The sequence below is a fragment of the Ammospiza nelsoni genome, chromosome 2 (genome assembly GCF_027579445.1).
Source record: "Ammospiza nelsoni isolate bAmmNel1 chromosome 2, bAmmNel1.pri, whole genome shotgun sequence".
Classification (NCBI taxonomy): domain Eukaryota; kingdom Metazoa; phylum Chordata; class Aves; order Passeriformes; family Passerellidae; genus Ammospiza; species Ammospiza nelsoni.
Genome location: NC_080634.1, coordinates 94,752,279 through 94,896,457, shown reverse-complemented (window position 1 = coordinate 94,896,457; position 144,179 = coordinate 94,752,279). Strand labels below are relative to the sequence as shown.

The 144,179-nt window shown below is 40.2% G+C and overlaps 1 protein-coding gene across 3 annotated transcripts; it reads left to right on the top strand.

Moving 5' to 3' along the window:
• The first annotated feature begins 26,196 nt into the window (after nt 1-26,196).
• ARHGEF7 (Rho guanine nucleotide exchange factor 7) lies at nt 26,197-142,318 on the top strand. Of its 3 annotated transcripts, none has more exons than XM_059493091.1 (22): nt 26,197-26,361; nt 41,417-41,503; nt 72,439-72,523; nt 74,970-75,100; nt 77,523-77,724; nt 86,528-86,616; nt 92,707-92,801; nt 93,076-93,171; nt 99,192-99,314; nt 108,730-108,868; nt 109,755-109,814; nt 110,978-111,124; nt 112,954-113,040; nt 116,419-116,497; nt 117,848-117,987; nt 118,628-118,852; nt 119,882-119,975; nt 122,796-122,885; nt 126,053-126,229; nt 135,354-135,453; nt 136,085-136,139; nt 139,228-142,318. In XM_059493091.1, the coding sequence occupies exons 1-22, from the start codon at nt 26,197-26,199 to the stop codon at nt 139,348-139,350; spliced, it is 2,589 nt and encodes an 862-aa protein (XP_059349074.1). In that variant the 3' UTR covers nt 139,351-142,318. The 3 variants fall into 3 exon arrangements, with proteins under 3 accessions (XP_059349074.1, XP_059349080.1, XP_059349085.1); XM_059493102.1 differs by lacking the exons at nt 26,197-26,361; nt 41,417-41,503 and adding exons at nt 42,791-42,837; nt 71,375-71,409; XM_059493097.1 differs by lacking the exon at nt 126,053-126,229.
• Nucleotides 142,319-144,179: the final 1,861 nt, after the last annotated feature.

Here is a 144,179-nt window from a genome sequence, read left to right as displayed (position 1 = left end):
TCTAATTCTAGGTTCTGATCTGATTGGAATCACATTAACTTGCACTGAGCTCACCAAATTACAGAACAGCTTTGAACTGTAAGCATTGTTAATTAGATTGGTGATTTTACTGTATAAATCTGTGCCAGTGATAACTATTTGGCTGGACTGAAGAAATGGTTATGGACCAAGTGCAGATGTGTAGAAAGTGACTGCAAAGACCTTGCCTTATGTGCAACTTCTGTACATTTTCCTCAGGCTGCTGGGTGTATCAGAATACTTTCTGAAACAACACAGTTCTCAGCAGGATTTACCAAGAGTAAATGCTGGCCTGAAAGCAAAAGCTTTAGGCAGAGCAAACCAACATGGCGGAGTGGAAGCCTCTGCATGGAGTAGTTTTTATTCTATCAGATACTGTCTAGCTGGCTGTAGTGGCAACATTCTTGTATCAGAATATCCTAACATGCAGATATTCTTTTTATTGACCAATCTTTCTGACATTTCAAGGAGAAAAGATATATCTTGTTTAGTCATAGCGTTGCCATTCTGAAGATATTTCTGAAATAAGACCTAGGAAGTTGTATGGAGCATCTTACAAGGAAGCTTAAACCACAGCCATTATTTATATCAACATAAAGTAGTGGTGTAACCCCAAAGGAATGGCAATGTGTTATTTTAAGCAACCAGACAGGACATGAGAGGCTGTCTGATATCACACGCTGGCATAACAGTTGATGCTGAAGATCTTTGGCCTTACCAGGTTTTAAAATGATGGATAGTATCATGTTTAAAATGTGTTATCTTTTTTGAAACTCATGTAATTTTCTCCATGCTTGGGGAATAATTGGCTGCTAATCACAGAAATGAAATGAATGGCCAAACTTGCAAATCTACCTTGACTTTCAAGCATTTGAGAAGCTGAGGAATATCCAAGAAGTTTGGATACCAGCCTGCATTTTGGTAGAATGGGTTTGGTTCATTCACTGTTGAGGTTTCTTATGTTGTCCCAGACATACTGGTCCAGACCTACAAAGACTCTTACTCCCATTTGTGGCAGCTGAAACCCTCTTTAAATAACAATTACCTTCTTAAAACCTTCTGTAGATCTGCACCTAGGTCCATATTCATTGGAAAAATAGTCACGGAGAACTGCTGGGACTCCATTGTTCCACAAGATTTGCAAGGCTAAGTATAATTTATGTAAAGTCCTGAGCCAAGGACACAGAAATAGAAATACATAAACAAAGGCTTACAAGTTTTTATAATACATCATCCATGAAAACACTTTTGATACTAAAGCTGTATTATATTCATACCAAAAGGCGTATTACAACTGGAATAAAAAACAAACCAGACAAAACCCCAAAAGTACAAGCTATAAAACTTTTGATAAATGCTTTGGGTTTTTTCCTCAATGAATTTGTAGGAAAATAAAGCCCTTTGTGTGGATAAGCGCCATTTGGCTCAAATAACCCCAACATTTGGTGCTATAAGCAAATTAGTATTGAAAGAATTCCAGGCTGTTGTGATACATAGTTATGCAGAACAATAGTTCTTTGCTTTCTGTGTGTGTATCATTACATGATTTTTTGACACATTTCACACATTTATCAATGTATTTTCTTAGCTTAATACAATGTATGATTTGCATTCAAGTTATATAAATCATAACCTAAACAATTATTTGTTCACCTGTACCTCAGAATCAAGCAGGATTATTTCTCACTTTTAAAAATAGCTGTCTCACCAGGTGATAACTATTTTCCAAAGGACAGGAAGCACTGGTGTGTTTTTGCCTCTTCTAAAAGTATTTCTGCTGCCTTTGGAAAGGAGCAATGTAGGTGACTAATTACTGCAGCCTAGGTTAAGGCCCATCAATTTGAGAGGCACATACATTGTGAGATATGTGATGCCCTTTGTCCCAGCATCACCCTGGCTCATTGAGGCAAGTTCAGCATACTGGATCCATACCCATTCTCAGGGGAAGGCAAGGAACAGATCTGCTGTTTTAAGCTGCTCATTCTGACTTGGGTTAGCCCTCCATTCAAAGCTGCACTATATAGGAGCCAAGGCACCTGTTTGGGTATGAAAACATCCAAGGTTAGATGCTGTAGTGCTCCATGTCAATCAGTTTGTAGAACAAGTGTATAAGGTTTTTGATGGTACTAGACTGAGGAATCAAGTTCACCCCTTGTAGAACAAGACATGGTAAAGGCAGCAGGAGGATCACAGTGTTAAAAATCACCAGTCTGTTTCAGCCTTGACCAATGACCAAGATCTTTATGATTCATTGTCAATGTCTGTTCTACCTTCAGTTTTGACTAGAAGAAGAAGAAAAAAAAAAGAGAATACTTGCCACTGTTTATGGTTTTAAATATTCTAGACTAGATATGCTGAGATGTGTGACCTTCAAAATTAAAGTTTTATTCAAGTTATGCATGTACCATGTGCATTTGGAACCTTATCTAGAAGTCTGCATACTTTTCAAACTGTGTAGTGCTTGGGATGAAAAGAAAGTATATTTAAAATTTTCAGTTTTGGGGAAAAGCCTAACTAAAATAGGAGTATGAGGCTGTAAATTCACTGGGGAATGGTAAGGATGGTTGCTGATCAGGCCTATAGTGAATTTAGGAGCAGAGCTTTTAAAGGGAGATGTAGCTAGCAGACAGTTTGGGAATGGGCACAATGCTGGAGTCTCAAACTGATAGGATGTCTCCTCAAAATGAGAATCAGGAAGGAAAATGCTAATGATTTTTTTCAGCCTGACTTTATATTTCTCTCCTCTGGCCACCCCTTTGGACTATTCTGACCAAATGCTAAAAAGCTCTGCCAGGGTAGGTCTTATGTAATAAGTTCCATTCGTTGAGTTTAATCCAGCAGTTTCGATTTGGGACATACTTAGCTATTTCTTAGAGGCATTACCTCAATTTTATTCATATTTTCCATGTTTTTACTGCCAGGCAGTTTAAGTGAAAGTAACTCAGTTTTCCCCTGTGTCTTATATTGTGGGAAAGAACCTGTAACTGCCAAGAGTTCCTATGATGCTTTATGATGTTTTTTTCTAATACTGATGTAATTCTTGCACAATATAGGTGTTCTAGTGTCACCTAGACTCTACAGTTACTATTATACAGATGACATACTGCTGAGAATGTAAATGGGAAAGCCTGTTGCTCAGAACTACATATTTGTAAGAGCAGTGTGTTAAGAATAGGAGCAGTGAGGGTGCTGAATCACAAATGGTGAGGCTCATCTAGTGATGGCTGTGACACTTCCTGCTCCCAGCTGCCCTTTCCATCCCATGACATGGGGTTTTCCACCCTCAGTGCAAAGATAGTGCAGCTGTTCAATGCAGCAGCTGCTGAATTTCTTTAATTTGCAGCCAAGCATATTGGGGTAAGCCCAAATAATTTTTGGGCTACCTTAAACTAAATTAAACTGTTCTGCCAACAGAAGTAGTTCAGTTTTCCAACTGAGACACAGATGCAACTGAACAAAAATCTATGTTGAGAAGCTCAGGAGCATTTCCAGGCACTTTGGTGTGGGTACATGCCTTAGCCTTGACCCAGCCACATATTCTGATGAAGCACACATCCAGGACAAGTCATCACTGATCTTGAATGAGAGCAGGAGTTCCTGCTCCTAGAGCCTGAATCAGACTCAGTTTAGATGTCTGTGGTGTAGCTTTCTACATGTGATATATGTGTTTAATGCACAAAGATTCAGTGAATGCAGTCAATAGGTCTCTGAGATGAGTTTTGTATCTTGTTGGGTTATATCCTCTCCTTTCATTCACCATTCCAGAAACAGTCACTGTATCATACTCATCATTCTGCTTCTATAAGTGTTAATGACTGCTGGATGATCTCCCTCTTTTCTTCATCAATTTTCCTGTGCTCCATTTGTTGGTAATACTTCTCAAGTCTAGTTGGGATGTAACTGCCAGAGACTTTGTGCTCTCTTGCAGAAAGCTCATGAATGTTAGTAGATTGAACAGTGTTTGCTCTGCATTATGGACTCAATTTCTAGATGTGCCAATAAATCTACAAGCAGAGGACAGACAACCTGCATCATTTGGTGTCCCTCCTCTCACACACAAACTGCCATGTGTCTCAATGAATAAGTAAGATTCGATTAAGGGTACATAATGGCTTGTTCTTTTTTCTCTCTTTCATACATGTGAAAAGGCATTATCTTATTAAACTTCAGTTGTGCCTTTTCCTCCAGTGTTCTCTTTAAGAGCACAGCTGTTGTATTGGGGTAAATTACAGTGAGCCCTTTGTGGTTGCTCTTATCCCTTGGTGACTTCATCTGCCATGAGGTTGTCCATATAGCCAGAGCACCTACAATTTTCTTTCAATATTCCCATCATCTTAATACTGAAAGAATTCTCCATGGATTTGTGAAATGTACCCTTATGCTGACCATCTTATGTTTCCCTTCCCTTTCAATACCTTCCAGGGTTTTTCATTAGTTTGTCTTTTTAATGCTGTTCTTAACAAGTGTGCCCGAGATTAAAGTGAAACATTGTTCAGGGAGAAAAAGGCTTCTGGTAAAACAGATGTCACTTGAAGGACTATATATCCCTTTTCTCTTGGCAACTGGCACAGATTCTGGCTAACATCAGTGGGCATCCTGCCCTCCAGCAGATGGTGAGAAGTGTGGAGAGCCAAAAGCCCATCTACGAACGTGGAATACGTTGAAGAGTTTATGTCTCAACAAATGTTGAACGAGCTTTTTAGTCTGAACTTCTGTGCCTGCAGCCAGTCTGGAGAAAAGGAGAGCTTTTTAACAAAAGAATATTCTGCATCAACATATGGCTGCTCCAGTGTTTAGAGCAGATGATTGTTATGGGAGGGTTTGGGAGAGGGAGACCATGAAGTAATCAGCATATTAGGAGAGTGACTCAATTTGGCTTCTTTCTATTGGGAATACCTAGTAAGAGACCAAAATGCAATGTTTCTGGTTCAACTGAGTTTTACAGAATTAGTTCTGAAGTTGGAAAAACCTGTAGTATAGTTGCTCAAATTAAGGTAGGTAACCTTAGAACAGAATTTCACATGTGTTTTAATAGAAAGTCTAACTTGTTTTCTTGTGGCTTAGTCATGTTTGCCAACAATTCTGACAATCGGGGATGGTTTTGATGTCACAAAACCATCTTGCAAAATACAGAAGTTTTCACATGGATCAATGAGAAGTTTGTGGGGCTTCTAATGGTCACACTTAGGAACCTTACTGGTTCTTAGTTTTTAGGGGAAAGGCAGTGACCTACGTTACTGTAGCTGGGCCAGGAAATGTGTATTGCAGCAAATACAGATATACATAATCAGGTCAAGGCTTTTGCCTTACATTTTCCTGTGGCTAGAAACACTAATATACAGACTGTACTGTACATGTGATTTGTCTTTACTCATAAGGGTTGAATCCCTACCCATCTGAACCTAAATACTGAGAAGGTTTAAATCAGTTGCCTGACATGCTAGATGAAGGAGTAGCAAAATGTGATAAACACAAGAAATTTACTGGATAATATGGAGATGGAGATTTACCTGAGTCAAAGAAATTCAGCTGCAGAATTTGTATGTTTTGCGCATGATTGTAGGGGAAGAACTGACTTTAACTTTGAAGGAAAACAGAGGCAGGTATTAAAGAATTGTGAGGGACACAGATGAGAAACCGAAGGAGCTGGCTTCTTGTTTGTTGTGTCCTGAGAAGAATATTACAGGTGCTCGCATGCCTTGGAGCATGAACCAGGACAAAGAGAGGCAACAGGCAGTCTGCACTCCTCATCATCAGTGCATCTAGGCTTCTGAAGATTGCCTTTGTTATAGAAAAAGTTTGTCTTTAGGGAGTTCATGCAGAAATGAGACCAAATGCAATAAAAAATTGGTAATATGTGCATGTTCCCATGGAGGCTTGTCTAGAGACTGTTGGAATTGTTCACTTAAAAGTCAAAATACTCAACTATCAGGTAATAATGATTTTCACTCACTGTCAAGGCTGTTTTGGTGACTGAGGGATAACAAGTCTCATTGTCATTTACCCATACTTTTCGGGATCAATTGCATCCTGCTTTCACATTGATTCCCCATTACATTTTTTTGTTATAATTCATGATGTTTTAAATTCTTTCATTTTTAGAGTGGCCAAAATAATGTGCTTTGGGGTTTTTAAGAACTTGATTCTCTATAGATGTGTTATTTCATTGCATACACGTTTCTATAGCTGATGATTATAAGGTCAATCCCCGAGCGAGCTCACTGGCAGTGTGCATTCAGTAGCACTCCTCATTAGTTGGCTCATAAAAGCATAGGGGTTTTTTCAGCTCTTTGTACATTGTACTGGAGTGAAGTGTCCCATGAACTCAGTACCAGCTTTCTTGTATTTACCAGCCTGTTTTCTTTTCTTTTAGCTCAGCTAAAAATCACTGTGATTACTAGCTGGTGCACAATCTCATGAGCAACATGAGTTTTGTTAGTAATAGCATTTTATTTAAATAATGAAATTTGAATTACAGTGCTTGCTACAGAAGTATTTTCAAGCTTTTTGTCTTTCTAATATTTAAAGCACATATGGCAGGTGTAAGAGAGGGGAGGACAAAGCCTAACTCGCTGGGTAGAAAAGTGTGTCTTTGTGTTAGCACTGTGAAAAAGGCCCAATCAGGGACCTAATCAAGAGACTGCAGAAGCTAAAGGCTCTCTGTGATCCACAGGCCTGGCATGGGGCTATTGTGTACTGGTTTATAGTTGGGGCATTGTGTTTGCTATTCTTATGGAGCCCTGCACAGGGTATGAATAGGAAAATGGAGGCCAATGCCAGTTCCTGTTAATTTTTTGTTCTGTACAAAAATCTATTAGCAATTTGCCACACACCCTGAAGTCCTACTGTCATGTGGTTTTGTTTCCTGGCCGTGTCTCTGCCAAGATATTTTCACCATCCTTTGTTCATTATCCTTTCCTGGCCCATATGCTGCACCTGTGTGATTTTGAAGGGCTTTATGCATCTGGAACTGTTTGTCAGACTCTGGACAGTGGTTTTTCTCCCTCAGGAAATCTGTCTCTCCCTACTGTATGAGGAAATCTGGCTGTGTTCCAGCCTGCTTGGAAGCATGGCTTTGCAGAATGAAGTGTGTACACATGAGCACCGAAGTGAGAGCTTAAGCAAATCTCCAGAATAAATCTATGTGTGTGTTACCTGAGTGAGGGCTGAGTGACAAGTCAGATGATTATAGAGCCATATTTCACAATTCAACAATTACCTGCTACTAGATCTGAGTCCACAGAGCTTTTAAGGTGTGTTAATTTTTTCTTTTTTTGTTATGCCAGAGAGGAAGAGCTTTTCATCCTCATTTAGCAATCTAACATAAATACTACCATCATTAATAGAGAAATTCATAGGTTTAAGTTACAGGAAAATTAATCTGATAACTCTTCATGCTCTTGCCAGGTCAATAGAAGGACTCTATTGATTTTTAGCACTTAAAACACACACATCACAAGCTGCAGAGAAGTCCAGTGTCCATTTATTGCCTGCAGGAGTGCTTTAGCCACTGGACTATAGTTTGAATTGAGGGCAAAAGAATTCATTGCTGTAGTTGAAGCTTGGCCAATGTATGACATTGGAAACTTAAGGAGACTCTCACGTTCTATATGTTCAACTTGGAGACAGTAGGAAAAATGGAATATTAGATTCAAATTTACATGACTTCTGCATAGAAAATAAACTGGCCATCTGAGTCTGAATATATAGGAGCAGAGCCCTGCCTTTTTTCCCCATTTGAAAGCTTCTAGCTTATCAAATTATCATGCAGGCATTCAGTGAGCAAATGTGTCATGTCAGTGAATAAAAATTAATTGAATGTATTTATGCTTGTTACCATGGTTAATTCTACATCCTTATTGCAGAACTGCTGGGAAAATTAGATTATTGGCATGGTTGATTTGTATTCCACATCTAATGCGTAATACAGAATCTTGCTTTCTAATTTGTGAACAGAGCAGTTGGGACTTAGCGTAGACTTGATAGAGCCAACAGGCACTGCCATCTCATGTCAGTTTGGTCTACAGTAAATGCTTGAGTTAGAGGCTTCAGGGTTGCTAGCCTTCATGGTTCTAGGGCAACTTCTGGTGTTTTCCTTAAGATTTCAGCCTTTTGTTGGACTTCAGCAAAGCATTCAACATGGTTTCCTTCAGCCTTCTCCTGCACAAAGTGGCAAGTGACTGCATGGGTGGTCTGCAAGATGGGTATGAAATTGGCTGAGAGGTGGCACTCAGAGGGTAGCGGTGAATGGTTTGTACTCAGGCTGATTGCCTGCCACAAGTAGAATTCCCCAGGGATGAAGACAGGACCCCATGCTATTCAACATCTTCATAAATGATCTGGATGACGGGGTTGAAAGCAGCTTCACCAAGTTTGCTGGTGACACCAACCTGGGTGGTTGAGATGGACATGTCAGAAGAGAAAACCCTCTCACACAGGGGCCTGGCCAGGCTGCCAGAGTGGGCAAGCAAGAGCGGTATGAGGTTTAATGAAGTGTGGCTGGGGAGCAGCCTTGCTGAGAGACCCCTGGGGCTGCTGGTGGACCCAAGCTGAGCAGAACTTGGCAGCGTGCCGCTGCAGCAGCCAAGGCATCCTGGGCTGCATCTGCAGGGCTGTGCCTGGCAGAGACAGAGATGTGCTCATCCCACTCCTCTGAGTGCCTGTCTGGCTGCACCTGCAGTGCTCTGTTCAGTTCTCATCCCCACAATTCCAGAAAGTGGCAGACAGACTGGAGAGTGCCCAAAGGAAGACCACAAAGATGATCAAAGGGCTGGAGACCCTGCACAGCAAGGCAAGACTGAAGCAGTCAGGCCTCTTCTCCCTGGAGAAAAGAAGGCTTGTGGGGCATCATCGCAGTATTCCAGTAACAGCTGCTCCAAGAGAGGTTTCATCTCTGCCTAAGACAGAAATTTTTTGCAGTGGTAACAATCATTCACTGGAACAACTTCCTCAGTGTTGGAACCCCCACCACTGGAGATTTTCAAGATGCCATTGGACAGTGTGCTAGATAATCTCATCAAGCCTCCCTTTCATCATGATGTTGGGTCAGGCAATATTTTGAGGTCACTTCCAATGTGGGATTCTTGTGATTCTATTATTGTTTAAAAGCCTGCTTTCTTTTAAATAAAAGCAAACTTTTTAGTCTTAGATATGGGAGTGTCTTGAAATGTTAAAAATAATGTGGCAAAAGCCTTGGAAGGCAAATAAAAGCAGCTGAAAATTAATTGTTGTAAAGCAAATCTGAAACTTTTTGCAAGCCAACCCTCTATATTTGAGGAATCAGTTCAGAATTTGTAAAGATATAGATCATTCAATATTGTGAAAAGCCTCTCTTTGGTGCAGTTGGTATTAATGCTTATTGAGTGGATAACCAAACTGGTACCCAAGTGGCTTGCTGAGCTACCCCCTAAATTCTAGAGTTTAAGTTCCTCGGCACCAGAAGAAATTTTTCTTCCTTTCTTCAGAAATGCTTATACATTTCCAGCCTTCTGCTGTCAGTTTGTCTCCTCCTCTATTACATTTCTAATATTCTACTCTAGTATTAATTATGTAATCTTATTAATTTTAAAAAATATTTTTCTAATGTTCAGATTCTTTAAGAAATGACATTTCTCTGTTCTGAATTACTACCTTTATGAATGCATCTCAGCTTTCATTGGACATTAAATACCTACACATTTCAGTTTCTGAGGAAATGCTTGAAAATATGGCTGGAGCACACTCTAGAGGCTCAAAATTTCAATGGCAGATAAATTATCCCAAATTTATTTGTATAGCAGATATCATGATTTTGAAGCAAATCTCATGATTTTTTAAACTTTTTTTTTCATTTCTAATGAAGATTTGAAGCAAGATTTGTGAATACTATGGATTTCTTTATCTCCCATTCTTCCAGGAAAATATATTTTATTACTCTTAATCTGCTGACAGGGAGCTGGGTTTTCTATGTTCTGCTAAGTCTTATATCTAGGTCAAAGATGGATGATATTCTGCCAGTTCATAGAGGAGCTGATATTATTTCTGTCATATTTTGCAAGCCAGGAAAATTTATCTTGGTGGATTTTAAAAAATAATTGTGTCCTGAAAAGGACAAATGCTGCACTTTATAGAATTGTTTGGAGGACTGAGATACAAGTATACATAAGCTAAAAAATTCTAAACAGGTCTGTGGGTGTAATAAGGTTGTATAGAATTTATTATGCCATTTGAAAAGGGTCACTACCCTACACAGTAAACTTTGTGTTCTTTGCTATTTTACATCATGTTACATGATTGGAAAGCTTGCATGAAGGCTAGGCAGAGCAAACTTCCTAAAAGTTCTGATTTAAATGTTGTTTCAAATAATCCACATGCCTGTGCATCTTCACTTTGCAGTTATTTTTTTTATCTGTGTAAGATTTCCAATCAAATGTGAAGCTCTTGAAGTGTAGCAAAAGGATTAGTGCATTTTTTGGACTGCTGACACTTCAGGACCATATTTAGTAACAGGTTCATGTTACTCTCTTGAAGGATGGTGCTAAATATCCAGTTGAGTGACCTAGACAGCTGAATGCTGTCACTATATCTGAGCAGCAATTTGTGAAGTCATTCATGATGTTTCAAACCTGTTAAATAGGCAGCTATGAACACTGTCAAATTTTTGTTTTTATTTCCAGCTATTTGTTTAACATACCTGTTGCCTGCTTGGATTGTGTTGATTGTATACTATTTTATGCTGACACCCTAAAGCCTCAGTGGTGAATCAAACTCAGGCATCCCTGTCTGGGTGTGGAGCCCACACACAGTAATCACAAGACCTTTCTTTTTTTAACCTGCAGTTGTTGCCTCTGTTCCCACTTCTCTGGCTGGTCATTGCTTCACTACACAGAAAATGTGCCCTCCAGTCCTCTGTCCTACATTGGCCTTGCTGCTTATTTGAAGAATTTGGGGCAGGTTCAGGCATAAGCAGTGGCAGCCCTCCTGGGCACAGGTTCCAGGGATGTGCAGCAGAGGAGCTGGCCTGGCATGGAGCCCCTTGGCACACGCTTGCTGTGAAGACTCTGCAAGCACTCAAGCCCTGGGGCTGTGGGCAAGGCAGCTGAGGGATGTGCTGATTCACCATGTCCATGCTGGAGCACGGATTCCCGATCTGTGGTCCATGAGCTAACATTTACCTTCTGAACAGGTGGCTGGGGGTTATTTTCTCTAATTGGTAGAGAGCCTTTACACTGTGGAAATGGTCTGAATGACTGTTCAGGCCTGTGAACTGCTGTGACTGTAGTTCCCAATCCCTGGCAGAAACCACACGGCTGAAAATCAGGGATAAAAGGACAGGGGTAAACTGGAAAATGCATCTGAGCAAACCTTGTTCCTAAAAGGTGTGGACCACTACCAAAAAAAAAAAATTATTAAAAAATTTCCCTGGATTCTGGCTTACAATTTGAGAAAGCCAAAGTATTTGCATTTGAATACCCAAGAAAAATTTTAAAACTGCTATTATTTTTTGTTAAAAAGGAGATTTCAAGGCAAATTTGGACATGGCCAATGTCACACTTTTCCATCAGAAGATAGTTCTACTAATCTTACTGGACAGTTTTCAAAAGCAGACCAAATAACAAGCCAACCAAAACATACAATTTCTTTCTAAAAAGAAATTTAAAGTATTGTTTAAGTGGCCATGGCATTCATTTGCTTTTGAATCTTTTCAGCATTCTGCATCTCTTAAAATCCTGAGTTTATCTGAACTCTGGTTACAGAAATAGTGTGGACAGTACAAACCACCTATTTGTATGTGCTTGTGTAGTCAAATTCCTCCAGGCAGAAAAGCTTATGTTTCAACAAAACTACCAGTAATGACAACAGAAAAAGGGGAAAAAACCCACAGAGGATAAGTAAAGTGTATATAGAGGAGGGAGAGAACACCAAGAATGAGAGCAGGAAATACATCATGGGACTGGAGTCAGAGTGGGAATGGTTATTTTGGGGGTTTGATCTTCAGGCCTGGAATTTGAGCTTGAGCTTTCTCTTCAGTTCCTGATTTTGGTGTCCAGCACTGATGCCAGGAAAGACATCCAAGACAGTTTATATATACCATATATACCTTATATACCATATATACCATATATACCATGCTACTTTCCAGCTAAATAAAATAATTCATAGCAATACATAAGATGGGGTATTCTTAAGGAAGACATCATCCATACATGTTATTTCAGTGAGTTTGCTATGATTCTATGGCTCTGATATTTTCAAAAATTGTTCCTGATTGTGCAAATGCAAATAATGTTTTCTTCTTGCACTACTTTGTGTGTGCAAACAGTATTGCCGTATATATATGTTTAGCTAAAGGCTAGGGAAAAGTCAATGTGGAATGGGCTTGTTTCTTATCTGGAAGTTTAAAATGTTTATTCATATACCACTTACAGTAAATAATGAGAAAGATTATTCTTTTTATCAATCTTATTTTAACAATTACAAAATCAGTAGGTTTATTTGATTGTTAGTAATGCTTGGATATTTTTAAAGATCTTCACATAAACAGGTTTTGTTTAATTACTATTTATTTGCTACAGGTTAGCCTTCAAATACACTTATTTTTAACTGCTTGTAAAAAATGCCTTTGTCCACTGCTGAAGTAGAGGAGGACAATTACACTGCAACAGAATTAAGAGAATCATGCCGTGGCTGTATTATTTTGAGTTACTGTTGCACACATGTATGTGTAAAATCAGTGGGGACAGAATTCACACTGCCTGAACAAAATTTGTATGTACTGAGCAGTGTGAGCTCCCCAGTCGGGGAGAGCCTTTCACTGCCAGAACGTGACAGGAAGGAGAAGCCGCTTCTGGCAGAGACACATGATGAAATTAATTCCCCTCCATTGAGCTCATCTTACTGCTAAGGGGAGGCACTGTAAGAGTAACTATTAAGAGGCACTGCTAAGAACATCAGTGAGCTCAGAATACTTTGCTTTTCAGCTTTTGTGATTTTATTAGATATCTGGATGAGGTAACTTCTTGAAATAGCTGAGAAGAAGAGAAAGGAAAAAAGATGCTGGTTGCCTAACATCATCCTGCTAAAGAAATTGTATAGTGTCTTGCTAACACCAAGAGGTTTATTTTGAGTTGCTGTTTTCTTTATCAGGAAGGATATGTTAAAATTTTGGGATTTTTTTGTTTATTTTTTTTCTTTGCATATTCTTGAAGAGTAGATCAGAGACATTCTTGTGAATGCAACTTGCCCTGGAAAATCACATGCAATCACCATAACTGTTTCAGTCTTTCTGGTCTTTGGTGACCAAAAAGCAATCCTGTTTTGTGCCTGTATTTTAAGACCAGAAGTGAGAATGATGATTATTTAGCCTGACATTCTCCTCAACACAGGTCACATCTCAAGTCATAGTCACAGAGGTTCTGCTTGATAAGGGGATGTTGTCTCATCTGCTTATTCAATACTGAGTATTAAAATGCCTTGAGCTTGTTCCTATACATTCTTTTTAATATAAAGGTGATTACTATGAATTCCCATAAGCAAATACTATTACAAGGCTATCACTGGCTATTTTTCTCTAAAATTCATTAATTACTGATCTTTAATTTATAGCTGTAATTCTGGTTCAGATTGTATTCTAGATCATATTTTAGATTTAGGGAATTTTTAAATTGTTTGATATATAGAAGTTTCTGTATGAAATAATTTGGCTTGAAAGGACATCAAAGTTCATCTAGTGCATCTTGCCAGGCATGTGTAGATGTGGATATCCCTTCTGACAGATACTGGTCTAGTGTTTTCTTAAAGGTTGCTAACAATGCTAAGGTTATGGCACCTCTCCAGAAAACCTGTAAGACATTTCCCCATGTCCAATCTGAATTTGCTTTGCTGCAGTTCCTTTTCCTTGCATGCACCACAGACATGAAAAACACATTATTTCCATATGGTTTGTAATAGCCCTTCCACATATCTGAAGATATGTTCCATCTTTCTGCATAGGACTTTTATTTTGTGTGTTGTGCTGTTGTTCCTGCCTTGCATTCTCACTTTCCCCTTGCTATTATCAGTAACTTCATTAGCACATATATCTATTGTTATTCTTACTGTTCTTTAATTTTTGACTCAAGTACTTGGAGTTAGAATCTTTTCAGTGAGTAACTTCTTGATAGTGAAACATCAATACGTGCTTTTGTATTTTATTGGAATTATTATTATCACCCTTATTTTGGGAGCTCAACTGGCTGTCATGGAGGGACAGTTTCCATTTCATCTGAGCACATCCTGTGTGAGATAACTCAATCATGAACATTTGTTACAGGAAGTACAGTTGTAGCACATTGGGGTTTTAAAATTTATTTTTAGACTTATGACTAAAGGGCAGTGTCAAAGTTCATGTTCTAAAAGTGAATATTTTGTGACAGTCATCTTATTTTTAGGTCTGAAACAGGATTTCTCTTGGCTTGAATGGTGATCAAAAAGATATACAGCTGTGATTTGCAGTAAACAATTAAATGCCTTTGTGGAAGCTAAATTTGCTTGTGTGACATTTTAGTGTGTACAAACTTAGTAAAAGAACAATATTTGACTACAAAAAGTGGAAATCTTTCAAAGTTTGTTTGCTTAGTTGTTATTTTCATTCTGGAAGAGGAAGCTAAATTATAGCCAGCTATGTAGTCCTGCAGGCATGATGTGCCATACTTTCTCATTTCATTAGGTTATTTGGCTGTAAATTAAATGTAAAAATATGTGTATTTCAGATAACCTATACTGTTAAACAAATACACCCCTAAAATGTACTTTAAAATAAAGCAAATTATCTTGTTCTTTGCAAATTTAAAAGTTCAAACCAAGTCTTAAATAAAAGTGTCTTGGGCTCAAATTTTGATCTATTTGTTTTGTGGAACAGTGTCTGCTCCTCAAACAGTCCTGCTGTGTCTCTTTCAAGAGTAAAGCCAATCTCCATGTGAATAAGACTATCTCAGCCTTGTCACACATTTTTCAATTATGTTTTATTACTGCTACAGAAGATCTACTCTTACAGTTGTTAAGGCAAAGATGTCAGTGTGTTTATCTAGGACTGAATAAAAAATATGGGATCACTTTGTGGCTGCTATTGTTTAAATCAAATACATTACAGTCTGGTTTTGTGAAATGTTAAATAGGTATATATGGTGTTGAACTACTTGATTCATAATTTTTTCCAGTTGGAGTCTTCAAATGCTAACACCTTTCCTTTGAATGAACTTGGATACTAGCTGGAAGAGCATAGATAATGTCCTCACGTTGTTGTAGAATTCATCACTTTATTACTTTCACTTCTTATTTTTTACATATGCATGATCTTTAGCTATGGTCCAAATGCAACAATGTTGCATTTATTAATTCAAAATTTGCTGCAACTTCTGCATAAAGACCAACCAGTATTCAAAATCCAGAGAAATTCAGAACAATTTTTCCTGGACATGAATTATTTCTTCATGCATTAAAGACAATAGGAGAGAGAAAGGAAGGAGAATCTCTATAAAGGTCCTGCCACAGTTCTCTCCACTGCCTTTTAATTTGGCAAAAGTGAAATTTGGTATTCAACATAATAAGCTATGAAGCTTGGGAAATGTACAATCTTCCTGTGTCAGTGTTTCTCTCATTCTTGTGCAGTTCTTCTACAGTTCAGGATAGTGCAGTGCTGTCTGGTGAGTTATGAGCAGATTTCTGCAGCAGCAGAGGAGCATCCTTCCTGGAAGGACGCTCAGTGCAGATTCAGAGGGCTGTGTCCTCACTGGCACTGGCAAACAGCCCCGTTCCTCTTTCCAGGCAACAGCAGCAGTGAAAGGTGTCTCTAACTTCTCATTTGCCATTTCAGAACTGCAGGAATGGCAGGAAACAGCAAGGCTTGCCTTTTCCTTTGAAATATTTCATATATGTATGAAAGTTTTGTTTAAAAGACTATTTTTATATTCGTTTGAGCAAAAATAGTACAGCTGTACAGGTGTGACAGTAGCCAAAGGCATTTTTCTCCCTGCTGGTTTAGAAAACAACTACAAACTTGGGAAGAGCTTTATTGTCAAGAACAAAATGTTGAAACTGCACAAGGGAGCCCATTTGTGAAAGACCTGCTTTCTGGTGCCTCAGCCTCATCTGTGCCATATCTGCTATGTTGTCTGAGCTTGGAATCAAAGGTGGACTAGAGCTGGTGAAAGTTTGCCGCTTGTGTCTGCTCATTCCATACAGGTTTATATGATCAAATCCTCACCCTGGGAAACTGCACCCAAGAAAATGACTTTTTAAATATTATTCAGCTGCAAGTTTTATAGAATGGTTTATTCTCATCCACAGAAGTTGCCACAGTTGAAATTTGTCTGCTGCAGTGACATCTTTTGAATAAATGATAATATGAGATTTTATGCTTCATGTTTAGGGCAGTATTTTTCCTTTGTTTTGAAATTTAGGGTAGAAAAAAGTCAGAAGTTGGCTTTGAATTATTTTGTTACTTCTTCCTCATGTAAAACTCCTATTTACTTTGGGCAAATTTCCTTGAGCATGAACTTTGGTGTTTTGACTTCTGTGTTAATTAATTAAATAGTCCTGTTTTCAAGAAAGACTTGACCAAATCTTTATATTGTAATGTAATAGTGTAAATGTAGTTGAGACAGTTTTGTGAGTTTGGGTGGAACAAAACCATGAGAAAATAATGTGGGTTTGAATGGTGAGAATTACACTCTATTTCAGGTGCTTTTTTTTTTTTTTTTTTTTTTACATTCACACCAACTTTTTTTTTTAGGCTTTATCCCATTTCCTAGTATATATTTGGAAGGTTAAATAGGTGGATTCAAGTTATTTTGGTGGTGCTATTTCTTCCCACTGGCATTAAGTTGTGACATTCAAGCCACAGCAGCACAGCAAAGCAGCATTTGAACACCTCTTGTGTACATTACTTACGTCAGACATCAAAGCAGAAGGCTCCCATTTAGATCTGATCCCAGCCATATTATTAAATTTTAAGATTATGTCGATACTGTTGTGAGTTAAACATAAAATACAAATCGGTTACAAAACATTTCTTAATGTCAAACTACCTCAGATTACCTCAACTGGTGTAATTAGACAGTGAATGTAATTTACATGTTGAGCAGTAGAAAAATTCTTGCTTGTACTAACAAGGATACATTAAACAATGTCTCCAGCAAACTTCCTTCCCTTAACATCCTTTGCTTCTTAAGTTATTGTTTAATTCACTTCCTAATCCTAAATTAGTGCAGGTAATACTGATTTAGTACTGTTTGGCACTGATGCAGTGTTTGCACATTTTCTTCTGACTCACATACATGATAAGGAGATTTTAATTGCTGAAATGAACAATTACAGACACTACAGTGTTTTGCTGTTGAACTGAATATGCAAATAATTATGAGGAAAATAGGCAATGCTCCCAGGAAACCTCTGGTTTCCAAGTCCAGTCCAATTAGTAAAGAAGGAAGCTTTTTTACACAGCATTTATCATGGTCTGTTTCACTGACCAGATAGAGATTCTTGACAGAGATGGACTGAACACTCTTCAGGTTGAAAGATAACTAGATATAGAGTCAATCGATTAAATTGATTACTGATTAATGTAGTACAGGTTTATAAATATCATCACATCAAGACATTACATGTAACGTGCTGAAAATACAGAGATCTGCAGTGCTTTGAAGCAGCTTTGAATTTTACCTAGAAAATTCAAGGTAAACACTGAAAATCTTACTTTGTTTAATAAAAAAAAAAAGTTTTTCGTACCTATGCAATGTTGTTTCTTTCTGTAGCAATATCTGATAAATAGCTGGAACTTCTGGAAATTGGCTGAAATGTGGCAGCAATGGCTGCAGAGCTGTCTTCAAAATAGGCTTTGCATGAATACAGAACTCTCCACTGGGAGCATGGACAAAGAAAAAGGAGACAAAAATTTCAGGCAATCTTCACCCCAAAGTTCTTTTAATGTTTCATAGTCCAGGAATATCCCATTACTTGGTTGGAAACATAAGATTTAACACAAGGCCAACAAGTAATGAAATCCTGATACTCTCCTTATAAGGGGTATTTTTATATGGGATAATAATTTCAGTGGGATTATACCTAGGATCCTACAATCATGAAATCATTGTGGTTGGAAAAGACTTCCAAGATCATCAAGTCCAACCTTGGATTGAATACACCGTGCCCACTAAATTGTATTGTGAAGTGCCACGACTACTTGTATTTTGAACACTTCCAGGGATGGTGACTCCACCACTTCCCCAGGTAGCCTGTTCCAATTGAAATAGGAAAGGTTGCAAGGAGAATATGGCAGGGGAGAAAATGGCCTATGAGGGCAGACCTTACAGAGAGTTTGTTTGCTAAATGGTGGTGTCACCCTAGCTTGAGAACTCTAGGAAATTCAGCATGCCAGTGATACTTATTTCTCCTTTCTAATCAGCTCTGGTGTAACTGTATGTGCACCTTGGCTTTTATAACATTGTAGGTCTTTAGGATTCAAGCCCTCCAAAAGTCTTTGTTTGGTAAGATGCTTGTCAAGTAAATGGTAATTTATCAGAGTATACTTATTACTTTTATTTGGCCAAAATTAAGAGCACTGAGAGTCATAATTGCTGCCAACAGGACTATAAAAGCCAAGGAAAAAGACACAACATTGATGTCCTTAAACACTGGGAGCTTAAAGAGAAAATGGTAAAGAGCTGAGCCAAATAAAAATAATCCATATTTGCTGGGTGGCTGTAGTTTTAATCAGCAAAAAATAAAGTAGTCAGAAGTGCCCAGAGATTCTGGGGCAAAGCACAAGATTTCAGCTGTTTCCATCTCTGCATATTCTGTCTGAGCAGCTTCCTCAACTGGGCTTCCACCTTCTTCTGGGTACCCAGTGATAGCACCCCTATAAACCCTTTAGTGTTGGGAGGTGAGGCTCCCATGAGCTAAGTAAGCCTTCAGCAGGACTTCGTATTTGGTTTCTTTCAAAAGGAGCACTAGAAGACCATCTTATTACTGATTGAGAGTGTCACAAATGAATCTGAACTGCTGATGATACAAAGGTCTATAAGCTAAATTAACATAACATAACATAACATAACATATAACATATATACGATATATCATATGCTATATCATATGATATATGATATATCATATAATATATCATTACGGACTGGAAGAGTGCAGATGCTAACTGTAAGGCAGATGGTGCAATTTATTGACTGTAACATTTATTGACTGTAACATTTATTGGTCAATCATTAGAAGGCTTCTAGCCCTTCAGTACCTCCTGCATAGGAAACAGCCATAGTCAACAAATAGTACTGTAGGACTAAAAATAACAGCTCCATCAGCTCCCGTGGTCTCTTGGAGAGGTAGCGCAGAGAGCCCTTGAGAGCCTGATGGAGCCATAGATGTTCTGCTGAGCTCTGCTGTGTGCCAGGCTGAGGCTCTGGCCCTGTGCCAGGGGAGCAGGCTCCCAAACCCTCCCCTGAGCATGCCCTGCTGTCAGGGGCAGCAAGTGCAACCGCCACACCCAGAAAAGCACAAGGGTGACCCAGCAGATGGTGACACTTGCTGTCCTACAGGGAGACAGCAATTTCCCCTGTGAATGGGGACTAATCCTGTTTTACAGTTTTAGCAAATGTATCCACTATGTTGTCCACTCATACAACTGTGAATAAGAATCGTCTTGCAAACCTCACCAGCCAACCAATCCCATCAAAATCAGTTCTCCTTCTCTTTACCTGAGCCAAGTGTGGAAATCTTGTCATAAACACACTGATGGAAGAGCTGTATATTTTGATGCTCCTGCTCAATGCATTGACTAAGAGCTTCTATCATCCTGTGTTCTCTTCCTCTGTCTCATTCCCTCTGCTGCCATTCTGTCTGCCCACACTTCAAAAATGTCTTCAAAACTGTCTGTCTGCTGCCGAGGATTTTGGAGTAAAGTGGAGAACAGGCAGCGGAGTATCAGGATGCTACTTCACTCTAGTAATTGATGTGTGTTTAAAAAAACAGAGGCATAGATCCACAGCAAACTTTTATAGGATTGAAAAATCAGAATACAAAAGGGCTCTAAAATAAAATCCAAGGGTCACTATGTGTAGCTTCCAACTCTGTGAGCCTATAGCTCAGCGAAGTGGGTTTTCTTCCATTAACCTAGTTCACTAAGTGCATTTTCCAAGCAGCAATGAACGGGTGTCATTAGCATTCATTCAGAGTGAGAGAATGGCTTTGACTGCGGTTCTGCTTATTTGACTTCTCTCACTAAACTTATCCATCATGATGAATGCTTGGCCCACTTTGATTCTGGTAGGAGTAATGCACAGTCTGCTGGGGAACAGAGCCTGGGCTATGTCCAGTCCCTGCCACTGCACTCAAACCATAGAATCCCTTTAGCCTGCACATTATACACCCCTCTAAAAACAGCTGGGTTATTTGCCCTGCTCTTTCTTATCAGCATTGAAAATTTTTATGGCTAGAAGAAACAAATATATTTTACTGATTTTCAGCACAAATTTATTCAGGAACTGTTTATATCCATTTGCTCTTGTGCTAGCATTGTCCTGAAACTTAGATAGCTGCATGCCTATCTGTTATATTTACCCACTGGTGTATTTATAGCTGGCCCTCCTGTTCCCTTTCTCAGGCTTTGTTTCACCAGGGCAAACAAGCCGAGTTCCCAGAAGATCACTGTCAGTCTTCTAATGACTCTATTGCTGTGTGATTTAGTTTTTCCAGAGAACAAGTGTCCAAGTTTCTGTGCTATAATTCAAACGAGTTTCTACTGATGACTCAGTAACACTCTTACATTTACTCTGCCCAAAATTCTTCATCAGATACAATTTAGAATCCAATTTGCCTTTTTTTATGGATAGTCATGTCAGTCCCCTGTGATCAGAGCTCTACAAATTGTTGAGCTCGCTGTTTAAAAATGTCATAGATTCATCAACTTTAAGGGAGCTGTGACAGCTTCCACCAGCTGGGGTTCTGCATCTGATATTTCAGCTTGCAGGACACAGCTTTCTCTGCGTCTGGCCTGAAATGGTGGAGCTCACTGCCAGCTCCCCTCCCCCTAGTCCTTCCACAGGGGAACCACTGATTTGCTTCTGTCCAGCCTGCAGTGTTAAAAAAGCACATATTCCAACTTATGCTAACAAAATACAGGGCAGAATTTGGAAAATACTGTCCATTCATTATGCATTTGTTTAAAAACATCCAAGAATCTCAGCTACTTCTTTTTTGTTTGTTTAAATTCAAAACATTTTCATTCATTTTAGTAATTTTGATTTCTCACTTGCTCAATTCTTGTCCTTCATTTTTTTCTCAGACCTTATTAAATGCAAATAAATCTTTTGAAATGGCAATTAAAACAAGTTTCTTCCTGTGGAGACAGCCTAAGTGTGACTGTGCTGCTGCCTATTGTCCTGCTTCATTTCTTCCTTTTTCAGGTCTATCCTTCATCTTCCATCATCTGTGATTTAGACTAAGCCCTTCATGGCAAAGACCTTTGTTTTATATTCATCTCTGCCGAAAGCAGAGACACTTACTGGTTTCTGAAAGTATAAAGAATGTAGTGGATCAATGCCATTATCCTGAACTGCACTTAGAAGACAAAGGCAGCTCTTCAATTGATGCTCTCAGGAGTGCAGAAGCAGAGCTGCATTTTGGGCTACTGCAGGTTTGCCAGAGGACTCCCTGTATCTTTGCACCTACAGATCATAGCCAGGGTAAAAGCCACAAAAGCATGAGTGACTGTGATAAAGCTTGTAACACAGGATTGCCTCATCAAATCAAGCAAATGCTAACAAAAATTTGACTGCATAGGATTAAGATAGCCAAGACTTGTCAGCAGATTGGACTCTGAGCTCAATCGGAGCACAGTGTCAATAGGCTGCATTGATTAAAATAAAGACATGCTGACAGTATTTCTGCTTTTGGGTAGGCCCTAAAGGCACTTGCACAGGAGGCAGTAGGGCAAGTGCACTAGATCCTTGAGAGACTTGAGATCTGTAATCGGGGGAAATAAATGAGGGACTTGATCTCTGGGACATCTCTCCCCCTGCTAAAAGCTCTGATGATGCTAAGCATCCCTGTTTTCCCTCAAATTCTGCAACAGGTACCTGCAGCTTCCATGAAAGAAAGTGGTTTTAAAGCATCTTTTTTCTTTGGGTTTTTTTGTGTTTTTTTTTTTTTTTTTTTTTTTTCAAATTTTGTTTTGTTTTTGGGGATGGCTTGGACACTGGTGTATTCAACACACTGCATTCTGTGATGACTGTTTGAGAGGCCCAAGCCTGCCTGGGCACCCATGGTGCTGCCCTGGAGCTGAGCAGGGCAGTCCTGAGCATCATGCTGCTCTCACCCTTGGTCAAACATCTGCTCTCAGAGTCCTGGATTTGTGTTTCTGCATCAGCACTTTAGCTGCTCTCTATATGGTACTCATTTATTCAGGACAAAAAAAATGTTTCATCTGCCTATTAAAGTACTTTGCGACTTGGAAGATAATGAAATAATTTGCTCTCTATTGTGTTTTTTGTCGTTTTGGGTTTTTTTTAATTCATTGAGGCTTGTGCCAGTACCACACAGCTCATTGATCTGCCATCCCAAATTCACCAACACAATCTTTGGTGCATGGGTTTCAACTGACCCCTTCAGCTGACAGGTAGTCAGTCAACAGCAGAGAGCTGGTGATGTTGAACTTGTGATGGCTGTTTTCAGGAACTGCAAAAGACTAGCTTCTCTATAAACCTCAAGATTCTTTTGAAAGGTAGGTTTAAATGGCATAGAAATGCATCTCTGAGTTTAACACAGAAGTGTGCTTTGTTGGGGTGAGGCTTTTACTACAGAGAGATGTAAACCTCTCTAGGCTAGAACTGCAGACATAATTATGTATAGAATGGGAAGCCCAGCACAGCAATTGATCCAGTATGACCCCTATATAGCTAATTACAGATTGTCAAGGCAGTTTCTGTCCAAGCTGGACTGATAATTAATTAGTTACCTCCACATTGAAATCCTGACCTTGGCCTGGCACAGGGAAAACAGGTCTATCTGGCCAAAGCACCTCATTGCTGCCCAGGGGCAGGTAGACAAAGCAAAAGCAGCTGAAAGTGGAAAATGGCAAATGGAAGGCCAAAATGAAAGAGTAGCTCTCTTTACTTGCTCTTTCCTTCCTCTCCTGTTCTCCTTTCTCCACAACCAATTGCTCAGGCTAAAAGAATAAATAAAATCCACACAAGTATAATCGTTTTTTGGAGACTTTCAGTTAATTCATACCACAGAATAGAGGAAGATCTCGACTGACCACTTTTTGGTCAAATTGCAAACTGGCAATTTATTCCTGCTGTTTTGTCTTTCAACCACTCACTAATCCATGACAGAAATTTACCTTCTACCTCATGCCCACCTGGTTTCCTTAGTAACTTATCATAAGAATATGACAAAAGCTTGGAAAAGACCAAATAAATTGTCAAGTGCCTAATCTTTATTTATACAAAATTACGTGCTGTTAAATCTACTAGACCTCTGCCAAAGATGCCTGATGTATTTCAGAGAACATTTATTTCTTTCTTGTTCAAAAGAAGTCCAATTATTATTAAACTGAAACACCTCCTCCCTCTCCCCCAAAATACAAGAATCTTTTTGCTCGTGTGAACAGATTTAAGGCCTGGAAGTTACCTGAACCTACATACATGCTCATATATGTCCTTTTTTAATGAGAGCCGGTACCAAAATTACTTTTTCAGCTCTGCATAAATTTAAAATGTTTTGCAGAAAAAAAACTGGTTAAAATCATTCCTCTATGACAACTTCAGAAAGAATTTAGATTATTTAAATACTATCAAAATGGATGCTTGAATAAAGATGTCATGAGTTTATGCTTTAGAAGCAACAGTGGGACCTGAGTCAGGACATAAGAGAATCAGAACATCTTTAATTGTGAAACAAAGAAGGAGTGCAGACTTGCAATAATTGTATGTTTCGTTGTGTGTGTTACTTCAAAACTCCCACCATGGCATGGGCTTCACTTGCCAGATGGTGCAGATGCAAAATATCTCTGTCCTACAAGGCTGTAGTATAAATGGACAGTACTGGGACATGCAGGAGGAAAGAATAAAACAAGGGAGCTGTGCAGAGAGTTCAGGTGCTTTGCAGTAAATACCTTGTAGGGGAAAGTCTGACAAGAAAGGAAGCCAAGAAGGGAGTGGCATGCTCCTAAATCTTTTGGGCACTTCAATTTTTTTCCTTTTAAGATCTGGAAATGGTTTATAGACCTGTGTCAAGCTTCTGTTAGAAGTCTCCAGGCAATGCATCCAATCTTTCCAATGGCAAAGAATTGCCATGTTTGTGCTCTTCATAGCTGGCAAATCATTGGATCAGAAGCTGTTGCTGAAAATAAATATGGAAGGGTGCACAGTTAAGAGCAGAAGAATGGTGAGGAGATAGGTCATGGATGTCATTCAGTGATAACCCAGATATTGCTTATAATGAAACCCTTTCTGCTTTGTTAAAATCACTGTTCTGTGTTGTAGTATGTTGGTACTTCCATTGCCTTTGGATGGGTTTTCCCACATCATGCTCTCTGCTGTAATCAGCCATGCACTTTTTACCTTGTTCATGTACCCATCACATCTGTCACATGAAAAGCTTCATAAACTCGTGCCCATTGTTTTCTACCAGGGGCCACTGCCAGGGATGGCCCCACTTGCTGCTCACCTTGTTTGGGAAGCTACTGGGGATGCTGAGGTAATAAATGCCTTCTGACCATTGCTATGTGCATGGTACTTGTTTCTCTCATCCTGCTTGGGTCCAAGTGGGTGTTAAAAATGGCAGAGGCCAGTGTGCTGCTCTCACCTCGACCAAAAAATAAAGAGCAAAAGGAAAAACAATTTTTGGAAGAGGCATCTACCTGAAGTGTTAGAATTTAAGAAAATCTGCACCTATTTTGGGTTAGAAGGAGATTGAGTGTTGATATTAGATTATCATGTATCAAATTGAAATGCACTTCTGTCTTTTTGGGCTGGCCAGTGATTTGGGAGGAGATTCTGGGTCAGAAGAACCTATCAGAGCTGCTGCTCAGGGACTGTGATAGTGGTGGATGCAGTGCACCCGGCTGGAAGCAGAACAGCAGAGATGAGTTTGGGTTGGCATTACTCCCTCTACCTCTGCCTTGGAGGCGTTTTGGTGGGGCGAGAAGGGAGAGCAGGGGCTGTGGTGGTATCGCCTCTTCTGGCATGTGTGCAGCATCAAGGGAGGCTGATGGCAACAGAGGGACCCTCGGAGCACACACCAGCCAGCTCCTAACAAAAAAACACTGATTGCTCATAGTGCCCTGTCCAAGGAAAGCCTTGAGGAATGGTTTTTGTCAGAATAAAAGGCACAGGAAGGCTCTGTTTCAGGTTAGCCTTCGCAGTACTGAGTACTGGCGCTGGCTTCCAGGCGGTGCCGCAGCCCATCGGGGTGGGAGCAGGCGGGAGGCGCTCCGGGGATGGAGCATCCCGGCAGGCGCTCGGCGGGGATGGCGCGCATCGGGGCGAGCCCGCGACCCGCCCGCTGGGCCGGGGTTCCCGAACGCGTTTCCGTGCGCAAGGGAACGGCGGGCAAAGGCAGAGATGGCGTTGGTGCGGCCGGTGGGGCCGGAACCCGCTGCCGGTGCTCCCAGAGGTAGATGGTCCGAAACCGGTCTGCCCGAGCCTGGCGCCGAAGGCTTTGTAGGGGCTCGTTCTCTGCGTGACGGCGCCGTCCGGCGAGGAAACGAGGGCCCGGGGCATCCCGCAACTTTTCCCCGCGGCCGGCGGCGCCCGCGGCTCCGGCTCCCGCTCCCGCCCCGCTGCGCGCCCGCGGAGGCGCGGACCGTCCGCCAGGGGGCGCGCGCCGGCCGCCCCTGGGAGCGCGCAGCGGGCGCGGAGCGGTGCGCGGGTCTCCGCGGGCGCGCGGCCCCCGCCCGCCGCCGCTGCCAGTGATGTCATGGGGCGGCGGCGGCCGCGGCGGCGGCGGCGGCGGCGGCGGCGGCGGCGGGGGGGGGGCGGGGAGGAGGCGGCACTGCAGCTGCATGTGTCTGTAGCGGCGGGGCCGGGGCGTCGTCATCTGCATTCACATGGGGGCGGCGCCGCCGGCCTCCGCCTGAAGCCCCCGCCGGGGGAGACACAAAACCCACGCGAGGCGCGGGGCGCGCCGCGACCCCCGCCCGCCGCCGCCATCGCCATGAATTCGGCGGAGCAGACCGTTACGTGGCTGATCGCCCTGGGCGTGCTGGAGTCGCCCAAAAAGACCATCTCCGACCCCGAGGGCTTCCTTCAGTCCTCCCTGAAGGACGGCGTGGTGCTGTGCCGCCTGCTCGACCGCCTGCTCCCGGGCACCATAGACAAAGTAAGTGCCCGGCGGCCCCCGCCCCGCCGCCCTTTGTGCGGCCGGGCCCGCCGCCCCCGGCCCCGCCCGCGCCGCCCCCCGCGCCGGAGGGGGGACCCCGGGCCCGGGGAGGGCGGCGGGGGGCGCCGGGGGCGGAGCGGGGCCGGTCCCCCTCGAGGCCGGGGAGAGCGGGGAGCGGCGGCCGGGCTGGAGGGGCTTCCCCCTGAGGGGCCACTGTTGTGCGAGTGCTGGACAAACGCTCCGCTCGCCAAAGCGGAGTCCTGGCTGTGCACGGGAGATGCGCTCATTTTGGGGGTGCGCTGTGGACCCTTCCTTGCATGCCACGAGCCGGCTGCAAAGTTATCTACGCAACTGCTGGAACAGCCGGTGCCTCACCTCGCTGGGAAGGTGATTCAGCTCACCCCTTGCAGCCTCTGAAGGACATTTTAGCGTTTGATGCTTAGTTTTCTTGAAGGCTGTTTTAGCGTTGTTTGGGTCCTTTTACTGTTCGGTAGCCTGTGGAAAAAAATCTCATCGTTTTTTGGGGGGGCTGACAAAACGGGTTACAGCCCTAGTTTGCGTTGCGTTTGAAGAAAATGTACTCTGTCAGGTAACTTTTATGTGTTCTGTGTACGTACGTAATTCCTGTCGTAGCTCAGCCCGAGGGAGAAGGGTTTGGTTGTGCCTCCAAACTTGGGACAGTTCCGTTGTCTCACCTGACGTTCAATAACGTAGTGCACACAGGAGATCCACGTATCGGCAAAAAACTTTCCTCGTGTGCCAGTCTAAGGTAGTGAAGAGAAGATTGATGAAGGTCATCTGCTATGATGATGGGATGACTCCTTGCTTGAAAAAAACCCCGTATTTTTCACCTTTTGCAGCTGGCAGAGCACTCCACTCGTTGGAGCCTGCTGACAGTGGGCTTTTGTTATCTTTTGTGGCTCTCTTTCAAGTAGTTCTCAGACCCACAAAGTTGTAACCAGTGCCTTGAGCTCAGCCGGACACTGGGCTGGACTGTCCCCCTTGGTTCTTCAGTTTGCCACTCACTGGGGTTGTTACTGTTTTGTGTTGTGCTTTAGCGTGGAGGTCTTGGCTCTGGACTGGAGTCCCATTCTGCAGATGTAGTAGATCATTCCTGCCTCCCAAATCCGCAGGTACATTGGGAGGTTGTGTGGGGATATGGAAACCTCACAGGAGCCCGCAGTGCTCTTGGCGGGCGATGGAAGGGCTGAGAGCGGGCACAGGGTGTCAGTGGCTGTGTGGGTAACTCAGGGATCACTGTGGTGGCCTTGGGGCTAGCTGGGACAGCTGAAACCCCTGCCACTGCTGCTGCCAGCTTTCCCCACCACCATTTCCCCCTAAGTGGCTGTTCAGGCAGCTGAAGAGGATGTCGCTGCTCCCAAGGGACTGTAGTTTTGTGGAGGTGGTACATGAGGTGCAAACTGCTGTCCAGTGCGCTGGGCTGCGGAGTGGGGCTGCAGAGCAGGTAAATGTCCTGTTCTGCCGTCCGGGGTGACACGTGTGACATGTAGCTGGGGGTAAGTGGGGGCTCCTCCGCCCAACTATCCACTGGCTCTGACAGGCTCCGCCCGTGCCTCCCTGTCCCCAGGCTCTTTTGCCTGGTGGCACCAAGCCCGAGGAGGGTTTTGGCAGCCTTTCCCACGCTGCTGCTCCAGGCACGCTCCCTGAGCACCTCTTGGGCTTTGGGTTCTGAGCTTTAGGGCAGGAAAGGTCTTTCCCCTTTGTGTAGATGTCAAGCCTAGTAAAAAGGGGTCCTGCACTCAATCTGGGAAAGAGGCTCTACCAAAAACCAAAATAAACAAAAGAGCATAACAGAAATAAGTGTTAAAAGAGTGTTTCCCAACTTAGTGTGCTTCTCTGTTACAGTACAGTTTGGGACAGCTCGGTTATTGAATGAAGGGCTCTCTTTTCATCTCAGAGGAGCAAACACCCCTCATTCTCAGGCAGGGGTCCCTTCACAGCACCCATATGCAGAGGAGGGTTGGCAGAGGCTCACAGCTGCCCACAGCCAGCAAGGACACCAGCCTGGGTGTGAGGAGCTGTCAGTGGGACTCACGGTGCAGCAGTGTGGGTTTTGCAGCGGGGCTGGGATGGCAGCAGGGCTGGGATGGCAGCGGGGCTGGAATGGCAGCAGTGGGGTTTGCAGCGGGGCTGGGATGGCAGCAGTGTGGGGTTTGCAGCGGGGCTGGGATGGCAGCAGTGTGGGGTTTGCAGTGGGCTGGGATGGCAGCAGTGTGGGGTTTGCAGCGGGTCTGGAATGGCAGCAGTGTGGGGTTTGCAGTGGGCTGGGATGGCAGCGGGTCTGGAATGGCAGCGGGTCTGGGATGGCAGCAGGCTGGGATGGCAACGGGGCAGGAGGAACGCTGGCACCTCGCAGCCACCCAGCCCCGAGCTCGCCCCGCATCCTGCAGGGCGCTGGGACAGGGGGCTGCCCTGGACATCCCTGCTGGCCCTGGATGTCCATCCCTGTTAGTTGTAAGTCTGGGGAGAAATAGCGCTTTAAAAAATTTTTTAGGGGTATCTTTGGTTTTGTGAGGGTAACTCTTCTTATTTTCATGGGACATTCACAAAGCACTTTCTAATTCATAGACGTCTCTCAAACTCATTTTCCCATCTAACTTTGTAAATATTCTTTTTCTGTAGACTCAGAAGTTATAGTCCATACCTCTTTCATGTTCTCATCTATGTTATGTCTGAGCAGTTTCCGTGTTACTTTATTCTCTTTCTTTGTTTGTTGGTAAACAGATATAAAATTTACATCCTGTACTGTGCCATGGTATTTTTTCCAAGTCTTTTTGGCCACTACTTTTTGTTACTTTTTTATACTGAGTGCATTTAAAATGTGAGCCTTTTTATTCCTTATTTGCCCTGAAAGTCTCTAGTTTAAACTGGACATTTTTGAAGTTTAAAAGATACAAGGATGTCCCACAGATGTAGACTGGTCCAGTCCTTAAAATAATTTGAGATCATAACTTTCTATAAATATCTGACATCAGCAGACACTTTGAAGACTTACAGAGCTCATTTTTCTGTAAATACAAAATAGTAACTAAAACCAAAGAGAACATTAAAAAAAAATTACAAAATATAAATATGAAGGAATGTTTATGAGCTTGGGGTTCTTTTAAAGATGTTTTCTAGAAAATGTTATAAATGTATTTCTTTCTTTCAAAAACAGATTAGAAAGAGGATTCAATATATGCAGGAATGTAGTAATACATTATTTGGCATTTTGTGCTTTTTAAAACCTCTGGGTACCCTGAGAGTAATTAGCAGGAGATTTTTAATAAATAAAGATTGTGCAACCATAAAAGGAATCAAGCACTTGAAGGTCAAAGAACAGAATTTTCATAAGTCGATAAAACAAATTAGTGGGTTTCAAGGCTGGTTAGTATATTCTTTCTTTAGATTGCCGTGTATTTGTATACCAGCATTGCACAGAGCAACCTACAAAGCTTCTTGCCAGGAAGTTTTGGCTGAATTTGTTTACACTGCAATCATATTCTATCTTGAACAGGAAAGGACAGATATTAAATTGACTAGATTTCTCTAAGTCAGTATGAAAATACCTTGAACAGCAATGTTGTTACAGACTGTTCCTTTTTTTGGGCTCCCATTTAATGTCATAATCATCCCTTTGCACTTTGAAAGAGACCATGACAGGGTAAAACAAAATAGTTGGGTTAGGCAATGTGATGGTACTGCACAATAACCTTGTCCTGAACGCAGGAAATGAACAAAAGTGAGGGCAATTATTAAAAAGAAACAATGCAAAATCAACAAAACCAGGAAGAGCTTCCCCCACCCTGTCCAAACCCAGCTGTCTTCGTTTTTTAAAGCGTGGAGATCTATGCTGAGACATGGTTAGTTGATTTGCTCCAAAAGATAGGGAATTGCTGAATTTAAGTAATTTGAATAAAAAAGCCATAATTTCAAGTTAGAGGGTTTCAGCCTTGTGTGGTAAAACTGAATTACTTTGATGGCAGGGAAGGGATCCCCGTGGAAGCGTTGCAGTGCAGTTGTCTGCCGCTTAGATGCTTTTCCTCTCAGAGATCATTTTCCAAACAGATTCCTCCATCGCAGACCAGTTTGACCCACTTTCATCGTTGTAAACAGAGATCAGAACTGGAGCGGGAATTTTCCTTGTCATATGAGGCTTCGCGCTCCATTAAGTTTTGTTTGTACTTTTTATTTTTGGTCAGCTGTTCGACAGAGAGCGTCGTTTTGAGGACGGCTCTGTTCTTTTTTTTGGGGAGAACGCAGAAGGCGCATCGGGCAATGCGATGCCGCGGCCATTTGACAGCCCGCGGTGCCCCCGCTCGGCCCGGGCTGCTGGAGGGCTCGGCCGCGGCTGGTTCGGGGCACGGAGCGAGCGGGGTGTGCGGCTGGAGCCCCTGTGTCCGATGGAGCATCCCCAGGCGGTGCAGCGAGCATGGGATTGAGCAGGGCAGGAGCTGCTCTGCTGCGCGGGGGAGGCTGAGCCCACACAGCCGCTTCCTCCGGCTGCTCCCGCCGCGCCGAGGTGGGAGACGGGCGGCACGGCCCCGGCAAAACACACACAGCCCTCCCTCCTGCTGGATGAGACCTGCTGCATGGCCGAAAGGAAACGGCATCCCCATTCCCTGTGGGGGATTGGGTACCGGCGTTGACATTAATTTGGTTATTGAGTAGTACCAGAGCTGATGGCAGCAAGGATTAAGATCTTTGTACAAATACATCATACATCTGTATGATTCTCTTTTTAATGAGAGAGGTCTTTGGCTAAATGAGGCATTCTGAATTGTGATTTAGGAATAAATTAACCCTTTGTGATTCACAAGGCAAATTAATTGTTGTGTATGAGCACAAGCACTGAGGGTTTGGGCTGCCACATGTGGCAGCCATGTCACCAGCCTTGTCCCCATGATGAGCATGTGCCCCTAGGCTCAGGCAAAGGGAGATTTATGCTCACTTATCTCTCATTTCACTCATAAATATCAGGGCTAAGTATACTTCTCTCCTGTTGTGACAAGGTGTGACCTGAACATGATATTTCATGTGTTGAACATGATATTTCACGTGTTGAGAAGGAAGAAGAAAGGAAAGGTGTTTTGGACCCAGAGTTAATAACAAGTGACCATTTTTGTAGCCCAGTATATTTGCAAAGGTATATTCGCTGGCTGGGAGCTGAATGTGGAGCCCAGACAGAGCTTGAGAACATCCCAGCAGCAGTGCAGACATTACTCCTAAGGTGGAAATTTCCAGGTGCTATTTGGCCCTGGACAACCAACATTTTGGAAGTTCTTCTGGCAGGATGTTCTCATCCTGAAGCCTTGGTGAGGCTGGGGTTTGGGTCTGCCTGGCTGACCCCAAAGGCTGTTCTGCCTTTGCTCACTGAAATCTGTTGGGAAGGTATTGTGGTGGCTGTGTGCAGCAGCAGCAGCAGGTCATCACAGGACAGGAAGCAAAATCTGCATTTCAATGTGCATATGCTCCCTTCCTTCAGCAAGAGTCCTCCCAGGGAGATTATTGTGCTTCTGGCAAGAATAATCCGTGCTGGACAGGTGTGCCTGCCATGGCTGCGTGCTCGGGGAACGCTGGTGTGTGTATGAGCACTGCTGCTGCTCCAGGGGGGAAGCACTGCAAGGACGAGAGCCTGGGCAAAAGTTATCCCAAACAAAGTCATTGGAGTGCTTTTTCCCTGAATACATGCTGTTCCCATCAGGGATACTGTGAGTGAGCTTTGTAGGATTCTTTGGTCCTGTTACAGACCTGTCATTGGCCGTGCTACTCCTACTGCCTTGTGAGAGCAGGGATTCAGGAATGCTTTGAAGGAGAATGCCCTTGCTTTTCCTGTCTGTGTACTGGCTCTGGAATTCTGGCAACTGGGATATTATCCAAAGAAATATGGTCTGCCCGTGCTCATTGAGGAAGCAGAGGACTTGTATCTATGTGCACTGCTTTTTTCCTTGAAAACCAGATTCTGTCAGTGCACAAAGATCTGGACTGAGTTAAATAAGGGTGTGCCAGATCCTGAGAAGAGGGGGCAATTAAGGAAACTGTTGGCGATTAAATTGTTTTTTGTGAGAAAACATGGAAAAATAATGTAGTTCTGCTGCTCTTACTCTCATTAATGCCTGTTCCACAGTTTTTATATGCTTTCTTTCTATGCCTGTACATAATATGGACAAGGAAAACATTAGCCCTCAGGTGCCCTACTACCCAGGCTATCCTCCAAACACTGTGTGTGTGGAGAAATGGAAGCACTGTGGGGATGCCACCAGCACACTCCCCTCTGGTTACACTGCATGCTAGTGGCTGGTGGCACCACACTGTTCAGCTGGAAATGTTTAAGGTTGTAATTCCAGCCTTAGAAAACTGGAAGTCTGGCTTTAAAGTTGAAATTTGCAGACTAGGTATGTATGTAAGGGCTTTTATACATACACACATATATATATTTATATATATTATATATAGTATGCATATATATTATTAAAATCTGTCTATGAATCACTGAGGGGAATTCAATATACATCTTCCTTAAATAAAAATTTAAATTATTTGTTATTCAGTGGCTGTGATTTGAAGAGCTGTAACTTTAAAACATTTGAAGCATGACAGGGCTTGCAAAAATACTGTGAGCTGGCATCAAGGAAGCAGTGTCTTGCACTTTGGCTGGCTGAGCTTTACTCCCTGATCCTCAGCCAGTGTGACACTTCTGCTCTCTCCCTCACTTTGCTGCCTAGAGCAAAACCATTTTCTCTCCACATCTCTCAGTATGATGTGATTGCAGCCATTACCCACCACCAGAGTTATAGAACCATAGAATGGATTGAGTTGGAAGGGACCTTAAAGATCATCTAGTTCCAACAGCCCTGCCATGGGACACCTTCCACTGGACCAGGTTGCTCAAAACCCCATCCAGCCTGGCCTTGAACACTTCCAGGGATGGGGCACCCATGACTCATCTGGGCAGCTGTTTCAGTGCCTCAGCACTGTAATTGTGGTGGGGAGTTGAGCAGGGGTGGCCAACTTCACCTGCAGGAGGTTTCCTTGGTGCCACTCCTCATCACGGATCACTGACACCCCGTGGGCAGAGGCCCCTGTCCCCTCTTGGCCAATGAAACACTGCTTGGGTCTAAGTGCATTTAATAGAGGTCTCCATTTTCCTGCTCTGCAGTGAGTGCTATTGGATGATGTTGGCAGCTTGCCCAGAAGAGAATCCATCCCTTCTGTAGGGCTTTGGTAGTCCTATGGAATATTTTCATGGGGTGGGGGGAGGGGGAAAGCAGTAAAAATCATATACCCCCCACTGGTGCAGCTGTGCTGTCAGAGAAGTGGTTTTGTTGGCTTTGTTAATGTCACTGGGGGAAGCGGTACTGTTAGACTGGCAGAGGAATTCCCTCTCTGGCATATGTTACATCCACACTGAGGAGCTCTGCCAGCATATCTAGCAGCAGAGCTCTCCCAGTGTAAACAAACCCTGAGTGATTGGACTCCTGAAGCCTGAGCTTGCGCTGCATCAGAACAGCGATGCTCCACAGCAAACACCGCAGGCTTTACGTGACAAGGGGGGCAAAACCCTTCCCCACCTGCCTTCCTTAACAGTGGAGTCTCTTTGGCTCAGCTCCTGCCAAGCCCACACCTGGAGCTGCACTTCCCCAGGCTTTTTCCACGTGCTGACTTCAGGGAAATACACATCTTCCTGTGGACACTTAACGCTGGCACCCCTGGAGCTCTGCAGCCTGAGGCTGAGGATGCTGCTTGGGATTGGGGTCAGTTGCATGCTAGTTGATTTCCTCTTTTTCTTTGAAATAGCAAGAAAATAAGCAAAACCACAGGAATTAGGAATATTAGTTCTTAGCTTTTAGGAAGGAAGGGAAAGCAGATTACAGCTGCAGCTGCAGCCAGGCTCTCTTATGTGTGTGCATCACATCCTTCAGGCACACTCCTGTGCATGAGTTCTGGTAGGACTCCTGCCTAGCTCAGGCCACAGCAGAGGGGCCTTCAAGGCTCCTAATAGCATTTACAAACACAGCTTGTAAGTTTTATGTGCATGGCATTCTCATTTTCTTAATGCTGTGCCAACCTATGTTTGCTGTCTGAAATATAAAAATTAGATGGAAACTTGAGACAACAAAAGTACCATACAGATTGCCCTGGTGCCCTTAGACTACAGGGTTTGTATCTTAGGGCTGGGTTAAAACCTGCTTCATGGAAGTCAGTTATAGACTTCCACAAAATCACAGAATCAATCATGTTGGAAAAGACCTCTGAGATCACTGAGTCTTTGAGCGAACACCACCTTGTTAAGTCGACCTTGGCACTAAGTACCCCATCCAGTCTTTCCTTAAACACCTCTAGGGAAGGTGACTCCACCACCTCCCTGAGCAGCTCATTCCAATGTTTAACCACCCATTCTGTGAAGAAAAGCCTCCTAGTGTCCAGCCTGAACCTTCCCTGATGCAACTTGAGTCTATGTATGTTGATGGGAATTTAATCAGGGAAGTGGCAAAAGTACTTTACTTCTACTGCAAGGGAAAAAAAGTAATTTTCCTGAATATTGTTTAATTCAGGTACGTATCTGAAAAGATGAACTCAAACAGCTGAATCAGTTTTATGGAGTCATTTTTGGAGGGCAGATTAATGGGAAAAAGCAGCTCTAATTTTTGCATAAGGTCCCATTTATAAAGGCTGCCACAAGACCTGGCTGCCATTTTAACCAAACTACACATTTCATTTGCAGACTTAGCTGAACTTACATTTTGAGGGCTATCACACTAAAGAACTGAAGCAGCTAAAGCAGAACATTTGTGTGTTTGAATGTAGGTCACTGTTAATGATGGCTAGTCAGGCAGAGGAGCATTTCTGAAAGTGTGCAGAGGAAAAAAATCAGAAGAGCTGGAGGAGTCTTCAGCCAACTAAAGTGCTCCTTGCTTTAGATAGCATAGTCAAGTGGAGGTTGAGGGAGCACAGAGTGGTGGCTGAGGAGTTGATGTGGCCTGTTGGGCAGTAAAGAAGAGGTGGTGGGTTACATTTGTGTGGCTAAATGTGGGATTGCATTTGCTGGTTTGGAAGGTGGTGGTGTGTGGTCTGAGGTGGGAGAGATGGAAAGGTGGAGTACAGGGACTGGTGTGGGGATGTAGGATGTAAAGCAGAGGAGTGTCAGATGTGGGGCTAGTCATGCTGGTGGCTTTGGAGTGAGGTGATGGGATCTAAGAGCTCCTTCTGTGGCTCACCAGTAATGGTGTCCAAGGGCAAGAGGTTTGGGAACCTTTATGCTCTATTGTTAATAAAAAGATGGGCACTAACCACTTTTCTTCCAAAGTCATTTGGAGTTCTTCCAAATGACACTCAAAGCACTCTTGTAAGTCTAGGAGATGACTGGAGCTTGGGACACTAAGTAGATTCCTGCTTTTACCTTCTGCTGTGTCTTGGTGTCTGGGTATCCTTTTCAGCAAATAAGAATTTTAGGGCATATCATAAGGCACTTCCCTTCCTCTTTGTATTGAATGCAGAGTCTAGGTGAGTTGTGGAAAGGTAAAATTTCAGCACATAAAAAAAAATTTAGTGCATGATCTGTAGGAACTTCAGTCTTCTGCTGGATCTAGCTCTCACTATCTATGTGTCTGTCTATCTGACTGCTTGCTGTGCTTTCAGAGCATGGGTTCCCTCAAGCCAAAATACAGGTGTGTAGTCCATGCTGACTGCTGTGCAGGTTATTATTGAAACGTTTGTGGGTTGCAGGTTTTATAGGGTGGGAAAAGTCAGTGCTAAAGAGCTACAGTACTGCAGAAACTGTATCATGCTAAGGTCTGGGTCTCTGTCATGACACCTGATTTTAAACAGAGCTGCACTTTGTTGAGAATCCTGATCTGTGTTTTTAGTTTAGCTGTAGCATCCTGCTAATGTGCCATCAGTAAGATGTGCAGTTCTTTAAGTGATTTGGTGCAAGTGCAGAGTGCTCCTTATTGGAGATGTGGAAGATGTGATCCTTAGAAGTGCAGCTGTGCCTCCTGCTGTCCTGGGAGGAGCAGGGGACTCCCATCTGCAGTCCTGTCAGCCCAGCTGCTCACTGACTGTGCAGGAAGTGCTGCACCTGCCACTGGTCCCCAGCAGTGGATGCTTCCTCGAGAAGCAGAGGATGTCTTTCTGTGTAGTTGTGTAGTCACTCTTTCTTTTCCATCCCCACAATCCCCAGGGGATTTGTGCCTCACAAATTTGTGCCCCACATTGGCAATTTGTGAGGGTCAGTGGTCTGGGACAGAGCAGGACACCCGAATGCTGAAGGGATGGGCCCTGCTGGGCATGGGTGCAGGTGCAGGCAGGAGGCAGCAGCTGGCAGGGAAGGAACCGGCAGGAGGTGTTGCACAGTTCATCTCCTGCAGCTTCACCACCCAGGCTGGTGTGAGAATGGCCAGGCTTCCTCCTCATGATGCTTTTAATCTCATTTTTGTCCCTGAACACAAACCGTGGCAACAAATCCCAGCCTTTAGTGGTTGTGCAGGAGGTGTTTGCCCCATTGGAAGATGAGTTGCCCTTGACCAGTCAAAGGGGTTGGAAGCAAGGGAAACACAGCTGCTGTGGGACTGAATGTGATCAATAGGAGCCTTTTGTTAGCTTTGCTGCATTGTGCAATTATGGTATTTTTACTGATTAGATTGTGGTAATGCTCTGTGTGTGCAAGGTGCTCTGAAACATGGAGAGAGGACTGTTCTGTGCTACGAGGGGACTCTGATATTAAAGGGTCCAGGCAGGATGAAAAGGATTTCCCCCTATTTAAGGGCTCAGTCTTTGAACTTCAGGCTCGAGCAGCCATACACCTGAACAGGATGTTTTTAAGTGTCTGCTGAACTTGGCTACTAGTTTGCAGCTAGTTTACATTTTCTGTTGGTTTCTGCTTTCTAGTTACTGAGATAGTCTTCTTACATAGTAAACCCTGTTGTACTTATTATATGTTGTGCTAGATAAATGATTGATTTAACTTGCAGGTAGGAACTGTGTTCTTACTCACTCTACCTAGTAGATTCCAGTTTCTATATAAAGGCCTTGTACACTTCTCATTCTGTGACCCAGTTTGTCAACTTGTTCAGCAGTGAATGCAAGTAAACAGCTGATTTCCCATACATATAGCTGAAGATGTCTCCTACGTTTTATTAATCTCTCATGTTTACTTAAGAATCAAAGAACTGTGGGTTTGCTTGGTTATTTTTTAAATTTATTCATTATTATACACATTCATTGCTTATTTTCTTCATATAATTTCCCTGTCTAAATGAACTAATAGTAGCCTTTTTCATTTTTTCTAAGACCACCCCTGTCATACCTTTTCCTGATGCAGCCTCTCTGCATTGCCCTTTTTTATTCACTTGTTATGTTGATTAAAACCATAGATTTAAACTGATCTAAAGGGGTGTAACATTTAGCTAGGTACCACCTATTTGCATTGCACATTGCTCCCCACCTTTTCTGGACAGTGGGAAATGTACTCTGCTCTTTGATAGCTACAATGCATCACATAAGTGTCCTCATTGAACTAGCTGTGGTTTCTAGCACTGCTCCCCAAGAGATTAAATCTTAATCAGAACCTGTCCCTGAACCACAAAGAAGTGGTTTAAACAGTGGCTGCTCTGCATATTACCTTCCTCTCATCTCTTTGGATTCCACTGTGGCACTCTGGTCCCTAATTAAGAATCTGTCATGCCCCTCTGGAATCCCTGTCTTTTCTAATTACTATTAACCTTTTTTATTTGTATTACTAGAGCACACAGAGGTTCCAGCTGGACACTGAGGGCTCTTTGTACTAAGAGCTGTGGATACATATAAGAAGCAGACAACCCCCATTAATGAACCAGTGGTGTTGGTCTATGATAGGAAAAGGACGAAGCAAATACTGGAGAGGAAAATACATAACCTCTTTATTTCACTGGCTTTGTGTACATGCAACCTACTTTTTATTAAGCTAAGCAATTTGGGAATATGACCCTACTTTTATATGTCCTTTGTCTCGGTACAGATTAGCTGTCTTTCAGGTGGACTAGGACTTACCTGCCTGTGGTCTGCTTGCATGATGTTCTGGTGCATTTTGAATAGTCTGTGAGGCTATAAATGTGATCTGTATGAGAGGTCATGCTCCTGAGCTTCCTGTAACTATAAAGGATATCATGTACCATATGTGTGATTTTATCACGGGCCTGGCCCACATAACCGCACTGCAATGTTCTGTCACAGGCCTGGTTTTGTTCCTCAGGTTCCTTACTGTTCTTCTCAGCTGGCTGTAGGAGAAGGTTACCAAAATCACATTAAGATTTTCCAGGTAAATAACAGGTTTGCTTCATTTTATGGGATCATTAATACTTTACATTTCTAGCAGAATGCAAATGCAAAGATATTTTAAAATTCTTTACCCATATGCTTCTGTCTTCTCTTGTATAAAAATGCTTGCAGCCACAGAGCTGAGAAAATGTACCCTGCTTCTTTTATCATTCCAAAGTCTTTTGCCTTGTTTTGAAGGAAGAAATGACATTTCTAAAGATTTACTGTAACTTATTTTATTGTTTTAAGGAAGATGATTTTTAACTGAAAACATGCATTAGAGTGCTGGTGGGGCTAAGGTCTCAGTGGTGTATTTGGCATGTATTTAAAGCTTCTAGACCTGATAGGGAACAATTTGCTGGGTTTGAGTTTTCTTTGCTTGTTGTTTCTTTAATCTTCAATTGAAAATCATGTCTCTCCTTACCCTCTTCCCTTTCTTCCCCATAACCCCCCCCCTTTTTTTTTTTTTTTGCCTCTTTTTTCCAGTTATTGTTCAGTCTTTTATGAATTATGTGCAGCCTCTTATGAGGTGGTAGTACATGTCTGAGTTTCTTAGAATTACTGAGTTTAATGTGTTGGAGACTTTGGGACATTTTGTGTTAATGTGAATTACATTATGAGACAAGACATTTGCTTCTTTTAAGAGAAACCCGGATTTACTGTGATTTCTTGGGAGACATTATTCATGTTTGAAGAGCAGAATAATGTTAAGGTTTCTCAGAATGAAAAGAGACCTTGATGAACAAAGAAGAGAAAAAGGAAATGTTGGGTACAAAAAAGGGACAATGAAGTAGCACGTGTAAAAGGAGATAAACCCCAGTTATTATGCTAATAGTTTAAGATAAAACAGTTATAAATTGTAATTATATCATTGTTGTGTAAATATTAAGAACAAATAGGAGAGAGCATAATAGAAGCATCAACATGGCAAAAATTCCCAGCATCTTATTCTAACAAGGGATGTTGGCATGATAGCTTTAGATTTCTTACTAGAATTAAGAAATAAATTAATAGAGTAATAAAAAAGTGTTTCAAGGAAGAGACATGAAGGTTGTGTTTCCAGGAGGGCTCTCTCACCTCTTGTGTCCTTCAAACTTACTGAATTTATCTTTTGGCCTGTAGTCCTTCCATAGGTCTTCTTTAGGATTCCCTTTATGTTTTAGTGTATCTTTAATTATTCTTAAGCTACAGTGATTTATCATAGTACCAAACAATTTGAGGAGTTTGGAGGGGTGTGTCTATGTGCTCTTTTTTTGAGGAAAGAAAGATTCTTCAACTCATATCCTTACCAAATTCCTTGTATTACAGACTAGTGGCTTTCATTTAAGACTCACCTGAATTTTGTTTAGAAAATGATAGTGACTTGTGTTTTAAATTTCTTTGTGCCAGGCTCACTCTGTCATGCTGTCACATTTTTGTGGTATCAAAAATTACCTCTGTGGTAATAATTCTGTATCAAAAACTACCTCTGTGGATCAGAGGTATCTTTGTGAGAAGGCACTACCTTGGTTTCAGCTTGACAGAATGTTTGGAGTCAACCTCATGTGAAGTTCCTGGTGCTATGCAGGTGGATTGTGCTGTGAGTTTATGTAACCTTGGCACACACGCGTGTAACAAAACCTCCTGTGAGTGTAAGGCATGATCAAAGGCCGTGACATTGCGTGTTGCAACACCTCTGTTTCAGGCGGCTTGCCAGTGCACTTCTGTGCTGGGCTTTCCCCTTCTGACAGAGCCAGGTGTCCAGTTCGGGCAATGATTTGTTTGCTAAACTACTTGACAGAAATCATTGAATGTATTGTGAAACGACGCTTATGTGCACACAGAATTTAGTCAAGCTGCGGTAAGTTAAGCCACGTCCCTGAAGCTCTTGGGGCAGGCTGCTTTTCCGTGGAAGGGCTACACTTTGCTTTTGGGGTTTGCAGAGGTTGAGCTGAAGGCACCGTGAGTGCGGCTGCAGAGAGCAGACGGCTGCCTTGCCAAAAACTGTCTTAGATTCAGTCACGGTTTTCCTCTATGTGAAGCTGTTTTTCCTCCGGGGTGAGAAGGGGCTGTTTAATAAACCACAGATAAAGGTCGTTAACATCAGACCCTGGAATTGGTAGATTATTAACTCCGGGCGCTGGTATTTTCCGCGGAGGTCTTCGGAGCATTTCTGATATATTTCCCTTTAGCAAACCGATACCCAAGGGCGGACCGGAGCCACAACGAGGGCACCGCCGAGTCCCAGGGGCGGCACCGGCCACCCGCGACGGGCGCGTTGTGCCCCGGGCGCGGCCACTGCCTGTCCCGAGTAGGGGCTGTCCCCGGCTGTCCGCTGGGCCCTCGCCCTGCAGCCAAACCCGCCACGGCACCGAGGTCTGTGCAGCAGCAATTTGAAAAATTCAGGAGCACGGCGCGGCGAGGCCCACAGCCGCTCCCGCCCGCAGCCGGGGCGGGGCTGGGCTGGGCTGGGCCGAGCGGGGCCGCGCCTCCCTCATCCCTCCCTTCCTCCCTCCGCCCGCCCCGCCGGGGCAGAGCAACCCGCGACCGCGCCTGGCCGGGGCACCCCTGCCCGCGCTCCTGCCCGCCGCCCCCCGCCCTCGCACGCCATTTCCTGTGCTCCGTGTTTACTTCCCGGTTCACAGCCTCCAGTGGGAGCGATCGGCGCCGCTGCCTGCGGAGGGAGCGGGAGGTGAGGGGAGCGGCGGGTGGCGGACGCCGCTCCGGTGCGGCGTGGCCCCGTCTCCTCCCCGCGCTGAGCCGCCCGCCTCTTGTCTTGCAGGTGTACCCGGAGCCGCGGACGGAGGGCGAGTGCCTGAGCAACATCCGCGAGTTCCTGCGGGGCTGCGGTGCTTCCCTGCGCCTGGAGGTGAGTCGGGGCTGGGGGCGCCCGGCTCGGTCCCGGGGGCGGGGGGTTTCTCGTCCTCCCTTTGTGCCCAGGGACGCGGCTGACAAGATGGTGGCGGCCGCCCCTCCCCTGGCTGCGGGCCCGGGGGGCTGCGGGGAAGTCGGGGCTGCCGGGGCGCTGCCCGATGCGGCGCGGTGGCGGCCGCGCCCCGGCAGGGACCGCGTGGAAGGAACGCTCGGGGAAGGGAAGGGAAGGGGCGCCCGTGGAGGGAAGGGAAGGGAAGGGCCGCCCGTGGAAGGGCCGCGCCGCTGCTCGGGCCGGGCGCGCCCCGTCCCTGTGTCACTGCAGCCACGAGTGCCGGAGCCGGGATTTGCCTGGCCCCGGGGCGCTTAAAACCGCTGCTGCTCCGTCCGAGTGAGTTCTCGGTACGTATACATTGTGTCCGCTTTATTCGTGGAATCGCTTTGGAAGCGCAGCGGTCGGCTTAGAGAAATTAAGTTGCCTACAACCGAGCGAAATGCTAATTGAAGAAAATGGCAGGTGCTGTTTCTTCTATTTAAATTTGCGTTACATAAAAGCCCTGCAAACTGCCATCTTTTCCGAACGTGTGTTAGCAGGGTTGCAAATTAGGTTCTCGAATATTGCTGGTATATTTAGCTATAGCAAGTACATACTGCTGTCGAGTTTACTTGATGTTGGCGTGTGGGAAGAAACTGATGAGATTAAAAACAGGTTTAAGCTTCTCTGCGTCGGGAAGTGAGAGGTATTGTCATTTCAGTTCTTGGAGACATTCTTTTTGGGTGGAAAAATTGGTTTCTTGTGCTTCTGGACTTAAATTAATGTAGTGTTGCCTTAATTAATTTGCAGGGTCTTATGGTACCTCTGGTCTTGCCTGTGATTTTGCCAGGCAGTAACTGAATGTCATTAAAAAAAGACTCTGATTGCCTTCCTGAGGCCTCTAAACAGTGAAGTATCATTAGTGAAATAAATGATACTTGCAGGACTTGCGCTTTATCTTAGGTTCCCTCATGGATAAAGATGGAAATTAAGACTGCTTTTAGCACTCCTCTTGTGAGTAAGCCCTTACATTTTTACCTTCCTTCCCTTCTCCCCGCCAAATACATAGAAAATCCCTTAGGATTTCTTGGGAGTAAAACCAAATGAAGTTCTGAAATACTCAGAAACCAGGTTTTGGGGTTAACAGTGCATTATGTCAAGCATTCTTTTTGCTTTGAAACAGTTGTCACTCCCATTTGTCTTTTCTAGGGCCACATTGAGCTTTTCATGCTTTGAACATTCATGGGTGTGAGCAGATCCGAACTTCAGGTGGTAGATATTCATGAACTGGGGAGGAGGTACTTCTGATCTCAATGCAGAAATAAATTGAGTGTTGTAAATGTTAAAGAGGGGGGAAATGGCATTAATATAGTCTCCTCCCCTTTGCTAATTTCCTTTATCAGGTCTCCCACAAAGCTTGAAGCCATTGCAATTGTGACAGGCTGGGAATAGTTACAGTGTTACAGTTTTGTCTCTTCTAGTTGCAAAAAGCTTTTGTCAGCTCTTTTCCTTGGGGTGCCGAGAAAATGAAGAAAAATGATTGAAAGAAAAGATAATTTTGCTGAGAGCCTGAGTATCTTTGGGAATAGTCAAATTGTTAACCTGGCCTCAGGGGCTTCTCAGCAAGAGTGCCGGAAACACCTTTCTTAGTGGAGGTAACTGGCAGCAGTGGCTTCCAGCTCAGCATGTTGGAACAGGAATTACTCCCAAGCTACCAGAGAGTTCAGAAGCTGGCAAGAAGGGGCACAAATGCTTGGGCTTGTGGAGCTCTTGTGTGTGTATTTATGGTTTGTACGTTGTCTGTTCCCTGTTGTTTTCTCATTAATTTTTCCAAGCCCCTAACTGTGGCCAAAGATGAGATCAATGGCAACCTGGATTCACCCAGGGAGTAGCTGGCAGGGCCTCCTGGCCATCCGCTGCTCCTGGGCTCTTTCCCCTCCCTCCGTTAACAAGGTGTGAGTCAGCCCTGGAGAATCTGAGCCTTCCTCACCGTGGGAACTGGGGAGATGCCACAGCTCCCTGTGCAGGGTCTGTGTAATGCTTCCTGAGCCTCAGCCGGGGGGTAGGGATTGTGTTGAGCACAGAGTGTGAGGAGCATCTCTGCAACCGCTTTAGGGGATATTGTCAGAGAGGGCAGATGAGCTAACAAGGAGTTAGTGGTGAGTACAAATATTTGACAAAGGGTTAGATGTGTATCTGGTATCTTAAATACTAGAAACGTTTGGACAATATGGGTATCAGAGGAAGCTCTAGGATGGTGTGGGGAGATGTGACATTATTCTGTGCACTAATGTAGTACTTTTCCTAATAAGTATTCCACCTTATGTGGAGATTTTTCTGACTTATAAGGGTTGTGCTTGAGCCTTACATTGAATGTGAATTATATGTAGTTAGATCAGATGATTTCTCTGTGTGTGATTTTGTGAGCCTGCTGAAAGCGTGGTAGTGGTTTGGTTAGCCCAAGATCAGCATTGCACAAGCACTTTTTGCTCCCAGATCTGAGCTCATCTTGGAAGCAGTGGTGGTGTGTTTTTATGAAGCCATTTTAGAGCTCCTTGCCTTGCTGGAGCTCTGTAGGTCTCCAGTTTAGGGGACTTTGTTACAGCATGATTGAGAATTTGATAAACTGCTGTGGTTAATGGAAAGCTGCACAGCAGTAGATGGCTTCTTAGAGATGCTTTCATCTGCAGATCCCTTTTTTAGAGGATGTGATAACTTTGGTTGCTTTCCTACATGTAAAATAAAGGGCAGAGATGAGAAAATCTGTTGGTTTGGAAAAGTGCTGGTGTCTAAAAGTTGTTCTTGTTTTCTTCCTCTTGCTTCCCAGTAAGGTTGGGTTGTTAGAAAGATAATAAAACATTCAGAAAGGGTATTTCAAATTCTAATGAGGAGGATTGCTGTTCCTCAGAGGAAACCAATGGCTCCCTTCCCACACCCCCCTGTATTTTTTGATATTTAAGTTTTCCATAGAAAAGAGAATACTTTGGAGCTTGCAGCAATCTTTGTACAGCAAAGCATAATTCCAGAAATAACCAGAGGAATGTGCTGCAAGTATTGGGTTTTAAAAATTATTTTTAACACAGTTTTCTTGTATGCGGATACAAGGAACAGAGACCCATTAATGAAAAAATGTTCCTAAGACCTCCACCAGGGACTGAATTTCCATATTTTTTCCCTTCTGAAAGCCATTAGTGCATCCTTAGAATAATTGTGGTGTTGAGTAGTTTATTCTACTTTGAGCCTTCAGTGCTGTTGCTGAATGTCTGTATAGATGGAGGGGACTGTACAACAGCCACTTGTGTTGTCAGTTCACATCTTACTGTGCACCTTTTCCTTAGGCAAATGGGATATTTGTTAGCTACTGTTCTTGTTATTTTTGCTCTAAAGGCTGTTTTCTCTCCCAGTTTTCTCTTTGGGTGGGAAGACATTTAACTGTACTCCCTTCTGAGGAGCATGACCTGCTTTTCCAAACAGGGTCCTAGATACTTATTGTACCTGAGGGGCTCAGTTCTAGAAGAATGTGGGTGGATATGTATAGGTAAGAAGGAATTCACTGCAGGTATATCTTTCACAGAAATCTTCCAAAGGAGAGAAAAATGAAAAAGTGATGGCTTATTTCTACCTGAGCCCTAGCAAGTTTTGCCATTGTGATTATCTTGTGCCTGTGTCATGTTACTCTAGTTTTGTTTTCTTTCAAAGGAGCTTGAGCTTCCTGAATATAATGCTGTCTTTTCTTGTTCTATGACCAGAGCTGTTTGACAGCTTGCATTTTCCCTGGAGAAATCATGGTATAGTTCAACAGCAGTGAAGTTTGTTGGGGGAGCAGTTGAATGTAGAATAATAAACAAAAATAGGTTAATGGAAAACCATGTTAGTATCTGCTGTTTAAAGGGCAGAATGTTTGACATAGCCTGTGAACAATGCCACAGTCTGTGTGATCAAATTCCATAAGTAGCATCTTGCAGGGGTTTTTTTGCTGGCTTTCATAAAATAAAAGATTAATGCTTGCTTATCTGAATGTTAACAGGTTTCTTAGCTCAAAAATATTTTGTATTTTTGACTTCTTTACTGATGGATGAGATAGCAACTGCTCAATGGAAAAAGGCAAGCCATGGATCTGAGAACCCTTTCTCGACCTGCTTGCCTCTAGGATTCAAGGATGGTCATTTTATTACAGAGGCAGCAATGCCAAGCCGAGGAGTTCACTTCTATAATAAACTAACCAAAGAAGAAATGAAGCAAATCTGGCAGTCTTAGACAGTGTGAGATCCTGTGCTTGTGTATTATAAAATCTCTTGAACAAGAGGGATTTGCCCTTAAGGTTCAGAACACTGCATGCAAATTTGTAAAATAAAATTCATAGCACTCAAGATTTAATCAAGATATACAAATGTCTGTAAATGGCTATAATGGAGCTCCAGCCTTGGGGAAAAGTTTGTGAGGGGTGCCAGTGTCACTCTGTTAGAGCAGGTAATTTAGGGGAGCAAGGGAACCTGTCTGTCTTCTTCCCTCACACCCACACCTAACGCAGCAGTTCATCTGTTAGGTGATGCTTCTTTCCCCTGAGCCTTGACCACTTCTTTAGATCATTATGGCTACAATCCTACTGCCAGTGTGGACTTGGAAAGGTGTTCTGCTGGTTCACTCTCAAAGACTTATTTGTATAAGGAAGGTGTAGAGCTGTGCTGCTAATGTGGATGGACTTGGCTGACATTCACTTGTCGGTGAATTAGGAATAAATAGGTTTCTAGTACTGAAGACCTTCATGCCAGTCTTAGGATGATGATACAGAAATTAAATCATCTACGTATCCTTTCAGCCCTTGTTCAGACTATGATCTTTATTTTGTCAAGAGCAATATTCCTTAGATTTGCTCCTGGGTTTAGTCCAACATAATGTCTTTCTATCCCAGAAGGTGTGCTGCCAAATGCCTTCATGATTCTTAAATGTCATAAACATTTTCCAGAATTTCAATGTTTTAGAGTTACCATTCTTTGCTTATGGACTGCACATTGTGAAGTTTTATTTCGAGGCAGAGATTTTATTGGTATATTTTTCAAAGGGGAAAAATTGTACCTTTTAATTAAGATGTGTCTACTGTATTCCTTCCCCCCAACTCCCACTCTGATTTCTACTTGTTCACTAAACTATTCTGAATATATTTTAGATATCACTTACAGCAAAGTGCTGTGTGTCTCTGCAACTTGTCTTGTATGTACAGATCTCTGACATGTGACTGCTTCTCTCTCTCTCACACCCTTAGTTTCTATCCTTTTTCTCATGTGTAAATGTGTTTTTAAGACAGGGAGATGCTGTTGCTTGACTTATTTACATTATTTTCATAAGCATGGCTTCTTGTGATAGAGAGAATTTTTATGATGGACAGAGTGGCAGGCCTAAGACTGAGACTGTGTTTTGTGTATTTATCAATCCTTTGTTTTCCTATGGAAGAGAAGTCTTTGAATACTACTTTAAGGGTGCCTTTCAGATAGAATGGTGGAAAAACAGTATTTTTTTTTTTTTCTGATATTAACCCAGTTCCTCATCTTGTATACCATTTGTGCATAATGTCATGCTAGCTGAGAGGGTGACACAGAGGCAGGAACATATGGCATTGGGCAGGGAGGAATGGTAGTATCAGAAACTGTTACAGTTTTACTTAGTAAAACCCAGTCTGAAACACAAATGTGCATGGTAGCTTTTCAAATCCTTACATGATTCCCTTTTCACTTAAACCTTCCTGCTCCTTCTGTGAGAATTAATCTTGTGTGAGCTTGTTGCATCAGCAGTAGCATGATATTGTGCTATCACTTGCTGAATAAAGTGTGTCCAGTGGCTTTCATTAAAGAGAAGAATGAAGCTCCTTATTGGGGTACAGGTTCAAAGGCACCTGATACACGATAATTTTAAAAGACTTAGAAGAAAGCTATCAAGTAACAAAAGTGGATACTTAGAAGAAAGCTATCAAGTAACAAAAGTGGATTACAAGGGTGTCTTTGTAATGAATAATGTAACAAATAGTGCTAGTATTTTTTTTAATGTGCTGGTATGTTTGTTTTGTTGGTTTTTTTTTTTTTTTTTCTGCTTGAGGTCTATGTTCAGTATTTTCAAGGTAAAAAAATAATTTTAAAATTTTGAATTAGACCATGAATATTTTAATTCCTACCAGTTCTTTTGTATTGCCTGATTTGTGGTACTGTGAACACAAACATGTAAGACAGCGTGCATATAGAGACTGGCACAATGGATCTATCATGGGTGCAGATTTCCTTTCTTTGCTGCATGAAGCAAATTTGAGGGAGAGTCTAACGTGTCAGAATACATCCAAAATGTTTCAGTCGTGTCTTGGTGGTCAGCATGTACAAGGCAAGTTGCAGTAAACATTAAGTAGTCCTCCTAGTTTAGGCTGAGATTGAGTTAATTTTATTCCTAGAAGCTGGTATAGTGCTGAATTTTGGATTTAGAATGAGAATAATGTTAGTAACTCACTGTTTTGTTGTTTCTGAGCAGTGCTTACAGTAAAGCAAGGACTGTTTAGATTTTTGTGCTGTCCTGCCAGGGAGGAGATTGGTGGACAGGAGGTTGGAAGGGGACCCAGCCAGGACAGCTGATCCCAGCTGACCAGAGGGACATCCCACACCGTGTGGTGTCATGCTCAGCACTCAGACTGGGAGGGGGTGGCTGGGGGGTGTCCACCTGCTGTTCCTGACCACTGGCTGGGCCCTGGTCAACAGGTGCTTGTGCATCACATTTTTTCTATGCTCCCTTATCATTGTTATTTTCTCTTCCTTTTCTGCCATATTAAACTGCTTTTGTCATAACCTATGAATTTAACCTTTCTGTCCAATTCTGTCCCCTATCCCATTTGTTGGGGGGTGGGCTGGGGATGAGTGAGTGAATGGCTCAGTGCTGTTCAGCTGCCTGCCCGGCCAAACCACAGCACTGGGATAGATCTGTTCAGAGCAGTTTTGCAAATGAGTTGCTCTGTGCTTTGGGAGAGGCTTCTGTGTAACTGCTTCATTTGTGGTGTTTCTTTGCATCTTGAGAATAAAATGAACCTTCATCTAGCAATTAAAATATATTGCACTATTAATAGAGAATGCACAGAAGACTTCAGTGTTATGCTCAAATATAGCAGACTGTTTTCACAAGAGAATTTGATTGCTTCTTTGATAGGAGTTAATCATCTGAGGGAAGGTGTGGTAACTAGGAAAGCTGGGAGAAAAGGGTGGGTAGAGAGAGTTGGAGGGTTTTGAGCAGAACTTCAGAGTCCTTAAGGCTTAAAAAGGGAGAAGAGTGTGCTTCGTGATTTTTAGGCAGTTCTCCTGATGTGTCAGAGGAGTTCTTGCCCTCTGATTTCTTTAGCCCTCTTGTGCCCTCCTTTGTTGTGAAGCACAGTGAGGAGGGGCTCATCTGCTGGTTTTCTGAACAGTGGGAGCTGTGGGAAGGGGGGCCCTTCTGATTAGCCCTGAGCAGGGAGCAAGCAGGGCAGAGGTGGTGGGGATGCCGGGTGTGAAGGCAGCTCTTGGGAGGAGAGCAGGTGAGCTGCTCTGTCCCTCTCAGCAAGGGAGCAGCAGGGACAGTAGGAGATGGCATTGGGACAGTGTGGCACCTGCTGTGCTCAGCAGAGAAGTGCATTTCAGAAGTCAGGTCTTGTTCCTGTCAGGACCTGCCTGCCTTTTTACTTCCCAGAGGATGGCTATGGTCTTGTTAGTTGCTGTTGTGGTTTTTATGAGTGTCTTGTGAGGTTGGACTTAGAAGGTCTCAGACTCCCTCCCTACACATACGCTTTTTCTCTTGAATAGTTTTGAGGAGATTTTTTTAGATGGTAAGCATACTAAAAATAGAAATGTAGATAAATCTTGCACTGTACAACTACAATTGTGTATGCTGATCACAGTTCCATTGTTATTAGGTGTCAGATTATTTCCCAAGCATGTGTGTGACAGAGGAAAACAAAAAAGAATACAAAATAGGTTATAGTTGGTGGTATATTGTGTGAAGAAAACTTGGGTACCTGCAGACCTTAATGACATAAAATGTTTTCTTAATGTATGCACTTGGACTAAGAAGGTCCTCAGAGCTGAAGTGCATCCTGCAGTGTGTGAGATAACAGTGCTCAGTCTCTTCAGGAACCTGGAAAACTTTCTCCTCTTGTGACAATGACTGTGTTGCATCATTTTGGCAAGGGAGGAATTCTGGCAGAGCAGTTGCTTTGAACCTTACCTCAGATAAGGACTGTGCAGAAGAGTCCATCCTGGCAAAGCAAGCTGTTGCTTTTATTTGCCGTCATCTCGCCAGAATATTTTGATTTTTCTTTGAACTTAAGAGTTGATATAAATCACTTCAGTTATCTGTAAATTGTGGAGTAGCAAATCTAGGTGTTTTGTGAGTTGCTCTGATTTCTTAAGTGCTTCCAGCTTTGCAACTGTTCCTGACTTCTGCTTGCATGTAAATATTCTGGCATTTGTGGGAAAGGTGATATGCATTCTGCAGTGGAGAGGAGTTTTCACAGGTTTGATTTTGAAAGATGGTGTTGAGGAGCAGGGAAAAGCACCTTGCTCTAATTAAAAGGAAAAGAAATATTAGAATATGGTGATTTCTCAATTTCCTTAAGGGGAGTTATCTAGGGGAGTTATCTTATTGTGCTCAGCTGAATACCCAAATGGCTCTAGCACTTGCATGTTTCAGCTTGAGCCCTCTATTTCTCTCTAGTTAACTGTGTTTAGATGTTTCATCAGATACTGGGCTGGTCCTGTCAGTATTACTGAGAGCTGCAGTTTGTGTGAAGAGCAGCATGGTTTTTTGACACTTCTAGCTTTTCCCAGGTCTTTTTGTTTTTCAGGAAATACTGAAAAACTCTAGGTCATGGGGAAAATTGTAGTGCTGAAAACCTCACGCTGTTTTTACTGAAAAAAAGCTGCCTTGAGCTGTGTGCCTCTTACTCTTCCTCTGGGATGAAGCCAGCAGGATCCAGCTGGTTGGGTAGCCTGGGGGCAGGTGAGGAGGGAGATTCAGCTGTGTGGGAAATGGTGTGGTGTTTTCAGTAGGTGGCAGTCCTTCTCTGAGTCAGTCCAGGGCCAGTGGTGACAGAGAGAGGCAGGCACAGAGGGAATAAGAGGGAGCAAAGTTTTTCTGTCAGTGCCATCTTGTGGGCCAAGTGTAGATACACGAGCCTGAGCACTGGTGCCTTGGAAAGAAGAGGGGTTTTCCTTCTGGTGCAGGGCTTCTGCTCGAGTGTGGTCCGGAGGCGGCTTTGCCCTGCTGGCAGCTTTGCTGGGAGCCTGTGTGTGTCCTTACTTTTGGGGCCAACAGGGAGAGGGCGAAGCATTCTTGGGGTACCCTTTGCTTTCTGCAGCCCTGGGCTGGAGGTTCATGTTTAGCAGATGAAACCCTGATTAGTTTTTTTTTCCCAAACTTCAGCTGAAGTCCTAGGCTTCTTCCAGTTTTTTGACTGTTGTTGGCCACACTTCTTTGAATGGAGTGTTTAGAAACTGTTAAGTAGCAGTTGCTTTTGAGTCCAGTTTACAAATAAAACATTAAATACTGAGCCAAGCTCCTTTGACACAAACCCTCAATGCTGCTTGCTTCAGCAGCCCTATAAAAGGTAGTGGTGCAGTTGCCTTAGGCTGTGAAATGATAAAGGAAAAACTAGAGGTGGGGGAATCCAAAACCAAATGCAATCTATTACTAGCTGATGTAAGGGCATCTTCACAGATCCTCTCCTGCTGGTGCGGAGTGATTTTTTTAATATCTAGGTATTAAAATATTCCCATGCTCTCCACTCTTATTTTCTATACCCTACCATGACATGTTTTTCCTGAGGAGGATAGAAGACTTATCAGAGAGAGGCCTAGTGATGTTTAGTGATAATATGGTGATAATGTGCTTAATAATTTTTGCCAGATATATTCTTGTTAAATAACTTGCAGAATTCCTGCCTGATCAAGTCTTCTCCATGTGATGTCCACTCTTGCTTCACAGCAATCCCTAGGCTGTTTTGCATGATGTTTTTAGGAGACTGTTGGCTGGAAGTGTCAGCAAAAGCAGTTCTCCTAGGCAAGTACTGCTGAAAACTGAACCACTGCCCTAGCTTTAATTAAATTATCTCTTGTTTCCTCCCCCTCCCCTCTTCTTTAAGTTCCCCTCTGAAAAATTTCATTAATGGGAACTCTGGATATCTGTTTTCTTGTTGCCCACCTGCCTGGCAGTGACTGAGCATGGCAGAGGAGGGCACACTGCTTTAGATCAATGTGAGCTGCAGTGGAAGCACCCCAGCAAGGTATCAGTCAGTTCCATGTTTTACTTTCCTGACAGAGTTGTGAACTCTGTCAGCAAGTGTGTATTGTCTGTGTACTATTTTTACATAATCTGGATGAGTTTACATTGTGTTTCATGATTATTTCTAAAGAGATTGGAGTAGAAATACATTTTGCTTTGTTTTTAGATGATCTGAGAGATTCCCAGTAAATTGCTCATTGCTTCCCTGCCAATATGTGTATTAGATTTTTCTTCCAGTTGTGACTGACCCTCAGAACTGAATTGGTTGAGTGGTTGGCACAGAGGACTGAGCGGAGAATGGAGGAGTCTGGGATGTCCTCTTTTGTCAGCAAATCAAAAGATAGATATCAAATAAATAGACCGTTACATACTTTTTAACTGGAGCAGCCTATTCTTCAAGTGTTTTGAGGTTCATTCAGTCAGTACAAAGCAAAGAGAGTGGGAGAGGGAGTGGAATTTATCACACCCCCTCCACGTGTTCACTTACTTAATGAATAGAAATGAAGTAAGAAAAAGACAGTTCTGAATTCTTAAGTCTCTTAGCAGAAAGTGCCTGGAAGCACTTGGTTTTAAATCATCAGGCACAAATATTCCTACTTGTTAAATTAACTGGCTTTCTGTTCAAAACACATTGAAATGCCCTTTTTTTTTTGCATGTTCTATAAGTTTATTAGCTTCATAGAGTGTCCTCAGTGTACATTTTAGATAATTACCTTGTTTTGTCTAAAAGCAAGCCTCTGCAGAAATCATGACACAGTTCATCATAGTCTTTGTTGCTAAAGCATTTAAATCATGTATGTTAAAGCATTTAAGTGTGTGGAGATACGGTAATTGCTCACTTTTTTTTCTCTAAAGATTGATGCCAAAGGTTTAGGAAAGTGTTTGAATTACAAACATGGAACAGGATGTAAATCTATACTAATCTAATCATTATTTGAATAGGCCATTTAAATCAATCTACCCTGTGGGCTTGTGAGCAGCATAAAGTAAATTACAAGAAAATGCATTTTCACACCCTTTGCCTTAGGCTAGTTCTTCATCCTGGTGTCACATGAACATTTTGCAAAAGATAAATTTAATGGATAAATGCAGCTAAAGTTATTTTCTGTACTTGGCAGTAAAACTGAAAGAGAATTCTTCATTGTTAAAATAAAAAGTTGTAGTAATTACCTGACTTTGATATTGTTAACTGCTGATAGTTAAATTGACCACATCTATGTATTATTTATGGCCTAAGTTAATTAGTTGGCTTGGAGGGCTCAGCAGTTTTGAGAATGCCAGTCAGCTAGTTGTTTCCTGCCTGTACTTGCTTATTAAGATGGCTTATCTCTTAATTTTTTTTTGGTTAATATTTCTTGCTAGAGGTATTTCAAATGTCACTATAGCATTCAAAACTAAGGGAATTAATGTCATTTTATTTATAGCTGTTTTCAGCAAATGCAGAAGAATATACATGTGCCTTTAGAGCACTCAAAACAATCTCAGGTCTTGGGAAAGTACATTTTGAGGCAGAAGTGAGAGACTGTTGTAACTTAGAATGCTGCAGTCTGTTGTTTTCAATTGACACACTCAAAACACTGTAATTTGGTGTTGTTTTGCACAGGTGTAAATAAATCAGCTTTTGTATTATTTCAGTTTTAAATAGGTAAGTGGAATACTTATCTTGTATTTTAAAAGCATTGTAAGACTGGAACATCTGTATGCTTAACTTTTGCGCACCACACCACCTTCAAGTCCATTTTTGATGGGGATGTTACTTAATAAATTGCTATACCAAACCCATAAAGTGTTATTGGGCCCTCTCTGTATGTGCATTTTACTAAACAGGTAATTGCTCAGTTTTTTTCTAGGAACCTTGCCTGGTTCCAGCTGGAAAGCTGTTCATTGCTCTTCCTTTATTCATTGGATGGTCTCAGACTTGGATTTAAGTATGAGTTTGGAGGCAGAATTAGTAGGTGCTGTATGAATGTAGTGCTTTCCACAGTACTTTTTATTTGGTTTGGTTTCTGAAGGAGTGGTATTAGCCTTGTTCTGTGGTGTTCGAGGTGCAGCCTTGGGTGTCTCTGGTTTGCCACAGCTCCTCTGGGCCTCAGCTGGAGCTGTGAGTGCAGAGCAGACGCAGAGCAGGCTGAAGCCAGGCTGTGCTCCTAGGGTAGATAAACCCTTGAGGCAGTGGAGCAGCAGTGACACATCACTTACCTATTTCTTGCCCATCCATTGTCTGGCATGGATGCTTGGCAGGCTCCAAGGTGAAATGGTGCAGGAAGTCAGCTGGTAGAAATAACCCTGCTAACCTGCTTGCTTTCCTACCAAACTCACCTTGTGGAGGTCAAGAGGGAGCTGGGGCTGGCACAAAATGTGAGGATAGATTATTGTGCAGTGAACATGTAGATCATCTTTAGGTCATCCTAGGCTTGAAAAAAAGTAGGGAGAAAGAAAGTTCTCTGTGGCAGCTTGGTGATGTGTGGGAGATGTGTGTCTCTGTGTCTCCATCTCAGCCTCTGCACCTGAGCTGTCAGCTTATCTGCCAGTGGTGGTGAGCTCAGGTTTCTGCTTTGTGTTGAGCTGGCATGTTCTCAGCTGCTGTTTTCTAAGTGTTGATAGCAGAGGGATGATATGACTTGGCTTCTACACCAAGTTCTTAGTAACTGTTTGTTTCTCCTCTCCCATTCTCTCTTTCTTGTTGGCTCTGTTTTTCCACTTGTGTTTTGAGTTCTAATCTTCCTTTCTGCAATGTTTTCCTAGGTGATTTGCCTCTGTTTCCTCATTCCTGTCATTCCTAGCTTAGCATCAGCTGTCTAACCTTGATTTCTGATGTTTCCAAGGACAGTGCTGTTTCTGGCCAAAGAGACAAGTATTTTTCTGTCTGTTGCTTTCTGTAGATTCTCTGTGGTGATGGTCAGGTGCTTGAAACGCTGAGAACTATTCCAGGAAAAAAACTGGATTGATTTAGTTTTCAGCCAATTCAATTTGTTACAGCAAAGGGGGTGATGGGCTCAAAAACTAGTGGGAAAGGGAGAGTGCAACTTTGTAGCTGAGTGTGTAGTTAAAGCAAGTGGGTTTTGCAGAGGCTGCAGGTGTCTGTAACACTATCCTTTCCTCCCCTCGGCTTCAGCTCCGTCTCCCGAATCCCAGCTAGAGCTAGTTATGGAGAGGCTTCCTGTTGTAGTCAACAACAGAAGGCTCTCCAGAGGATAACCTGTGGGGGGTGGGATCAAGTCTTTAGGGATGCAAAAGAAGACAGCCTTGACCTAGACAGCTGAAAAATACTGTCCTAAATTTAGGTAAAACTTATTCCTGGCAGTGTCATTCTTTGTCTGGCATGCTCCCCCTCCTCATTTCTGGATGTGGCTTTTGTTTTACATGGTGTGAATTGGGCAGTTGCTTTCTCTTGGAGGTAAAGCTTGTCAGACCTCTGCTTGTGCCTCATAAGAGATTTTAACTGAATTTAACTGCGGGAATGTACTGGCATGCTCAGCCCTTCAGATAGGGTCTTACTTGTTTTACTTCATTACTGGAAGTGCTGAAGCTGGATAGAGTTCTATCTAATTGGTGCTTGTAATTGCTGTCAAGTTTAGTCTGTTCTTGGTAGTAGTTAAGGCAGGTCTCATCAAGGAGTGTCCTCACTACCTACTGAATACTAATAGTTTCACTAGATAAATGACCCAAGGGAAATAATTATATTTTATGGCAGTGTCTACCCTCAGGTAACTGTGGTGGTACTTGAAGTGAGATATACTGAGGTTTGTTTGAAATAATCCTGATTTTAATATTACAGGCGACTTTTTCATCATTGTGCATTTCTTTTTCATCTGTAGAATAGGGAGGCTTTGTAGTCCAGAAGAGGAAGCCTTGGGTGCCCTTCTTGTGAGTTAATGAAGGATGTGAAATCACAGCATGAAACTCTCTCCTCCTTTGTTTTCCTGCCTTTTAAAAAGCCTCTCTGAGGGAATTTATGCAAGCAGATGCAGCCTCCTCACAGGCAGGGAGCTGTGGCTTGTTTGACATTCAGAGAACTTGCTCTCAAGCAACTTGGAAGAAAGCATGGCTGTTCACCTGCTCTCATGGGTGGAAGAGTTTTTGACAGAACATCTTGGCCATTAGTTGGGGTGGCAGGTGGTGCTGGAAGGAGATAGTCTTATGTTGGAAGACCCAGCGGCTTTTAGTACTTGTAAATTAAATTGTTCAGAAAGCACTAGAATCGTGGAATTTAGGGGGGTGAATTGCCATGAAGCAGGACTTGAATTGCTTTGGTAAAATCCAAGTATTGCATTGTGGCTTAACTCCATTTTAAAAGGTGGCATCAAGTTTGGGGTTATGGTTTGAGTGTCTGTCTGAAAGGAATTCCTTGTAAAAGGTAGTGTGGAAACCACTGCTGCAAGCTTTGAGCACAGTCTTCATGGGTGGATTGGATATTTATTGTTGGGGTACACTAAAACTAATTATGTTGCAGGGCACAAATATGAGGAGTATGTACTGTACCTGTACAGTGTATGTGTATTGTTTTATCAGGTGTGTTGTATTGAGCAACAGTCCAATCAGTGCAAAATAGGGCAGGCTCTTCTAGAAGCCTGGCAAAGGCTTGGCAAAGCAAATTCTGCCTGATTGATAGTACAGAGCAAGCATATTCAGTCAGTGCTTAACAAGTGTGAAGTACTTTTAATAGATCCTTTGTGTCAGATTTTAAAAAAATGTATGTTGATTTCCAGAGCTACTGTTACTAATTAGGGGTTTAAAAGAGTGTTCTCTTGATACTGTTCACTAGGAGTTGTGATCTGTTGGAAAACTTCAGTATTGTCCTGACTTGTGCTTTGTTTGCTTTGCATTGTTTCTTGCAGTGTATTTGAAAGAGTTTCTCACCCACATAAGATGATTTTTTTTGGTGTTTGTTTTGTTCTTTGGAATACAAGTCACTTTCTTGATGATGCCATCCATAAAGATAAGTTGCTGGCAGTACCATTTTGAGATAACTGCTGAAGATTTTTAAGCAGTTCCACTTTGTTAGAACCATGTCTTTGCATTTCTTAATACTTCTGGAGCATCCAATTGGAAAGATTTGTTTGACTTTCTAACCTGTTTCTAGAATGGCACATTGTACTCCGTTATCACACAGGATGTGATGCTTCCTTCTGGCACACACAGAGCACCTTTGAGGGTGCTCCTCTGAGACTGGATCTCTGTGATCACAACCCTAGTTTCTGCTTTTAATGAACAACTTTTTGCTTTTCTATTTCATTGCATTGGCATATTCTGTGTTAGTAAATCAGAATGGTTTGCAGTCTGCATGTCTTGTAGAAGTTAGATTTCCAGTGCTGCATGACTCTGGAAATAACTGGATCTCTGCTTTGGTGTCACAGCTAAGAGGTTGACATCTTGAGACTGATGTTAGTCACATCAGTGATCTCAGCAGGAATTTTACATGGGATTTTTGGGGAGTGTAATGGAAAAAATAATCTAAAAAAGGTTTATATATGCTCTTAGTTTGGCTTTTTCTGAGACTTGTGCTAAATGCTAGTGTTACAGCCATTTATGGCTTTACAGTGATGGATTGTGTTTCTGAGGATACTGTAGATCCATGAGGTTTGGCTGGTATCCTTTTATCTGAAAGCATTATGTAAATCATAGTTTCAGTTTTAAATGCTTCCCTGTAGGGGTTTCAGTTGTACTTGAAGCCTCATTGTTAACTCAGCAAACTTGACTTTGCTTATTAGAAAATTGTGAGCCTCCCACAGAAGTCCCATTAGTTTCAACTTCACAGTATCAGCTGTGAAGATGGGTCAGTATAATAATCCATGACTTGTTCTTCTAGACTAAGGCTGACTTTTTTGTGGTATTTAAATAGCAAAGATTAAGTGGGGATAAAGCTCTCATGTGTTAATGTATCACATAAAATTTTTATAACAAATTGCTACTTCTGTGCCATAACTTTAACATATTGCTGTAGTGATATTTGAAGCTGTTTCCTTTTGCTAATCTCCTAGCAGTCATTTAAGGTTAGACATGATTGCTAGCTAATTTTGAAGTGGTGCAAAGTTATGTTGGTGTTTAGGGGGTGCATTTAGTGGTAGTAGCATTACAGTGTTTGCCCCTCTTGGTGGTGAACAAGGTTTGCTGCACATCTTTTGCTGTGGCTATGGACTGCTACTGTGAAATTGGGTAAACCACATAGTCCCAATAGTCTTAGACACAGCCCCGCCACTTTGTGTGACTCACCCCATGATTCTGTGACCTGTGACTAGATCCCACACTGGAGAGGTGTGGGAGACCTGTGGAGTCAGCACTGGCCATTGGGGTAACAGGGCACAGTTAGACTGAGCTGGGTACAATGTTCTCTCAGTCTTCTCAGGGGTAACTGCTGTCAGAATGTTTCTGTGTCTTCCAATATGACTATTTAATTGCTTGGCTCAACTTTAAAATCCTGTAATAATTGTGAAACAAAATTTGATGCATCGTTTTGAGAATTTGGGAAATAAATGCAAATTGCTGTTATTCAAGCAGTGTTTTACAGAAGAGTTTTTGTTTTAACTACACTAGCATAAAAAACTTTTAACCTAGCTTGGTTTTGGACATTAAAAATGTAGAAATAGTCTTACTGCCTTCAATGACCTAAGGATAACTGTGCAAGTTCAGATCAAAGGCTAGCTTACCTTATCTTGTGAGATGCAGGTCTGTCGTAGTTGCCTGGAAGAAAAGTTAAAAAACCCAGACAAGCTGGTAAAAATAGAGCAAGATAGCTGCTGTTAAATCTTTCCAGCTTCTGACAGTTCTTAGCAGAGGAGCTCCTTTTGGAGTCAGGGATGTATCCCAATATATTTAACAGCACAGTAAAACTCCTTCTGTGGCTTATTTCAATTGCTTTCTAATGCTGCTTTGAGCTCTCTTTACCTTCACAGCATCCTGTGGCTGTAAATTCCATGTCTAAATGATGCATTTTATATTTTCCTTTTGTTTGTTCAGCTGCTGCAGCTGGTGGCAGTGGGTGCCTTTGTTTTTGTGTCAGATGTTCTCCATGCTATATGTGAGTTCATGGCATTAGGGTACTGCCCTACATCCTGTCTCTTTCCAAGATGAACACATTTGGTTCACTTTTTCCTCATGTGAATGTCATTGCAGTAATTTAGTTGGTTTAAACAGTTTGCATCTCTGTACCCCTTCTTGTTTTGTAGTATCACAGTGGATTACAGCTGTATTAAGGCTATAGAAATAGTAAAAAGTCAGTTTGTTGCCTTTAACTTTCCAGTATTATTTTTCTTGGACTCCATGACTTGGCTGATTAATGAGCTGAGGTTGTTACCTTAATGTCATCTTTTACCTGTCAGTGTAAATAGCTGTTTGAGAACTCATTTTTGTGCAGGTATAATGATGGAGCTTGGGCTTGGTTTTTTTTTTTTTTTTTTTCCTATTGTTTTGCCTTGGGGTAGATTTGCATTTGTTGGCACTGGATTTTGCCCCTCACTTTAATGTTTGGCTATTGACAACATTGTACGGTGGCTGCTCTCTGAGTTCAAGTTTTGATTAATTCAAATAATTTCATTCTCATTAAAGTTCTCTCTCCATGCCTTGTGTGAAATTGCAGGTACATTGTGTTGAGTAATGTGGCTCCCAATTTGGATCTGTATTGGTCACTTTTGGTACTCCATTCATGGTGAAACCCAGTTGTTTGCATACTGTTGTTTGTTTCTTCTGTAGCACTTCTGAATCCTCAAGAGGAATCTCCTAGCTCAAATGACCTTTGTTTAAAATAAAACCAATCCTTGTTGTGTTGTCTTTTCAAAGGATATTCAGATATGATGTGTTATCTGCCCTATGTTTGGCTAATTGCTTTAAGATGCATAGAAGCATTTTGGAAAGGCTCCTTCCTTCTATGAAGGTCATTTTAATTCTTTTCTATTTCTCTATTTATGCCAACCTCACCAATTCTGTTTTCTTTTTTCTGTTACATCTTTTAAGCTTAGGCATATGCTTTACTGGTCTATAGATCTCTGGACTTCTTCCATTCTTTCCTTCCTTAATCTTTAAAGGCTTGGTTCATGTTTTCTGCCTTCCATTCCTCTGCTGCTGAGGCTGTGCCAAGTGTTATGTTGCTCCCTGTAGTTAAAATTTCAATTTAGTGTCTGAGTTCTTTTACTGACAGGTGTCATGGAGTCCTGGCAAATCACAAAGATGCTGTGCTTGGTCACTCACTATTCTGTGAATTCTAGCATCAAGATGAATTATATTTACAGCAGTTCCTGGGAGAAATGCTATATTTAAAGGAAATGGAATAGTCTGCCATTTCAAGACTTAACAGAACTTGTTACAAGAAAATGAAGGAATTGAGTCTGTGTGAGGTGCAGATAAATTGAGTCTTCTGTCAACAGAAGAGATGAATATGTGAGATCAATAGGATCTTGGTAGCAGGCAGCATGGAGAAAGTAGAAAGGTTATTTTCTATTTCTCTTTGCACAGGAGCTAAGGGTTACTCAGAAAAAACCAAGCAATTGCAAGGTCATAACAAATGAAAGGAAGCGATTCTTCACCCTGTAACTAAGTTGTGCAAATGATTTCTGTGGTTTTTGTAGAAGCTGAAGTTGCATTACTTATGAAGTGACTATAGAAATCTAAAAAATCCGTTTAAGACCTTTAGATGCATATAGTCCCTGAGACAAATGGTTGGAAAAAACCTTGATGAAGTATTACTGTATCATATTTGCCTTTCTGTATTCTTCCTTATTGGCAAATCTGAGATGCAGGTTTTGGGCCTGAATAGTCTCACTGATTTTTCTTCAGTGCTTGTCCTGGTTCCACAGATGGCATCCCTAGCTGCTGCTTGGAGGAGTGTGTGGCCCTCTGCTAGAAACCCTTGCTGTCAAGGAGCAGCACTTAAATTACCAAAAGGGCTCACACCAAAGCCATCTTGGCCAGTCACTGAACTGGTGTAACTTGTAAAAGGACAAGGTAGCATACCTGAGTCTTGCACCAGATTGCAAGCTCTAGTGCCTGTGGACAGACACATTCCTGACCATACAGGGCAGGAACCACCACTGGACTGGACTCCTCAGCATTGGGTGCCTGCATTTGGGTGATAGGATGAGGATGTCTCTGTATGGTTGCCATTGATCTGATGGTGGCTGAGGCTTGCTGTGTTCAGTGGATGGCTATAGGAAACCCAGGATGTGCTTTCTGGGTCAGGATGCTGCATCAGGGCCCAGGCAGCCCTGGTGAGGCAGTGTGTGCTGCCAGTGAGAGGCTGGAGTGGGGACTCTCTTCTGTGAAGGTGGAGTGGGAGTGGTTGTGTTTTGGAGAGGGCATCAAAGTTAAGGTATCTGCAGTGGGGGAGGTGATGAGGCTGGGAGAACCTGGACTGTGGAGATGAGATTGTTAAGGAGGAATTAAGATAAACTGTTGGGCCTGACTGCTCACAGTGTCACCTCTAGCTGCCCTTGTCAGCTTGGCTACCCAAGCCCATCATATAGTGTATCACCTGATGAATCAGAGCTGTCAAATTCTAGCAATAGCTAATTTCTTAAAGGAAGTTATCTTTATTTCTTTCTAATTGAATTCCTGGGCATGACTATGAATAAGTAGAATTGGTGTGGATTAAATTTTTGTGGTTTCTTGTAACCTGCTAGAGGGCATCTGTTATTAGTTTGGAATGTGGAAATTTTTATAGATATTCCCATAAATGTTAAGTGTAAATTACAGAAACTTACTACTGAATGATGGATGATTTGCTGTGGCTGGAGTGTAGCTAACTGTTTGGTGCTTTTTTTTTTTTTTTTTTTGGGGGGGAGTGGGTTTTGGTTTTTTTTTTTTTTTTTTTTGGTCCCCCTGGCAGATGGGATATTTCTCTCCCATGGCTCGGGTGCTGGTCTTGTCTGATACTGGACTGGTTTAGCTCATTTGCAGCAAGCTTTCTACTTGCTGGATTAGTTTTCTGTGAGTCCACTTTAATGGCCTCCCCAAGTGAAAAGTATATAAGGTGGTGTGAGAGAAGGTCTGGGAGGTTTTACTCCTGAAATTTTGCACTGACCTGTGGGCTTGCAGATCCAGAGCAGGAATGGTTTTACCTAGACACGTGCTGCATGTCCCTCCCTGAGGTGTCTGCCTGGTCCTTCAGAGAGATGATTTGTCTGCTGGCCTGGCAGCTGCTGGATGCCCTCACCTTACAGGCTGTTGCTGTAAATTGGCTTTGGTTTCAGTTTCCTCTCTTCCTTGGCCAAAGACACCGGGCCCCAGGGCTGCCCAGACAGCTCCACCAGCCCTGCCACAGCAGCAGGGGCTGGTCACTGCAGCAGGGAGAGGTCAGGCTTGTCCCTGCTCCCTGCATAAAGTCCTGTGCCTGCTCCTTCAAAATGGGTGTCAATAAATGGTGAAGGATGCTGGATCACATTGTTGCAGGTACCTGGGAGAGAGGGAGAGATCCAGCCCTAGGCCCCTTTTTAAAAATAATTTGTTCTGGCTGGAGTCATAATGGTAACCTAGGGAGGGAAAAGGATGTGCTGGGGAGGAGCTGTAGCTCAGGGATTTGCCTACAGCTCTGTGTTCTTCAATCAGTTTTTAAAAGGGAAGTATTGAAATTAATTTACTGCAGTTGAAACATGAAGTGTTGGTTTTGGGGCTTGTTCATTTCTGCTAACTGCTTGAGAATTACTTATTTTCCGTTTTGTGATTCTAAATTAAATGAAAGTTTCAACAAGCTATATGAAAATTGAATAAGCCTTTTTTCTTAATTTTTCGCACTTTCCACAGTGTATTAAGGAAGCAATTGAGATTTTTGATTAAATCCCTTCTTACCAGAAGGGTGTAACATGTGGTTTTTTTTCCCTTTAATTCTTGCATTTCTTTATCTTTATTCCCCTCTCCCATTTTTTTTTTTAACCTGTGTTTAATCACACTTAGTCAAATTCTGACTGTTATCAGAATATCAATTCTCCCTCAGTCTTTTTTCTTTGGCTATTAGTACATACTTAATGTTAAGGTTTTTCCTGTTTCTTTTGTTAATATGTTTATTTTAAAAAGTATGTGTGCACACAGCAAAGAGAGACTCCCCAGCTGATAAGCAGTGGGGGAAATAAGCACACTTGAGGTCAGTGGGTCTGTGCTTCTGGCTCATGCTCTGCCTGTGGTTCATTCTCCATTGATGCTGGATCCCTGCATCATCTGATCACTTGGCTGCACACATTTGTTCCAGATGAAATGTGAGCATGTGATGGCATTTAAATTGTGGTTGGAGCACGTGGTAGTGTAGTAAAACAGCCAGCAGACTATTTTAGGAGGGAGATGATAACCTCATGTAGTAGGAAATCTTTTGCAATAAGATGCCTCCTTTCACCCACCTCCAGCTCTTGCTCTGGGCATGCCTGTGTCTCTGAGCACTGCTGTTCTGAGTCAAGTCTGCCTCAGCAATCCTACTGTGTGCCTGTGGTACTTGCACTTGCAAATGGAGATTTGGATTGCAGGTAACAATCCCTGTTATGGAAACAGGTATTCCTAGGTTTGTTTTTTTATTTCTCTCAAAAATTTTCAATATATAAATTAAGCTTTTTGCTTCATTGTATAGGCCTCTCTTCATCTCTCCATACATTTGAAACTAAGCTGATACTTCAGAAATTAGTTGAGAAATGTTGGCAGAACATGCATCTAGACAGAAGGCATCTGAAATCAGTTGTGGCAAGCCATCCTTCCTGTGTTTTTAGGTAAGAGTATGGAGATGTTCACAGTTTAGCTGATGTGTACTTTTTTTAAATTTTAGAAAATAAATTTACAATTCAAATATGCCAGAAGTAGACTCTCCCTTTGTAACATTTGAAACCTAGTTGAAAATTTCCTGAATATATCAACTTCCTCTTTCCTAGGAACTGGTTTAATCTGAGCCTTAAAACATTTATTGTGTCACTACTCATTTCAGCCATTGGGAAGGAGATGATTTCATTTTGAGTGCTTATAGTCATTAACTACTTCCAGACCCTGGCCAGGCCCTTTGGGCATCCTGTTTTGGTAGCTTAATCACTGTCCTTGTTGCTCCTGTGTGATTTTGATTTCCACTGTGACTGACTGATCTATTTCAGGTCAGTTTTCCTTTTCAGTGCTTCTGATACTTTTAGTTAGCATGAAGCCTTGGTCAGGACTTTGTGTCAGAGACTTTTTTTAGATTGTTGTTTCATTAAGGCCTTTTTATAACTTATTTCTTTTTAACTTATTACTGAGGGAAAACAAGTCAGGAAGAAATTGTGAATGTATGAAAATGATGATGCCATAATGTATGTTTCTCCTCTAATATGGGAACAGTTTACAGATTCTGTTGCAGTAACTTTACTTGAAAGTTTGACATTTATCTATGGATTCTGGAGGAGAAGGTGGGACACTGATCTGTGAGCTAGCACTAGTACTGCAGGGCACTACAGACATGCTCTAAACTGGAACTCAGGAAGGTTTATGTTCTCCATGCTGCCCCATCATGTCAGTGTTGAATGAGGGTGGTGAAAGGATAAGTGCCCAACAGAGTCTGAAGTAGCAGGAGCTGTGGAATCGAGACGTAGCTTCCCAAAATCATAACCTAGTACTAGGATTTAAAAAGCAGTGCAGCCACTCAAGGGATCAGCTACTGCCTTTACTTGCAGTTGTTCATGTCTAAGAGGGATTGTAGTCTTGGGAAGGTGACCAGTTTATAGTGTTACAGACATCACATGGACTTAGAAGACCAATATCTGCCAGATCTTCTGGTTTTCTGTAATTGCAAGTTATTGACAAATGTACTCAAACAGATTCCTAGCATCTGGCTTGTGAGCAGCCCTTTCCACAGGCTTTCTCATGTGACATTGATCTTTAATGAACTATTCATACAAGAAGGCACTGGTTTGATGAAATAGATGTGTCTGCTCTCAGAATCAGCATCACAGTCCTGGAGTAGTTGTTAGCTTTGTTCTTGTGATGGGTAGGATTGGGGAAAGAGTAGTAAGACCTAGAAGCTTCTTTCCTTCTCTACAGTCTGTTTCATTTGGGAAAATCCTTTACCTTGCTTATGTGGTTTTCCCCAAGAAAATATCTATTTAACAAGGTTCTTGTTTATAAGATGTAATGGCAGTGTCTGCCTTGTGTAGTTATTAGTGAAAATGAAGTTTCACCATTTCTATCACTGGCTGCTTACTCTGCTTGATAGCAGAGCTGTCTGTATTTCCAAATGTATACTTGTTGTTTTTTTTTTCCTCAATGCTATGTGTCTTCTTAGTTGGACACAGTATTCCCTTTGCATTTTGGCCTGCATTTCCACATCTTTGTTTCCTGATTTATTTTGGGAGACTAGCATACACAGTTGTCTGTGTATACCAGGATGAGATGGGTTTTGCTGGTTGAATAACCTGAATTTCTCAGGGTATGTTTCTGGCCAATTTTCCTGTTGAGGTGCCTCTCTTCATTGGCACTAGAAGGTGCTTATGCAATTGCTGTTTCAGCCAAGCATGTAGGTGTAACCTGTTACATTGGCAAGAACTGAGATGTCTCAGCTTCAGTGTCCTGATCAAATTTTCCTTGGTAATTTAATTCCAGCAACTTTTATTTTTGCCTGTAGCTCCAGGAGTGTGAGCTTCCTTAAGCCATGTTACTCAATTGTGTATTAGTACTGTGTGCTACTGAGTGTCTTTCTCTGTCAGCTGAGATTATCGCTTTGTGATATCATCTGTAAACCAAAACCTACAAAACAATTTCCAAGTGTTTTAGGATGAAAGTGTAATAAATGTAGTTTTTTGTTTTGCTGTTCAGGTAGAAATTTGGAATAGGCTTGTTCTTATGTTTTCTTACTTACAGAAGTGTAGGCAGTGCTAATCTTCCTATTTATGCCTTTTAAATTACATCTTGTTTTGCTACTACTAGCAAATAGTTGTTCTTTATGCTCAAAAATAAAAAATTCTATGACATCTTACAAATGAATTCATTTGAGGATACAAACTTGCAGTGTTACATTCTAAAAACAGATTTTGAAATCTTAAAAAAGTGTACAGTTCATCTCCAAAAGGAAACATAGCATTTCTTTGTGTTTCTTTTTTTTTAAATTATATTTTTGCTTGTGTTGATGAAAAATAGATTGTGTATGTGAGAAGTTTAGTTTGAAGCACTTTCTTAGTTAAGGCGTTTAGTATTTGAAATTATTGCTCTGTAGAATCCTTAGTCCTTTGATGTGTCTGGGTTTGGGCAAAAATTCTTGGAGCTGGAAAGCTTTAGGATTCTAAAACAGGTTTTTTAACCTTTGTCCTCTTTGGATTTGTGTTTTAAGTGTGTTTCTGGATGTATGCACACACAGATGTGCACACAGACACTACAAACTTCCATATACATTTTTACAGCTGGTTCTGATTGTTTTTGTAGATAACAAGTTATATCTTAAAGGTATTACTAGTTCAGGAATTAAAGCATTACTAATTGCAGGAATGAAAGCTTTCTAGGTTATGTGGTGTTTTAATACAGTTAGGTTTTTACTTTTGAGGAACAGGTTTATATGAGCAGCAAAATTTATTCCAGACCACCTCTTAAGTTTTAGTTATTCTTTACCACTGATGTTTCTCTTGTGAAATGTTACCAAATGGCACAGAAATCATGTACTGCAGGTCTGTTCTTCCAGTTATTTTCAAACCTTTCCTTTTAGCTTAGTCTTAATTTTTGAAAGAGAACTTATTTTTTTTTTTTTTTTTAGTTTTCGTTTGTGCTGTACAGTGCTACATTTGGGCAACAGTATGCTTCATAGAGATTTCCAGAACATGTGTAATCATCTCTTCTCCCCTCACCCCTTCCTTCCCTCTCAGTTGTCATAGTTCCCTGCTTTTCTTATCTCTCCTTTTACTGCTGCAGCTTTCAGATGATAATGCACAGCTCGAGCAGCAGCTGCTGCATAATAGCTGCAGCACTGCTTAGAGCTGACCTAATGTGAGAATAAATGAACAAATCTGTGATTTGCTTCTGGGCTTCAGCTTGATTTATTAGATGTCATCACTGGAAGGTGAACTGTGGATGGCCTCTGTGGCATCCTCTTTAGCTGCTCCAAGGATTGTGGCCCGGCAAAGAAAGGTGTTGGGATTCCCAGTGCTTTTTGCAATCACCTGTTTCTTAACATGACTTGCTTTTTTTCCCTGCCACTTCTTTATTCATGCTGCCATGGCCAGGAGCCCTGCAGTGAGTGCAGCAGGAGCAGGTGCAGTGACACGTTGTGGTGTCACGCTGTGCTTTGTCAGGCCACTCTGCTCATTTCCTCTCATTTCCTCTGGCTCAGCGAGCCAATGTTCTCTCTCCTCAGCTTTTGGGGGCCTGAGGCTGCAAAACCGAGCTGGAAAGCGTCCTGCTGCTTTAGTACACACAGCCCAGGGCTCCCAGCTTCTTTTGGGGCTGCTGGGGAGGTGAGCAGCAGCTGCCCTGTCTGTGCTGCCACAGGCCTGGGCTGCTCCTCAGCTGCTGCATCTGGTGATGCAGCACTGCAAAGAAAGCTGTCGCCTGTTTTTGTCAGATGATTTCAGTGTTAATGCTCACTGGGAATACTGTACCTGGGTATATTCAGGGCAGTAGTTTAACAAAGAAAAACCTTTCTATTTTACTCATAACCAGAATATGAACATTTCTTGCTGTGACTGTTAGATATAACCTTACTGATGCTCTGCTGGTTTAAGGATACATGCAAATCAAGGTTTGTACAAGACATATTTGAAAAAAGTGTGTGTCAGAAGAAAGCTTGGCTGCACCACCCTCAATGTTTTTTCCCCTGTCTCCAAGTGTAGACTTTGCTTTATCAGGTGAAGTACCTTTATTTTAAAAATACTTCCTCCACACCGGGATTCTGACTTTAAGGTCTAGAAGGGGGAAACAAAATAGTATGAAGGTTACATGAGGCCTTAAAACTGACTGATTTGAAGAAAAGGATCTTGCTGCAGGCTTACTGCATGCTGTAGTCTGCTCTCAGATATATTTTCAGCTTTATTTTCTCATTTCCTTTTTCTTTCATCAAGCTCTCTTGTAGTTTTTTTTCCTTTCAGTAGGTACTGGTTCTTGCAGGGACATGAGGGGTAAGCATTGTTATGTTAGTTATATTTCCTTATTCTTATTAGATGAGAAACACTGAACAGAAGTCTCCATCCACTGGTGGTTAGTGGTTTAGATGACTTAAAATAGTCCTAATAATACATTCAGGTAATTTTGAATGCTATGGAGTTTAAGCAGATCCATGCAGAGTTTAAAATCAGAGGGTAAATGTGGTAGTTGAACAGCCAGTATGTGGATGAAATGAATCTCTAAGGCATTTTGTTTGATGTTGAAGAAATGTCAGTGATGGAAGAGTGAAAATGGCTGTGATGAAGAGTTTAAAATCTGCCTTTATTAATAAACTTCATTAAAATTCCAAATGGAGAATGACCATCCAGTGCATATCTTGCTGTAGGGGTTTTGCTGCTGTTACTACATAACCACATTATGTAACGTTTCATTAATGACCTGGAAGAGGTCATAGAATTGTTATCAATAAAGTAGGTAGCCAGTTGAAATCTGGGGGCAGAAAATGCATATGTAATTGTGGGAAGCCAGGCTTGTGTGTTTGGGATTAGTGTGGTGTGTGGAAAGGGAAGCCAGGATCTGTGGGTGGGGTAGGCAATTGGCAGGCAGTGACCAGAAGTGCCAGAGTGCTCCAGAGTGTTATGGACAGTGCTGTTTGTAGGTCACTGCTGGCCTGGTCTGCTCTGCCTTCAGAACATGGTATCCATTGGGGGTGTTGTGGTGCAGCCCCAGGCAGCCACATGCCCACTCTGCCCTGGTGGGGTTTGGGGGGAGGTTCAGAAGGGTAGAGGAGAGAGGAAACTCCTCAGGTGAGATAAAGGCGGTGTCACGAGTGCAGCTGAAGCTGTGTGTGCCAGAAAGCAGAACCAGGAGTGAATCCATTCCCATGAGCAGGCAGATGGATGTTCAGCCAGCTCCAGGAAACCAGGCTACATCACTCCTAGTGGTGACTTGGGAAGACAAACACCATCACTCTGAGCATCACCCATTCTCCTCCTCTCATCTTAATGCTTATGTGCATGTGGACAATTCGGTGGTATTTAATAACAAAGGTATAGCTAAATAATTAGTCAAAAGATTTGGCTTAGCTTGGTCCTCATCTGATTTATGACCATTTTATTCTTGTATTTCTACTAATGTTTAATCTGACTCTTGGTGGAAAGTAAGGATTGAATGAACAAGAGGGTGAATTTCATCACAGGTAGAGTCTCTACCTGAGAGTTATAAAATTTGTTTGCCTGGAAGTTGAGGACATATTGGAAATATTTTTTTCCATAAAGCTTTGTTTAATGTCTATATATACCTGTTGCGTACTGTTCAAAAGGCAAATCTTGATATTTGTTAAGAAATACTTTTCTAAGTGTTTGTGTTTTTAGGTTTAGAGAGGTGTAGGGATGTGCAGCTTTGAGTTCACGTTATGCTTCTGCTGTGATTAGAAAAGTGGGTTATGCCAGTATTATGGAAGTTATTTAGTATGCAGACCTTATTATTTGGTAATATATTGTGGTATAAAAATAGTTTGGCTTCATATTTGGAACTCAAAATCCAGCTTTGATTTTTTCAGTTGAAGACTTGGGAGTGCTGCATGGTGGAGGGGAGTTGTTTGCCATCCTGTGTCACTGAATGAGAAGTTACCCTTTCTAACTTCAAGATAAATTTTTAGAGTCAGTTCTACTGTTGATTTTTCCATAATTACCAGTATAAAGATTACAGACCACATGCAAATCAGACTTCCCTTGAAAACCTGGAGTAGATTGTTTTCTCTGGCTACTGGATTTTCTTACCCTGTCAAAGTTTTCAGATGTATTGTGAAATGAACAAACCTCCACTAAGATGGGAGAAGGGTGTAAGTGGTTAGTAGGGGGGTTTTTTGTTTGCTTGTTGTTTTGTTTTGGCGGGGTCTTTTGGGTTTTCAGGGTTTTTTGTGTGTTTCTTTTTTTCTTTTTTTTTCCCCTCGGGTTCTGGTTTGGTTTTTTATATTTTTAAAATATTTTTTGTTTTTCTTTTTTTTTCCTGTTTATTTTGTTTTTTGAGATAAGGGGTTTATAATCAAGAATTAGCCTTAATACTTTAGAGCACTTATGTTATTTCCCTTACCCTTTTACTTCTCTAGGTTATTTATTTCTTACACGTTTGCCATGTAAGGAGAAGACCCCTCTGGAGGGTGTCGTGTCCCCCTCCCCCTTATTGTAGGCTGCTGCTGAACATTCTGGCCATGATCTGCTGAGAGTGGCTTCCTGTCAAAACTGCTTCATGTAAAATCACAAGGAAGCAAATGTTTCTTGCATCCTCCCATTGTGCTGTTTCCTGTGAGCATGTCCTGGATACAGGTTTTTTATGGCACTCTACGTGTTGGGATGATCCAATCAAGTTGTTCTTGGTACCCCCTATAGTCTGAGTGTAGCAGGAAACGGGGCTTCCTCTCAACCTTTTGTTCTCAAGTTAGCCTGACTGTGGGGAGCTCTTGGCTCTATCAGAATCCAGAATGAAGGTGAGATTAAATTGGGTTGTTTTAAGGTTCTGTAAGTTTAAGCTATCATTTGTAACATTTTTTGAAATGTTCCCTTTCTTAGTCACCTTGTTGTCCCTTTCTGATCCCGTTCTGGTTTCTGCATGAGCACCTGTCTTGTGTATTTAATTTTTTTAGGATCAGGGCTAGGCTTTTGTGATTCTGTTCACACTTCAAGTTTACTTACACTTCAAGCTTGTTTAAAAACTACTACAATAAGTGTGTAGCAATAATGGAAATTTCACACTCTTAATACTTTCTTGTTCCATAGCAGCTTAATTTTTCCTCCCAATTTGAGCAGAGGTTAAGCTGATCTCAGTTTTGACTTTGCAAATTATGCTGTTAATAAAATCTATCATTTCTGTTTATTAAATCAGATTATTTTTTCTCTTTAATGCCTTTTTTGTGTACATAATCGTTTAATATTCCTTGTGTTTGAGGAAAAGCCTTACAAAATTCACATCTAGGCAATTCCCTGGTGCCTCTCCTTACTATTTACAGCTTCAAATGACTAAGAGAAGTCTTTTTAAATTATCTGTAGTCCAGTGAAACTTGTTGAAGTAGTTATTTGACTTTGTTTATGGGAGCAATAACTGCTTGGAGTATACTGTTGTGTGGTTCTGACTGCTTGATGCTGTGTGTGTTGTGTGGCATTTCTTTTCTGAGCTGTGTAAATGCTACTCAAGCTTGAGGGATGTTGGCACCTGTACAGCCCAGCTGGAACTGCTGCTTTCTGGGGCCAGAGATGATCCTCAGTCTAAGGGGGGAAATGAGCATGTGAATGTATGCAGGTACCTCAAATCCTCAAATAGTGTGGATGCATTGGGATTTTTTTAATTCTTTTTTTTTACTGTGACACAGTCATTAAATGCTTTCTAAATCTGTTCTACCTTTTCTGTGATATTGCATCACCAGTCAGAGCTGGTCTGGCAGCCCCTTCTGTGGTTACTTTCATGGCTTTTGTTAACACTTTTGCTTCTCTTGGGTTAAACTGGCCTTTCTTTGTTCCTTTCTCGCTTCTCCCCTGGGATTATGAGTTTTTCCTCTCCTGTCTGTGAAGGCTGTTTTCTGGGTAAGGACTTTCTGATAGTGTCTGTGGGATGGGTCTGTTGTCAGAAAAGTGAACTGGTTTTTGTTGACTTTTTAGATGAAAACTGCTTCATTGCAGAAAACTAAATATCTTTCTGTTTCCTAAATCAGTTGGAAGAACTGCAGCAGCTGTCTTTTATTGTCAGCTTTCTAGTCTTGTACAAAGGAGTACTGTGAGTTCTTTCAACCTATGCAGAATCTATTGCAAGAGCTATTTTCATGAGACTTTGGATGAGTGTTTCCATTACCTCAGGCAAATATGGGTTTGTGGGGTTTTTTCCTTTTTTGAAAAAATGTCCTCTTTCCCCCCAAAAATCCAGATGTTTAATGTCATCACCCAGTGCTTGAAACTTGCTGGAGTGTTTTCTGCAAGATAATTCAAGGTTTGGATTGCCTTAGCACAGTTAAAAAATAAAAATAAAATTAACCTCTCCTTTCATCTGTCCTCTTCCCAAACCTCATCCTTGATCTAACCTGTCCAGCAATTTAATTCTTTTAAAATTCATTAATGTTCAGGAATGCTGTTTTCCTCTGCATCTTGTAAAGAGATGGCATGTAGATTGTAGTAGTTATTTTTAAAGTACATTATGAAAAATCAGGTACAATGCCTGTGCACTGCTACAGAGAAAGAAGAGTATGCCAAGAGTAATAGTACACTGTAAATTTTTTTTTGGCCAAAATGTCTTAGGAAAACTTCTTGATACTTGTATTATTCCACATTCTTGTAACTTAAATGATACTTGACATTTTTACTTTCTCAGTTCTTCAGTTTTTTTCAAATGCAGCTGTTGCTATATTATCTTTCCATTTAAAAGTGTCATAGTTTAAAATTTGGGGTTTAAAAATTTTTTAAGGAGAACCCTCCCCTTTACTGGTTCATACTGGTTCATAACAACCACTAAAAGACTGATACTTTGATCATGCAATAGCTTCTACAGTTGTGGTTTGTATGTACAAGCTTAAAGGCTTGCTTATTAACTACTTAACTACTTGTTTTTTGGTTCTTTTTCAGACTTTTGATGCAAATGACCTGTATCAGGGACAGAATTTCAGCAAAGTTCTTAGCTCTCTTGTGGCTTTAAATAAGGTGACTGCAGGTGAGTAGACTGCTCTGTCTTGTGCTGGCTTACTGCTACTTTCACTTGCATCGGTGTATATTTATATCTGTGTTGTACCCATGATAAAGTGAACATATGCAGTATTTGGAATGACCTTTTGTTGAAGTTCATGCTTTTAAAACTTTGCAGTGGCTCTGGGTTCTCTAGTCATGTCTTCTGCAGAAGGAAGCTTTGTGGTAGAGCTAGGGCTAAGCCTTTAAATTGGCAAGCAATTTAGGAAAATTGTGTTTTTCAGAAAGGCATGGTTTTTAGGTTGTTTTTCTTTTTTTCCCTCCAAGTTTGAACTACTGGAATTGACTTTTGCTCCATTCTGTCATTCTCCTATTTGAACAACTTTGCAACATTTTTGCCCTCCCCAGCCTACATTTCCCAGTGCTATCCTTTCTTGCCAATAACAAAAGGATATCCAATGTCTTTGATCCCTTAAGCCACATATTTCATTCATTTAGCAGCTAGAAGTCATGAACCACTCACCTTAAGTTCTTTGATAGGAAGGGAGAGAGCTGTAGGAATAACAGACATGTGAGAGGTGTCCATCCATCATTGTAGGGTGAGGCTGTGCTAAATTCTGCCAGCTGGACCCTGGGACAGTCAAGAAATGTTGACATTGGCCCTTTTGGTTTCTTCCTGTTCCACCATCAGCAGCAAGTTTCAGTACTGGTCATCAGGTCAGAGTCTGAGAGAGTCTGAAATTGAACCATACGTGTCAGTTTTTGTGCAAGGAAGCAAAGGTGATAGAAAAGTCAGTGATGCATAAGTGTTGCTTAATTTAATACTAATGAGATAAGTATCTTGTCACATTTATAATCTCTCATCTGTTTCATGAGAGACTTTGTGGTTTTGGTGGTTTTTTTCCTTGTGTTAGAAAGCACCCCTTAAAATTAAGTGTTGCAACTAAATCTTAGTTTTAATGAATGGGTTTGGAGTAATAGCACTGACTTCTTTGAAGCTGTTTAGATCAGTTGGAGATATTGCCTCTCATCTCAAGGGTAAGTGCAAATGCAAACCAGGGCAGTACATCTTTAAATCTGCTGTAACTGGCCATTGCTGCCTTTGCTGTTAACGTGGAGAAAGTGTGGCTGTTTTGTCCAGATGTCTATGGATTAAGGCCTATGTCAAAGAGCCACAACTGCAGCTGGTTAGAAGGGACCTGGGCTGATCCCTTTCACGGTGAGGGCACGTGGTGGTGGTATGGAAACCAAAAATCAGAACCACATGCAAGCTGTGGTGTTGTCTCGTTCCTAGGAGCAAGCATAAACCTTCTTGTTCTTCCAAACAATTTTCATTAACTGGGTAATTATGTAGAGGCATTTTAGACTGTATCTCTGCTCTGGTATTGGAAGATGGATTTCAGATCCCCATGTGGATCTGCAAGAATTTCAGGCATACACAGGTTCTTCTGAGATAGGCCTTCCAGCAATATGAGGAATGTGAGAAAGGGGCTTGATTACTGATGAAGGACTTCTGTGGGTTTTCACTCCACTGAAGTGTCAGTCTCTGGAGTGGTGGCATCAAGGAAGGAGGCTGCAGCCAGCACTGAACCTGCCTCTTGGGAGCTGCTTTTGGTGCAGCCCCTGGCTGGCTGTGGCTCACTAAGCCACAGGACACCCCCGCCCCCCCTTGTTGGCTGGCAACATCTCATCCCAGGGATGTGCCAGCCCAGTGTCCAGGGCTGGGGCTGCCCTGGTGCCCCCAGCTGCCCCACTCCTGGCTGGGATGGTGGGATGAGCCCTGTCCTGCTGCTCACTCGGTGCCTCTCAGTCCACAAAGGACCTCAGCAGCCCTGATGGCGCACAACCCTTCAGGTGAACGTGTCACATGGGTGTGCTTCTCAGAGGAGAGACAAATGCAAGAGAGGAAATGTTTTGGGATGGTGTTGTTTACTTGAGAAGCAGTGTTTTCCTTTCTTCTATTCCTAGTCCTCCCTCCAAAGAAGAAAAAATAGCTTAGTTGGCAAAAAAAAAAAAAAAAAATGGGATGAGGCGAAGGAATGTAGAAAAAGAGACAGTGGAAGGAATGTTTTAATTGAGAAGGAGATGGGGGGCTGTGGGAAGAGCTAAGAAACAGATGTGGCTGGCTTCACTTCAAGCAAGTTTTATGCAGTCAAAATTCTTGGCTACTAGCTAAAATGATGCTGTTAATTACCTTTAAATAGACTGGTAGTGAGTAGGAATAGAGAAATACAACCCTGACCCTCCTCTCTCTAAACGAGCCAAGTTGTTTTCTTGTCTGTGTGGGGAAGAAATTGTCCATGTCTCAGGATTTTACATTATTTATTGCTATCATTTTTGAGTCTTGAATTACTGAGTAACTGCAGATACATCAAATCTGCTTTAAGCATGTGAATTTTACAGAGATAAGCAGAAGTTATAGATGCAGATTGTTAAAATTCTAATATTTAATTTTTTTCCCCACCCTCCTACAGACATAGGGCTGGGCAGTGACTCTGTATGTGCACGTCCCTCATCTCATCGGATAAAATCCTTTGATTCTTTGGGATCCCAGTCTTCACACAGTAGAACTTCAAAACTCTTTCAGGGACAGTATCGGAGTTTGGTAAGTTCTGTGTGAATGAAATATGCCATGGTGTGGTGTTTTTTTCCCCCTTTCTTTTCTCCATTTCTTTTTTAGTGAGCTTTGTAAGTAAATTATAGCGTAGCAAAGTAACTGTTTCTTCTCTTTCAGTTCTGTATTTTTAGCCTGTGAGTTTCTTTTTGCAGCTTTTTATATGATGCTTCAAAATACATGCAGCTTTTTGTGAACTTCAAACTATTTTTTCTTCCTTTAGTGCTCCATTTTGTCTGCATAGACAGTATCTTCATGGATTTGTGTTTTTCTTCTCTGTGTAAGGACTTGCTTTTCCAAAGGCAAAAATCTATTTTTCTCTGAGTTTAGGGGTGATGATTGAATGTTTTTCAAACCTCTGTGAAGGTGATACTTCTAATTTTGACAGTAGTGGTGGTTGTTCCTGTTTTCTGTTATATTTCAAGGTTGGTCCTTCAACTTGCCTTCGGGCAACTGAGTTGTGTGGGCCATTGTTTTATAGTCCAGCTGAATTCAGGGTTGCATACCTCATGGAAATTGTGATAAAATGTACTTTTAGTCACTGAAAGCCTGCAAGGAGGATTCAGGTCCCTAATGAAAGCTGCTTTATCTGTGGCTTTCTTAGGTGTGTAATGTGTTTTATCAGGTAGCAGAGCCTGTGGAAGTTTTTGCCCAAGGCCACTAATTCAAGCTCCTGTTCTGCTGTTCACAGCCCACTCAGTTTTGCAGATGCAGCAGTTGGTGGGACTAGCTGTTAGCTGGATCACTGAAGTGATCAGAGTTTTCAGTGTTTCTGTCACTTTGGTGATCTGAGTTGCTCTGTGCAAAGGTAGAGGAGAGAGGTGCAAGAAGGAGGGAAAGAGAGCTAGTGGCCAAACCCAGGAAATTCCTAGTTTGGCTTTGTTGGTGTAGATGATCTGTTTGGAACTGTTCTCACCAAGTTTGTACTCATTTCCTCTGCTGGAAAGCCACCCTGGCAGAGCATAGGGTTTGTAGCTGGTCTCACTGTGCAATGTTTCTGCTTATTTAGTGGCTGTTTATCCTTTACTAAACCAAAACATTCTCTCTTGTTGAGCAGAGAGGATGAAAGCACAAAATGTACCAGCAGAGGACTAAGGCAGAGGCACTTGAAAATGTGCCAATCTAATTGTCAAACACTGGGACTTGCATTGTCTTGGGACTTTCTGCACATTTTCAAAGTTGTGTTTGCCCTCATTTTCCTGTAGTTTCTCAGCTGCCAACTCTGATGAAAGTCATATTGAGTTGTGATACAATAACATGATTGCTGGGGTTATGAATTAAGCTGACATATAAGATCCTAGTGACAACATGCAGTCTTTTCATCACCTCAGCTATATAGGCAAGATGTAGGGGAAATTCTTCTACCTGGAGAGCTGACTAGGACTGCTTACACAGTCATTTTCTCACTAAGCTGTGTTTTTAGCTGCACAGGTATTGATTCTTGGTTATGATAGAGACAAACATGATTTGTAGTGCTGTTCTCCCAGTTAGAGTGCAATGTTTTTAAAGTTGTCCAAGTATTGCACTTTTTCAGCATAAAGGTTTGCCCAAACTCTCATGAAGTGCTTGAATGGTGCAGATACGCAAAGTGACATCCAAGGACAAAATGCTAAATTTGAAAATCGTTAATTTGAAAGACAAATTAGTTACTTCAAAGAACATTCAGATGTTAGCACAGAGTGATAATCTGCCTTTGCACCCATGGTAAGGGATGAGCATACACACATACATAGTGTGTGTGGACAGCTGCAAGTCTGACTGCTGCAGGCTTCCAGCTTTGCTAGCCTTCAGAGAAATGATTTGGGAGTACTTAGTCAAGGTAAGTTGTGTAACTTTCTGTAGGTTTTGTGAAAGAGCACCCCTTCTTTGGCAGGCCATGGAGACTTGTACCTTCAGTATGGAAACCACTAACCTGATCTGTTACAGGAAAAAAGAAAAGGTTTTGTGCTGCAAACTCTTGATATATCTAAAATTAAATTAAACCCAACTCAGTTTCTCCCTCCTTGCAGTGCAGAGAATTTTAGGAAAACACTCTCTAATCTAAGGCCTTTGTTTCTTTGTAGTTGTCAAAGGCAGTTTCAGTCTATGCTAGTTATAGAAAAATGTATATGTTTTCTTTTTTCTTTGTGAGAGCAATAATTATTCTCATTTTAGGTGTTAACCCTTTCTGATTTGGAGGGGCTGTAATAAGTAAAATATATACTCCCATGATTGATAAAAATCTGTAGATTAAAATTCACAGAAATGCTGGAAATGCTAAAGTGCACCTTATAAAGGCCTTTGAGTAAAAATGTGTGGGGACTGTTGTGTGTGGAGCAAAGACTATTTCCATTTTATGGCAATTTCTGTTTTGCTCATGGAAATATTGTTTAAGTCTCTAATGATCATTTTATTCTTTGTTTTCTCTTCCTAGGACATGACAGATAACGGCAACCATCAGTTGGTGGTGAGAGCCAAATTTAATTTTCAACAGACAAATGAAGATGAACTTTCTTTTTCAAAAGGTGATATTATTCATGTTACAAGAGTGGAAGAAGGAGGCTGGTGGGAAGGAACTTTGAATGGAAAAACAGGATGGTTTCCAAGTAACTACGTACGAGAAATTAAATCAAATGGTGAGTTTGGAAGGGGAGAGCATATTTGCAGAAATTCATGCTTTGGGTAGAGGTTGATGGTTGGTTGATTCATTAAAACTTCTAATGCTTTTTGTTTAAGCTTGATTTTATTTACTGAAGGTCATTCACAGCAATGATTAATGCTTGGGAACTTGCACTTCCCCACCCCAGCTCACTGTATAGAGTGGCTTCTGAATCAGCAGTAAGTGTGCAGAAAAGTCGCAATTCTGTTTGCTTGTCTGTCATGTTTGGGCTGCTCTCACTTCCTTGGTCTAAATTCCTAGTATATGGGATTTTGACTCAGATGCTGACAGACTTTGAATTGGTGCTTTTGGTTTAAATAGTGACAGATTTCATACAAAAAACCCCCCCAAAAAAAATAACAAGAAAAACCTCCAAACCTAACAAAAATTTACTCAATACATCCCATTACTTAGAAGTAAACAACTGTAGGAGGGAAACCCAATTCTATCAAAATCATCTTTTGAAAGCTAATGTATTTGTGATTTTTCTTTTTCTTTCTTGTTCATGTGCCTTCAGCTTTTCTTCACACAGGCTTCATCCTTTCGCTGAAGTTTTATTTTGAACTTTATACAGTCAAATACCTTCTGTAAATGTCATCTGAATATCAGAAGTAACATTCCTTTTTAATCCACTAGGATATTGCTGTGGGTGACATAATTTCTCTGTCTCCTTTATTTCCTTTTTTTACTCCATGTCTTGGCTTATTTTCAGAGATTAGGGATAAGCCTGGTAGGATAAAATTACCCAGGGTCTCTGGGAGGCTTTACCACTGTTTCCTTTGTTACAGCTCCAGTGAAAACACACATCTTTTGAGGCTGTGCTAAAGTCTTTGGCATGGCTTTTTTTTCTTCCCCCCCATCATGAGGCAGCTATTCAGATGCCTGATTGCAGTGAGGTTGTGGGAGCAAAAGTCCATTTTAAAACTTACCTTTTCTCCTTTGGTTGCATCCTCTTGTTTTCTTCCTTGGTTTAATATCTCCAGTCTGTTGCTGCAAAATGCTAGTCTTCATTGTCCTTTCCAACCAGCTTTTCCTAGACATAGTCACAATGTAAGACTTGGCTTTAATGTTCTTTAGAGATCCCTCAGATGCAACTTATCCTGAGAAGCAATTCTTGAAGCCTGTTTTTGGTTTGTAGTGTTTTAGCATCAGCCATGATGACCCTCTTGTCTCATCGTTATTAATTTAAATCATTGCTGCAGAGATTTTGTTTGAATTTCATCAGTTTTGACTCTTCCAACTCCTGGAACCTAGGTAGGCAATTAAGGTCTAGAACAGAAATGCTTTAACAGTGAACATGCAAGAACCAGAAGTTGCCAGTAACCAGAGTTAAGTGGTTCTTGTTTTAAGAATGCTGCAATTGGGTGAAGTAAGTAGGAAGGGACAAGCTGTAATGCCAAGTGCAGTCTGATGCTTGTGACTTCTTGCAGCCCTGTCTGATCCCTGGGCCTGGCATGGTTTCACTTCTTGCTGTCAAAAGAAAATTCTCCCTAATCCTTTTCCTTCCACTTTATAGGTGGATTCTCTCTCCCACAACAGTTTATCCCTTGTGCCTTCTGCAAGACTTATTGCATTCTTGGACTGCTGTCTCATATGTTAAATTTCTTCTATGGAAGCTTCTTCTGTTTGTGTCCCAGCTTTTCTCTTCTCAGGAAGCTTAGTTCATTGAGTATTACCAAGTTCACATGACTGAGCTGTAGCTCACTAGCTTTCTCTGTTTTCCTCCTCCATTTTAAAATTACTGTTTGCCTTTTTCCAGTACTTTATGGAACTTCACTTGTCCTCTCTGGTTTCAGATATGGATATAGCTAGTTCTTTTACTATCAATTCAGCACAAGAGGTACTGTGTAATGTATCAAAATAGTAATTTTAACCTGCTTTAATGCATTTGTAGGTATATGTTTTTCTGGAATTGATTTTTTTATGAGGAGGATGGGGGGTGGTGGAAGGAAACATGACATATCAGGAGATTTTAGTGTGTTAGGAACTGTGGAGTTGCAGATGAGCTTTATCCCTTCATGTATATATGCATACTGTGGGATGCTTTGTTGCTACTGCCTTCATAACCATGTTATTTGTGTTTTAAATGGTGACCTGACTTCTCCTGCTTACTTTTGCTTCTTTTTGTGTGATTGTGGTCAGTGTATATATTTGTGATATTTGCTCCATGTCAGTTTGCATCCACTTTTTCTGATCTTTCTTTGATATGCCACTAACTTTTAAAGGAATTATCATTCTTGAGAGCCTATTCTGCTTATGTTGTTACTAGTGGGACTTCTTTTTTAATCCATATTTTTAAGTTCACTGATTTCTTCTTACTTCAAGTCCGTTGTTGTAATTTTGCTGCACTGTTTCTTTTATTGCTTGTTTCCATAAAACGTGTTGTGAGCATTTCTATTCTCAGCTAAGTTTTGCTTTATGGATATTGTTGAAGATCCTAGAGAGAGGGCTTTTCTGGAATTCTCCTCCCTTCTGTATCCAAATGCATTGTCACTGTCCTGCTGCTGGACTTTCTTTGTTCTGCTGTCCTTGTGGAAACGAGGATGTAATGCTGTTGTTACAAAGCTCTGAAGTTGTTTCAATAGGTGGGTGTTCATGAGAAGCTTCATCAAAGTTAAATGTAATTTCTGTTGCCTTCCTGTGTCCCTGCTCTTCTTTGCCTTCATTAGGAGAGTTGGCATTTCTTGAGTTGATAATCTTACACTGGCCACTTTCCTTTATTTCCTAGTAACTCTATATACACCTCACTTCAGGATTTCCCCAATTCAGAAGTATTTAAGTGCCTTTATGCCTCAAGCATGAGGTTGAAATATAAAAGTGCTCTTTTTTGCCTTACGTTTTTTAAAAGTGGTTAGAATTGCAGCCTTGCTAGCTCAAATTCAAAATGTGTTTTCTATCAGTGTTATAATAGATTGATCTTAAAAAAGATCCAGATAGGGTTTTTGAAATACATGCTCTTGATTAAGGTCTCTCTGAAAAAATGTTCATCCTGGACATTTGTTTTCAACATACTCTGTAAAATGGTCTGGCATTGGTAGTATAACTCTAGGTTTCTTTCTTCTCTGAAATGTAGCTGAAAATACTGTAAATACTTAGAAATTATGTATAGGATGATGCATTCTATGGAGAGCTCCCAGGACATGACTAAATAAGCTCCTGGGTTTCACTAAATTAAATCCGCTCAGTCTGATGTAACCTGACTTCTGCAAATTGAGTAAAAGAAGAAATGAGTGAAGTTTTTTATGCAAGTGTGTTTTTGTTTTGATTCTCACAAACTTCATAGGCATTAGATGTTTAGATAAATTGATTTTGTTCTAAATTAAAATCCTCTAGTGTAAAAGACCTGTAGATATGTAATCTTAGCTTTTACAGTGGCTTTGAAGTTATCTCTCTCTTCCCTTCCTTGAATATGTGTGTGGCAATGGAACTGCCTTTACCCACATTGATTTCTTCAAGTGTTTAGAAGAAAAGTAAGCTGCATTACATAAATTGCACGAGCAGAGCATATCACATGATAAGGTATCTCACAGTGGTTGTGCCATGGCTGTAACTTGTTTGTTTAGCTGTGCCTGGGTGATTAGAGTTTGCACACAATGCTAATGAGGTGACCTACAAATGGTTGTAGGACACATACTGAGATTGTTGAGCAAAGCACAGCATTTCATTTTCTTATGCTGGACAATGACTATTTTGGGGGAAAATAAGTTTGATTGAGATGGGAAACTCTTTTTGTTTTGCTTTTGAGTGTATATTTATTCTGTCCCCCTCCCTGACCCAAGGAGAAAAAGAGAATTTGTTTAAAGTTGTGATAGTTATGATCAAATATGTAAAAAATAATACACTGTTTTTCTATTCCAGTACATGCCTACACTGTGAACTTAAGAAAAAAAGGTTCATTTCTCTCTCCCTCCTCCCTATGTTTTCATTTCCATTTTCAAACCCTCTAACATCTTATGTTTTTAAATGTTCTTTGATCTCTAGTCAGGAAGTACTTTGAAAGGATTTTGGTTTTATCCTGCTCTGCTATTACATGTGACAGAGGATAGAAAATAATGTGTAAACTTGTTAAGATACTTGACAGTGTGGCCTTATTGAGGTTGTTTTTGCTTACATAAAATGGAACAGGAAGAGGTGAAGGTGTAGGTGGAGCCTTGTCTCTTACAGTGTTGCTTCTGTCTCACACAGTACTTAGAGAGATTTGGAGACCTAGTTTGGAGGGTTTTCTTGCAATGAAAAGCAGGATGGTTAGCCAGAATGAGATGCACTTGCTTAGCTACTGTCAGATGTTAATCAGATTTAAAAAAAAAAAAACCAAAAAACACATGGTCCATTACTGAGTTGTGTCCAAGCATAATCCCTTTAGATGGCATGAGATTACACAGAAGGGAATACAGCTTTGTACGAACTGCAATTCATATGTCTCAAAGTTTATTCTAATTCTTTGCAGAAATTTATGTATCATTACTGCTCTAGCCTCTGTTACACGTTCTTGACAGTTATTGGTATCAGGCCCAGTGCAAATTACAGTGATAATGTTTCTTTTAGTTGGATGTTAAAAAAAAACAAAATCAGTGTGGGGAAAAGGTCAGAATATAGTGGAGGAGTAGAGTGTCAGCTGCTTCCATCCTGTGGTGTGTGAGGGAAAGAGAAATTACACTTTTGGCTTTGGGGGAAAAAAAAGCAAAGGAAAAAATAGCTAAAACCCCATGAAGAATGTTAATTTTTCTCTCCCTGACCATGTACACTCAGAGGAATATTGTGTTCTCTTGTCAAGTGTAACTCTACAGACATCAATAACATAGAGTTTGGCACCAGTGAATGCTGCTGGGGCAGAAGTGTTGGTGTTGTCTGTATTGCAGAGTGGAGCTCTGCAGCAGTGCCAGAGCCCTCTTGAGAACTGGGAATGGGTTTAGGTTTGCCCTCATGATGCTGGACTTGAACTGATTAGTCTAGGAACATGGAACTTTCTTGTAGCACTTCACTGATAGGGACCACACAGCTTTTGGAGTTCTTGTTGACACACCTTTCCTCCCCTAATGTGGGATGAAATAACCCAAATCAGATGTTATTATCTAGATAATGCCCCACAGCACAGGAATCACAGAAACACTCAGGGATGCTCTGTAGCAGTAGGGTCAAAGTGCTTTAGTCAAGTATGTTCTGAAGGGAATAAATTCTCTGTGGAGTAGCACAAAGTAGACTGTTGCATGAAAATGAATATGGCATAAACTGAAGACATTTCAGAAGAGAGAGAATGTGGGAATATCAGGTAATGTGAAGGCATATAAGTTAAAATAGAAAGAAACAGAGTATTGGGAAGGATTGGGTAAATTTTCTTTTTATAGCCAATAAATAGACATTTGTAAAGAAAAAAAAACTTCATTTAAGGGAGTTTGTGGCATCTTATACCACTTAGGGGAAGGTTATAAAAGCAGTTGGTTCCACTGAGGATAATTATTTCCTGGAAAAGTAATGTTAAAAGCCTGTGCTACCCTCATTCTCTCACCCATGGATGATCTCTTCAGTGAAGTCCATCTGGTTTGCCACCACTAGACAATGCATTATCAAGTGTGGCTGAGGGCATTTGAATGTGATGCTTTGATCACAAGAGAGATGGACAGTGGGAACTTAGCTCTTGATTTCAGTCACCAGCAGGATACCATCTCTTCCTATACTTGAGCAGATGCCTGCCAGCTTTGGATTTGATCATACACTGAGCCATTTTCACTGTGCTTTCAGTGTTGATATAAGGCATGCACATTGTGCCTGGAGAAAAGTAGGGAGATGCAAAAATCTGTGTGGGAAAAGCTGGTGTCTGGCTCAAGTCACTCTCTTCCAGAGCTTTGAGAAATAGATCCTCTGAGGAGTGGGCAAGGTGCCAGGCTTTTGCTGATGTTTCAAAAACCCATGGACTTCATAAAGATGTAGTGTGCTGAATAGGGGTGGTTCCTCCTTGAAATGTTTAATGAAATATGCTCTGTTTGCAAAATACTCTAATGTTCTACTACCAAGGATACTAAATGACACTTAACTTAGCATAAACAAGGAAAGTGATTTCTTATGTTCAAGAACAGGATTTTCTTCTCTGTAATGCATTGTGCAATAAGCTAATTGCAGCAAGACTGTTTCTTATTCCTCGTTATGAAGCAAGGCACTGCTTGGAGGCAGAATACCAGACATGATAGACAGATGGACTAATTTGCTGTGTCTGATTCTGTGTTTCTGCAATAGAAATGGCCTTTACATTTCAAAAGCTAAATGTTGATTATGACTGTTCAGGCAAAATTATATGAATGTGTGATTCTTTTTTTCTGTTCTGTCTTTAAATCTGAATTTGGACATGTGAGTGCCTCTGATGGATAACTGAATCAGCTGAACAGCTGGCAATATAAATGACTCTATATGTTTCAGCAAAGAAACCTCCCACTTTCTTCAGCAGCTTAAGTGGAGAGGTATTTTTGCACCCTTTAAAATAACAAAGAACCAGAATTCCATGATCAGCCAGCTTAACAATGGTCAGCCATCTGTATTATGATAAATTCAATGACAAGTATTTACTTTTATTCTGAAATAACTCTGGTTTCTCCTTTCATGCTTTTTGGCACATGATAATAAACCTTGAGGTATTTAGTGAACCTGAAAGTCACTATAAATTGTAGGATAAGTTCAAGAGCTTCCACAGAGAGTAAAAGCAAATTACCACGTTTGTGGGAATGACATCATTTTCATCATTCAGTACAAAGAAAAGTATTTAATTGTCCCATATAGAGAAGCATTACAGATGAATACATAAATGAGTAGCCATACGTATGAGGTGATTTTAGGTCTTTTCAAACTGAGTGTTTGATGGCAAATCTGCTGGAGTTTACAGCTTGGTTCTGAGGGGGTGGGAGGAGTCCTGTCATTTGGAATTACTTGGCTGTATAGCAGAGCACACATGCATTGCAGGGCTGGTGGCTGAGAGCACCAGTGTTCCCAGCTGGATAACTGCTGGCTCTAACAGTTTTTGTGCTGTGTGTCAGCTTAGATCTGATGTGGGCTGGCTAGGCAGGGGATATTAACCAAAAGGGTTTTACTGTCATCCCTCAATGCGGCAAGGAGAATGGGGTGGGTTTTTTTTGCTTTGCACATGTTTGGCAGTTTTAAGACTTTATTTTATTTTTAGATTAGCTTCTTTGAGGGGAGTTCCACTGCAATACAGAGCAAATCCCCTTAAAGATACTTGCATTTGTGTGCTTATGGGGACTGAGCTGCTCTTTGTGGGCTGTTAGCTAAAGCCTCTGGGCTGCCAGGCTGTCCTGGTGCTGGAGGTGAAAGGGTGATCTGCACCTGGAGTCAGCTTGCTTGAGCTGGCATCATCCACGGGCTGCAGCTGGGAGCCTGAAGGAGCCCTAAATGGCTCAGGAGAGACTGGTGCCACAGGGAGTGTTCTGCTTGTGATGCTGCTTCCCTGGTCAGCTCTGCTGTCCATGGGAATTTTCCATAGCTGGCCCTTAGCTTGGCTGGCTGGGCTTCTCCTGGAGAGGTGTTTGAGACTTGCATAATTTATTCTTAGCCTGAGGTATCAGGTAAACTAGACTTGAATTATTCATGTATCTTTATTAAAATGTGTTTGAAACAGGAGCTTGCTTTTAAAATAAAGGTAGAGCCTTCGGTATGTATGTTTTGGTGATGCTTCTGTGGTTTTGTTTGGAGCAGTTCAGTTGACAATTTGCTGTTTTATAGCTTGGATGCAAATTACTCAAATGCTTATTAGACATTTGCATCTTAGAGGAGCCTGATTATTTAAAAAACATACAGAAATAGACAAACCAAAGCACCAAAATGTCCTGATAAACAGAGTCTCACAAGCATTTTCAGTTGGTTGAGTCCACAGTCAAGTGTGAGAGGTCAAGAAGAGATGCTGCAAATCTTACTTGCTGTTTCTGCAGCAAGCAGCATGTTGCTTTTGATTTTCTCTCACCTCATGTTTGCTCCTCTGTAATTGACTTAGAGGGGTGGTAGTGGTGGGAGGGAAGGCTTTAGGAGTGTGGTTTCTCTGCCTCTCTGATCTGGGCCAGCACTTGGGTGACTCTCAGGACTGTTTTGTTCTTGCAGATTAATGTTGTCCTTCTAGGAAGAGCATGCATTACTGAGGGATAGATTCCCTATGGGTTATAGGAAGGATTTATTTTTATGAAGAACCCTGTTCTCAAGTGCATAAACATTTTTATTCTATCCTTCATTAATAGCAAAATATAATTTGTTTTAAAAGATGATTTTCGGTGCATAAGGTAAGTCACTTCACTAGTACAGTGTTTTGAATCTTATTTTGAGACTGAGTGTAATGTCTCACTTCTGTAGTGTTCAGTTTTTGATTGGTCACTTGCTTTCACAGAGGTCATTAAATTAATGTTGAAACTTAATGCTACTTTTGTTTGAAAGTGTGTATATGGTTTGGAAATGCCTGTTACTGATTTTTTTGCCTTTTTTTTTAATTGCAGTCTATAACAGCATCTTGTTTTTAAAAAATAAATTTGGAAGTGCAAGTTTTATTAACTGACTTTCTGGTTCCAGGAAAAAGAATGGCAGTTTTTCTGCTTGCCTTCAATGGGGCTAGAGCTTGATTCATTGTGAACATACTGATTCTTTGCCAGTAATTTCAAGTGCAATTATGTATGTTTCTCAGTGAAACACCCTTTTTACTGTATCTTGATAAATATTTTAAAGCAGCTTGTTTGTCCTCTAGTGTTGAGCTGTGAAATTGCACCCCATTGACCCCAAAATATGTTTTATTTCAGAAAAACCAGTCTCCCCCAAATCAGGTACATTGAAGAGTCCACCTAAAGGCTTTGATACATCTGCAATTAACAAAAGTTACTACAATGTGGTGAGTGATCACTTTTACTTCCATGTGAGCTGTTATATACAGTAGAATGTCATTTAACTAAATGCTCTTATCTGGGAAAAAAAAAAAGGCAGTCTTGCTAGGAAGTACCAAAACTAGATAGAGGTATTGGTGGATTCTCATATAAACAAGATCATTTTTAGTTTAATAGAATATCACATCTGTGGATTCTTAAACATGGTGCAAAAATTATAGTCTAAAGTAAGTGAATGATTGTCATTAATGTAATATTATGCTCATGTTTTGCTAGTTGTCAATTTCCTTTTTTTCTTCCATCCCCCACATGTGACATCAATGTTCCCCAATCTCCATGAATTACTGAAATTCTGCTGTGTTAAACTAATTAGGTATACTTTTGAATAAGAGACTGTTTCATAATGTTCAATTTGCTTCCTTTGTATTGATGCTTGTAAGTCAGCTCTGTTGTTAACCTAAGGAACCTCTTCCCTTATACTGTGCATCGATTTCACAGCAAGGCAGTACAGGCAGAGTGAGCCTTTAGCACACCCCCAGGAATTCTTAACCTAGTACTCAGGTACTAGGTTGCATGTAAGAAACAGATGCATGTAGGAAACATACCCAACTCTGTCTTTAAGTGTGTTGTAAGCATGTTGAGAATCATGTATTTATTGAGGAGATATACACTGGGAAGCAAAAAAGCATCTTACTGTTTTTGTTAAGCACTGCTCCCTGCTGGTGTAAAACCAAACCACAACTTTTCTTTCCCTTTTCTTCCAGTAGCTGTCATGGGTTTTCATTTCTATGTCAGTTTTTAAGAAGGGTCATAAAGCATAATTTTCTGGTTTTGTCTTGTGTGGTTCTGGCTTGAATAGCACCTGGAAGAGCAGAGGGGTTTTGTCTCTAGTCCCTAATTGAAAGCTGTGAAGCAACCTCCTGCTCCTCCATCTGGCTCTGCTGCTGCCTCTGTCATAGCTGCAATTCTGTGCTGAAGGGAGGGCTGCAGTTCTTTGGCTACTGCATCCCATAACTGCTGGTCACAATGGAAAGTATCTGCAGGCGCACCCTTCTCTCAAACTGCAGCATGTAAAGATCTTGCTGTGGTATATCCAGTGACAAAATAGTGGATTGATTTAATTTATTTTTGTTTTCACTGTATCTCTTTATAGTGTTTTTTCTTTTTAGGTTATTGTAGTGTGTGGATGCAAATTTGGGAAATGAAAGTGTACTTAAGTGAAAAGAAGAGAAAGTAAATGTTCATTTTGTTGAGGCACCCAAGTTATACCATACAATTTTGAAATATCACCTTTGGTTTGTGTGATTTTTATAATTGTTCCCTGAATGACCCTTTCTAATTGTGGAGGCTCAAGCTACTCTACTTTGGGAAATACAGCTGTGACTGGCTTTGAAAGTAGTTTAATTAAAAAACAAACAAAAACCCAAAAAACCCCAAACCCTAGTGACCATCATATACCTACTCTTAGGATTAGTTTATTTTATATCTTGCTCAGGTGCAACTTTCTTGGTACAATTAACCTGATGTAATGAGATGCCAACTGTTTTGACTGCTAATTACTTAATAACTGTTGATGACATTGTAGGGAGTGAAAAGGACCAGTTCATAATAATATACAAAATTGTTGTAAATTACACCACAGACCCTAGAGTGCTGGTCTTAAGTCTGTCAGCAATGAATTGGATAATTGTCATTTTCACTTTTTTCCATAGTGTGGCAAGTACCCCTACTTTTTTTTTTTTTTTTAAGTCACTATTTTATTCTGGTTTAGAAAATGAGGGGCTGTGCTGTATCTAGCCCATTGTTTCAGAGAAGTAAGACTGTACTGCTGTGTCTGAAACCTAAATTAGACATATCGACATTTAGATTTTCTTGAAATACATTTTGTGCTTCTGATGGCACAAAACCATGCCATTTTTGGCTTCTGGAAATATCTATAGAATATTTTCAATTTCAATTAAATATGTAAGATTTTTTCATGTTTTGCATGTAGATAAGACAAACAGCAAACCCATTCACTGAAGTGAAATTCTGAGTTGAGTTTTTGTTCTGTCTTAAGCTACAGACAGGAGACTTCCCTGTGCTATATTTCATCAGTCTGTACTGATAATAAAGTTGAGGAAAAAGCAGAAGATCTCTAAAAAAGCTTTTGGCAACTGGTAGCTGAAAGGATGTAGCTGGAGTGAAGGAGTAAATGTTAAAATCTGTGTTTAAGGTTCTCTTGGCTACTAAGCTATAGTTGAGACTGCTACTCTGGGACTTTGTACTATTTTTGGGTTGTTGGCTATCCCCACATGTGGATGTGCTGAGACTCTGTAGTCACCACAGTTATTTATTGCTGTTTACCCTGGGGAAGGTTTTGTGCAGGCATCACTTGAGGATACATTTTTTGGACTGAGGACAAAATCAAAAGGCTGTTCAGAAAGTGATAGGAGAGGCTCCCTTTCTGGGAGGAGGACTGGGATAGACTAAGGGAAAATACTTAATGTAAAGAGGAGACTGCTTTCCCCACTTTCTTCTGCTCTTCACCCCTTGTAAACATGTTCTTTATTTCTGTGGATTCACAGCTCCGTCTGGAGTTTGTGAGACAAATCACGTGCTTCTGGTCTCAGTGTGCTTAATTATTGCTCCTTGCACTACATGTTGCTGAGAAGACACATTTGTTATGCATGTACATTTGGCCTGGCTCAGGAGTTCAGGTTAGTAGAGAATGCTGAGGTGTTGTCCTTCATGAAATGGTACAAGTCTATCGTAGTGTGTAATATGAACCAGACTTGTGATGAAGCATTTTCCATGTAGAAGTAATTTAGTAGCCTATTACTGAAGAAGTGGGCGTATTGTTGCATGTTATTCCCTGAAGATAGAGCAGGCATTACTCTGAGTTTTATTTTTGCTTCAGATCCCTTGAGAGTTGGTAACTCTGTATCCAGAATAAAATCATGTTCTCTCCATTTACAGTTGCTTTGAGATTAGGTAACTATTCTAAAAGCAGGTGAAGAAATGGGCAAATTTCTCCACAGTTATGAGTATTTGGATAACCTTGTTTCCTTTTAAGTGTTTGAGAAGTAGTAGAAAATAAACACTCCTTTTGAGGTCACACTTTTAAAGTTGAATCAAGTTGTCTAATGAAGTTCATATAAGTTTTTGAGGGCCCTCATATGGTATACTTGTGCAGTGCTTTACAATGCCCCTCCCAAGAGCCTGTTTTAAGGAGTTCAGCAAATTCTTGTGAACCAGGAAAATGACATACTGATCACAATTTTGCTCAACTTTGTGATATTTTGGTGAAGTGCCATACTAGTGTGATAAAATGTCAGTGTGCTACAGGATCATGCCCAAGTGCACCGCTGAACTCTGCCTTTTCTCCCACTGGTTTGGAATGCAATCATCTTTGTGTAGGTAATTGTAAATCCATTTTTGGGTGGTGGGAGCAGGCTGAGGTTTTGTGTGACAGAACTGTTAACCATGTTGAATGTTGTATGCCATGTGCCTGCGAGAGCTGGTGCAGTGTGAGCTCAGCTGTGTGTGCCTGCCATTCAGCAGTGACGGGCTGCAGAGCTGCAATGCTGCTCTGTTGTACCCGGGCGGATCCCGCAATGTTGTGGTGCGGCTGTGGAAACGAGGTCTGGGAGCTCTCATGGGGTCCTGCAGCAGCCAGAGTGCTCAGAGAGCAGGAAAGGGAAGAAAGGTGATTATTAGATCATGTGGATGTGAGGAATGTAAGGGATTCCTGGTGCCAAAATACTGAGTTGCAGTAATGACTACTTATCACTTCAAAGCACAGTCCAATAATCCTCACAGCTTCTCAGTGAGGTAGGTAAGTCAAGCTGGAAGAATGCAAGATATCACAGAAATTATGTTTTAGAGCTATATAAGCAAGGTTATTCTTTAAAAAATGTATTCAAAGTTAAAAAACAAATTGTATGCAGTGAAAACTGTACTTTTTTAGAAGAAAGGGTAATAGATTTAATATGTTTAATATGTTGTGGGGACAGTTGAAACTGTGTATATCTCAAGTATTGTGTAACATTGTGAATTACTAGAATAAAAACATGTGTAAGTGCATCTGGTACTCTGCATAGGTTTTATAGCATAGTTTTATTTACAGTGGCATTAATTTTCCTTTTTCCACTAATTGTCAGGTTACTAATTCTAGTTTTTAAGCTTTCTTGTTATTACCTTCCCCTGCCCTTAAGTCTTTTTCCTTTAACCCCATGTTCTCCATATGGCAAAGAAAATCCTCAGAGAAAAATCCAAACCACCACAAGGAAAATAATGAAGTGTGTCCAACATGAAACTAGTTTTATTTCCAGCTTTTCAGACAGCTGTTTGTAGCTCAGAATGGGAGTAGTCTTTGAGAAAATGGGATAGTGCTGCAGTCTTTCAAGATCTTTAGCAAATTTGTTGATTTTTATCTTTCAGAGTCTTTTAATACTGTTTGGATCTTCATCAGGACACTGTGGTTTTGTCCCTGGCTTTCAGTCTCCTTTTCCCTACTAATTTTTCCTGCCAGTTTAATGACTTTGGGCTGGGAGATTTTTGTGGGAAAAACCATATTGAAAAATATTGGTTTTGCACTTAGTTTTGAACCTCATGGATGCCAAGTACTTTTATATTTGCATTTGAACTATTTGCTTTTTTGTTTTATGTATATAAAAGAGAATATGGAGTTAGTTAGTGCTATGATTGGCAGAGACGTTTTATTTCCCTGGTCTAAAGGGTCAAAAAATCCTCTTAGCTTTTTAAAAATTTGTGTGCCCATATTGTACTTATGCTGTAATTTCCAAGTTAGTAGCCATAACTTTCCCTGTGACATTCTTCTGTCACAGTGTTTAGCAGAGAATGGAGACATTTTAATCTTCAGTTCAAGATTCAGACTTGCAACAAAAGAATGGACTCAAAAATGGTTTCTCTCTCTCTCCCCAAATGAATAGAAGCATTCAAGGAATAAGCAGAATCAGTCACACCAATGAAAGGAACAGTGAATTCTTCATTGACATACTGAACTATTTAAAGTTATTTCATCAGGTTTGCATTTAGGAATGAATGGCTTTTTTTATTTCCTAAGAGAGAGTATTGACTACAACAGTGAATAATGCACTCAATTACAGTTGTTCCTATAAATGCTGAAATGAGATATTACTGTAGGCTTGGCAAATATGGCATGTAACAAAATGAGGTTTGTGCTGCAGCTTGTGACCACTGATTAGCAGTAAGTTTTTGAAGTTCAGCTCTGTTCACTAAACTACATTTAATTCGGATGATTCTCTTGCTAAATAACTTTTGGAGGCAAAAAATAAGTTGCCTTCTAAAAGCACAGTAGAACCTGATATGATTTTAAGGGAGGATATCCTAAAGCAGACTCCCAAGAAATGGCCCAGTAAAATGTTTTCCTGTACATATTTGGGATTATTTTACTTGTTTGATTTATATTCAACCAAACCCCAAGTGTGTGTGCTGTATTTTATAAATACCTGGCTTTGCATCAGTCTATTGCAATTTTCTTATGGTAGTGTACTCCCAGTGTAAGGTTAGGCAGCACTATTTAAAAATAATGTAATAGTGCTAAATGTGTTAGTAAGTGAAGTTGGAAATTATTTAATCTTTGTAAATCTGTTAATATTCAGGTGTTCTAGCAGGTTATTTAGTGCATCTGAACACTCCACTAGCAATATTAGTTGCAGTGTGTTGGAATTGAGACTGAGAAACTGACACTGTTGATTTCTCTTGCAAGTTCTATTGTGCTTTACCATCCTCTGATGATCTGTGACTGTTCTGAGGTACATAGGGGGAATAATTACCCCTGGCTTTGGAGGAAAGCTCTGTGTAACTCAAATTTTACAGCAAAATGTAGTGATAATCTTGTAAACTTAGCATTTTTTTGTGTATAGCTAAAGATTGATTCATCTGGTGTAGTGTGGTTTTTTTCCTCCTGTGAATTTCATAGATGTATAGTATTCAATATTTGCTGATATTTGCATTTTTAAAGTAGGAACTCTCATTTAAGCTTTTCTCATGCTAAATAAATTTTAGTATGCTTTAAAACTGGTATTGATATATCTTAAAAAGTACCAATTAGCAATTGTCATTTATTGTAGGTGCTACAAAATATATTAGAAACAGAAAATGAATATGCTAAGGAGCTACAAACAATGCTTTCAAACTACCTGCGACCATTACAAGCCAGTGAAAAGTATGTGAGTTTGTCCTGTGTTTTAAATTGAGATCTCTCAGGTATTGGGGAGGGTTAACATGGTCAAAATGTGGATGTCAGTGTGAATTTACCTCTGTGAACTCTGTGATTCTTGAGGCAGGGATTGCTTTTATTCAGTTTGCTTGCTGATTGAAACAGTCTGGTCCTTAATCTAAGAACCAGTAAACATTTTCTTTTAATGCAATAGATAGAATTAATGCAGAGTTAGTCAATAGCTGCAAACCTAAACATGTTTTATTTGCTTTGGCTTCAGGTTAACCTTGACAAATACTTCTTACTTAATGGGAAACCTGGAAGAAATAAGTTCTTTCCAGCAAATGCTTGTACAGTCTTTAGAAGAATGCACCAAGTAAGTATCATGCATACTGGACAGAGTAAATGCTAACATGCAAATCTCTTCTATTACTTTACTTGTTGCATGTTTTGTTTGGTATAGATTTTTTTCCTTCAAGAGTTGTTGCCAGAGCAGCACAGCGATAGATCTTTGGAGAATGTGTTGATTGTTTGTACAGATACATATTGCAATTGCAAAGATAGAAATTTTGATGTAGTTTAAAAGAAGCTTTGGATTTTTGTGATGCAAGTGCATACCAGTAGGAAAGTGGTGGTTTGGGGGGCATGAATTTTAAATATTTTCTTCAAAGTAAGAGGAAGAAAGAATGGAGCAACCTTATGTGATAGTGGAACAATGGAGAAGGAGGTAAGTGACTTGGATGAAGGACACTGTATGAGAATGCTTGTACTTGGTATTCTTCTGGCCTGAGCAAAAGTGATCATGCAAAAGTGCTGGGAGAGGTGTGCAGGATAGGCAGAAAGAGCAACCTGAATTAAATGAAACCCCTGAGTGCTTGTCCTGCGCCATATAGGAAGCATGGAGCCCAGAAAGAAGGGCATGAAGACAGTAGTCCTCCTTCCATAATTTAGGCTGAAGTGATAACGTATTATTTTTCAGCTTGTTACCACAGTACTTGGGCTAGTAAGAAAGGAGGTGACCATACTGCCTTTGGATTGTCCTAACAATTTTCTGAAACTCCACTGAAAGTGTAATTTACATTCATTACCTCAGTTGTGTCATTTTCTTTGCCTATGTTCTAGTTTTGTCTGACCACATGGGGAGCTAAGGCAACTTCCTAATACCAGTTTTCTTGGTTTCTGCCAAGTTAGTAATTTGAAGTGCTACTGAGGTCTTAACAAGTTTCAGTTTGCTGTGAGAACAAGTGAATGTCTTAGATGGAGAAGAAAACACCTCTTTGAGCTTTGCACCACCTCAGTGTGTGTTGTTTTGACCTCTCCCTCCTCTCCCTGAGCTGCTCTGTGTGAAGATGCAGCCTTGTCATGGCAAAGCAGAGGCTGCATCTCCACCAGGCAGTGACATATTCCTGGTACTGTTGCTGACTTGAGGTCCCATGTCCTCCCACCACCTGCCTTCTGTCCCTCTGTCCTTCCTCTAGGTAACTTAGACCAGAGAGAGGGGAAGGGAGGATGGTGTGTGTTCTTGAAATAGAACATTCTTGAAATAGTCTGTCTAATGCTGTGAGAAAGAAGGATGATAATTCTGGAAAGGTTGACTTGATCAGTTAAATATCTAAATCTGTGAAAGTGTCCATTTGTTGACATACTCAAATGTTTCTTTTTGTTTCTTGTCACTGCTCTTTGGTGTCTCCTTTGCTTGTTACCGTGATTTTGTTTCTTTGTATCACAAATTAAGGAAATGAAATACTCTGCATGGAACAGACTGTAATATTTTAAAACTTTTTTTAAGGTAGTCTTAAAAATGACAGGAAAAGAGTATATATATACACCTTTATATATACCTTTGTACTATACTTTTAAACAAATGTTACTGCAAACTTCATTTTGACCTGCAATGTAAGCTTAAGTGATATCATAATGGAGCTTCAAGCTCAGAAAGCTTTATTAATAACTCTGCTTGGCTTAAACTGTTTTAAAGCACCTTTTCATAATGTCCTTTATTTCTTCTTTCTGCTAAGTGAAATGTTGCTATATAATAAACTAGAGGAACACACTGACTACTAGTAGGTGGGCAGAGAAAGTGATGCCCTGGAGTTACTGAAGCTTTATTGCAAACGTTTTATCTTATTTTCATTTCATAAATATGCTTATCATGCTGAGTTGTATTTTCAGTTTAATTTTCATCATAGCACATTAACTTGAGCATACAGCATCCTCCTGTTTGGAATCTAATCCACTAATCCATCATGATTCCCATCATGTAGAAGAATACTTGCTCTGCTGCCTTTTTTTTTTTCTTGTCATTTTGCCATGTTTTTTTGGCTGGTGAACCTGTTCTGTAAACTCAGACTAGCTCCCAGGCTGAAAATAGATTTATCATTTTATTTTATTTTTGGCAGAGAGCTTATAGCTCCATCATTGAGGCACTTTGTATTGCAACATCCGGAGTGGTGTTTTATTCTAACCTGACATGTCACAATGACCAAATGCTGTCATCCTGCCAATTCTAATGCTGCCAGCCTACCTTGCTTGACAAATTCCTTTTCTTGGGCATGAGAGTTAAATGTTTTTTGAATTCCACACCCACCTTGAGACAGTTTGTCATTTGAGTTTTCTCTTTAACAAATCCTGGCAGTGGCAGAAACTTCCTATGCTTTCCTTCTTTTTGCCTGTGCCACTTTGTCTTGTTTAATCCTCCTGGTGTTAAACATTGGGTTGTGCATATAATGCTGTAGTGGATTATTTGTGTGTTTTGGGGGAAATATTGTTTGGATATGGTTTGAGTTTAATTCTGTGCCACCCTCCCACCCTGCCCACAGCCTTGAAGGTCTCCTGGTTCATTGTTCAAGGTTTGTCCTCTTTGAACTTCTCCAGGTTGGTGTTATTTCCACCTTTGTAACTTCTCTTCTTAATTTACCAAACAAAGGTGGTGTATGGAATAAATCCAACTAGCATTGAGTGCGAATCTTCTAGCTGACAGGCTTCAAAGGTGTTTTCTTTTGGCTGATCAGCTTCCAGTGCACTTGGTTCAGGATGGAAAAGAACTGTAACAGGCAAGGCAGAGAGATACTGTTGGAGCCTTCAGCTGTGAAAGAGCAGATTTCTGACAGTGAAACATAGCAAGAGTGCTCTGTACCCTGGTCTCTTGAAGACAAAATGTGTCCAGTGCCCTAGGTCTCATTTCAGGTCTGTAGTCCTGTGCCAAAGATCAGTTCTGCAGTAGTTCACACAGGAGAAGAGTCTCTGTGAACAAAATCAGGGTCCATCAGGTGATCTCTGGCCTGATAAAAATGATCTCGATTGGAAGTGTTGCTCTTTGGGTATTTCTGTAGCAGGAGAGTGGACCTGATTTGATCTCCTGCTCCAAAAAAGATTCTTCCATTCACCTGGTAGTAGAAGCTGTCAGTCCAGGGCAGTATTTCTCAGTAAGGAGGGACACGTGACACAGAGCCCTGGCTGGTGACAGCAGCCTACATGACATGATATGATAGATAGATATGATTAGATACATAGATATGATCTAGATATGATCTCTGTAGCAAATGGAAGTCCTTTATGTAGTATCACAGGCTTACCTCCTTGCTCTGCTACAGCCATAGCTGGGGTTTGTCCTCTCTTTCCCTCATGTCCCTGCTCTTGCAGCGACAGGAACTGTTGTCTTGTTCTGCGTTTAAGTGCAAGAAGATACTTCATGTTTGGGGATGATTCTGAAGTGGAATGGAATTTAAGAAAACTTCAAGAAACCAAAACAGAGAGGAGAGGCCAGAGTGTGAGGGGAGACTATTTAAATCTAGTCCAAACTCACTAGTATTTCAGGTTTTATTTTGGACTGCAGATACAAATTAAGTCTAAGTCCCAGTATCATCCTTTACTTTTGGTTATCATGAGTATCAACAGAAATAAGGGTATTGATATTAAGGGAATTTGATTGCAGTGTCTTTGGATATCCTGAGACAAACGTACGTAGTAACTAATGTCTGAGAGATAAGACAATTAGACAATTAGTGAAAGGTGTGGTAGTGAAAAGGGTGAAAATTAGGCTGAAGGATTGTGAATAAGTTGTGTAGTGCCTAATTGGTGCAAGGAGTCTCTCAGAAATTTGCAGTGGCCCCTTTTTTCATAACTTTGTTAACTGTGAAGCCTCAGGAAGTAACATTTAGTTTCTTCACAAACTGCACCCTTCGGGGCTCAATTACACTCACTTTTTATTTCTTTCTACAAATTACATGCACTGGGTGGCTGTTGAAGTCTGGAGAAACAGAACTGATAGCTGTTGGATGCAACTCCAGCAAGCAGACAATGTTAGGTAATTTAGATGTAGTCACATGGTGATTCCTCTAGCAAGTGTACAACAGCAGAGGCTTTGTTATGGTTCCTTTACATTTGCAAATGGAATTAAAACATATATCTGGTCTTCTTTTAACGGAAGTTGATATAACTTAAATATATCTGTAAATATTTATATGTGATTCCTTTTTAATAAAAGTGTTAAATATGAGAATGAGGTTGGGATGATAATTTCAGAGTAAACTGTAAAATAGATATGGTCTTTATGGAGCACATTAATTACTAAAAGGTTTATATGATGTGGTGATAGGCATTAAATTGTTGATTTTTTTCAGTGGGTAAAGGACATATAGATAATTTATCTGCTGAAAATAGTAGAGCACCTGCAACTAAAATGCATGGATTAGAAAAGTTAAAGCGATGAGTTACTATCCCCTTACAAAGTCTATTAATTATTTTAATTCAACAAAGAATGTGCTGTATCAAGTGGCAATGCATGTGCAACATGTGAAAGAGAATAATGCCAGTCTTTGATTCTGCTAAAAGAACAGCAGACTGAGGAGACACAGATGTCTGCTTGGTGCAAATAGCCATAATTCCCCCTCCACCCCCATCACTACAGTATGAAACGAATTTAACCATTTTTAGCAACTGTTTATTGGAGCCTCTTGCTATTTAATACTGAGTTATATGCCTTGAGTATGTCTTCGGAGTTTGAGACTTTGGCTGCATCTATTACTCAAAGAATGTATTATTAGCTCATGCTAGATTTATTAAAGGGGACCAGCTGCTTGGCAGGAAATGCTGCTTGGCAAGGCTGTAAGAATAGCATTCCCTCAGTATGCTTGGTTTTCCCCTAAACACCTGCAAAAGCAGCCACTCTATTGACTGCAGAATCTAAACTTCTTAAAAATAAAGGACACAGACTGAAAATATGAGCACTAGTCTTTGATATTAGGAGTGTTGATACTGTGACCTGAGTGTGTCTGGTGTGATGTGTTAGCTGGGCATTCAGCTGTCATTTTTTGGGTGTCTGTAGCGAATGTTGCTCTCAAATAAGAGAGTATGTTTCCTCTGACTCACATTTGGAACACCTCTACAGTCAATTTTTACTTCATTTTGGGTGGTCTTCCCACACTGTGCAGAGGGACTGAACGGCTTAATAGGAGACAGACTTACTGTTTTGGAATTTGGGGGAGAATTTCTTGGGAACTTTTGAATTTTGACTGCTACGAGCAAACCTAAGGACTGGGACAAGATGACTGTGAGCAGAAGGGGAACATCCCCTGCCTGCAGGAGTGGTTGTCCTGGAAAGCTGCATGGTTTATTTCCTACTGAAGTTCACTGGGGCATCTCTCACTTTTTTTTTAAAGGGGAAATGCTTAATATTGCTGTTTAGGAACTTTATGTACATGTCCGGGACATCAACAGAAAATACTGACTTCTGTAAAATTTTTTTTCCAGGAAAAAAAAATATTATTCCAGAAAGAATTGTTGGAGCTAATCTTAGAATGAAGCTCTTTGACTGTGTTGGCAGTATTTGCGTCAAGTACTCAGTGAGGGCTCATTTAGCTTTACAGCTGATGTGAAGAGTGAAGTACTGGTTTTAAGAGCAGTTAAAAAGATTAACAACAACAGTAAAATCCACTGTCATGTCTTGCAAAGAAGCAAAAATTCAGCATATTTATTTTATGCAGCCTTTCTGGAAGGAGTGCGTGGTGAAATTGAAACTTTTCATCTTGCACGTGTTGTACAGTGGTTTAGACAAGGTGTCAGGAATAAGTTTGTTATCTAGGACTGATGAAAGCTGGTGGTCCATCTTCTGGTTAACTTCAGTGTGGGCTATACAATTGGCCACACAGCTTTCTGCTGAAGAGGCTTAGTCCTTGCAGTGGGAGCTGCTCTGTAGAAAAGAAGACTTTCATCCCTTCTGTTGCCCTTATGCTATTGCACAAATCCAAAACATGGACCCCTACCAGCCACTGTGAAGAAAATTAACTCTACCCCAGCCAAACCCAGCACACAATATACACTGCTTTTCTGGTCTTTAATTTATTTCTCTGTCTAGTTACTATTGCAGTATTTTTGTATTTATTACTCTGTTTTTAGGTTGCCTGAAGCTCAGCAGAGGGTCGGAGGATGTTTTCTAAATCTGATGCCACAAATGAAAAGCTTATACCTTACATACTGTGCCAACCACCCATCAGCAGTAAATGTCCTCACAGAACACAGGTATGTTAACTTTGATGTCTTCTGAGTCTGATACAAAAATGCAAAATATGCACTTGAGAAAATACAAATATACACTTGAATTGTAAAGCTGTGATATCTCTTTTGACATGTTTATTGTTGTAGAACTTGTTTGAGGGGAAAAAACCCTACACTTCTAAATAAAAGATTAAATGCCCCCTAAAACAAAGCTGCTTCATGTGGCCAGGACAGCTTGTCACTTTTGGCAGTGTATTATCAACTATTTGAGAGAATTTTTTCATTGAAGGAATGCATACTGGACTTTGAATGTGTAAAACAATCTTTACTGATTGTCATCTTTGTTTTAAAAATGTTGCCATAAAAACAAGTGTGTGAAATAATGGCAAAACTGACATGACTTTGGCTCCTTAGACAGTTGGTGCATTGTAACTTAGCCCTGTAAATGCCTGTGTATACTTAACTTTAAAGTGTATTATACCCCTAGCTTTGCTTTTGAGTGGTATGAGAGAAGTATGAGGTTTACAAAATTACTATTTTCTGTAAGAAGTAGGATGCTTAGTTAACATGATGTAGGGTGCTCAGCTTTTGGACAGACCTTAAATTTGCATGGAAGATGCCCTGTATCATCTTGGGGGAAAAGTACTGAGGCCAGAATTTGATTAAAATAGTCAGCTTTCACAAGCTTTTGCTATATACTTGTCTTCTGATGACCCTCATGCTGAAGCAGCTGTCAGTTTGGGGTGGTTTATGCTTGCTTCTGGTACAGGACAGAATCATGACTTCTTCTTGGAGGTCAGCTCTAGGACAAATTCTCACAGGATATATGTTCTTTTTACTTCACCCTCTCCTCTTTGTCTTGTTGTGTTGGACTAAGGTAAAGATATTTTGAGTACTCTTAACACTTAGAAGACCAAGAGGATCACAATAGATTTTTTCCTGTAGTGTTAGCTTCTTTTAGGAACTCAAATTTTGTTTTAACATCAATATTGTGTTATGTTTGTGAGCTTTACTCATAATGGTATGAAGACAAAAAACCTTCTAATTACCAAATACTATGAACTTCCATATATGTTAATAATACATATAACTGTATTCCAACCCCACTGGAAAAATCAAGCTGCAAATTCACATTACAGTATAGGCAGAAAGCAGGTAAGTTTTTGTCATTAAAATTCAGCAAGACAAAAATATTTTTAAACCCCCCTGATGAAATCCTAATGTGTTTGTTTTCTTTCAAATTACCCTCTTATTACCAGTTTCTGTAAATGGTTTTCAATACTTTTAGGATTAGAATTTTGTTTGTTTGATTCTTTATGCTCTTTCCCAGAGCTCTGGGATTTAACCTATAGATGGAAGATGACATGTGATAGCAAAGTGATCATCTGCATTTCTTTAGATTTGGGGATATCTGTAAAGGATTATCTCAGAACTCAGAGAAACGGTGATAGAAATGTGAGGGAGGAAAGCTGGTTCTTCTGCAAATGGGGAAGAGAAGCATTTCTTATCTTTCATTTTTCTTTTTGTGTAAGATGTCCTAGGAAAAATTCAGCTTCAGGTCTCTAAAGTCAGCTTGACATCACATCCTGGTGGAGAAAATATAAGTGTGATAGAGGAGTTAAGTAATTTGGTTGTGGAAGTTTGTTTGTATGAGCTAGCTCAAGGGAGGACAAGTTGAGATGGACAATTTTCTATTTAATGCTATTGTGTTACTAGGCATGAGTCAAAAGAATTGCATCCTATTCTTTCTGATTACCCACCTCTTATTATTCTGTTACCTTAATTTTTGTTGTTCAACATTGCTGTAGGTAGCAAGTGGCCTGTCTAAATATTCTGCTTGAGACAGCTGCCATGAAGAAATCATAAGGTGGCTTTAAGCAGTTCTGAACCTCTGCCTCTCAGAATGCTGAAAAACTTCTTAGTTACATTGTTTCAGAGCAGAAGAAAACAGAGAAATAACAAACTGGTTGGAAGCATGAATAAATGTAAAATACTCAGAACTGTCTCTTTGTCTATTTAGCTAAAAATTTTTTAGTGTGTAAAAATCCCCTATAAACCTAAATTTTAAAGTTGCCCTGAGGTTTGAGGACAGCCATGATTATAGTAATGGTGAAACAATCACACTGCAGTTTATACTGGGTAAAATACCAAGGTTTAAGGTCTTTTAAGGAAAAACAATGTTAGTTGGCTATTTTGTCAGTACAATTTTAGAAGAGAGTCCAAACCCATGTGTTTTAATAATAGCAAAAATAGGGTAAAGAAATAAGTGCATGTGGAATACTTGGACTTTATTATTGTGTTTGTAGCATTTGTGCTGTTCAGTAGCATTTTAGAGAAGAAAAGGGAACTGACTGAAACAGTTTGATTTGGAACATAAATTCTTACTGTCTACAGAAGGTTCTTTCTTGCCATGAGCTCTGCGCTATTCATAAACTGAACACATATTACTGTACCTCTGAAAGCCTTTTTACAAAAAACTCCTGGCAAGTGTCAAATTCTTATATCACAAAATTAGTATTTTCTTCTCAGTTTATTAGAGTGCTTGTTTTTGTGGGAACCCATACCAACAACAGGAAAAATCTTCAAGATAATTGCTCTAAGTGCAGATTTTTACATTTAAAAAAATATACTACTTTTATTATTGTTTTTTTAATGTCACTGGCTAAAAAAGCTTTAAGGAAATTGGCTAAAGCATTAACTATATTCTTTCTTCAGAGTGATTGGATAACTTACATTAAAATTGTAAGCACTTGTCTGGTTTGGTAGTGGGGATTTTACATGTCGTTTTCTGAGCTATCAATGGTGCTCTTCAAACAGTCTTGTAAGACCTGTTAAAATGGTGTTGGCACCTTGTAAAGTCTCTGTGTGTATGTGTAGGTAAAACATGATATTAATGTGCTCAGAATTACTGTGCACTTCAAGAGACTTATTTTGGATAGCATTCTTGTGAATTAGGTTCTAAATAGCAGTCCTAGGGATGGGGTTTGAGATGTAAAAGGGATGTAAAAGTTGGAATGTGACTGTCTTATTTTTCCCTTTCTTTTAAATGCCATCCAGTATGAATGCATATCTGTTTCCACTTTATCTTTTGTCATTCACTTCTTGATCATATGCAGCAGCAACATGAGGGCTTTCATTCAGTTAATGCAGAATAAGGGTTTGTGTGTGCATATATGTTCATGTATGTATGTGCATGTTTATGTAAATACAGTCTGGGCTGAAGGGGGTCAATCATGTTATTTCAAGAATAGACATTTATCGTGTTCAAATCTTCAAAGCCACAAGCGCCTTTCATTTCATTAAGTTAAATTATTAATATTCAGACTAGTAAAAGACTATTAAAGTCATTGGAGACCTGAGTGTATGTGAACATAAAGAAAGGGGAATAAAGCCTAATGGAGCCCATACACGAGTTCAGGTTCCAGAGCTGTGTTTCTGAAGGTGTATTTGCCTCTGATAATTACAGCAACAACAAAATCTTTCTATTAGGTTTGGGAACAGATTCTTTTCTTGGTTCCAGTTGTAGCTTTATAAGTTTTATCCAGATGTTAAAGTTTGCATACAAAATAATTTCTCCTATTTTGTACTGTCTTCAAATTTGATAGATACCTTTTTGTCTCAGGAATTGTTTTGGAGCTATTGCATACTTTTTTCCCAGAGTTTAAATTCCTTCTGCTTAAGGTTTTTGAAGGATTACATAATTTTTCCTCAGATCTGTCATTGTATCTTGTAATTGACTCTTAAGCCACTGGCTAGAGCTGAAGAGGTGGAGTTTGCCAGGTACAGTTGGGTGGTGCTCTGGCAGAGCCCAGAGTTTTCCATGTTCCCTTCTCAGAGTGGCTGTGGTGCCACTGTACACCATCCCTATTTTATTTACTTTATTCCACAACAGTCCCAGCTTTTTGGCTCCATGGTATCAGGTTTAGTTTTGCTTGAAGATCCCAGTTCACATCTAAGGGTAGGTATTCCAATATATGGTATTATTTTAGGAGATAATTTTGCTTGCTGGTGAGACCAGTACTGCCTTGAGGGTGTAGCGTTTAGTCAAACTAGTACTGTTCCTGTGTGTGCTTCTGATCACAAACATGTGCTTGCCTTCCAGTAAGAGAAGTAACAGAACGAGCAGCTGAAGGTGTGAAAGAGTGAATGTCCTGCAGATTAAAATACCCAGTTGGATACAAAGTACAGAAATGGGTAATTGGAGCAGGATGAGGAGTGTCAGGAACATGAAATGTTACCTAGCTGGAAAAGATCACAAGCAACAAAGTTCAGTGCAACAAGAAAGTCTAGCAAAAAGGAAAAAGAGAGCAGGCAGAAGCTAGGACTGGGACTTCCAATGGACTATATCCAAAAATGACAAGAGGAAAGATATTTCAGTAGGGGATTAACTGGAGTTTTGAAAACATAATTTAAAAAAACAAGTGTAACGGGCTCCACTGATCAGTGGATAAAAAATTATTTTGAGGAAATATGGACAGTACAGACTCAATAACCAGCATCAGGTATGTAATTTTGGAGGGGTAGAGTGGGGCGTTCAACTTTTTTACTTTGTTTCAACAGCAGTATATTTATTTTAAAACAGAAGAAAAATCTTACCAGAAGAAAATTTAATTTGATGAAAAGGCAGTTGAAAATTACTAACACACACCTGCCTTTTTTTTTTATATTACGAAGTGGCAAATACCGAGCCAATTCTCAGCAGCGAGAAAGCTATGCACAAATCTTTACTTGCTGAAACATTAATTTTGCTAGATGCTTCTGTTCTCTGAGGTAACATGTCCCAAACATATTCTACACTTGCATCATGGACCTAGCAGTCTGGATAAAATTTGTGGAGCTGGAGCATGACAATTACTCTGAGTAACTGGAGCGTGGAATACAGATCAGCTTGAGTCAGAAAACTCTTTGTGCTTCCCCCACTTTGGTGGATCCCTGAGCCTGCAAGAGTGCAGGCTGATGTCATACGCCGAGCAGCAGTCCCTGAGAGAGGAGCTGGGCTGGGAAGTGCAGCCCTAGGAAATTAAAAGCTGCAGCCGAGGGGTTGCTGAGCTGAGCTGTGTCACGACACTCTCAAAATGCGGTGCCTCTGTGCAGTCCTCAGACCCCTCAGCAGTGATAGCTCATGCTCCATCTATTACAAACAGAGACCTCCTTCAGAAGTGTAAGTTGTGATTTTAAATGTTTGCAGTTTTAGTTCCTGGATCTGCTTTCCTCAAGGTTCAATGACCTTTTTTTTTTTCCTTACTTCTGTTACTTGTAGGCACATCTGAACTTTGTTTTCTTCCCTCTTCCAGTGTGTGATTTGTAGCTTTTGAGGGCAGCTGTTCCGAGAAGGATTTGAATATATTAGTAGGGCTTAAAGACAGTTTTCATGGTGACCTTTAAAATATCTCAAGCTGTGAACCAACTCCAGTCTGGAGTGGGGAGAGCTCTTCAGTTTGAGATTTCAGAATAAATTAAGCACAGGACCTTTGTATGCTTCTCTGCATTTTATTGTGTAAAGTGATGTGAGTAGTGAATTAAAGTCTCATCTGCCTCTTTCTGAAAAGCTACTTGCTTAGGCAGTTGTGACTGAGTTGATGATTTCACTGTTCAAAAGATTTTCCTGTTCAGCTAAATGATAGCTTTTTATTAAAACATACTCTTAGCTGTGGGCTGCAGTTTCATTTAGCACATACTGCCTAGGAGACTGTGGTACTTGTAGGCATCAATTGAAATTGTGACTGAAAGAGCCATTGTCTTTGACAAAGCAGCTGACACAGACTTTTTTATGTTGCAATTAATTATAAAATGGTTGTGAGCTGTTGTTGTGTTCGAACAGTATTTTAACTCCCTCTTATGTTTTTGAAAGTAAAGGTAAACCCTTCCATTATGTCCTGTATGCTATTTGTCTTTGTGACTAAATGAAAGACACTCACTTTAAGCTTTGAGCTAAAGTAACATCCGCATTTTGATGGATATTTTATATCCACAAAGCTGCAGAGATGCTGGGTTGGTACAGCATCAGTAGAGTGCTAGAGTGGTCTGTATGATGGAACTGCTCAGACAAAATTTTGGGTACTATTGTATTAAAGGAGTGTGTGCTGTGTTCAGACTAGAGCTTGAACAAGCAGACATGTCAAAACTTGTAAGAGGGAAGTGTAGAAGTGTATGAAAGAAAACATTGTCCTCTTGGGAATGATGGGAGGAAAACTTCGTCATTCAGTTTTAATTACACCTATTAACACTGCTCCCTGTTGATGCCATTGCTAAGCCTGTTTTTCAGGACTTTGTGTACGTTTCAGGTGAGCTGAGGTTTAAACTTGCTCCATAGATTTCTATATTGTGATTAAGTAAAAAAGGTGATGATCAGCACCAAGTGTCACTTGAGCGGAGAATGGCGTAACTGAGTTTGTTTAGTTAAAGGGGTTGCAGAGTAGACAGTGAAAACAAGATAATGTCAGCTTTTTATTTCAGGTTTCCAAGAAGTCATTTTTAATTCAAGTTACAGTAAATTTTCCCCTGCTTTTTCACATATCTTTCATAATACTGAAGTTGAAGAAATGGAACAATGATAATGAAAACTAGAAATGTGAATGTGGGTGAAACAGTAAAAGTTTCTCCTACAGTAAAAGCATTAAAAAAAAAGGGGAGGGGAGGAGGAAGTGCCTACATTGTCTGAGTGGATAGCTCAGTAAATACTATTTGTATAATGCATTTATATGCACTCAACAGTATGGAGATGGCTGAAGTAGCTAGGAATGGGGGGTTTTGCCCCTTAGCAGTGTAAGGGCAAAGATGAGGACTGTTCAGAGCACTGTTAAATTGAGTAGCCTGTGGTATTTGAGATTGGCACATCTTGTGGAAATGCAGCTTTGTAGGGGTGAGGGCATCTGTGTAATGCACTTATGGATTGTCCTGCCTGAAATGAGGAAGAGTAGTAGATACTGTAAAAGGGCAGAGTTGGTAGAATGAGGCAGCAGGGGCTGTGTCTGACTGAAGCAAATAAAATGCAAAGAATGAATTTAAACAGCTACTTCGTCTTGGTTCTTGTAGGAAATATCTTTAACATTAAGAAGATGAAGTATCAAGTACTGTGTGTAACCTGACTTTATGATGCTGAAATGGGTAGGGCTGATTACAGGTGCACTGAATGGATAAAACAGAAAAGCAATGACTTGCACATGATCAGTGTCATGCACATAGGGAATTGAAATTTAAAACCAATGAGTGCTGTGGGACAGAAGGGCTTTCCTGGTGAACTTTGGTAAAGCTTCCTGTGTAAACTGGGTGTCATACTTTTATTACTTTCTGGAAACAGTTTCTTTTAACTGAGTCAGGAGGAGAGCAGGTGACACCACTGTAGCCAGGAAGTCTGATGTTTCAGGGAATTACCCTGAATACTTGACCAGGAAGTGGGAAGCCCAAGACACAGTTACAAGTCAAAATCTGTAGTGTTGTTTAGGTCAAGTTCTGAAGTGGTGTGATTTTATGCTAAGCAAGGGCTGTGATTAAGGAAGCATTAGGCAAAATAGGTCTTCAGCCTCTAGGTATTCATAGCTGGCCATCTTCACTTAAATTTAAATTTAAGCTCAAAAGTACTCGGGTTCATCTGCGTTGCGTTATTATAACACTTCATGCAAGGTATTGTAGGAAGTTTTTTGAAGTGTTTTAATTTTGGCTAAAACCCGTCTATGTCACAAGCTGATTTAGAAGGTCTGGAGTTGCTGATATATCCTGTTTAAGAGGGATGCAAGGTCTTTCCCAAGTGTGCCCAGCTCTTCTCTTTGCATCTTTAAAATGCACAGCAGATGTTGAGAAATCCCCTCACCCTCTTTTTGCACTCTGTAGTTAAATGCAGCTGAAATGGCACAAATACATACACTGAGGAGAGCGTGGGCCTTCTTAGAGTGGGGACAGAAAGCTCTTGAAAGTGGTGGTGTAAAATGATGATGGACCTGATAATTCAGAAACAGTGCTGGCTATACATAAGCAAGGTGTAGTGCAAGTAAATTCTAAGTAGCTAATCCAAAGACAAGTAAACTTGGAGTAAACTGTATGGACAAGTACCTTTTCTGTGAACTGGGGGAAACTTAGGTGTCTGAGGGGTGAAGGATCAGGTGGGATGGTGGGTAGAGGACTTAGATTGGGATGGGAAGGTCACAGCTCCTAGAACTATGGAATCATTTAGCTTGAAAAAGACTTTTAAGATAAAATCCAACTGTTAACCCAGCACTTCCAAATCCGCCACTAAACCCACGCCTAAGCACCATATTTGTGTTCTTGTTCTGTCTTCAAGACATCTACTTGGACAAATAACGTGAATAATCAGTATCACTTGTTCTGCAATGGGAAGGAGTGTGTGTGTGTGCCTTGAATGCAGTAAGATGTTACATTTTTAATAAATTACTTTCTGTATTTTTTTACATAGATTTTTGCCTTTAGAATTCGGTGTTCTTTTGCAACTTGTATTTTATGAAGCCTGGCAATCAGCCCAGATGCTGCTGTATCTTCCATTATGAATGGAGAGGGCTCATTTTGTTCTTGGTGATTTAAACTCCTGAAAAGCTAGTCCTCCTCCACCATAGTCCTTTAAAATATCTGCATTGTAAGCAGAAGATGTAGCTATTTTGTTTCCTTGATGGCAAAGGGAGCTGAAATTCTCAGATCTGGTGTTTTAACTGAGTTGCTGTAAAAGTTGAGGGGCTGGGCCAGTTCTGAATTATTCAAATAATTTAAAAAATATCTGGAGAGGGGAAGTAGCAATTCATGATACATGGAGAGAATGGATTTCTTATAGTGGCTTTGCTGTGAAAAGAAATATGTTGTGTGAGTCCACACTTAATGGAACTCTAGCTCATTAGAAAATATACTGCATGGTGATTATTTCTACCGTTTGTATCAATGTTGGTAATTTTTTTGCATTAACATCTTGGATGTGAGATGAGGTCATTAAACATGTACGTGCAAGAGAAAAAAACTTCTGGAAATTTTCTTAGTGTCTTTTTCTTAGTGCCTGACACCATAAAAATACCTATTTTTTAAATTGTATATGAAACATTTGACTCTTATTTGTGTATTGTGTAAACTACCTCTAAGGTCATATGTCATTTTACTAGAATAAAGAGCTGAGTAATAAAATAGAGCTTTATTCTGTAATTGTTGCTTGAATGGTGCAGCATTTAGGAACTGTCTTTGAGCACTAGTTATCTAGAACAGTAGATTTGTTCCCATGTGTGTTTTTCCCTGGTTAGGTCCCAAATCTGCACATGGCTTTGTTCCTGTATTTTGTTTAATATACAAACTGGTCACAACACTTAAGTTATACTCAAATTTTTTATTTGGCCTCCTGTTTTATTGGTATACTTCATTGCAGGTGAAAGATTAAATTGTGAACCCTATGTAATTTGTTTGCTTTGATAATTTAATCTTAATTTGCTTAAATATCTTGTGTACACAGTGAGGAACTAGGAGAATTCATGGAGATGAAAGGTGCAAACAGCCCTGGGATCCTTGTGCTGACCACGGGCCTCAGCAAACCTTTTATGCGTCTGGATAAATACCCCACGTTACTCAAAGAACTTGAAAGGCACATGGAGGTATATCTTATCAGCATTTATGTTCCAGCTTAATGATGATTTGACAACAATTATTTTAAAGGTACATGTCAAACATGATGGGACCCAAAATTGCATTTGCTTGCTCTTCAGTCAGCCTTCTAAACTACAGGCTGCAGTGCTTTATGTAAAAGTCAGTGCAGTAAAACTTCCTGTAGAAGATAAATATTTAAAGTAAAACTATCCTGAGAAGCTAATCATCATTCCTAGGATAGTCTTACCAGGGTCTTCAGTTGACTTGACATTGAATGTGTCCACTGCACTCTACTTGAGGCCACTTTATCTTGCAAAGGGGGTGCTGCTTTTCACCTCAGTGTGCTGAACACATTGGCAAAATAGTCCCTCTGACTTCTAGTGAGCACTGTCCAAAAGTGATCTTTAAAGGACAAGAAGGTCTTTGAGGACCTACTCTTTTCACCTTTTCATTTTATAGGTTATATTTTTGGAGTGGGGAAAAAAGAGAAATAGCAAGTGTGGGGGTCTTGTCACACAGATTGATTTGCCAGCCAGTGACAGCAGAACATGCTAGATAGTCTGTAGGAAATCACCTTTGTGACAAAGCTAACCTGCCAAACAATACTCTAATACTTTCCCCTTGAGATTTCAAAATCTCTTATCCACCAGGTCTTGTAAAACTTCTTTGGCTCTATTTTAAGTATAGCTAGCATTGTGCAAAGTAACTGAAGTGTTACTACAAGCCAGACCCACCAGTGTTTAATATAAGAAGGCCACGAAGAGACTAGATCAGTCTACAACTTCAATTTTGCAGAATTGTTTATTTGGTTTTAGTTAAGCCCCTACTGATTTCAAAATTAATTTTGCTAGAACTGAACCTTTGATATATGTTTTCTCCATTTTTTTTTTTTAGGATTATCATCCGGATCGTCCAGATATTCAAAAATCCATGACTGCCTTCAAAAATCTTTCTGTAAGAGTGATTAAAGAATGGATTATGTATTTTCAGTAGGATGCTTTCTAATTGCATCTTCCTTTATTGCTTAAAAGAGTGAAACTTTTTCATAAATGTGTAATAGGTATTTTAAAGGCTGGAAATCAATGCCGTATGTAGTCAGAGCTAAGGATGATAATTTGCTGGGGAGCTGTAGTAAGTATACTATTGGTATAAGAGTTGTGCAAAGTGTTCTGCACCTCTTTGTCTGCCCTCTCTGTCCTGAAGAAGGGCTTCTTTACAATAAATGAGTACATGTTCTGATTTTTTTTTTCTACATGCCTTCCTTCTCAGGAAATGGCTATGAATGTGAGAGAGTTAGAAGAGAAAAGTGCTAGTGAAGTTCAGAAGATGCCAAACTTCTAGTAATAATTGGAACAGGAAGAACAGATAAGCTGTCTGCTACTGTCTTTACAAAAAAAAAAAAAAAAAAGAAAAATATGCCTCAACTGCAACAAGCAATGATTAATGCAGTCTCAGTTACAAGAAACTCAATGTGTTGTGCTTCCTTTTAGGAATGTATGCTGAGGATAACCTGAAAATCTTTATTTTTTAAATTAGAAATGTAGTGTTATCAGTGTTTAGAAGAGGTTTGTGAATTACATCCTGTTGAGTGTTATAAAAGCAAGAGAAAACAACTGAGAATTTCTCAACAGAGTTTTCTGTTGAGAGAAATTCAAATAACATGAGCAGGTTGGAGTTACTTAATAAAAGTAGGAACACAAGGCTATAAACATTCAGGTTTGCACAGGTGGCATGCCTCTTCTTACTGAAAGATGCTTTGTTGTATAGATATGTATTTCTGACAGCTGCGTTACTCTTTGCTACTGAGCATGTCCATTTTTGGTTAGTCATACCAAAATTTGAAGTATAAAGGAAGGAGAAAACTGAGTAACAGAGCTATTACTGAATTTGGAATGGTAATTGAAATCGGTGTGTTGAAAAGCTGTAATATTTAATTTAGTAAAACTAGTTTATAAAAAATATTGATAGCAGACATCTAAATGAAAATGCTATGAAAACTGCTGTCTTCTGTGCATTACAAGCACAGCAGCAGTAAATACAACTGTAGTGGTATTTCTACCCTTAACCCATTCCAAACTGGTAGAGTTTATAGATATTGTTTTCCCTGTGTTTGTTAGGCACAATGTCAAGAAGTACGGAAACGGAAAGAGCTTGAACTGCAAATCCTGACAGAAGCTATTCGTTGTTGGGAGGGAGAGGACATCAAAACACTTGGCAATGTGATTTACATGTCCCAAGTCATGATCCAGTGTGCTGGAAGTGAGGTAATGTCCTTCTCATCTTTACTCTCACTCTTCCAATTTTGAATGAAATTCATTATAGTCATTACACAGCAGAAATAAAGAGAGTGATTCAGAGATGGTAATCTAAGCTAAAATCTTTGTGTTGATTTAAGGCATTTTTTTACAAAACCTGAAATAAAATTCCTTGAAGATGGATGGTCTCTTCTGTAAAATTTACTGAAAAGTGACTAAATACAGCAGTTATAAATATGGTAAGATTTTTGTAGGGCTTTTTTCAGAGGGCATAATTGAACAAGATTTTCCATGTGTTGTTGTTACAGGATCATTGTGCATAGAGTGTGTTTTAAACAGCAAAAGGTTTCAAGTTTTATGTTGTGAGATGTCTGAGACAAACTTTTTTGGCTGTTATGGGCACATTGCAATCTTGAAATACAAGCTTGAGAACCAAATGCTCTTTGAGAAATAGAATAATGAGATACATTAGAAAGTTCAAAGTGACAAAGTCTGGTGATTTTTTTTTTTCTAACCAAAGCAGCAAATAAAATGTAAAGAAAAACTTGTTCTACCAGAACTAATGTTAAAATACTCTTAAAAGCAAATGCTAACAGAAAAATAATGTTATACAGGTTACTGACATGTTTTTATTGCTTGTTGTTCTCCTGAAAAATCAATGAGACTTTGAATCTGATGAGGGCTTTTGAATTGCAACCTCATTCAGTCCATTTCCTCCCTCAGAACAAAGAAGTCCATAAATATGAAGAAAAAGTAGTGTTTATGCAACTGAATATTTAGAAGTTAGTCACTTGATATTTTTCTCTCAGATATTTTGTTAGGTGTTAAAGTAAACAAATAAGATTCAGTAGAGCTGATAGTGCATCTTCTGCAGTCATGTCTCTTTTTTAAGCCAGCAAAACAAATCACAATCCCCCACTGTCATCATGGGTAAAATGTCAAATATAATCGACTTCTAGAAGTTTCTGTTTAGCATCACAGCTTTTTGGCAAGATACAGGACAGCTTCATTTGTGCAACAACAACTGGGTTTGGTTTGTCTTTCTAAAAATGATACAGGTATTTGCAGATGTTTACTTAAAAACATTAAATCCTGCTAAGGACTTGTAATTTTGTGAAGATGCTTGAAATTAGGATGGTGGCTTTGTCAGTTGATATACTTATGTTGTCATTACAATATTACACTTTAATGCTTCTCCCTTTTATTGTCTATAGCAGTAGATTCAGAGTAAACTTATTCCTCCTTCCATAAAAATACCCTAAAACAAAACCACAATGGATAACTTTGTACATGAAACCAGAAAATTAAAACCAGAACTAAGTAATGAGTGCTTTTGTTGTGACCACACTAATTATTCCTTTGCTTTTTCTGCTTCTGGGCATAATCCACTGTTTAAAAATCTGATCTCTAATTTGAGAGACCACAGTCTTGATATGACTGTAACAGTATCCATCTAAATTATAGGAAGAAATAGATCCAGTATGTAATTTGGGTTTTACTGAAATTGGCCACACAGTTGTTATCATATTAAGCAAGGTCAGTATTTCACCCAGAATGTAAAATTCCTGTTTTAAAATACAAGGCTGTAATCTGCTGGAAAAAGATAGGCATGTGTTAGTAGCACTTTTCAAATGGAAAATAAGTAATTCTGTCTACTTATTTCCTTTTTTTTCCTTTTTTTTTTCTTTTTCTAAATACAATGGAGAAATGGTTTTGCACTGAGCAAATATTTGTGGAGTAATCACCCAGTTATAATGCTGAGAGCTTTTAGTAATAGAAAAATGGGAGAGGGGACTTGTGATGGTGTATTTACTTTTTCATTTTCTTTTTTTAACAAGGAAAAGAATGAAAGGTATCTTCTTCTCTTCCCTAACATTTTGCTAATGTTGTCTGCCAGCCCAAGAATGAGTGGCTTTATCTATCAGGTAAAGTAATACATTTATGTGTGTAAAAATGTGTTGGGGGTTGTGTTCTTTCCAGATGATATTTCATAAGAAACTTGGAAGGATTATTAAACTTTTGCATTTATAAAGATGGAAGGTAATATCTGTAATAAGAAGTGATCATCTGTCTTATGAAAAACCCTAGAAGCCCAGGGTTTGATTTTCTTTGTAGCTGTGTCTGTCACCAAGGAGACGTTGTTCTTTTTAGTTTGTTAGTAGCAGCTGATGAGAGGAAGTATTGGGAGCTTTTTAGATCTGTTGGGAAACCAGTGTTGCTGCATGGGTTTGTTTGTGCTCTTTGACTGCTGCTTGAGGCTTAACAAAATTGCACAGCCCCCTTATCCTCCCATTAGTGTGAATTGGGCTGTTGCCATCAGTTTGTTTGGATGCATCCACATTTGTGTGTTATCTTAGAATCGGTGGCACACTTTCAAAATTCATCTTGTAGTTTTTTCTGTTTAATGAGCACTGAGTCACAGAGTAGGAGTTGCTTTGGAGCTCACAGACTAGATTCCATTTGGATGAAGTTGAAGTCATGCTCCAAATGTGTGCTTGAGATGCTCTAACTATGGTAAAATACCAAGTACATGGACTGACCTTCAGTCCCTGGCCCCAGCCTCGGGCTCCCCAGGGTAACAGCACCTGAAATGCTACAAGGTGGCCCTAGGGACCTTAACACCAGGTGTTTCACTTCACAAATCCTCTGCTCACAGCTGGCAGACAGAGTCTTTGAGCTGTCTCCCAAGTTTCCTAGCTGATCACTTGTGGCTGTTGTCCCACAGGCCTGTTCCAGAGGTGGAACAAATGCTGAGGTGCAGGGGTGCCATTTGTCTGGGCTCCCTGTAGCTCTAGGCTGTGTTTCACAAAAACACTTGCATCTTGGGTATGTAGTTGCAAAGATTCCTGAGAGAGGCAAATGTGCAAACCCTGACTTCCCAAGTCTTGTAAATGTTCAAATAATGCCATGTGGGTTTGGGGCATCACAGTAAAATACCAAAAGACAGGAAAAAACTGCAACCAAGTTCTAAAAGGAGACAGAGATTTCACCTACTAGAAATGCTTCTATAAAACAGAACTTGAACAGTTAATTCCTTTCTCCTGAGCAGTGATTTGCCTGCTTCAAAGGAATGCTAAAGGTTGGTGATTGGGTGTTCCTACATGATCAGCCACAGAATGTTACTACTTTTTTTTTTTTTTTTAATTAAGAGCAATTAAATTCCAAAGTTTGTGTTTGAGTTCGTACCCTACCTGCCACAATTGTAGATGGATTTGTCTGAAATGTTGCTGCATTAGGTGGTTCAAGTGGACAGTCCAGTTTAAGTTTGTGGCACTGCTAATTATCCAATGTTGATGGAAAAAGATGGTAGAAAAGGCAGGTTAGTTCTGTGTTCCAAGTGGTACAGACAGAATTTCTGGTGAGGCTAGAGTCTTCTGTACTGATTACAAAGCAGCTGACTGGAAATTTAGTATGTTAACAAGCAACATGAATTTTAACAGTCCATCAAGCTTTATTTTTCCTCTCCTATCACTTGCTTTTCTTCTTCTTCCCACTCACTTTGTCCCCTAGATGTACTGTATAAGCCATTTTCTGTGGTATGTCTTTAGCTTCTACTCAGGCCACAGCCCTTTCTTGGTGTTCACTATCCAACCATCTCTTGAAAGCAAAACTTTTAATTTCCTCACAACCTTATGTGTGATAGTCCCAGCACTGAGATTGTCTCAGATTTTAATGACTACATGTTCACAGCAAGGTGAAATTATTTCATCACTGTTTGTCTGAGATCAGAGCCCACGTCTAGAGAGCATAATGGGGGCCTCCTGGATGTTTTTTCTGAGGTTCACATCTCAGAACTGGAATGGATATGGGCAGAAGATGATGCAGTTCTCCCAGTCTTTCTCAAGGAAATTATGCCACTGGAGGCATCATCCTACATAACACCTTCCCTGTATTTCTGAATAGCCCAGTTGTTGTCAGGCTTCAAGATTTTCTGGTTGATAGTGCTGATATCTACCACAGGAGCTAAGGGGAAGAACTTCTAGCAGTGCTAAGCTGAAGTCACAAGGAGCAAGGACCATATTTCTTAGGAGGGCTGCACAATTGTTTGTTAAAAGAAGGGAAGTACAAATGATTCACAAGTTCACTTCAGTTTTCTGTTTTGATGACTTTGTACTTGTTCTTGCCCTGTGGTTCAGGTGATCTGTCACCACTGCACCCCTATATTGCCTCCCCACTTGTGTCAGCAGTTCTTGTTGTGGTTTTATGCTGTGTTATTCATGAACCAGCAAACATGGGAAAAAAGGCAAAAGAGCAAATTTTAGCTGCATTTAATAATGTACATGGCCGCCATGTTTCCTTCATGGGGAGAAGCTGCCACAAGAGAACTCCTCCTTTCTCTTTGATATCTTGGGCCTGAGCATGCTCTGTGCCTACAGAATACCAAGTGATTTTTCATTTTCAAGCTTCTAAGAAATCTTTGTCCATTCTGCTGTCTTTAGAAAAGAGGAAAACATAAAGTTGGTTTTTATTCTTTCTGCTGTGTTGGAGCCAAAATTCCACAGTACATAGTATTTGTGCTTTTGCCAGTATCTTCTGAATAGTGTTTCTGTGCAGGAGAATACAGGATGTCTTAAAGAACTTTTCTTGAAGTTTCGTTTTCAGTAAAGCCTTTCATCCCAAAAATACTTAATTTTATTTATTCATCTGTGTTTCTAAAGGGTCAAAAAGTTATCCTAAACTGACTTATTTTTCCCTGCTTGACTGGGTTTAAAATGGGATCTCCTGAAAAATTAGTATGTTCTTCTGAAGAAAACTTACAAATTTGAAGGTGATCACTGCTTTTTTTTTCCCTCAAAGTATTTCCATGAGGTGATTTAGTAGTGGCTTTATTAGAGAAATATATCTTCAGTAAATAATTGATGCATTTATTTAGTGAAATACTCTTTTATAAATTTACTTGTTCTACAGACCTTACTCTGGGAGCTAATAAGACAGTTTGCAAACAAATGTGCCTAAAGAAGAGTCAGTGTTGCCTCCAGTCATGTAATATGATCCTGAAGGTCTCAGTTTCAAGAACCCGAGACTAAGGAATGATCACTGTTGTGTTTGTATGGATTTTGTAGCCTGAGTAGGTATCAGCTAGACTTACTGACATCACAGATGTCATTTGCAGAAGCTGGAGATATGAAAAACTCCCATTGTGAGGTGTTTGTATGGATTTTTGAATGTTTTTAAACCCATCAGGGTGTATGTCAATTTACTGGGAGTATCTTTTTTCAGAGCTTAAATTTAGTATTTTCTTTAATTGGTAATGCTTTTATGTATTTTGTATTTAATGCTGATGTTATGTTTTTCTTTTTAAGGGAAAACTGCCTATGACAGGAATGACTATTACAAAGCTAGAAGACAGTGAAAACCATAAAAATGCATTTGAAATATCAGGTATTGCCCATTAGTGTTTTTATTTGCTAGTTATTCCAGCATGTACTATTTCAAACATCATATGCTCACTCTGAACAGAGGAAAAAACTTTTTATTGGGAGGGTGACCAAGCACTGGCACAGGATGCCTGGGGAGATGGCTGTCCTTGGACGTACTGGAAAGTCCCCTGGCCATGATCTCAGGCAAACAGCTCCAGGTGTCTGTGCTTGAGCAGTGGGGACCTACAGAGGTCCCTTACAGCCTCAGCCATCTGTGGTTCTTCAGGCTTTGTAACACATCTACCCAGAGCCTCACCTGAAGGCTGCTTTTTACTGCTTCTCTTAAGCAGTTAAGGAGCTCTTTGCATGGGATTCATCCTGGAATTTCTGTATCTTAATGAACGAAGGCAGTAGCCTTGGAGAAGATTTTTTGTGATGAAGCAGTTCCAAGTACACTATTTACTGAAAGAATAAGAATTCAAGAGGATCTGGAAGAGCTTTGAGCAAGATTTTTCTTCTAGAAATTTCCCACCTCTTTCTGAGAAAACAAGATGCTTCTTTAGCATCTCTGATGTTAATGATTGTTGCCATTGTGCTTATAGGTAATTTCTGTTTAGTCGTTCATTTCATCATGTATGTTCTGAGACAATTTAAAGGACAGTGCAAGGTCCCCCATTGTGGAGTTTTGTATCTTCATTAATTTCCTGGATCAGTTCTACATCCAAGCAGGTTGCATTTAAAGAAACTAATTTTGACTGTCTCAGGTATGATATCAATGCCATGACTCACAGGGGAAAAAATTGTTTCTATTGAGAAAAAATGACTTTTTTGTGATAATAGCTATGAAGCTGACCTCAAGGGGAATGCAATGGGTTAAATGGTGTCAAGTGCAGAAGTGAAAGTTATTTTTGGTTGTCATTACATTCCCAAGTGACTTTTGCCTTAGCTTTAATTTTATGCCTTCTTCTGAGAGAAGATTGGTGAACTCTTATTTTATAACTTTTCCTGTGTTGTAGTGTGCAGACTCAAGAATGACATTTTAGGTTATGTGCTGGCTTTGCTGGGGAGGATGGAGAAGCATAAGGCTAGTAAATGAGCCCGTGTCCTACTCTTGTCATTTAAGGTTGTGCTTAATTACTAGAGTTAGGGGAAAAAAGTAGAACTCCTGTGCTAGGCTAAGAATAAATACATGGAGGCGATGTGTGTTACAACCTGGAGAAGTGGGATGCTCTTGTACTGAAAATATGGTTCAAATTTTTGCTTAGTATTGAGAGGATATTGTTTTAAGAAATAAGTATCTTTTTTAATCATGTCAGATTGACTGAACTGTTATTTTTTCATTTCCTATGTTTTTCTGGTGTCTATCACCTAGGAAATATGATTGAAAGGATATTAGTGTCTTGTAACAACCAACAAGATTTGCATGAATGGGTGGATCACCTGCAGAAGCAAACCAAAGTCACAACTGTTGGGAATCCCACCATTAAACCTCACTCTGTGCCATCTCACACGGTAAGAAATTAATGAGTAGAAATAGGTTATAATTAGATTGTCTGGCAAATATAACACCATGGAAAGCCTTTTTTTCTTTTAGCCATTAGTAACAAGAACTGAATTTTGTCACTGTATTTAATAGGTAAAAAGATAATTCTGTTTTTAATTGTATGAACAAAGAATAAAAGGCTTAAAACTCAGTGTAACAGTTAACTGGGGTGAAAGAAAGTTCATTATCATTACTTTTTCTGTTTTGACCAAGTGCCTACATCACCATCTTTTAAGTATACTTAGAACAGTAGGTTGTAATTGGTGATGTACTTGACAGGCTGTGAAGAAACAGTAATTTCTTTTGGGTTCTGCATTTGAATTGTTGGATATGAATGGTTCTAAATTTAGCTCCACCCTTAGTGGTGAGAGAAGTGGGAGCAGGGCTGCTTGTAGCTGTTCTATCTTTAGTTTGTGCTCTGTCTGTGGTAGACAATGAAAAAAAATTCAGCTTCTTTTTTCCAAAAAATAATTTAGTGTAAAATTTTTTGAAGGCCAGCTGTAATAAACAAGAATTCTATAGCAAGTGGGATTATTTCACCAGTCCTTGATGACACCATGTCTCCATTATGATAATATGCCTCCTTTCCTTTCCCATCATGTTTGACAGCTTCCTTCCCACCCAGTGACTCCCTCCAGCAAGCATTCAGACAGCAAGCCAATCCCACTGACTCCTGCCTACCACACTCTCCCTCATCCCTCCCATCATGGGACCCCACACACCACAATCAACTGGGGGCCCCTGGAACCTCCCAAAACGCCCAAGCCGTGGAGCCTGAGCTGCCTGCGGCCGGCCCCTCCGCTGCGCCCTTCAGCTGCTCTCTGCTACAAAGAGGTGAGTGAGGGCCAGCAGCCAGGAACAGCACAGTGTGGCAGGCCTGCAGAGGGAAGTTTTAATTTTTGTGGTGGCTGTGTGTATGTGACTTTCCTTTAATTCTGTAAATCTCGTAAACAAAAGGAAACAAGTGAGAGTTGATCTGCAGTGCACGATTTGTATTGAAACTTTGCTGCTGTAGGAGATTCTTCTGTTTGGCTGTACTATATGCATATTTTGTAATTTGACTTGAAATCCTTCTATGCTTTCATGTGTAAGCCACTAAAGTCTCCAATGTATTAAAATTTCAATAATCCTTATACTGTTTAGCCTATAATAACATCCAAAACCTGTCTTGATCAACTTTGGTAGGTCCTGCTTAGTCACCTTTTTACTTTCTTGTTCTGTGTTTCCACAGAACATGCATTGCATCCTTAAGGTAAAGGGTAGATCAGCATCTTCCTTTTGTTCATGAAACTTAGTATTATTTCTGTAAATTACCATGACCACATTTTGAGCAGAAATGCTGCTGGGTTTCCTGTTTGTTTGTGGGTTTTGTTTGTTTGTTATGTTGGTTTTGGGTTTTTTTTGTTTTTTTTTTTTTTTTCCCCTGTAGACCTCTGTAAAAATAGACCTAGACTTTTACAGATTTGGGCTTTGAAGAGTGTAGGACCTGCCCAGCTTCCTTGTTAGGTCCCTCTTTTACTTGCTTCCCAGTAGACAAGTGAAATGGGTTGTTTCTTAAACTGTTCAGTAAATATTCCTGCCTCTTCTCTTCACTCTAGCTCCCAAACAGGCTGAATGCCTTTGCAGCAGGTTTTATGTATATTTCTCTTAACAGAACAGATGAAATATTTGGCTGTGTATATAGTTGGAGGAAGGGTAGAGAGGAAATCAGCCATTCAAGCAAATTGAACATGGCAAAAAATATTAGTCAGCTGAATTTTGGTGCTGTTAAAAGGTTTTTAGATAGTAATTCCTGCATGCATCTTAGAAGTTAAATTTTTGAAATACTGTCTAGAAGCTCTACTTTTTATTTTTCCTGTACAGGATCTCAGTAAAAGCCCTAAAACCATGAAAAAGCTGCTTCCCAAACGCAAGCCAGAGAGGAAACCATCGGATGAAGAGTTTGCACTGAGAAAAAGTAAGAGAGACTTGAGCAAATATCTGCATAACACAAAGACTGGAATTAACATCAGTTTAATTTCTGTAAGAGTTAGGTGTACAGTGTAAGCAAGTCACCTGGTTTCCTCTCTCATGTCAGGGGAGAGGGGTAGGTGTGTCCAGGGATGGTTTGTTATAGTCACCTTCTGCTGTGATGGCATCTGTAGAGCTTTACTGATTGCTGCAGTGGGCGTCTGCTTGTGAAGTGCCTATTTCTGTTTGTTACAGAAGGAAGGGAGGTTCACTAGGGAGGTTCACAGGTGAAGTTCAGTGAGCTAAACATGTCTTTTAGTACTGTAAGCAACAAGGTGAGGATGCTGAACCACTCTTGCAGAATACTTTGTAGCTATGTTCTTTAGTTGGTCTTGGTAGGAGCTTCTGCTGTCCTGGGTGTTGGAAAGCTGGTTATTGGTGCTGATTTGAAGACAAGTTGCTTCCATAATCACTACTCCTAGGATCCAATAGTCTTCTCTTGTCTCCTGTGAATAATATCTGTAACTAAATAAATTACGACTATTTAGGCTGCCTGAAGTCTGAAGAAAAACGCTGATCTGAGAGAGACTTAGTAATGTACAGAAAGAGAGAGGTCAAAATCTGGATGTTGGGATAATTTAAAGTGGAGGGAGCATTAATGTTATCAAGCAAGCACAGTATTCACTTGTCAGTGTTGCTGTAATTCTTCTATAGAAATGTGTGTGGATGAATAATCAGATTACTTGTATCAATAAAAGGGTGTTTTATTGGAGAGATTTTTGCTGTAGCCTTTGCTTCTCTGAGTCTTTCTTTTTCTCATGGACTTTTATTGAAGAGTCTGTGCCACGAGTGTTCAGTGCAGGAAGAGTGTTATTGTGGCAGTTGTCTCTCACAGGCTTATATAGAGCTGGAGAGAAAGAGCTTTTCCTCAGGGTGCTCTTGGTTTGTCTGAGGTGTTAGTCCTTCTGAATGTTCTGTGAATGTCATGTGGCAAAGGTTAAGGTAATGAGTAGAATGATTCTCTGTTCACGGATGAGCAAGTGGATGTTGTAGTTCAGGATGTTTTATCCTTACAGCAAGGTATTTGTTTAGGAAAAATGAAAGTACTGTATTACAGTATCATTTCAGATGTTGGAGAATGGAGATTCAGTAGTTGTAATGATGATGAAGAAGCTGTCAACTTGCAGGTTTAGCAATTGTTAAAGAACACAATGGGAGGAGTTTAGGATTTTTACTTGGGAGAAAGAAGGAGTCTGTAGCTTGCAAATACACTGTTCTACTCCTGATTTGATAACTTTTATTCAAAGGTGTTTTTTGGTGTGTTTCTTACATATTCTTGGTATTCATCTTTCCTAATCAGTAATTAGAAGCTTCTGTTAGTGTTTCTTCAACTTTCTCAACTTTTTTTTGTGGAGCTATAAAAGTTTCCTATTTCTGTCAAACTTAAAGCATTGGTAAAGAGGTCTGGGTTTTGTTACTTCTCTTGTCAGGAATCCAGAGGATTTATGGGCTATGTTTTGAGAGCTGCTGTGTCAAATTAGCATTTCAACAGACGAAAGAACTGAGATGTTTCAACTGACTGCCCTCAAAATGCTATTTCAGAAGTGTAGTATTTGCCCTGCTACTGTAATTATATGGTGCTGCATTGTAACTACAAAATCCAATTATTTTTCCTGCCTTGAAAGAGGGATAACCCATACTTTAGAGTTCTTGCATCTCTTAAGCTGTAGGAAAATTATATTGGGTCAAGATAATTTCTGCAGTAGCTAGCTTGTCCCAACAAATGTTTGGAAAGTTGGCTTTGTTCTGGTGATAATAAATCACAAAACCCAACAGGATGCATTGGCTGGCAGAGAATACAACTGCATTTTGATGTTGAAGGCTCCTCAGATTCATGAAGCAGGAAATCTTCAAACCTAGTTATTTCACAGGGGAAAAGAGGAAAAATGCTTTTAAAACAACAAATTGACTTTTATTGCACATAGACTTCTGCTTTAATCTAAAGTAATAATGGTAGAGGTTCACTCTATTGTCAGTGAACAATTTGACACTATTTTTACTGAGTCACCCCATGAGATTCACTGTGGAGCTTTACCTTTTGGAAAATGTTGCCATGTTAAGCTTGAATAGTTAAATTTGTTCAGTAGTGCTATTTCTGTTGAAGTCTGAATAGTTTAGAGTTGTCACTTTTCACAGATATATGTACATGATAGCAGCATGTTCCCTTCTCCATGCTGCACTGAAGTTATGCTGTTAATTCTGAGTTCTGTTTTCAGTTGTGTGCTGTTGGGGGGTAAATATGATTTTATATATATACATATATACAAACACACACACACACATATATATATATATATATATATATATATACACAGATGCAAAAAGTTTTCAAGATGTTTTATGTGAATTAGTGTTCTGTTCCTTGATCATTTGATTAAAATAATGGAATAGTATGGATATTGAATTGTGTGTTTATATAAAAACTTCAATATACAGGGGTTTTTCAGTAAAATGACTGGATTAGAATGAGAGTCCTCACACTTCAAAACACATTCTGTACAATATCAGATGCTCAGAAAATTTCTCGAATGTGTGGGTGGTTACTCTGAATTGAATTATTTCTAAGCATTTCAAAATAGCATTTGTCTTTTTAGACTGTTACTTTTGTTCATTGAAGTTTGATTTTTAAAATGGTATGATTAAAACAATTTTCAATGGTTGATTAGGCTGAACTTTGGACTCAACTGAACTGTACTTATTTACAAAGGCTTTTCTATATTAAGAAACATGCCCATGTTTAAAATTCTGTTTTTCCCATTGATTCTAGGTACAGCTGCTTTAGAAGAAGATGCTCAAATTCTTAAAGTCATTGAAGCATATTGCACAAGTGCCAAAACACGTCAGACATTAAATTCAAGTAAGTTAGCCATTTCTACCTATTTCAGTACTTTCTAGCTAAAACATCAATAAAATAGTTTGCAAAAGAGAGTTCTGTATATTCTCAGGCCTTTGCAAATAGTAAGTTGGACCTGCAAATAATAACCTGTTTCTGGTTTAACATCAATGTCAGGTGTTTATGTATTGTATGCCAAGGACCGTGGTTAGAGGCTATAATTTTTTCAGTATTTTGAAACAATCAAAAACAACAAAAACCTAAATGTAGCTACTTGTCATGGTTTAAAATTTTACTAAAGCTTTACCAATGAATAAGAGATGTCTGAACTGAATATAACAGCTAATCAGTGTGCTTTTGGATAAATTTCAAGAAGCTGGTAAGTAGGAGGAATGATGAAGTCATTGTAATTTTGGAGGACTGTATTTTTGTTGTCTTCTGTTCAGCAAAGGCTTTGTCCATGGAAAAGTAACCTAGGCCGATAAAAACTTCTTTAATTTTATTGTCACTAGTTGTTTTCAGTATTAACTACAAATTTTAATCCCGTCTCATAATTTCAGGAGAAATTGTTCTCAGATGTGTGTTGCTTAAAGCCATTTTTAGTTTCTCAGATCAATACCTAGCATATTGAAAGCCTGTAACGTGCCTCTGGGGTCCTACTTCATTTAATCCAAATCAAGGTTGCCATGTGGAGTTCCTCTGTATTGTAAGTAAAACATTGCTCAAAGCAGGGGAGTCCACCAGCATGTGTTCCATTTACACAAGGAAGGAGAAAATGCTGTTGCCTTTGTTCCTTTTTGCACTGTTGAATACAAATTTAATTTGGAGATCCTTGGAACACAGTATAATGAATTTGAGGTACTTGGCTGGTTTTGCTGGAACTAGAAGGCTGGACATTTTAACTTCTTGTCCACTAAAGATGTTTAAATTTTGCAACATTAATCACTCTTACTGCTGCCTACAGTGCTCTAGGCCTGTTTTGCTTCCAAGCAAAAGCACTTCATGCTGACAGTTGAAGTCTTGAAACACAATTGCAGACTTAGTTATTGAATTTTCCTAATACATGTTTATTTGCTATTGCCACCTTGAAAAAAATACAGCTACTTTGTATTCCTATGTAACTTACTATGGGAATATGGTAATTATATTAGACTGTAAAAACTTCTCAAATAACAACAAAAGCCCTAATTTTAATCTTTGGGTCTTAATGAACTGTAGCTCTCCAAGATCATGAAATCAGCTACTACTACTGTTTTTTAAATACTAATCTCTTTATAGTCCTACAGTCATTACAGTAGTGTGTTTAATTGGATAAAGGGAATGAATGAGTTCAAAGTTCTGAAGATATGCTGTTGTTCCAAACAAAATCAAATGAGATGATTGCTGTTTAAACACCTCAACTGTGTTCTGTTATTTCCAAGGATAATGTGACAAGAAATGGTAGGGAAAACATTTGCACTTGCACAGTAGTGTGTGTGTGCAGATATGAAGTGGATATGATTTTTTTTTTTTGCTTGCCTATTTTTCCTGTCTATGTATATTTCTTAAATATACATAGTGCTGTGGGTATCATTGCATACATCAGAAGTCAGCTCTTTTATTTGCTCTTAATTGCAGCAAGAAACAATTTTTATTGATTAGGCACACAGCTGCTGTTTGGAAAGCATAGTGTTGGCACCTAAGACTAGGTTTCAGAAGGTCCATTTGTAAACTGGAATTGGAAATGGGGGAAGAACCTATAAAGCTGAAATTGCTTCTGTTGGAGCAGTAGTCAGTGTAGAATAATAGAATGAGAGAGTTGCCTTTCATCTGTGAGGTATGCTGGTTTTTACATACTCCATTCTTAATATTCTGCCTGTCCCTGACAGCACTCACTGGGTAATTCCCCTACTGCACCTTAATCTGCTGCTTTTGGCAGTGTCAGTACAGCAGAGCTATGGCATCAGTGCAAACTGGTAAGGTGTGGTATTAGAGGTAGCAAAGCAGCTTTTTATCAGTTTTTTTAGGTGGGAAAAGGTGGGATTTAATTTGGGTAGGTAGATGGAAATGAAAGAGCAGAGTCTGACTTTCTCGTGCTTTTTGTACACTGAGCTTATTTTGCATTTCTGCTTCAAATGAAGACTTAAAATCCTCTGCAATATCATGGTGGCTTATAACATGGCCACTTAGATGGCTTCAATCCTTGGATATTGCCAGGCCTTGAAAAATTGAAAAACCTGTCCTTACTATGTTTGACCAATGACCCTAGAAATCTAAAAATATTTAACTGGCGGGGATGGACTCAGGCATGTAGGAAGAGGTGTGTGAGGGGTCAGAATAGGCTAGGCTGTGTCACTGTTAGGCTCTTGGCCATGTTTTTCTGTGAGTTAATTTGCCATGTGGTTTAACAAATAACAAGGGGTATGGGCACAGAAAAAAATATGCTTTGACAGTCTCCTTCAATGGGTGCAAGGTGTTGCTGCTGATTTAGTAATCAGCAGCTCTGCTCTGCATGAGAACCTTTGCTTTTCTTTTTCCCCCTTCATTTTCCTCTTCACAGTGGTGACACAAGCACTTCTGTTGGCTGTGTTGTGAGCTGGTGGGAAAATTACCTGCTTGAAAAAACTAACCCTGCAAAAGATTTTTTCATCTGAAGCTGTTTCCTGACCTGGCTCATGAAGCAGCTGTACAAAAGACTGTGTCATTGCAAGGGAGGGAAAGGATGAGGTACAGATACGTGATGGGGAAGGGACTGTTGCTTTTCACATTGGTGCTGGATCATGCTGGCTTACTGTGTTTGTTTACTGCTCTGTGCCCAGTCAAATCCTCCCCAGACCAGAACTGACTCTGTATTTCAAAAGAACCTGACTTCCTCTTCAAAAATTCTACTTTCAAACAATATTTTGTTACTCAAAATTCTCAACTGAGACTGCCTAGAAACTTAAAAACCACTTCAAAATTGTATTGTAACCGTTCAAACATTATGTGCTGAGTGTAATTTATACCTAAACCCCAAACAAATTTGAAAAAAAAAAAAAAAGAAAAAAACCAACTTTGGTGCCTTTTTAACAATATTTTCTCTTTTCCTTCTCTTCCCATCACCTTTTTGCTTTTATTTCATGTGTTTGGTTGTGGCTATTCCTTACGTTCTCCTCCTCATCCCACCTCTGCCTATCCACATCCACCATTTCATTTCACCTATACATCCTTAGCATGGCAAGGCACTGACCTGATGCATAATCACGTCTTGGCTGATGATGACCAATCAAGTCTAGACTCCTTGGGTCGTCGCAGTAGCCTTTCTCGTTTGGAGCCTTCAGACCTCTCAGAAGACTCTGACTATGACAGTATATGGACAGCCCATAGTTACAGAATGGGGTCTACATCTCGTAAGAGCTGTTGCTCATATATCTCTCACCAGAACTAATGCACTTCTGAGCTTTTTCTTAACAAATGCTTGTTGTATCACAGCCTGCTTTTCTTAGATGTTTTCTTGCTGTTCCTTGTCTCTTTAATGTGATATTTTAACAACTTCTGAGGGAGCTCCTGAAACTTCAGTTATACCTGGTGGAAGGCTCTATTGTCAATTCAGTACACGTAAAAAAAAAGTAATTCTAAAAAGTGTATATCCTGTTAAGGATGATACTTCTTGAGGGTTTTTTAAACTGACAGATGTTAATTTGTAGCTCTGAATGGTCTTTTTTTTCTTTTGACTTGGTCAGTGTAGTAACAGGTCCTTTGTTCTGCTTTTATTTTGGATAAGCACATTTTTATATTTTGTACTGAAGCCATACTGGTTTGAGAGCTGAGTGCCAGCTATATGGAAATACCGTAGTGGTTGGATTTTCTACGTATTATTAACAAAATACATAGCTGGTAGAGTAAGTGAAATGCAGCCTAAGAATAAGCAGTACAAGAGCTGTAAAATCATTCAGATACTCACATATCTGGCCTGTTTGTTTGGAAGAGCATTTGCTAATCCATAAAAATTTCTGGTTTTATACTGCTGTCTTTTGCTCATTGCTTAAAACGTTTATATGAAGGACCTTGCTGCTCTTTCCCCACCCCAGTTCAGCAATTGTCATGAAAACCTGGCAGTCCATGCTCATTACATGCAGTGTTTTGGTACTCTCATGTTACCTGTGGTCATACTGTCACTTTACTGTGTGCAGTAGTGTGGCAGAAAGCAGGGTTTAGATGTTTACTTGCCTGTTAAAATACCCAACTGTCAACTCTCAATTGACCATTCTTCTTGAAAAGACGAGAGGAAAATGATTCCCCTGATGGAGGCTCCAGTGTTCAGCATCTGAAACTCTAGGTACAACTGTGATCAAATTGGCTTGCTTGAAGTTCTGAATAATAGAATGCTTGGCTTTTGGGTTGTACTGTTTGGAGCATGTCTGTGACAGATTTTATTGTGTCTTGTAACTTCTCTCATAAGCAGGTTTGTTTTCAGCAGCAGCTCTTCACTTACAGTCATGTTGGCTTTTTCAGAGAACTGTGACATGCTGTGCACAGCTGAAGGTCTCAAACCTGCACCTGGGGCACTGCTGGGGTGAACTGTGTGTGTGCTCTGACTTGTTAAAGTAATTGGCATCAAAACAAAAATGGCATGTTTTCCAAATCTTTGTAAGCATTAGGGAAAAGTGTGGTGAAAGTGATGAAAGGACAGAAACAGTTCTCAGTTTTGCCAGGGCTCCCAAGTGCAACACCCTTATCACTTTTCACAGAAGCATGCTATCCAGTGTTCAGGTACTACTCTATGAACAAGTTCAGAGTAATTGTGATGAAATTTACCTGCAGCCTGGCAACTTGATCACATTGTTTAAAAGGTAATCAATACCTCTCTGCAGGTCACATGATCAGAAAGTTGCAATTGCTAGACGTGCATGATTCCAGAACGTGGTCAGGGTGGAGATGATGTTTCAAGGCATTTCATGTCTTCAATTTGCCTTCAGTCTTGTTTGATCCCCTGCTTTATCCTCTCTCACTGTTGCTGGCATTCTGTAATGTGACTAACAAAAGCAGTAGTGCTTACCAAGGAGGGTTTTCAGGGGTGCATTTTACTGCTGGTCATATATTAATCTAATGACCAGGAACTTGTGTATGTTGAACCTTTTGCAAATGGAGGAGTCTTGCTTAGAGAAATGAAATAAGTATATCTGCTCCATATCATTTCACAGCACATTTGTAACCCACTTCACTCCTTTCTTCTTTTCAGTCAGTTTTTTTGTTTTGTTTTTTTAACATATATGGAAAGTACGGATTGTTTTTTGCCCTGTTTCTTATGATGTGGTGTTCTAGTTGAATAATGTTTTCTGCACTGGATAAATGATAATTCTTTTATGTCTGTTTCATGTTATGTAGTGTAAATATGAGTTTGTAATACAGTTGTTGCACTTGAACTTACCTTATCACACAGAAAGTTTTGTTATCCAGATCTGAAGATTTTGACTTTTTATGCACCAAAGCTTTGACAGTTTACCACCTTTAATTATTGTAGCATTTATGTCATTAGGTACTATCATAATTAGGATCTCTCATATTGTGTATTCTCATATTAACATCACAGCACATTTAAAACCATTCTACATCTTCAACATTACAGGCTGTAAACTATTGTGAACTGATCAGGAGTATTAATTCAAAATGTTTGAAACAAAAAAAGGATAAATGTGGAAATGATGGTATTCAGTCCAAAGGTTCAGTGTTTCTATTTCTGTGGAACTTTAGTCATGGTAATAACAGTACCTTATGTTTATGCAATTCTGTAAATTGTATGTGTACAGTTACAAATACACTGGAAGGATGGAGAACCTGAATTGGAAGGTAGGTTCAAGCCATTGTCAGGCCCTCTTCTCATGGCTTATGCAGTGTTCCCATATCAATTAGTACTTACCATAAGCTGAAGCCAGCCAGTATTGATTGGGTGTTTTGCATAATCTTGCCAAAACACAGTAATGTGTATATAGTGACGTAAAACATAGAAAGAGTAATATATATTGTGCACTTCATTTGTGAATGAGAGAAGTCATCTTTAGTAGGTGACTGCCTTTGGAAAATGCAAAATGGATGTATATCTGAATGTTTCATTGTACTGTACAGTAATGCATATTGTTTGTGGTTGCATATATCAATTAAGTGTTTTGTTTTATATGAAAAGGACATCTGTTATGTACAGTTGAAATAAATTTTGCATTTGCTAGACTGTGACTTTAATATTTAATTATTACACAGGGGGAAAGGACATCAGAACTTGTAACTTAACACATCCTCTTCTCCCTATGCCTGCTTTCTCCTCCTCCCTTCTTCCCAGAGGAATCAAATGCTGACGTGAAAAACCTTTTTTGACATAAGTGTGTAATCTTTGTTTAATGTCGTTCGCATCTACAGGAAATTCAGTGTAATGGGAAGTATGTGTTCTTCTATATCCCCTTTTTTGTAAAAATAATTTCAGAGACATTGCCATCTATAGATTGTTTTTCTGTTGCCTTCCTCTCCTGTTAAATTGAGTTTATTTTGGTCCTTTTCGTTTTCGTTTTTGTTTCTTTTTTTTTTTTTTTTTGGTTGGTTGGTTTTTTTTGGTGTACGGTTTTTTGTTGTTGGTTTTTTTGTGGGGTCTTTTTTTGTTGGTATATTCTCAGTAGAAGCATGGGCTGAATTGTTGGAACAGTCTAAAATCTACTTCTGCAGGTCCCATTGCCAGAAAGAAATGTTATTAATATACTAAGGGTGTATATGATGTGGTTTCATGATTTAATATGACAACATTTTTATTTTAAAAGCAAGAGTTATTTGTAGTGTTTCTGCTTAAAAGTTTCATACATATGACTGAATTTAAACAAATCAGTAAGCTAATATATGTGCTAAAATGTTTACATCAGAACAAATTTAATAACCGCCCCTCTCTATTAAAAGATCATAACTTTGTTTTGCTATGATTGTAGCAGCTCTAGTCCTGCAGCCATGGGCTTGGAAGTTTTTGCATTGGTTAGTGAAATACAGGCAGTTTAGTGGAGAAGCTCTTTGCAAATGTTGTCTCAGGGATCTCCCATGTCTTCAGATGGTGTATCTGTCTTCTCAAACCATTCTGTTCTTACATGAGCAACGTTTACATATGAAGTTGTACTTTGGTCCACCTTGATTGTTTCCATTATACTCATCTAAGCATATTGCTGTAAATTGCCTGAATCAGTCATCTGAGTCATGTGAGGTTTTATTCCTGTTTGTGATCTGTATTAGTTAAAAAAAGACAAAACAACTTCATGCCCAAACCTTTTTTATAATTCCCAAGAATTTGAAAACTATGGTGTATGCTACACAGTGAACTAAATTTTAGCTGATATTTGGCTTCTGATTTGAGTTTTCTTTACAAAGAGAGTAAAGGATACCCTTTTGATTTTGGCAGATCTGTAGCACAGATTTTTCCAATTTTTAAATCTCAACACATGCAGAATCTAGGGAGGAGCATTTTTAGAATTGTTTGTATTAGGACCTCATGAAAATTTTATTAAGAAAGAGAAGGTTAATTTGTCAGGTCTGCTCAACTGCTTTAACATATTTATATAGCAAATGCAGTGACACACTGAATATTTAAAACTGACAAGTAATTTTTTGTCTAACATTTGCTTCACTAGGAAATGTATGTGTCTGTACATGCCAGTGTTAATGGTAGATCTAAACAGTTCTGTATGCACAAACTTGTTTTCAGTGGCAAGTCACACTCCTGTCATTGAAACTCAAGTAAATTTTATTTCTGAGAGCTTCTTAGCTTGTGAAGTTGGCGAAAAACAGAATTGTATATTCACAAGTACCGTTTCAAACTTTTGGCCTTTATCCCTGCCTTGTTCCCCTACTTACCTCTCCTAATCACAGGAAAGGTATGAAGAAGTGAAGAAAACAGCAGTACTTAAAAGCTGTGCAACAGAGCCTTTGCTCATGGCCTCAGATAATGCTGTGCACTTCTTGAAATTACCACCATGCCCACTCATCTCACTTCCATACCTTAAATTAGGACACTCATAGTCTTCTATGAGCCTTCTCCTCCCTTTCACCAGCTGGAGGAAGCTGTTCTTGGTTGACTGGGGAGAGCTGTCTTTTAACTGATGCCCTGAAATTAGCTACTTTAGCAGATAATGTGAATAACCACCTCCATTTTTCTCTTTGCTTAAATGTTTCCTGACAGACATGGTCTTTGGACATAGGCAGAGATTTAATATCCAGTTAAAGCAGAAAGGTTTCTGAATTTCATCCCTATTTTCTTACTTCCCTCCTGCCAAAATTCTTAACTGCCTTCATATTTGTCTGCTAAATGATTCAAAACAAAGGACCAGGCTGTTTACAGCTCTTTTTCTGAAGCCTGGCTTCTGTCAGGAGCCAGGATGGTGCCATATAAAAATTGCATGGTGCCCAGAGAAATTGTGAATGCCCCATCCCTGGGAGTGCTCAGGCCTGTTTGGATGGGGCTTTGGGCAGCCTGGTCTAGGGGAAGGTGTCTCTGCCCACGGCAGGGGGGTTGACTCTGTGTCAACCATTTTGTAAGATGTCATGCTCCTTTTGGGGGAGAGTGAATGAAAGGCTGAGGCTCTGAGTTAGGATTGCAAACAGACATCAGTGAGAACCTCTGTGACATTCAGTCTCTGCTGTAGTCCCTTCCTGGTTTGGTGTTAAGACCATACTCCAGTAACACTCTGCCTGTTTTAGGCAGGTGTAAACTGAACTTTTGTTGTGAAGTCTTTCAACCATGGAAATACCCAAACAGGTTCCAGCTTTCCTTATTTATAGAAATGCTCAGAACTGCTTGCTTGTTTTAGACCGATTGATTTAGCTGGAAAGGGGATCAGACACTGAAAACCAAAAGCAGGGGGCTGTTCCTCACAGGCCTGTTCTTGTATTTCACCTGTTCTACCACGTTATGTAGGGGGTATTGCCAAGGCCTGTAGCCCTGCTCTTATTGTCAGGTGGGCTGTGTTGTTGCTGGCATTACTCTGGAGGCTAAATTTGCTAAACCTGTAATTGAGGGTATGGTTTTGTCAAAAAGCATTGTAGTTCTTTATTCTCCACTCTAGTGCTGAGAAGTATTGATATTGAATAGATAGCTTTATTTTTTGTCATGGAATTTAATTTATGGAAACTTAATTGACTCATGATTGTAGTGGTCAGTTGTTTGCTTTAATTACTCAACAAACTTCTGAACAGTGGGGTCATTCTTCCAAGACCCTGGTTTTAAGAGTTTCCTATTGAGAAGTTATGGCAACTTACTTGGCTTGGTATTTGCTTGTTAATCTTGAAATAATGGTTTGGGTTTGTCAAATATAGTTTCTCCTCCCCTTACTTCCTTCAATACCCACCCCCTCCAAAAAAAAAACCCAAATCAAATGAAACCCTGTTTTGTGTAGCTTGGGGTGCAGGGTGTCCATCTTTAAAAAAACAAAAAAATTAAACAAACCAACCCCCAAACCCAAACTAGTCCAAAACAACAACAAATCCCCATGTGAAAAACCCCTACAAACTAACTGACTAGTAACTTGTGGTTATGTTGTCTCAAGGTGAATTGGGCAGTTGAGGTCAATTTAAATACAGTCATTTGGCCTTTTTGACTTGGAATAGTGTCTTGTAATAAAATACAGTGTCAAACTTGGGTGCTTAGAATTGAGGAATAGCAGATATGGCAAACTTAAGTAACTTGATTCTTCCACCCTATTTCATGAAAATGTGGAGTATGTCTCAAAGGTGTTCAGGATTATCTGAGCTGTACGAACTTCCCAGACTGTCCTGTCAGTATTAATTCAGTGGGAAGTGCCCACTGTACTGTAACACAACCCTCTCTTCATGTCTAAAGCTGTAGCTTTTGCAGAGGGAAATGGTTGTGTAGGGGGTAGGCCTGAAGAACTTCATGATGGTACAAGGTGGAATTTAGGGGATATTGCTGAGTGCCAGTGATGACTCTGCTTGAAGTTACTTCCAGATTGAAGTTACTTCCAAAAAAAAAACAGCTCCTGGCATAAATGATGCAGAAAAGCATTATTCAGAAATAGCTTTTTTTTGCCTTTAGAACTTGACACCTCATGTCTGATGTTACTGTGCATGTACTCATTTGATGACTGGGTCCTTTGTGGCAGGATTAGTGTGTTGTGTGTTTGTAGCTTGTGTAGCATGTGCTTGTGGGGTTTTTGGAAAAAAATCTACAATAAAGAAAAACCCTCCAAAGCTCACAAAACCCAAATCATGATCAGGGAGAGAAAGTGTGGGGGTTTTTACAAAAGTATGAGCCATAAGAGCAGCAAGAGTTCTGACATACAAATAAGGGTTTGTATGACCAAGGGGATTGGAGCAGTGAAGGCAAGTGTGAACTTGTGCTCCACAGTGTGTCCTGTGGCACAGGAAGGTCAGTGTTGCCAGCAGCAGTGTTCCATTGGGTGTGTTTGTGTAGCCTGAGGTCTCTTTGTGTATAATAATGTTGGTGAAGTGCTTTGTGTGTCTGTGCAGTGTTGTGTGCTGTGCTCTGCTGTACTTCCATCAGGATGTGCTGCTGTAACATCTGCTTCACATGCATGTGTGTGTATAACTGAACAGCTGGCACATTGTTGTTGTCAAGCTGTCTCCTCTCTGCTATTTGTGCTTTGCAAGGACCCATTGCCCTGCCCAGGCTGGCAGCTGGATGCAGCTCTGTACAAAGGGAAAAATGTGTGCTCCATTTGGGTGATGGAGTCACGGGTGAGAAACCTGTGCCAGTTCTCTCCCCTTGGTCAGTGTCCCCTTGGCCTGTGCTGGGCTGAGGTGTGCTCCACATCAGTACAGAGACCCAAAATGCAGTGATCTGGTAGCAGCTGCTGCCAACTAATTCCTAATACAACATTTAATTCAGTTCTGTGTTAGCTGCCAGGCTAATAAAGCAGAGCAGTAAGCAATTAACTGAAATAAACATAAGAGAGCTTTTTACAGAGACTGACAGCACACACAGGGAAGTGTCCTTGAGCTCCCTACAGAATTTGGATGTGTTTGTTTTATAGGTTGTTCCTTCTGGAAAATAAGTGGAAGTGTATTAACCCTTAAAAGATTTCTTCGCTCCGTAAGAAGAATTTACAGCTTTTGAGGACAAGATTCTTTCTCAAATCTGCTGTTCTCTTTAGTCTATATAATTTTGACAATCACATTACTGATACATTAGATCTTTACTGTAAGCTTAAGGAAACTTTTTTCTGCATTAAAGACATTTGTCATTGTTTGCTAAAATAATTTAAATAGCTAAACATGTGCAGCTAAGATAGGATCCCTACAAGCTCACTGTTCAGAACTCAAGACTGCAGCTGTTTGGGAAGTTAATATTTTGCAGTGATTGTGATTTATTTAACATTTTTGCTTATTTGTTTATATTTTGTATTTTACCATGAACCTTAAAAGAAAAGTGCTGCTAGCACAAAGCAGCTGTTCAGCAACTGATTTCTCTGGGCAGGCAAGTGCTCTGTAGTACCAAATTATCAGTTTCAACTGTATGAGACTTGAGAAATTCCTGGTTAATGGAAGTTCACTACAGTGAATGTGTGACAGGTGTACCTTGTTTGTTAAAACCAATGTCTTAATTAAAAAATGTAAGAACTTCAGTGCTTTATCTGCAGTGTTTGAATTCTGAACAAATGCTTAGACACCAATTTATTTACCGACCTTCTTAAAAAAAAAAACTTTGTAATTTGTTGCAGCCCAATTGAATAATGTTTATAGAATTATGGGTGGATGCACATTTCTGAGTTGTAGCTTTTCTAGTCAGAACTACATTTTTATGATCTATATGTTTTGTCTTGGTGTTATAAATTGTAATATGTGGAAAAAGTTCTGAAGATGTTGGAATGTTTGAGTTTTTATCATCAAACCATGAAGTGCTTTTTAAAACACATATTAAATACAAAGAGTGTGTGTCATTTGGTAGGAATGTATTGTAGGACTAAAAGGTTCTCTGTAAGAGCGTTTGCATGTATATGTGTGCACACACAAAGTGGGATGCTTACAGTGTTTTGGGGAAAACAGTTTTTACTTATTTTTCTTTAATTGCTGTGTCATTTGATACCACTCTTCTGCTCTGTACTGACAGAGTAGTGGGTTTAGAGCAGAATTATATCTTGGATTTGCATCAGTGTGAGATCAGAATCTATCCTTGACACTTAAAGCTGTTATTTAAACACAGCTATGTCTTTCTCAGTCTGCAGTGGGGAATTTGCACAGCTTTTACTGATGGTTGAATAGTGCACTGTTCCTTGAACAGTGTAACATCCCCGTCAGTGACTCGGGAGTTATGTCACCAGTGGGGTAGGGGTGTCACACAACCTTTTGTTGTTGTAAGGCAGCAGTTTCAAAAGTAAAAAATGTGCCAGTAACTAATGTGTAGAGGGAAGGGGGAAATGGAAAGTGGCATACCTTGGTCATGGGGTTGTATCATGCGGTGAATGAAAGAATAATCTTTAAAATGCCCCAGGGATATTTGTGAGTTGCTCACTTTGTAATTTATTTTTACAACAGGTTCCCGTAAAGAATCAGCTCCTCAAGTTCTGCTTCCAGAAGAAGAAAAAATTATTGTAGAAGAAACTAAAAGTAATGGTCAGACTGTTATAGAAGAGAAGTAAGAAAATGTTTAATGAATGATGAATTAAAGTAGTAAACTTTGCACTCTTCCTCCTTGTGTCTCCCATTATAGCAGGGGGTGTGTGGTGTGTTTGCAGTTGGAATAGAACTGTTTGGAGTATGCTGCCAGTCCTCTCAGTGCAGCTGGCCTTCATTTAAATGTCTGGTTCTTTGTATATGCTGTGCAAGCTATTCCACCCATGCCAAGAAGTGATGTGCTTCACTTACAAATAGTTTTTCCAAGTGCTGTCAGATTTCAGTGTTAAATTTGTGTTATCCTTCTAGTTAGCCTGTGGTGACATTCAACTTTCTTGGTAAAGTGTATGTTGGAAGTGAAACTAAACTTCTGTTCTAGAAAGCTTTAATACAGAAACCAGCAGAGGTCCATAAATGCTTGACAGGTGTTTCTTGTCACAGAAGCTGGTAACAAGTCCTTGCCTTACTGAATATAAATAAGGATTACAGACAGTTTTTTTTTTGTTTTTTTTTAACACAGGTCTGAAATCAGCTATTAGGTGTGGGGTGTTTTTTATTTAATTGCATTTCATTAAACAGTTTTGTCTAATAATAGATTTAGATGTGTATTTCTGAAAACTGTTGTTACAGATTATCTTCTTTTTTCATTTTAGAAGCCTTGTTGACACAGTATATGCATTAAAGGATGAAGTACAGGAGTTAAGACAGGTTGGTAACTTGCTACATTTATAGCAACATGGAGAAAGAAAAGATGGAAGGCTTGTTATAAAACTAAATATGGCTTGCAAGTTCACTTTGACAGTCATGAGCTTGAATTTTGGACTAGATTTTCTTTTAAAAGTAAAATATCATTTGCCACAAATGCACTCCCTGATGTTGTTATCAGTCTTTTGAGAACATCATTGAGGATTGCTTCTCTGAAGTGAATTACTAAGCTGGTTTTGGGTGTTGCAGTTTCTGAAATGGTGAAGGTGTTAAGCAAATTCAGTTGTGCTGTATCACCAGCAAAGTAAGATTACAGAGGCTGAGAAATCACAGTTGCTCGAGAACACTAATAAAGGCTAAATAGAAGCAGATATTTATAGTTCTAAAATTATACAGTCCTAAAGTTACCTGAACACCTCTATGGATCAGTTCTTAAAACTGCTCATTTCTAGAGACGAGTCCTTTCCAGTGCCTGTCACATGTTGGGTTTTTTTTTTAATGAGAGCTTCACAATAGCTCTGGGTGCTTTTTTTGTCACTTGTTCTAAATATCCACCATGATTAAATAAAAATATCACTTTATCAGGGCATAGCTTGTTTTAACCATGTTAATGGTGCTGCATGTAGACTTGGCTTAATGTATAGGTGAAAAGAAGCATTGGATTTTCCTCACTATGCAAGGTGTGAATTTGCTTACCACTCTGACACCAGAAGTTGGATAAAATTTCTTGTGTTAATGTAAATAGGATTTGTGTTCAAATTTCTTCAGGTCTGGGACTATAAATGTGATTTTTTTTTTGCCATCTGTAACCATGCCTAGTATTTCTAAGGATGTCATGCATGCTCCTTGAAACAGGACAGTTGATGTGTTGCATACTTAGATTTGCTGGGTTCAGCATATAAAGAATGAGTATCCCAGGTTAGAGCTGAATTTGGCAGTGTTTTAAAAAATACAATTCATATAATAAAAGCAGTAATAAGAGCCCACTAATAGTCCTGCTGGCCTCCTGCTTTTGTACAGAGAATAAATGTGCAGCCTCATTGACGCTCTGCAGAGCTCCATGACCCTTAAATAAAAAGTCACCTTCTCCTGAGCTTCATGCAACAGCTCTCTCTTTTCTGGTGCCTTTCCAAATAGATGTTCTTCAGAATCTTACATCTTCCAAGCTAAAACATATTAAAGCCTGATTTAATTTTCTAACATATCAGGAATTCAGGAATCTCTTCTTAAAAGCATTTATTTGTCCACTGCACTGATGCTGCCAACCAAAGAAGGGGCAGAAATAATCTCTGAGCTGGCAGGGGCTTTTTGGATAAAGGCTCTCTGGGAGTACATGGTGTCCTGGCTGGTGTAGACACCAGTGGGATCCTTCCTAGGGCAGTTTCCATCATTTATTCATAGCTGCTGTTCAACAGGCAATACACTTGAGCTGGTCCTGAATTGGCAGACTTAACTTAAATCAGTTCCTACATAAAATAATGAACTTTCCCAATAATGAAGTTTCTTAACAGACTTGAGGAGGAGGGAATGCAGTTAATGAGGTGACAGACCATTGTTGTGTGTACAGACTAGAGAACAAGAAGCTGCAGAGCAGTGCCATGGGAGAGATCTGGGGGTCCTGGTCAATGGCAAGTTGAACATGAGTCAGCAGTGCCCTGACAGCCAGGAGGGCCAACCCTGTCTGGGGGCATCAGGCACAGCATGGCCAACTGGGCAAGGGAGGGGATTGTCCTGCTCTGCTCTGAGCTGGGGCGGCCTCACCTCGAGTGCTGGGGGCAGTTTTGGGTGCCATGATAAAAGAAAGACATTGAACTATTAGAATGTCCAAAGGAGGGCCATGAGGATGGTGAAGGGCCTTCAGGGGAAGCCATATGGGCTGAGGTCACTTGGTCTGTTCAGCCTGGAGGAGGCTGAGAGGAGGCCTTATTGTGGTCTACAAATTCCTTGTGAGGGCAAGAGGAGGAGCACGTCCCAATCTCCTCCAGTGACCAGTGTCAGGACTTGAGGAAACAGCATGAAATGAGTTAGGGGGGGTTCAGGTTGGATATTAGGAAAAGGTTTTTCACTCAGGGGGTTGTTGGGTACTGGAACAGGCTCTCCAGGTCCCCAGGCCCAGGTCACAGCACCAAGCCTGTCTGAATTCAGGAAGCATTTGGACAATGCTTTCAGGCACATGGTGTGATTATTGGGGTGTCCTGTGCAAGGTCAGGAGATGAACCTAATGATCTTGATGAGTCCCTTCCAACTCAACTCATTCTATGGTTTTATGATCTCATCCTTTTTCTAAAATATCTGTAAAGGACAGATAAAGGGAGTCCAGTTGGACCCTTGGATTGAAGGCCTGTGTTTGTTAAACCTTAAGACTTGTCTTGGGGCCTTATTTCCATGTGATTTTACCTTCTGGTTGCTTCCCTACTATTCCCAGCATCACCTTGACCTATACAGGATTAAACAATGTGAGCATTCCTGTGGATTGATCCCTGTCATCCTTATGGTCCTGTTGTTCGTTTATTTCAATATTGCCTCATGACACTAAACAGTGAGAACTTACTTGTTAATATACATGTGAAAAGATGGTGTTCCTTGAAATTCAGACTTCTCTTAGACTGCTGGAAATCATCAGTCTAGTTTAAAATCTAGTCACAAAACACTTTTCAGAGAGTTTGCATTAAGTTTTAAGCTCTTTGGAGATTGAAACCAGTTAAAATCACAGGAGGTGCTTATAGGGGATGTTTAGTCTGCTCACTGCTCCATTTCCCTTCTCCATTAGCAACAAATATATTCTACTCCTCATTGATCAGATTTGAGCAGAAGAATTCATGATTAGTGGCCATCTGTTACTAGAACTTGCTTTGTAAAAGCCCCCCAAGTATAAATAGGAAGTAGCTCAGTTTCCATTTGGGAGCTTTTGTTGCATTGTGTGAAATAACTGTGTGTAACTTGTGAAGTTAATAGAAGCTTTGCTTTTGTACAGCTAATATCAGTTTTATTGGGAAAAGTCTTCAGAGTTTGTAAATGACAGTGTATGTGTAGTTAGATCTGTTAAAAGCCCCCAAAACCAACCAGTAATATCTCTGTCTCTGTTACACAGGATAACAAAAAGATGAAGAAATCATTAGAAGAGGAACAAAGAGCTCGCAAGGACTTGGAGAAGCTTGTTAGAAAAGTTTTAAAGAATATGAATGATCCATCTTGGGATGAAACCAACTTATAACCACTTTTTCTTTTCCCCTTCTTCTTTCTATTGAAAGACCAGTTGTAGAACTGAGCTGGGAAGCCTTCTGACATTAGCCAGTGTTGCATCAAGAGCACTATAAAACAGGATTTAACTGGATCTAGTGATTTCTTGCTCTGAACATACAGAAAGAGTCAAGCCATTTACTGCAGCAATCTGTACTTTAAGCATGGAGACTGTGGATCCTGAACTCTACTACACTTAATTTGTTTGCATCCAAATTACCTCATTTTGCATAAAGTGCAGCACCTGACTAAAAGTCCATGTTTTTCAGTGGCTTTTAAATTAAATATATATTTTTCATGTAAATAGCTGTAATTTAGAATGCATATGTGATTGATGTATCAGGGCTGATATGTTGGGGTTTTTTCTTGTGTTATCATAATGGTCACAAGTGTTAGAAATGATGGCAGTACTGTCTTACCTAAGAAAGGTCAGAGTTCTTTGTGGATAATTATGAATTAGTTCCAAATTACCCACTCACCACACATGCAAATTTAAACCTCTGATTTTTCTATTTACCACTATATTTAAATCCTTTACTGTTACCTGTTACTTTAAACAGTTTACAGTTCCTTAAGGACAGTATTAAAATACAGGAAATTGTTTATTGACAGTAGAAACAATTTTTAACAAATCTAATGCCCACAATTGACATTCACATACACTTGTTTGGCAGACTAATCCATTGTGCTTTGGCCACCAAAAGACTGATGTACTTGCCTGCTTTTTATGACTGTGATTTTTAGGTGTTTATGTACTACATTTTCTATTGTTGTGCTTAAACATACAGCTGGCTGATAACAGATCATACAGTTTCTTAAAGGAAAAAATCAATCTAATCCAGAATTATGTGAATAAATTGTTGCTATTTATATTTTATTGTCACAGCAATTAAGTTTTAGCTAACCTTTGTGCAAAAGACACATGGGCTAGGCCAAACTTCATTCAGAGTTTTGTTTCTATACCACTATATAATTTTTGGAGTTCCCATACTGTGGAAGCAGTCATTCCTTTCCCACCCTTTTTTCTTTGCATGTTGTTGCTGATTTTTGTCCTACTGGGATTTAAATGGAAAGAAATGTGGAAGATTTTTTTTAAATTGTACTGTAACTCATAATTTGCACTGCTGACAGATTTTAAAATACATAAAGGAACATTAATTCCCTAGTCTGATAGGTGCAATCACTGCAGTTTCTTGTATTTAAGATAGGAGATGGATGATACATCACTGCAAACGGTGAGCTTCAGATGAAGCACTTAAAATACTAATCCCATAAAAGCTCATTGTTTTCCTGGATTTCATCAAACTTTGGATTTGACTCCAGACAGTGCAGCTTTCTGAGGGGTTTGTGTTCAGTTGAGTCAGAAGTGCAGGTATAGCACAGACTTGAGTCACACCTTTTGTCATTCTGATTTTCTACTGCTCTTTTAACTCCTGCTAAATGTAATGCTCAGACTTCAGCAAATGTTTGTACGAACTTTAGTGAGTTGGAGCCAGGATGATTTGGGTTGTAAGAATTGTAATGCACATTTTGAATCTAATGAAAAATCTACTTTTAAAGCTACCCACTTTTTTCAGTGAAAACCAGCTTTTTTAAATAGGAAATTCTGTCAATGATTACATACTTGAGAAACAATTCTGTGGGAATGGATGCTTCATAACCTGAATAGACAAAATGTCTCTTTTAGGAAGCTGAATATATTTGTAGGTGTCTTGTGTTCCTGCAATTTAAAAATGTTTTCCTTTAATTCTAAAGGAGGAGAAAATGAAAAATATCTACATTACCAGTTTTATATCTTCACAGAACTTGAAATTTGTAAATTATTGTTACCAAAATCTTCCCTTGATATTTGCACAAAATTGTGGACTGACATTTTATCTTCACATTTAGAAAATATCCTTGCTAAAAGCTAAGTGATACTAACCCCAGCAAATGCATACTATCATGGCCAAATTTAGACATGGGAAAGTCAATACAATTAGAATTTTGCTAACGTTTTCGCTTTGACATCTAGAGTATTTTCAGAGTGATTTTTAATTTTCAGTTGAGCAGATGTGAAAGGACATTCCAGAGGAAGAGGTATAAAAGGAAAACATTAAGCTTAGCAGTATTTAGCAAATTTTAACTCAGGAACAATTTCCATCATAACAATTTGTTTTGCATTATATTGTAAAGAGTGGTGTTGCTGTGTAAATCTGCTGACTCTTACTACCTGTGATATTCTAATTTCTGACAGTACCCCTACACTGACATCTAATGAACATGCCTTAAACACTGGGATGAAGCAGTTGTTAAATATGACCAGGACTTAGGGACTGATTTTATTCAAGGTGGATTGAGAGGACTAATTTTTACACAAACACACACACACACACAAAAAGGAGGCAGTAAAGAAAACTGACCGAATGTTGTAGGTAGCTTTTGTCTCTAGTGCAGAGAGCAGCTTCCAACTTTTGGGAACCAAGAAGTACCTGAACTTGTTTTCATTGACAATTTGTTACAGTGTATATAGATTGTAAATGTCACCATGGACCTTCTGAATTGTTGGAAACTTTACATAAGCATGGATAAATGGGGCACTGTTTATTTAACCTATTAAAGGGTTGTTTGTTTGCTCTCATCATTTAGGGATGAGGAGATGAAGCCATTTCTTATCCTATAGATGTGAAGCACTTTCAGTTCTGAACTGTCCAAAATGTAGCATAACATTTCTCTGTACTTACTGATGTATGTGTGTTTGTCTCACCATGTCATGACATCCTAAAGATTGAATAACTGACTGCTTTTGTATAAACCTTTTTAATGCAAATCATTTAGGGAATTTAGAGTATCTGTTTACAGTGTCTGTGAAGAACTCTAGTTTAGATGTCACAATAATATCCTGGTATCCACTACTAAAGCTTTTATGCTACATTGTAATTAAACCATGAATTTTTCCCCTACCCTATGAAGTGTTATGTTTCATCTAATATGTGGGCTATGAGATAAAGGGAAATTGCTTTATTTTTTTTTTTGCCATTCATATAAATATGCACCTCTCCAATTTAGTAGCTGCTATACTATCTTGAAAGAGCTTTTTCATGGTCTATTATAATAGTAAATTGATGCCTGGAGAAAAAAAAAAAAAAACCACAAAGCAAGGGTTGTTTAGAGGGGTGAGGAGGAGGATCTTAACTGTCTTACATTGAGAAATGTTCACTTTATTTGGCAACCTGACCTGCTCAGGTAATGTAAGAAATGGAGGAGATCAAAGACAGAAAATAGTGAAAGGAAATAAAGCAGGAAACAGTAGAAGCTGCATCAATTGAGTAAAAAAATGCCTACATGCATGATTTATCTGAATGGACAGAAATTTGTGATGTGTGTGCCATAGATATTTTTTTGTGGTTGGTGCTGCCTGAAATGGGAGGAGTGGGGTGATTTTTATGGCAGCAGAATCATCAGTGTGGCTTTATGCCAGATGGTGGGATGGGTTGAGGAAAGTGCAGGGAGCCATTTGTTTGAAAAGATGGTTTCAGTCTTTGGACAAAGCATTTGAAGGGATTAGTAACATCTTGGGTGTGTGAAATGATAGGTTTATTCCAGCTTAGTTCAGCAAGGAGAAATACTTGGAACAGAGGACTTTATTTGTAGCAGTTTATAATTATTCTCAGAAGTCTCACTTTGCAACTTTTCTCTGGGTTCATCACTGTAAAGATGAATATTTTACACAATTTGAAATGGTTGTTTCCTTGTTACCTGAAGTGGTTTGGAGATTTTTCTTTTTGAATGCTTTTTATTGAGGTGGGTTGACCATTGCTGGCTGCCAGACCGTCACACAGCCACTCTTACACCTCTCCCTCAGCAGGAGATGGGAAAAAGAATAAGATGGAAAAGCTTGTGCATTGAGATAAAAACCACTGATTTCCTATTGTTCACAAACAAAAAAACTAAGCCACCTTTCCCTTACCCCACTTAGGCTGAACTTGACTCTTCCATTTCTGTTCCCCCTGTCTTCCCCTCTCCTCCCACCAGCAGTGCAGGAGGGTGGGAATGGGAGTTTTGGTATGCCTATAACAATTCCTCCTTCCTGCTCCCCCTTCATGCTTTTACCTGCTCCAGGGCCCGAGTGTCCGGCTAGCTGATGTTACGAGGGAGGTGGCCGACACCCCCAGCGCATATACTGCCAGCCCCCCTCGGCGTCTTGGCCTCGGGCTGAGCTGGATGCGCGGTGTGGACAGAAGCGCGAAGGAACGAAGGCAGAGGTGACCACAGGCTGGGGGCTAACTCCGGTTTATTGAGGGTTCGATGGCAGGAACCAGTAGGGAGGGTGCCAACCAGCAAGTGGCCAGGAATGAGGGGGGAGGTACAGTTTTAAAAACAAGGGGTGGAGAGAGGAGGGGAACCCAACTAGCCAATCGGGGAAGGGTACAAACATAATTGGCAAAGGGGTTAACCAATTAATATAACATAAAGGAGGGGCCCTGGGACCACAGCCAACCACAGCCCCCAGAGAGGCGAAGTTTCTGGAAAGCAAGGAGGAGTGGGGGGTGATTGACTGGGCCCAGGGAGGAGGAAAAACTTACTTATAAGGAGTGTAAAGGAGGGGTGATTACATAACAAGGGGAGATTGGCAGTTGAGGGGGAAGGGGGTAACCAAGGAGACCAACAGTCAGGGGAGGCAGTGGCGGGAAAACCAGGGAAGGGAGGAACCATTTTACAGAAAACTGGGGGGAGAATACATAAAATGGGGAAATAACTGAGGAAATTAAACAACACACAACAACATCTCCCCGTTTCTTAACAAATAAAGAAAAGGAACAA

Bases quoted from the DNA above. Each gene is read 5' to 3' on its own strand.
- ARHGEF7 (XM_059493091.1), top strand. From the start codon at position 26,197: ATGAATTCGGCGGAGCAGACCGTTACGTGGCTGATCGCCCTGGGCGTG. The intron at 72,524-74,969 runs GTGAGTAGACTG...ACCCTCCTACAG, and splicing joins TTTAAATAAGGTGACTGCAG to ACATAGGGCTGGGCAGTGAC. The intron at 77,725-86,527 runs GTGAGTTTGGAA...GTTTTATTTCAG, and splicing joins ACGAGAAATTAAATCAAATG to AAAAACCAGTCTCCCCCAAA.